Source organism: Leucoraja erinacea, chromosome 8 (genome assembly GCF_028641065.1).
Source record: "Leucoraja erinacea ecotype New England chromosome 8, Leri_hhj_1, whole genome shotgun sequence".
Taxonomy (NCBI): Eukaryota; Metazoa; Chordata; class Chondrichthyes; order Rajiformes; family Rajidae; genus Leucoraja; species Leucoraja erinaceus.
The window spans coordinates 44,127,065-44,271,243 of record NC_073384.1 but is presented as its reverse complement, the minus strand read 5'-3'; the positions used below and the strand labels follow the sequence as shown (position 1 = coordinate 44,271,243).

General features: G+C 43.7%; 2 protein-coding genes and 1 long non-coding RNA gene across 4 annotated transcripts; 2 read left to right on the top strand and 1 right to left on the bottom strand.

Moving 5' to 3' along the window:
- Nucleotides 1-15,855: 15,855 nt before the first annotated feature.
- LOC129699640 (uncharacterized) lies at nucleotides 15,856-39,523 on the bottom strand. Of its 2 annotated transcripts, XR_008723897.1 has the most exons (4): nucleotides 38,865-39,523; nucleotides 28,565-28,836; nucleotides 18,481-18,688; nucleotides 15,856-16,004 (listed from the first exon to the last, which is right to left on the bottom strand). It is a non-coding gene; the product is annotated as an uncharacterized LOC129699640 (long non-coding RNA). The 2 variants fall into 2 exon arrangements; XR_008723896.1 differs by lacking the exon at nucleotides 28,565-28,836.
- A 39-nt stretch (nucleotides 39,524-39,562) lies between these two features.
- epcam (epithelial cell adhesion molecule) lies at nucleotides 39,563-47,784 on the top strand. Its single transcript, XM_055639608.1, has 9 exons — nucleotides 39,563-39,832; nucleotides 40,630-40,737; nucleotides 42,450-42,702; nucleotides 43,285-43,350; nucleotides 44,101-44,161; nucleotides 45,375-45,476; nucleotides 45,800-46,012; nucleotides 47,091-47,141; nucleotides 47,228-47,784. Exons 1-9 carry the CDS (start codon nucleotides 39,763-39,765, stop codon nucleotides 47,270-47,272), a joined length of 969 nt encoding a protein of 322 aa, XP_055495583.1. The 5' UTR covers nucleotides 39,563-39,762; the 3' UTR covers nucleotides 47,273-47,784.
- An 11,814-nt stretch (nucleotides 47,785-59,598) lies between these two features.
- On the top strand, nucleotides 59,599-111,745 carry msh2 (mutS homolog 2 (E. coli)). The gene is made up of 16 exons (XM_055639604.1): nucleotides 59,599-59,854; nucleotides 60,693-60,847; nucleotides 61,612-61,890; nucleotides 66,842-66,988; nucleotides 75,157-75,306; nucleotides 78,040-78,173; nucleotides 83,783-83,982; nucleotides 86,141-86,250; nucleotides 92,257-92,380; nucleotides 92,805-92,955; nucleotides 98,949-99,046; nucleotides 100,449-100,694; nucleotides 102,132-102,336; nucleotides 103,854-104,101; nucleotides 108,842-109,014; nucleotides 111,201-111,745. The coding sequence occupies exons 1-16, from the start codon at nucleotides 59,641-59,643 to the stop codon at nucleotides 111,375-111,377; spliced, it is 2,811 nt and encodes a 936-aa protein (XP_055495579.1). The 5' UTR covers nucleotides 59,599-59,640; the 3' UTR covers nucleotides 111,378-111,745.
- Nucleotides 111,746-144,179: the final 32,434 nt, after the last annotated feature.

Sequence of the window (144,179 nt, the reverse complement as noted above, 5' to 3'; positions counted from 1 at the left end):
CATGCTGTCACATGTGAATATACAAACTCCGTACAGACAGTGCCAGAGGTCAGAATAGAATCCTTTCACTGGAGTGTGAGACAACAGGTCTACTGACTGTAAAAGCTTCATTAGATACGTAAAAAGAAAAAGATTAGTGAACACAAATATAGGTCCCTTACAATCAGAGACAGGTGAATTGATAATGGGAAACAAGGAAATGGCAGAACAGTTAAATTAGTACTTTAGTTCTGTCTTCTCCAAGGAAGGCATAAACAAATCTCCCAGAAATACCAGGGGACTGAGGATCTAGTGGGAGGAGCTGATGGGAATCCACATTATTCAGGAAATGGTGTTAGGTAAACTGTTGGGACTGACGGCAGATCATTCTCCAGGGCCTGATGGTCTGCACCCCAGAGAACTCAAGGAGGTGGCCCTAGAAATAGTGGATGCATTGGTGATCATTTTCCAATGTTCAGTAGATTCAGGATCAGTTCCTGTGGATTGGAGGGTAGCTAATGTTATCCCACATTTTAAGAAAGGAGGGAGTTAGAAAACAGGGAATTATAGAGCAGTTAGCCTTACATCGGTTGTGGGGAAGATGCTTGAGTCGGTTATGAAAGATGTAATAGCAGCGCATTTGGGAAGCGGTGACAGGATCGGTCAAAGTCAGCATGGATTTAGGAAGGGGATATCACGCTTGACTAATCTTCTGGAATTTTTTGAGGCTGTAATAGAATGGATGTGGTGTATCTGGACTTTCAAAAAGTCTTTGACAAGGTCCCACACAGGAGATTAGTGTGCAAAATTAGAGCACATGGTATTGGGGGGTAGGGTATTGGCATGAATAGAGAACTGGTTGGCAGACAGGAAGTAAAGAGTAGGAATTAACGGGTCCTTTTCAGAATGGCAGGCAGTGACTACTGGGGTGCCACAAGGCTCGGTGCTCGGACCCCAGTTATGTACAATATATATTAACGATTTAGACGAGGGAATTAAATGTAACATCTCCAAGTTTGCAGATGACACAAAGCTGGGTGGCAGTGTGAGCTCCGAGGAGGATGTTATGAGGCTGCAGGGGGACTTGAATAGGTTGGGTGAGTGGGCAGATGCATGGCAGATGCAGCATTATGTGGATAAATGTGAGGTTATCCAATTTGGTAGCAAGAACTGGAAGGCAGGTTATCATCTGAATGGTGTCAGATTAGGAAAAGGGGAGGTGCAACGGGACCTGGGTGTGCTTACATATCAGTCACTGAGAATAAGCATGCAGGTACAGCAGGCAATGAAGAAAGCTAATGGCATGTTGGCCTTCATTGCGAGAGGATTTGAGTTTAGGAGCAAGGAGGTCCTACTGCAGTTGTACAGGGCTCTTGTGTGACGGCACCTGGAATATTGTGTGCAATTTTGGTCTCCTAATTTGAGGAAGGACATTATTGCCATTGAGGGAGTACAGCGTAGGTTCACCAGGTTAATTCCCGGGATGGTGGGACTGACACATGATGAAAGAATGGGTCGACTGGGCTTGTATTCACTGGAATTTAGATGGATGAGAGGGGTTCTTATAGAAACATATAAAATTCTTAAAAGATTGGACAGGCTAGATGCAAGAAAAATATTCCCGATGTTGGGGGAAGTCCAGAACCAGGGGTCACAGTTTAAGAATAAGGCTTAGGCCATTTAGGACTGAGATGAGGAAAAACATTTTCATCCAGAGAGTTGTGAATCTGTGCAATTTTCTGCCACAGAAGGCAGTAGAGTCCAATTCATTGGATGTTTTCAAGAGAGAGTTAGATTTAGCTCTTAGGGCTAAAGGAATGAAGGGATATGGAGAAAAAGCAGGAACAGGGTACTAATTTTAAATGATCAGCCATGATCATATTGAATGGCGGTGCTAGCTCAAAGGGCCAAATGACCTACTCCTGCATCTATTTTTTCTGTTTTTTTCTACTTGTGCCACTATGTTGCCCCATTCTAAGAAGGGTGTCAGATTCATCCAACTCACAAAGTGGGGACGGTCCTATAAAGTTTTTGGATGACACAGCTGGTGACTAGAATCTACAGTCAGAGGGTGTCATCACTGAATATTTGCATGATCCAGTCTGTAGGGTCCTTACACAAAGACTGGAAAGGCAGGTACAAGCTCATTCTTGCCTTCACCAGGAGGTCTATGGAACTTTGAAGCTGAGGTTACCACCTCTGATGTAAAGGCGTCAGTTCATGTTGACGTGCCTTATTAAGCATGGTGTGGCTGAATTGACCTCAGCACCTGGGCTAAAAAGAGGAAATGCCTCACTGTTACTGCATTGGATGCTTGTTAGTCAACTGGGGGCCAATATAACCAGACCATCAGAATTTAAAATCTTAACTAAACCTTGACGGCAATTAATTAAGTTGATTTTTGATGTGCAGTTTTGGCAGGTTGATTAGTTAGGCTTAGAGATACAGTGTGGAAGCAGGCCCTTTGGCTCTCAGAGTCCGTGCTGACCAGTGATCACCCGTACACTAATTCTTTCTTACACACTAGGAACGATTTACAGAAGCGAAATAACCTACAAATCTGCACGTGTTTGGAAAGTGGAACAAAACCAGAGCACCGTGAGAAAACCCACACGGTCACAGGAAGAACGTTCAAACTCCGTAGAGAGCATCCGTAGTCAGGATCAAACCCGGGTCTCTGGTGCTGTCAGGCAGCAACTCTACCGCTGCACTACTGTACTGCCCTATAGTTTAGTTTAGTTTAGCGATTCAGCAAAGAAACAGGTCCTTAGGCCCACCATGTTCATGCCGACAATCACTCACCCGTTTACACTAGTTCTATGTTATCTTACTTTCTATGCACTCCTAACACATTAGAGACAATTTTGACAGAGGACAATTAACCGAGAAACTCGCATGTCTTGGGATGAGTCTTGTGAAATTCGATGGAAAGTGACCTCATGAGAGCTCTTCAGTACTCATAGTGAGAGATGACAGAGAAGGCAATATAAATAGCCCTAAAAATGGATGATTCAAAAGACTTCCAAATACCTTCATGTTTTATCATTCTTTCTGCTTTCCATTTCGACTCTCAGTTAAGTTCCATAAATAGACCAAGTCCCAGGTCATGAACGATGATGTTGTCGCCCAGTTATGGGGTTCACAGGATTTAACTGAGGGTTACACATGAGCAGGTAGCCAAAATTAGAACCACAAACCAATTTACTGGTTGTGGTTTAATTATTGTTTTTCGTGTTTGAATGAGGATATGAATTTGATGAAGTGAGTTATCCAAACCTGCATCTGTAAATGCTTACATATAGATGTTATGGTACAATGAAGCAGCAGAATTATTTGGAACCAAACTTTGCCTCGGTAAAATATTCCTCGTGAGGAACCAGATAAATGTGTGTGTGAGTTCTTGCAAAAGATGCAATGACATGTGGATGCACGTCACACTCCTACACAATAATACATTTGGGATTGCTTACAAGGGTGACCAGCACCTTGGTATACAGATGAATATCAAAGCAGACATGAAATCTGTCTCAGTGCTTTTAGCACCTGAGTGCCTGGGATAAGATGCACAAGAACATGATGTGCCTAGCCTTAAAGGAGAAGCACAAAGGTAACCATTGTTTGCCTGAGACTGGGCCCATTTATTTGATTCAAGTTACCAAGCAACCTCACATGCAGCTACTGTACCTGCACCATGCAGCCTTTCATTTGCCATCATACACAAACAAAGATTAGCTAGAATTTACATTTGAAATTTCAAAATGTTGATCACTGCATGAAGTAACGATAATTCTTTAGAGAATGATCTTTAGTTCTGAGTCATGCCTGATGCAGTGATCCAGTGTAATACAAGCATAATACTTCTCTCTTGTACAGTTAATCTTCAGTGTAAGGGAATCACCAAACTAAAGCAGCATTGAAAAATTATCAATGTTTAGTGCAGACGACTCCAAAAATCTCCTTCGGAAAGATTTCAAGAGGCCAAGCAGTGAAGGCGTGATTTTTCTCGTTAATTGATCATCCCCATCCAGTTCTTATACCTGCCTTACTTCTATCTTATCCAATAGCTTATACATAGCACAGATGTTAACAGTTTCTGACATAAGGGGTAAAAGTTCATACTCCAATGAGAATAGTGCTGTGCTTTCATTTAGTTTAGAGATACAGCGCGGAAACAGGCCCTTCAGCCCACTGAGTCCGCAATGACCAGCGATCCCTGTACACTCACACTATTCCTACGCACTAGGGACATTCTTACAATTTTACCGAGCCAAATTATCCTACAAATCTGTACACCTTTGGAATGTGGGAGCAAACCGGAGCACCTGGAGAAAACATACAAACTCCATACAGACAGCACCTGTACTCAGTATTGAACCCAGGCCTCTGATGCTGAAAGGCAGCAACTCTAATGCTGCACCACTGTGCCACATCTTCTGATGAAAATCAGGTTAACCTGGACAGTTTTATCCATATTTCCCTCTTTCTATATAAACCCCCAATATGACTTACATAAACTCCCTCAAACGACAACACACTCATTATTCACCAGAAATGAGATTTTCAGCTTCATACGTAGCGGTGGGGGCAGATGCAGACGGGAACCCGGAGCTGGCAAGTGTTTGCCGCTCTGCTGAGTCGCTCGTGCAGCTCCGTCCATGGAGCCGCCTCAGTGCAAGGGTCCCGGGCCGTCGGAGGCGTCGGATGCATTGCGCCGTTGCCGTGAGAGTCTCTGCCAAATTCGCCCTGGTGACCGGCATGGCCCAGGCTGTGGCTCGGTGCATCCTGGAGGACAACCAGTGGCTGTTGGAAGTAGGTACAAAGCACTGTGTAGAAGCAGTGGAAGATAGCGGCCGTTAAATGGGGGTGGTTGGAGAAAGCATCCTGCTTGCCTGCTAGATTTTCACTTACAGTAACTGCAGGAAAAATCTTCTCGATGTTGAGAGAGTTCAGAACCAGAGGTCACAGTTTAAGAATAAGGGATAGGTCATTTAGGACTGAGATGAGGACAAAATGTCTTCACCCAGAGAGTTGTGAATCTGTAGATTTCTCTGCCACAGAAGGCAGTGGAGGCCAATTCACTGGATGTTTTCAAGAGAGAGTTACATTTAGCTCTTGTGGCTAACGAAATCAAGGGATATAGCGAAAGAACAGTAAAGAAGTACTGATTTTAAATGAACAGCCATGATCATATGGAATGGCAGTGCTGGCTCGAAGGGCTGAATGGCCTACTACTGCACCTATTTTCTATGTTTCTATGCTTGAGTACATGGCAATAAAACTCGACCACTTGATTTTGAAGCATTCATGCATGGTGGAGGTATAGTGTTGTCATAGAGTGATACAGTGTGAAAACAGGCCGTTCGGCCCAACTTGCCCACACCCACCAACATTTCCCAGCTACACTACCTGCTTTTGGTCCATATCCCTCCAAACCTGTCCTATGCATGTATCAGTCTAACTGTTTCTTAAACGTTGGGATAGTCCATGACTCAACTACCTCCTCTGGTAGCTTGTTCCATACACCCACCAACCTTTGTGTGGAAAAAGTTACCCCTTAAAAAGTTACCTCTTAAAACTACTTCAAACAAAAAAACAAAGAGATCATACTTCTACATTGTACAAAAATATGATTTTAATACATCAAATTTCAAATATCCCAACCGTGGAATGGGGGACATCCCCCTCCCACACCCTCCCCCCACTCAGTTGCTGTACTCCCTCGCCAGGTACCCCCAAGGCCAGTGATCAATGATCGCTCAGCCCCCCCCCCCACTTTCAAAAACGGTCCGCGGCCCCTGATTCAAACGGAGAACACTGCCAGATGTGAACTGAGGCCAGTTGTCCATGATGTCTGGATCCCAATGCTCAGCGCTTCGTGATTCGGAGTTGGCTAATCTTATTGATTTGTAATTAGCCTGATTTGTAATCAGTTGATAAAACCTTAATTTATTAATCCGGAATATCCAGGGGGATGGGATAAGTGTAATATTAAAATGACATGCAAGGTGTCAGGCAATCTGTCACAACATACAGCCCCGATAACCCATTATTTCCTTCAGTTAAATATTGGGAAGGTAGCACTATCGTCATTTGCCACTCAACTATTATGTGTGTTTACCTCACTGACTATTTCTAACCCCCCCCCCAAATTCCTTTGTCAGGTTGTATAGAAATGTCCCCAATCTTGTTGTTTTATTAATTGAACATGTAGATGAACATCCTCAAGGAGTGTAATCAGATGGAAACTGATTCAGATGCGATGTTTAAGAGCTTGTTCAAAGAAGGGGCATATTTTAAAGGAGTGACAGAGATACCTGCAGGGGAATGTGTGAGGAGGTTATTATTTGTCTTTAGTTTTAGCTTGAACCAGGACATCTGAAGATTCAAAGTTTAATATAGTAATTGTGCTGATACTGACTCCAACCAACCACGTAATGAATATCATCCATTCCAGAGGTTTTATTTTTCTGATGCCATTTAAACTTCACTTCGATTTCAATCACTTCAATGTAAAAGTAATTGGGAATGGGGAGCATTGGAACAAAAAATTGCCTTCGGTACATATTAACTGTAATATAATAATGTATGCATGCATGTTGGTAGGTGCAATCAAAACAAAGATCTCTTCATCATTTTGTGTTATGAATACCACAGAAAATATTATGTTCTCTCAAGATCACATTAAATAGAATATTATTGATTAAATATATAGTTATTGGACTTGGCATTTTGGAAAAGTCACAGCTGAGAGGAAGACAGCAGAATACTGAAAATATTGGGGATGAAACTGACTTCAGGACAGTTTGTTAGGAAAATGAAGGAAATGGTGATAGAATACATACAGCTGAGTGAATATAATTGTATGGATGAGAAATTGTGTTCAACCAATTGATGACTTCTTTGACAAAGTAACTAGCATGTTAGATAACAAGGAAGCCAATGGATATAGCACATTTTGTTATTCAAAAATTGGTCCGTGATGTGCCCCATAAAAGATTACCGCATTAGATAAGGACCTGTGGACTTGAACATAATAGGTTAAGTCCAGGGGGTCAGATATGGGGCTTTATGTGTGGGCCAGATATTTTGTCAGTGCAGAGGGGGCTAGGAGCAAGGCCAAGTGTCCATCCAGAGTCAAGATCTGGAATGTTACTAGGTGTGCAGTCATAGCTGGGACAATGGGAGTGTTCAGCACTGGAAACCTAAGCAGGTAAGCAGCTATGATCAGGGTAGAATAGGGGGCCAGGAGTAAGGCTGGACTCAGGGTCAGGAATGAGAGAAGGTATGCAACTGGAGTCAGGGTCAGGAGTAGTAACAAGTGTACAGTGAGGCCCAGGTTGGTCAACATGGGCCAAGTGCTTGATTATAATCTGATTTCCATACATGAATACACGAAGATCATTCATGTGCTGCACCTGTTGATCAGAGCCTGGCTCTACTGTGCAATGTAATTAGGAATGTAATTTAGCCTAACCTTATTCATAGATAATCCAATTTAAAACATAAATATTGCATGCAAGTGTAAGTTAAAAAAAAACTCGTTACAGTATGCACCAGATTGCACAATTTCAAGCTGAAAAATTAGAAGCTTCGTACCAATGGGAGGGGCCCTCTCACATCCTCCCCCCCCCCCCCCCCCCCCCCCCCCCCCCCCCCCCCCCCCCCCCCCCCCCCCCCCCCCCCCCCCCCCCCCCCCTCTCTCGGTCGCTACATTCCCTCTATAAATTCCCTCTCATCCTTCTAAATTCCAGTGAATCCAAGCCCAGTCGACCCATTCTTTCATCATATGTCAGTCCCGCCATCCCGGGAATTAACCTGGTGGACCTACGCTGCATTCCCTCAATAGCAATAATCTCTTTCCCTTAATTAGGAGACCAAAATTGCGCACAATGCTCCAGGTGCGGTCTCACTAGGGCCCTGTACAACTGCAGTAGGATCTCCTTGCTCCTAAACTCAAATCCTCTCACAATGAAGGCCAACATGCCATTAGCTTTCTTCGCTGCCTGCTGTACCTGAATGCTTACTTTCAGTGACTGATGTACAAGCATACCCAGCTCGTTGCACCTCTCCTTCTCCTAATCTGATAATAATAATCTGCCTTCCTGTTCTTGCCACTAAAGTGGATAACCTCACATTTATCCACATAATGCTGCATCTGCCATTACATTGCATTTGCCATGCTTCTGCCCACTCACCCAACCTATCCAAATCACCCTCCAGCCTCATCCTCCTCGCAGCTCACACTTCCACCCAGCTTTGTGTCATCCACAAACTTAGAGATGTAACATTTAATTCAATCATCTAAACCGTTAATATATATTGTAAACAATTGGGGTCCTAGCACCGAGCCTTGTGGCACCCCACTAGTCACTGCCTGCCATTCTGAAAAGGTCCCGTTAATTCCTACTCTTTGCTTCCTGTCTGCCAACCAGTTCTCTATCCATGTCAATACCAAAGATCCTATAGGATGTATCCTATAGGATCTTTGGTCAAAACCCTACCTCCAATACCATGTGCTCCAATTTTGCACACTAATCTCTTATGTGGGACCTTGGCAAAGGCTTTTTGAAAGTCCAGATACACCACATCCACTGGCTCTCCCTCATCCATTCTACTTGTTACATCCTCAAAATTTCCCAAAAGATTAGTCAAGCATGATTTCCCCTTCATAGATCCATGCTGACTTTGACCCGTCCCGTCACTGCTTTCCAAACACGCTGCTATAACATCTTTAATAATTGATTCCAGCATCTTCCCCCACAACCGATGTAAGGTTAACTGCTCTATAATTCCCCATTTTCTCTCTCTCTCTCTCCTTTTCTTAAAAAGTGGAGTTTGCTACCTTCCAGTCCACATTTGCTACCTTCCAGTCCACAGGAATGATCCAGAGTCGAGAAAACATTGGAATATGATCATCAATGCATCCACGATTTCTAGGGCCACCTCCTTGATTACTCTGGGATGCAAACCATCAGACCCTGGGGATTTATCTGCCTTCAGTCCCAACAGTTTACCTAACACCACTTTCTGGCTAATGTGGATTCCCTTCAGTTCCTCCCTCCCATTAGATCCTCGATCCCCTAGTTTTTCCAGGAGATTGTTTGTGCCTTCCTTAGTGAAGACAGAACCAAAGTACTTGTTTAACTGTTCTGCCATTTCCTTGTTTCCCCATTATAAATTCACCTGTCTGACTGTAAAGGAACTACATTTGTCTTCAGTAATCTTTTCCTTTTTACATACCTAAAGAAACTTTTACAGCTAGTTTTTATATTCCCCGCAAGCTTTCTTTCATGCTCTTTCTCGCCTCTTTCTGCTTCTTCAGGCCAATTTGTATGCCTCTTCCTTGGATTTAACACTATCCTTGACTTGCTTTGTCACCCACGGTTGAGCCGCCTTCCCAGTTTTATTTTTTCACCAGACAGGGATGAACAATTTCTGGCGTTCATCCATGCGGTCTTTAAATCTTTGCCATTGCATCTCCACTGCCGACCCTAAGTATAGGTTGCCCGTCTATCCTAGCCAATTCCCATCTCATACCTTCAAAGTCTCCTTTATTCAAGTTCAGGACCTTAGTCTCTGAATTAACCATGTCACTCTCCATCCTAATGCAGAATTCCACCATATTATGGTCACTGTTGCCCAAGGGGCCTTACACAACAAGATCACTAACTAATCCTTCCTCATTACACAATACCCAGTCTAGGATGGCCTGCCCTCTGGTCGGTTCCTGAGGGAAGGCAGGGATACGGAAGTGGCGGCGCTGCCTTGCAGCTGCGGCTCGCCTGCAGTCCGTTTGTCTTTTCTGTTTTTTGTTTTCTCTTGTCCCGTTTTTACAGTTTATTTTGGTTTATTTAGTTGTGTATGTGTGGGGGGGGGGAGGGTGGGTGTAACATGTTTCTTGACTGTTCCTTCGGGGGGGGGGATGTGACCTTTCCTGCCGTATCCCCCGTCTCCGTGTCCGTCTGCGCTGAGGCCTATCGCGGAGCTGGCGACCTCCAACTGCGACCGACCTCGAGGCTGCGGAGGCAGAGCCAGGACTGGCCGACTTCGGGGCTGTGGTTGCGGTGCGACCCAACTTCCGACCCGACTTTGGAGCCTCGGAGGCTCGGCCGTGGGCCAGTGGATGACATCATCGGGAGCTTGAGTTCTGTTTTCCGGAGTTCCCGCAACTACAGCTACGTCCGCTGGACTGGAGGATGGCAGCTTCGGCAGCTTTGACCGCCCCGGGCCGCGGAGTTTGAACCGGCCCGTTTGCGGAGCACGGATTAAGCCGCGGGACTTACCTACCATCACCTGGCGGGGTCACAACATCGGAGGCTTGGATTGCCTCAGCGCAGAGGGAGAGCAAGGAGGGAAGAGACAATGACTTTGGGACTTTAAACTGTGTTGAGTGTTTGTTATTTATTCTATGTTATGATTGCAGGCTAAACCATTTCGTTGCACTGAAAAGTGCAATGACAATAAATTGAATCAAATCAAATATTGGTTTAAAAACCCATCCTGTATGCTTTCCAGGAAATCCTCCTCCTCAGCACTGTTACCAATTTGGTTGGCCCAATCTATATGTAGATTAAAGTCACCCATGATAACCACCGTACCTTTGCTACACGCATCCCTAATTTCCTGCTTGATGCTATCCCCAACCTCCAGACCACTGTTTGATGGTATGTATATAAGTCCAACGCATTTTCTGCCCTTGGCTATTTCGCAGTTCTACCCATACCGATCCTACAACATCCAAGCTAATGTCTCTCCTTGCTATTGCATTAATCTCGCCGTTAACCAGCAATGCCACCCCACCTCCTCTTCCTTCCTGAATATTGTATACCCCTGCATGTTTAGCTCCCAGCCTTGGTTACCCTGAAGCTATGTCTTCGTAATTCCAACTATATCATATCCCTTAACTATTAACTGCGCATTCAATTCATCCACCTTATTTTGAATGTTCCTCGCATTAAGGAACAAAGCTTTCAGGTTGGTTTTTCTTATCTACCTTCTACCTTTTGTTTCTGTCCTCCTTTTATGGCCCTCTGTCTTCTTCCATTGGGTCCTATCACCCTGTCCTGTTAGTTTAAACGTGACATTTCCTACACTCTCTTTCCCGTTAGTTTCCACGTTGTTGACTCCAGGCAGCGTCCCCGCCAGTTGTCCTGATCAATCTGTCCTGACCCATCACTGCAGCATCTTCTCTTTCAAAGCAATACTATGCTTTAGCTGGTAAAGAGTTGTGTATTTTGTGGTATATCCCTTTAAGAGCAGCCTTCTGATATTGCTACATGCCAAAAACTGCAAGAACTTGCAAAACATAAACTGGCAACGCCCTTCTGTCAACTGGCAATGTTGATGTGATCACACGAGTAAAATTGACAAAGTCACTGTCAAAGTCACTAGGGAAACCTACAACACAAGTACAATACTCAGACTGACAACTTCAACGTAAGCACCCTGGTGGTGGTACCTGCAATGTCAACATCGGCACCCCAGTGGAACACACAATGTCAATGCCCTGGTGAGACCAGCAATATCAATGTTAGTGAAACCTGTGGTATCCTTCCGCCAATCTTGTAATTCTAGGCAGTGAATAGATCTTTTCAATGCAGTCTCATCAGGAAGGCAATCTGCCACAAATAAATATCTGTTTATTCAATGACAATAACCATATAACCATATAACCATATAACAATTACAGCACGGAAACAGGCCATCTCGGCCCTACAAGTCCATGCCGAACAATTTTTTTTCCCCCTTAGTCCCACCTGTAATGTATGAACCCACTTGCTTTTCTTTTATCTGTTGTGAATGCCTGCTCTCCTACACGTGGAAACTGTCCACATATTCCAGATGTCGTCTCCCAGGGCTCTATCTATCTATCTATCTATCTATCTATCTATCTATCTATCTATCTATCTATCTATCTATCTATCTATCTATCTATCTATCTATCTATCTAAATAAAAGTCTGTGGCTGCCGCCTGCCGTCCGGCTGCCTTTCTTCCTTTTGATTCGCTGCTCCTTCCTGTCAGCTTCCAACACACTTCGAAACAAAGTTGCAAGACAGGAACACTGAACTTTTCACTGCTGCAGCAGGCAGGGGAGGTGCAATTGAGGGAGGCAGGGAAGTGCTGGAAACTTACATTTGGCAACGGCTTCAGTTCCAAGGAGACGTCATGTGGCTATTGGGTTGGGGGAATCACACCATGGGGGAGCAGACCCAACGGGTCTGCACTTGGTCTGTTAATATATAAAACTCAAACCCATCCGTCCGCCTGCAGTACGGATCCCTTCCTGCCTTTTGATTCGTTGACGGCTGCTTGTTCCTATCAACTTCCAACACACTATGAAACAAAGTTGCAAGACAGGAACACTGAACTTTTCACTGCTGCAGCAGGCAGGGGAGGTGCCATTGGATTTTTTTTTAAAGAGGCAGGGAAGTGCTGGAAACTTACATTTGGCAACGGCTTCAGTTCCATTGGAGGAGACGGGTGCATGGTGGAATATTGGGTTGGGGGATCACACCATTGGGGGAGCAGACCCAACGGGTCTGCACTTGGTCTAGTATATATTTAAGCAGGGTGTTGATAAGAGAGTATAGACTCTCATACTCAAATTCTCTTACAAGAAAGTCAAGCTTACCATTTTCCTTTAGTCTGAAGAAGGCTCCAAACCCAAAATGTCACCTATCCATTTTCTCCAGAGATGCTGCCTGACTACCAGAGTTAATCCAGCATGTTGTGTCTATCTTTACTATTTGTAGAAAGTGCACCTCTGTAATTTGTGTGCCTGTGTACCAAAGTCCCTTGAAATACCAATAACTTGCAATTTCTCACCATTTAAGCAGGGTGTTAGTTATAGTTATATGGATGGGAAGGGAATTGAGGGTTATGGTCTGAGCGCAGGTATATGGGACTAGGGGAGATTATGTGTTCGGCACGGACTAGAAGGGTCGAGATGGCCTGTTTCCGTGCTGTAATTGTTATATGGTTATATGGTTATATTTTAAAAATATATATTTAACCTTTCCACTTTCTTCTATCAAATTGGATTACTTTACATTTCCACCCATTATATTCCTTGTGCCATGCTGTTGGTCATTTGTTTAACTTGGCTGTATCTCCCAGAAATCTCAAGGTATCCTTATTATGGTCAAACTGTCATCCAGCTCAGTATCATCAGTAAACTTATATAGGATAGAGTTTCCGTGGTCCTCACCATTCACCCCACCAGCCTCAGCAACCAAGATACCATTCTCTGACATTTCCACCATCTTCAACGTGATTCCACCACCAGTCACATCTTCGCATCCCCACCCACTTTCTGCTTTCTATAGAGATGACTCCCTCGGTAACTCCTTGGTTCACTTAACCCTTCCCAACCACTCCGCTCACGAACTGTAGGTACAGCGCCTCATACTCCACCTGGGTAGGTTACAGCCTAACAGTATGAATATTGAATTCTCTAATTTTAGGTGACTAACCAAACTCTCCCAACCCTCACCTTTCCCTTCACCCTGTCTCCCCCCCCCCCCCCCCCCCCCCCCCCCCCCCCCCCCCCCCCCCCCCCCCCCCCCCCACCCCCCCCCCCCTCCCCCCCCCCCCCCCCCCCCCACCCCCCCTCTTCCCTGTGCCCCCCCTGGAATTAGACCCATAGCTGCTGCACCCCCCCCCCCCCCCCCCCCCCCCCCCCCCACTGATATTAATTCCTCTGGTTTCACAATTCTCCCTCTTCCACTCTCACCACTCTTCCAGCTTTCTCCCCACAACATCACCTATCCATGTTCTCCAGAGATGCTGCCTGACCCGCAGAATTACTTCAGCACGTTGTGTCCTTTGTGGATTACACGAGATCATGCCATTCAATCAGTGGTACATATCATGAGTGGATGGTGTTCCAGCTTCAATCTTTGTATCACCTGCAGGGCATTGCCTCACAACTGAAAATAGAACTTTTAATTCTTACTTTCTGTTTTGTGTCAATAACCAATTCTCTATCCAGTATTCCCAATGTTTGCACTCTAATTTTGTTTAATAATCTGTTTGGAGGCATCTAGTTGAAAGTCTTTTGAACATCCAAATGCACCGCATGAAACATCTAAGCAATAAAGCTTGTGACTGCTGCAAAACTTTACAGAAATCTCTCTCATAAATCCATGTTGACTCTGCACTATCCTATTGCTATTTTAAACACGTCTTGTTACCGTTCCATAATAATAGGTTCCAGCATTCTCCCCAATACTGTTGGAAGGCCAACTGTTTTCTTCCTTAAATTTGCACATTCCAATGTATCATTTTAGACTGTGGAATTTTGGGAGATGGAAGGTGCTTATTGTGGGCAGGTAAAATTCTGGCAGATTCGGGAATGCTAGCCCCCACTTCCTGAAGTTCAATTTGTAAGTGCAACTGTCCAAGATGGATACACAAGGATAAATATGTGAAGGGACATAGAAAGAATGGCTGGCAAAAGCATCAGTAGCTGGAAATGCAGTACATGTGCGATGAGCTTGAGATCTTTCTGTTCCAGTGGAGAATACAGTGTCTTCTTCCTGTTCCATTCCTAGCACAGGGTGGCACAGCTGGTAGAGCTGCTGCCTCATCACACCAGTAACCCGGGTTCGATCCTGACCTCGGGTGCTGTCTGTGCAGGGTTTGAATGTTCTCCCTGTAGGTTTCCCGTGTGCATTTCCTCTGGTTTCTTCCCACATCCCAAACACGTGAGGATTAATAGGTTAATTGGCCGCTGTAAATTTGTCCCTAGTGTGCAGCGTGAATGGGAGATTGATGGTCTGCGTGAACTCAATGGGCTGAAGGGCCTGTGTCTCTGATCTATCTTTCAATCAATTCGAACAGGGCCTGTGGTGCAGTATCCGAGAACCTGCAATTCAGTCAGTAGGTCTAGCAGCCTATTATTTGTTCAGGAGTATTAGTTCCTGCCTGTAGCTCGAGTATACTCCTCTTTAGCTGCATCCCGTCCTCCAAAGCAAATGAATAGTGCAGCTTTGCCTTGCTATATCATGCAAATGTATTTTAATCCCATAAATCATAGAAATTACCTGGATTATAAATGTAAAGGAACTGCTTTATTTCCATATTGTTATATTATAGTAAACGGAATCTGCATATATTGGCAATAGGTGTAATTTCTAAATCCACATAAAATGTTTCACACAAGAAAATAAGTGCTATCCCTTGAATGATAACTTTTGCAGAAGCTGGAAAGTTACTGTAATGTAGGTTCCATAAAGATAATAATAAGTATCTAGTGATAACTCACTACCCAATATCCTCTTTCATCCGACTCTTCATTAAGCCGAAGCAACAGCTGTAAAACCCAGCAGCTGCAGCCGACTTCTATAGACCACAACCTGTCTTACTTCTAATTTTCTCACAGTACTAAATGCAGTCGTAGTTAGTTGTCGGTTAGGGGAGAGAAGGTTTGTGGATTCAGTGAATCCAGAACTAGAAAGTATTCAAGTCCTTTTGAAGTTTGCAGATGTTTTATTAAAGTTGGCTGCTATTGCAAAAAAAAGAACAGATTTATTCTCATAAGCAAACCAAGCTCACATCAACAAGAAAATATGAAGCAAATATTTCACAATAGGATTTGTACATCAATTTTGTCTGGACTCTCGTGGCGTTAAAGGATACAGCCACCTTTGAGCACTGTCACATTTTAAAGTCACTGCATATAGGAGGGACTTGGATTAGGGGCCAGGGTTTATGCCAGTTGATGTATTTATGGGCTGTTTGTGGTTCTGGTCTTCTTGAGTAGACCCAGTTGGAGACTTTTACCATGTACATGCTCAGGGCTGCCAACATTGGGTGAGAGTTGAGAGTGACAAATTGCGAGGGAGCGTTGCGACGGGGGGGGGGGTGGATGGGAGGAGGGTGTTCAGGTTATTTGGGTTACGACCCGTGTCCGTAGGTTGCCGAACCCTGTCCTAGATGTTTGGCCTCATTGTGGTCCTCCCCATGTTTTACAACCGATTCACCTGGTTAGTATTATCTCCGGCTGCTTCATGTTGTCGGCGGCTGCACATCCAACCAAGAAAGAAGAGAAGAGACGTGACGTCACTCACAGCCGCCAACTGACACGCTTCCACAGACCGCACAGATCGTTGTGATATGGCGCAAAAAGACAAATTGTGCAGGGACTGAAGACAGCGTGAGAATTCTGTCATCAGCGTGAGAATTGGCTGAAATGCGTGACTCACGCTCAAAGCGTGAGAGTTGGCAGCCCTGTCTTAAGGCCAGGATGTGACAACAGACGCACGGGGAGACACATACACAAAGGAAGACACACACACACACACACACACACACACACACACCCACACACACACACACACACACACACACACACACACACACACACACACACACACACACACACACACAGACACACACACACACACACACACACACACACACATAGGGAGACAGACACACACACACAGGGAGACAGACACACACAGACACACAAACAGGGAGACACATACACATACACACAGGGAGACACATACACAAAGGAAGACACACACACAGGGAGACACACACACACAGGGAGACACACACACACAGGGAGACACACACACAGGGAGACACACACACACAGGGAGACACACACACAGGAAGACAGCACACACAGACACACAGACATGCACACACACACAGGGAGACACACACACACACACACAGGGAGACACACACACACACACACACACACACACACAGGGAGACACACACAGGGAGACACACAGACATGCACACACACACACACACAGACACACACACACACACACAGAGACACACACACAGAGACACACACACAGAGACACACACACAGGGAGACACACACACAGGGAGACACACACAGACACACACACAGGGAGACACACACATACACACACAGGGATACACACACACACACCTTTCCTTACCCCCCTCCATCCTCCCCCCCCCCCCCTCCTCTCTTTTCCTCCCCCCTCTTTCCTCCCCCTCCCTCTTTTTCCTCACGCTTCCTCTTTCTCCCCTTTCTCCTTCCCTTCCTTCATCCCCTTTCTACATTCCCTCCCCCTGTCTCTCTTTGCCTCCATCCCTCTTCCTGGAAGAGAGCGAATGCTAGACATTTACAGGATATTGCGTCACTGGTAACTTCAGCATTTTTAGCCCATGCCTCACTGTTCAAACATGCCTTCACCAAAACTGTCAAATCCTGACATGTTTGCAGCATAGCAAATCTCCCATGGGCTCGAATCCAGTTTCTGTGGTTGTGTGCTCGTTTGTCAGTGCAAATACAATCAGAATCAGCTACAGACCTCCTTTGTAGGCCACATTGGCCACTTCTCTTCTTGCTGAGCACTCTACGGAGTAACTTCCAACTGTTTGCAATGGCAGTGCTCTCACAGCAGAGTTTTTAACTGCTGCATATAACTTTTGCTGTGTGCCTGTAATGCTCTACCTATTTTAATCCTGTTTTCATTTGCTCTGTGTTTTCGAATGTTGCCTGTTTGGAAGGATAAATTAAATTGATCCATCTCCAGCCCCAATATATCTGGGAGATTGCATTGGTTTGTAAAGGAAAATATTGCAGAGCTACAGTGAAGGAACAAAGGCGTGAGATTAATTGGAAATCTCTTTCAAAGAGCCAACACAAATGTGCCAATTAGACTGTTTCTCAACTGTAAAATTCACTGTACTTGCTCCACCTTCTTTGGCATGCAGCATAAACCCATGACTCAACTATAGCCACAAAGTGCTGGAGTAACTCAACAGGTTAGGCTGACCCGCTGAGTTACTCCTGCAATTTGTCTTTTTTTGTACACCAGCATCTGCAGTTTCTTGTATCTCAGGTGAACGAGAGGTCCACGTCCACTGTCTGCAGACGGAAATCTTCCCTCACAAATACATGATCTAAATAAACCAGAAGTGGTTTTCTCCCCAGAATTACTGCCTTTGCTAGGTTTTTGGACAGATGATAAAGTGCAGCTGGATCATGTTTCATTGCCAGTTGCAGCACTGTCTGCCAGAATGCTGCCTACCCATGTTCAAAAACATCACATCAGTCCTGTTGTATCATTACTAGCCATGTTGCAGTGCTTAGCATCTGAATGACCTCTACTCTTCTGTATCCAGCATTGATAAGTAGAGGGAGAATGTAAATGAGAAACTAGGTACAGTGATAACCTTAGAACTATAACTATAACACAGTGATATTATTTCAGTGGGACTTTGATCAGTATAATGCAGACTGGGTTAACTGAAGCTAATGAATGGTCGCCAGTGGCTAGATAGCAGGAAAGACAATCCCACCCACAATGCAGTGGATTACTGGGGTCAGCTACATATACTCCAGTCCTGCAAAAAAAAATCTTAACAGGGCAAAATGTGAGCATATATAACTGGAGATTGGTCTCGACTGATTATTTACATCTTAAGGCGTGGAAAGAATATTGTCACAAAATGAGGCGAATGTCTTTTTTCTTTAATGGTGGAAATTTGTACAAACCTTGAACAGAAGAAGCCTGTGGAAAGCATCCTTTTGGGGTGCATCTTAAATTGGTTAGGTAGCTGCCCAATACCGCAAGAAATTGCTGAGAGTTGTGGATGCAGCCCTGTTCTTCACACGAACCAGCCTCCCATTCAATCAAATTACTTTCCCCAGGAAAGTAGCCAAGGATCATCCACATCCCAGCCATTCCCTCTTCTCCCCTCTCCTGTTGGGCAGAAGATACAAAAGCTTGAAAGCACATACCACCAGATTCAAGAACAGCCCCTTTCCTATTACCAGACTCTTGAACAGAACTCTCTAAGCAGAGGATGCATTATATTCTGCACTCTGTTTCCTTTCTCCGTTTGCACTACCTGTTGTACTCATATATGGTTAAATTGTAATCATGTATGTTATATTTGACTGTAATTGCATGCTAAGTTTTTCACTGCATCTAGGTGACAAAAATGAACCAATAACAAACTGTTACACAGTAGGACAGTAAAGAGCATAATACTGACTGTTGAGAGTGTAAGTGACTTAATAAACACAGGTCTGAAGTTTAAATCATCTTTAATCATAACATATAGCAGAGCGGTACAGTAGGTTGTTAGTTCATCACTACCGCTTCCAAGGCTACTTAATGTAGGAAATGGGTGTAAATATAAAGTGTACAGTAAGGTGGAATTAGTGATGCTACACTACTCTGATTGGTTCAATTGCAATAACCAATCTGCATCCTTCCCCGTAAAGAGAAAAGATTGTTAGGCAAATGTAAAGCACACGGAATTAAACGTACTCACCATATCTGTCAGGCGGTCTACTAATACAACCCGAACGCGTACAGACAAACCCCTCTCCCTCCATACTAGAGAAGTTAGTGGGGGAGGGAGGCAGTGAACCCGAAAAGGAGAAAGCAGCTGGGGACACTTGAGGCGACCGGCAGGGTGAGCATGCGGGAGAGGTAACGTGGTTAGATGGGGTAGCCAACCGAGGTGGAGAGCACACGCTGGGGACTAGTGGTAGCAGGAGCAGCAGAGGGCTTAAACGGCAGGGGTGGAGCACAATTTCTAGCAATAGACCAAGTCTTTATGAGAAGATCTGTTGCTAGATGGTACATTGGCATATCATAATCAGTAGCATCATCATACTCCTCAGATTGTAACCAATAAGCAACGCTGTACACCTTGTTTTTCCTCAACTTAAAAATTTTGGCATTGTAACCTACAAGTTTTTGCTCATCAAACCACGCATGACAATGCCTTTCTGCCCACTACTTTCCCATTAAGAATGTCCTGTAGATAATCACATTTGGAGTAGTCCAAATTCGGATAATATCTGCAAATGCTGTCTAAATCAGTCTCTTTTGCTGGGCATTTGGATTGACAAATTTCCATTTCTCCTTCGGAGACATCTGTTTAAAATGTAATGGAAAAAAACACTGAACAGCATTAACAGAAACAAGTTATTATTTGCAGTTTTAGAAAAAAGGTAGAAATGATAAAGTTAAATGCTAAAACAAATAGTAAATACCCAACAAAAAATTCATATTCATCAGTTTCATCAAATCAATTAAATTCATCTAATCAATCTAAATTCAATTACTAAATCTAATCAATTAATTAATCTAAATTCAATTACTAGATCTAAACAGCTATCTATTTCTTAAGAATAGGCTACATTTTTTAAATAACCTAAGTAACCAAATAACAAACTAATCCCATTCACACAAGAATTCACAATATAACATGATTTATAAATCTCACTGTTGTGAACTTATGCCAAATGGAAGGAATTTAATGTTTAATTCCCATACATTAATCTAGAAACATCCACTCTCAATATAATCTGTGAGCTGTGAGGAGGATGCTAGGAGACTGCAAGGTGACTTGGATAGGCTGGGTGAGTGGGCAAATGTTTGGCAGATGCAGTATAATGTGGATAAATGTGAGGTTATCCATTTTGGTGGCAAAAACGGGAAAGCAGACTATTATCTAAATGGTGGCAGATTGGGAAAGGGGGAGATGCAGCGAGACCTGGGTGTCATGGTACACCAGTCATTGAAGGTAGGCATGCAGGTGCAACAGGCAGTAAAGAAAGCGAATGGTATGTTAGCTTTCATTGCAAAAGGATTTGAGTATAGGAGCAGGGAGGTTCTACTGCAGTTGTACAGGGTCTTGGTGAGACCACACCTGGAGTATTGCGTACAGTTTTGGTCTCCAAATCTGAGGAAGGACATTATTGCCATAGAGGGAGTGCAGAGAAGGTTCACCAGACTGATTCCTGGGATGTCAGGACTGTCTTATGAAGAAAGACTGGATAGACTTGGTTTATACTCTCTGGAATTTATGCGATTGAGAGGGGATCTTATCGAAACTTACAAAATTCTTACGGGGTTCGACAGGCTAGATGCAGGAAGATTGTTCCCATGCTGGGTAAGTCCAGGACAAGGGGTCACAGCTTAAGGATAAGGGGGAAATCCTTTAAAACTGAGATGAGAAGAACTTTTTTCACACAGAGAGTGGTGAATCTCTGGAACTCTCTGCCACAGAGGGTAGTTGAGGCCAGTTCATTGGCTATATTTAAGAGGGAGTTAGATGTGGCCCTTGTGGCTAAGGGGATCAGGGGGTATGGAGAGAAGGCAGGTACGGGATACTGAGTTGGATGATCAGCCATGATCATATTGAATGGCCGAATGGCCTACTCCTGCACCTAATTTCTATGTTTCTATGTTTCTAATCAAAATTATTATTTTTTGCACAATATATGTGACTAAAACTGTTGTGGATATTTAGTATAAAATATTGATTATGGATAGACAATAACACAAAATATAGACGGTTTATGACACGATTGTCCAAAAACAAAGAGAATTTTAATCATCTTGTGAGTCGGTGTTTCTGGAATGTGATCGATTAGAACGTTGCCGTTGCCGTGAATTTTAACCCCATATCGGTAGGCAAAGACATGGCCAAATCGTTTGGGGACTAAATAACATTTTCGCGTCGTAAAATTAGACTAAAGCCACCCCAAGAAGCAAGATTATATGTGAAATAAACGATTTACCCTTTGTTTTGTCCTGATATTACAATCTGTCATGTTGAAGGCGTTGAGGGTGTTAAAAGTAGCTTTATACTTTATTCCAACTATTAAATTGTCCAGCGATTTAAAAAAAAAAACGGGAATGGAAGTCCGATCGATTTTTCTTCATCGATTAGCACCCCGAGTAAATCCCGCTCCGACAAGCGATACAAACCTGCATTTTAATCCCCCCCCCCCCCCCCTCAAAGGTGTCCGAGTCGCACACACAGCCCATGACAGATCTGCAGCGCCGCTGAAGGTAGGTTTTGTAACATCGCTAGGTACAGGAGCCTGAAAACTGTAACGTCCAGGTTCAGAAACAGCTTCTTCCCTCCAGCCATCAGGCTATTAAACACGACAACAAATAAGCTCTGAACTACAACAGACCATTATTATTATTATTGCACTATATTTGCTTATTTATTGAGTATGTGTGCATGTGTATATACACACACTGAACTTATTTTTCCTCCCGTTATGTACTATGTTTACATATTCTATTGTGCCGCAGCAAGTAATAATTTCATTGTCCTGTCTTGACTCTTAAGGGCCTGTCCCACTTGGATAAGGGGGAAATCAGGACAGCCTGAAAAGAGGTTGTCACGTCGTGGTCTGGATGTGACGCGTGGTGATGCATTTAGTGATGTGTGTGTGATGCGCGGTGTCTCCCTGCCTCCTCAGGATTTTGCAATGTTCAAGATCCTCGCGCGACATCTACGTGTCTTATCTTGTCGTGCGCCCTTTCGCATGATGACGAACAGGTGACGCGTGGTGACGCTTGGTGATGCACGGGCATTGCCTATGCTAATTTATTGTGCGTCATGATGCGTCACCATGCGACATAATGCGACATGATGCGTCGCGATGTTGCCCCAGATGATGCAACCTGTCGTGTCTTGCCGCGTCGTGTCGCGGGTGGACATACATTGACGCCGCTTGATGGCTGTGCCGTCACAGGTACTGTTCTATGCTGTCGTATGCTATTGCATGCCGTCCTCTGGTGAGGCATGGTGACACGGAATGTCGTACCTTGACACGGCTGCGTCGTACTACTTGAAGGTTTTTAGGCGACATCTGGCGTCAGTCACTGACGCACGTCGTCATTCATAAAATCACAAAGTGAGATAGGCCCCTAACACTGGCACTCTAATTTGCGGGCTTGTCCTAATATTGAACTCTTTCTCCTTTGTTCTCCCCATCTCGCCTCCACCTTCTTTCCCACTGAAAGCTAACTTCTCAGTACTGTGACAAAAAATAAATTGCTGGAGCAACTCAGCTGATCAAATCCCACAGGGGGAAGCAAAAGGGATCTGTTAACATTTCAAAACAATACTTTATTTATTTTATTTTTTTTTTTAATTTTATTTTTATTAGAAGTATGGTAAATTACAATACTACACAACACATATATCTTAATACATTTTTTGTACCGCTTCATTTTTTTTGAGCTTTAAGAAAAAGGTAGAAGTAAGGAAAGTAAAGAAAGTGCGCGAGAGTCGTGAAGTGCAAGAGTGTTGGGAAAAGAAAGCCCCTTAGAAAAGAAGTTAGAGAAGGAAGTAAAGTGAGAAAATAGATCCTAGAAAAGAAAGAAAAAGAAAATAGGAACAATCGCTCTATTATAACATTAAACTCCGCAGAAAGGGGACTACCAACCAAGTCTGTTTTTGTTGTTTTACCTCCCGTTGCCAGGTCCTGATACCACTTATTTATTTATTTGTTTATTTAAATTACTATTATTTCAAAACAATACTAAGACCCTTTGTTAGTTGTGGGTGGGGAGAGAAAAGATGGCCAATATATATTAGAGCAGGGGTGAGTAGGACAGAAGGTGGTGGATGAACAAGATGAGGAGGGGAATGATGGACAGAGAGCCAGGTAGATGATGGATGGAATACTATGATCAAAGAGGAAAAAAGGGAGAGAGACTCCAACTAGACTGGTTCACTTCGCTCGTGCGTCAGACGATGTTCTGCCATTGCTTTGCCTCAGCCAGTGCCACATATGTGCCTCTGCGGAGATCGTCCGCAGTGCATGCCTCTCCGCCGCAAGTCAGTAGGTGGGCCATTGTCTGTACCACTCCACAGTTGCACTTATCAGAGTCCGAGAAGCCCCACTTCATTAGGTTGAGTCCGCAACGTCCCATTCCAGTGCGGTGGAGGTTAAGGTCTTTCCAGGTAGTATAAGGCAGGTGGTGTCCTGGTGCCATCTGTTGTTTGGTTTTGGTGCCTGGTATGGTTGGCTCTAGTTCCATGAAGCTGTTCCGACTCTTCAGGCGTTTCTTGGCATGTTGGTGATTGTGCGAGGGGTGACGGGGGTCTGTGTCCACATTGAAGCGTTCTACTGCTGCTGCCCTATCACGTCTTCGAGATGGTTCGTCGATGCCAGCCAGCCCGTACAGATGTTTAACCTTTGTCGGCTTCAGGCATCCTGTGGTTTTCCTGCAGGCAGTGTTCAATGCAGAGTCCACCTTGCGTGCATGTTTAGAACGGCACCAGACGGGGCTTGCATATTCTGCCACTGAGTGCTGCAGTGCAGATTGTTGTTGGGTCACTTCCAAATGGGCTGTTTCCCAATTTTTTTATGACATTGTTCCGGGTGTTGACCTTTGCCTTGGTTTTCGCAACATGTTGGCGATATGATATCGTGCGATCGAGGACCACTTAGGTACTTTGGGGCTTTACAGCGTTCCAACAGGACATAATTCCATCGCACCTGCAGTTGACGTTTCGCATCCCGGTTCCGGAGGTGGAAAGCTGCGTTTTGCGTCCAACATGTTAGACAATGACAAAAGCCAACAACTAGACTGGTAAGAGTTGGAAAGGAACAGATGGGTTACCAGAAACTGTAAAATTCCATGTTCACAGCATTGGGTTGTAAGCTAACCAACGGAATATGTGGAATAGCCTCTTGAATACACAGTTCTGACAAAGGGTTCCAAATCTAAAATGTGGAAACAAGGAAATCCAGATGCTGGTTTACCCAGAAAAGACACAAAGTGCTGGAGTAACTCAGTGGGTCAGGCAACTGTTTCTCTTGCCACAGATTCCGCTAACCTGCTGAGTATTTTCAACATTTTCGGTTTACTTTTATCTTATTTTATTTCTTGCCTCTCCAGTTTAAAAACAAATTATAATCCTGCTCATCTTATCTTTGCTATCTTGAATCTGGATGAACATTGATATAGGGATGGGCACAGGATTGTGAGGGGAAAGAGACTTACTTGTGGAAGCATGTACATGACTTATTCCTTTCTAACTCACAAGAATGCCTTACTGCGATTACAATTTTTTCCCCTGGTAAAACGAATAGCTAAGTTGCTGTATTTAGATCATCTCACTGAATAGGTTTGCATTTATAAATGCATGTGTTTTGTCCAACCCTCCATCTTCTGGAATGTCTCTTTATGCTGTACTGGGATAACTTTACATGTCAGTACCAATTTAAATTAAAAGCTGAATGTTAATTTGTCTTCCTGAAAAAAAATCAAAATGCACTGCTTCAAATAAACTGCTGGAAGAACAATGCTTTGAATAGCTATGGGACACACCCACAAGTAAATCTCGTAAAACTTGTACTGTCTTGCCTGTCTACACTGCAAATGGTTTCCTTATGTTGTAGTTTTGATTAATAAAGTTGTGCATCTTTGGAGACATTTTAACATGCAGCAATGCTTTTTCAGCTGATGAAGTGAAAGCAAAACACAAAGTGCTGGAGAACTTTGGATCTGGCAGCGTCTCTGGATGCTCTGGACCATGGATATGGAACATGGAAGAGAATGTCAGTGTTGAGTTTGTTAAACATCTGGGAATATGGTTTAGGTTTATTATTGTCACATGCACCGAGGTACAGTACAATAGATGGAGCAAAGGGGAAGATAGTTGCAGTGATTGATACCTTTGATTCATTGATACTTTATAGTCAAGTGTACTTGGTACAGTGAGATTCTTTGTTTGCATACAGTAAAAGCAAAGATCCTATAGCAAGCAAGATAGATCACTCGACGAAAAAGACGTAGTATGGTCATGGGCAGATTCATGGGTAATTTTCGGCCCCATTTCTGTAACCGGCTTCTGGTCTGCACCAAAGATCCCATAGCAGAGCAAAGATAACTAGTGCGAGATGGAAGCCGGTTACAGAAACATCCTCGTAAAAATAAAAGTTCTTTGGTAAAAATCTTCTCCTCATTTTCAGAATTATAATTTATTAACAGAAACTGTTCCCCCGCAACGTTGATTACATTGCGAGTCGGGTCGGGTCAGGGTACTGAAATGGATGAAAAAAAGGCCCACGTTCCACTCTATTGCGTACTACACGTCAGCCCATTGCATTTAGAAGGAGTGTTCTATCTTGCTCCGCGATAGGATCCTTGGTAAAAGTATGTGAGATTCGTCATGTAAAGGGCGTCGACAAGTATTCAATATAGTCCCTCCTCCTTCTCCCCCACCTCCCCGTCCCCCGTCCCTCTTTGTTCTCGGCAGCCTCCCACTATATGTTGGATCCCTTATTGTTCTTGGCGGCCCCTCCATGCTGGAATTCAGCAAAGCAACCGCCCAGTCTCTGGTTGAGAAGACCACAGAGAGTGTCATAGAGTCATACAGCGTGGAAACAGGCTCTTCAGCCCAACTTGCCCAAACTGACCAACATGTCCCATCTACACTAGTCCCACCTGCCTGCGTTTGGCCGATATCCCTCTAAACCTGTCCTACCCATGTACCTCATTGTTTTTTGAACGTTGCATGTGGTACATAAAATGTACAAAATAGAAAACAAATCAGTTTTACTATGTGGAGTTATTTCAGGACAGGCAAAGGAGAGATGAAAGACAAATTGTGTGACTGTTTTGCTGACTGTTGCTGCCTACCATATTACTCCATCGTTCCCACTCTCACGTTGCCTTTTATCCACACAGAAACCGTGGGGTGTTCAAGAAAGTTGGTGGTGAGAAAGATCTTTGTGTTGCTTGTGCCATGGACTTTGGGGATAGGTGAAGCAGTGCTTCCAAATTCCAAAGGCATTCTGGTTTCATTGTTTTCTTTAAGCACTTATAGTTTGAATCTCTGTTGCGTGAACTATCTGCACTTGTTCAACCTGCCAGAACGACTGTAGACCCTTAAAAATGTGTGCATGAGTTCTATCATTAGAGTAAGGGAACCAGTTTTGGATGATTTTGTATAGCAAATGATTCTATGTCCAGCTCACCCACAAGACCGGAGCTACTTATCCATCAAATGTTTGAGCATCAGGATACATTATATAATGAGCCTAGAAATTCAGGAAGATTCAAAAGTATTCACAAACAATGTAACATATACCTGTTTACAACAGATCCCTTGAATTTCTAACTGTGCCTCAGTACTATGGGCCAATGGTTTTCCCGATCTACCTTAATGCTTACTGGTTGAATACAGTAACTTCCTTTGATGGGAGTTGATGTGTGGGGGTCACAACTTGGACATCCCTATTGTTGCATAAAGTAGATGAATACCATGGTCGCATATTGCACTTGTAAAGTAGAAAATAAAGTTGTCCACTTGGGTTGCGAGTAAGATTCTTGGGGGGTTTTCTCAGAGGCATGTATCAGGGTACAAAGTAAATGTAGGACATCCATGAATGAGAAGCAGAGATTAATGTACAGAGCCAGGTTTTCAAAGTGGGCTGAAATACTGAGACAAATCCCTTCCTTCAGCTACTCTGTTCACAATCATATTGTCACCACCAACACTCACAATACTCCCCACTTTCCTCCTCTCTCTACCGCTACTGCATCACATCCCACTACAACTTTTTATCCTGTTCCCACACACTGGACCCCCCTATCCTCAGATTTGCTGCAGTTTCACATCCATATACCTTCCATGCTGCATGCACCATCCACACTATCTGACTATTCTAAGCATGTTCTTGATACAGTTTCAACTAGTCACATAAATCCATGATGCCTGCACAACACCCAAGGAGGAGGCGTGGAAGGAGCAAGCCAGAAGGCACTGAGCCTTTCCAAATTGAAAGGTTAACCATTCCGTTCCCTCCACAGACACTGCCTGACCCGCTGAGTTCCTCCAGCAGTTTGCTTGTGCTCCAGATTCCAGTATCTGCAGCCTCTTGTGTCTCCAGGCATTAATCATCTTGCTTCTTCATGACAGGAACACAGCCAGGTGAAATGAAAACAGAATAGACGGAATTTGTCAGATAACTCACCCACTCATCCTCAAAGTGGCCTAACTGGGTTTGACAATGACATTTTAAAAATATTAACATTGCCATAAATAATTAAAGAACATTAATTTTTAGAGTTACAGCGCAAAACGGACTTTTTGGCCCACCAGGTCTGTGGCAACCAGCGATCCCTGTTATACTAGCACACGCTATATACTAGGGACAATTTTTACCAAATCCAATTAACATACAAACCTGTACGTCTTTGGAGTGTGGGCGAAAATCGGAGCACCCAGAGAAAACATATGGGGTCACGGGGGGAACCCACAAACTCAGTACAGAGAGCGCCCGTAGTCAGGATCAAACCTAGGTCTCTGGCGCTGTAATGGGCCTGTCCCACTTAGGCGACTTTTTAGGCAACTGCAGTTGCCGGGGGGGTCGCCTTCTTGGTCGTGAACAGTTCCCGCATTCCGGGAACTAGTCGCGGCCTCATTATGGTCGCCGTGAATTTTTCAACATGTTGAAAAAAAGCGGCGACTAGAATGAAGCCGCCATGGAGAGTAGCGAGAATTCTCGAGCCGTAGGTGGGTCGCCAGGATTTCTAGTGGCTTGCCAGGAGGTCAAAGGTTCTCGAAGGGTCTCGTAGGTTGTAGCAGTGCTGACCGGTGAATTTATTTGGCTCATTGGGGAAAAAAAGGTAAGCAGTATTCTTCAGAACCAAGGATAATCGGTAATGTTAAATGTCTGCCGAGCTTCACAGCCGTGTATCTCTGGCTTCTTAAAAAGTTGACTCCATTCCTTCCCCTTCTCCCCCCTCTCCCCCCCCCCCCCCCCCCCCCGTTGCCCCCTCTTTTATAGGACTTACCGTACACTGTGCTTTAGCCGTCTATTTACAGCGCCAACCTTCCTGTTCATCGCAGTGTGTGTCTGTATCACCTTGGATTTGCACCGTGTTAATTTTTTAGACAGGGCTGGTGAAGGAAGCGATGTGTTTATGTGTTCCACTCTGACAGTCGCCGTTGCAGTTCCCAGTTTTTCAGGCGACTGCCGGCAACTTGAGTCGCCGGCAGTCCGCTGAAAAATCGCCTGTGGCAGCAACTCTACCGCTGTGCCACCACCACCGATTAAAATGGTAATCTAAAATAAGTAAAAAAGCTTTTAATTAACCAATTTTCCTCAATCTCCAAGACAGATCCCCCATGAAAACAAATGGACTCCAATCCTACTCCAGGTCTGGTAGGAGTAATAAACAAACTGTTGGAGGAACGCAGCAGTTCGGCAGCATCTAATAATAATAATAATGTCTTTTATTGTCATTGCACATAAGCGCAACGAGATTTGGTATGAAGCTTCCATCCGATGTCATAACTTAAATAACTAATAAAAGTTAGATTTAGATACCCCGAGAACATGGTTTGTAAAAAGAACAGTAATCTGTGGGGGGAAATGAACAGACGATGTTTCTGAGTCAATGGAAAAGAAAGATGGATTCCCTAGAACAATGCGGGGAAATCCAACCTTATTGTCACCAGGGTGGCACAGTGGCGCAGCAGGTAACCTCAGGTGCTGTCTGTGTGGAGTTTTCACATTCTCCCTTTGACCCTGTGGGTTACATCCAGATGTACCGGTCTCCTCACACATCCCACAGATATGCAGGTTTGCAAGTTAATTTGTCTATGAAAATTGCCCCAGTGTGTAGGGGATGCATAAGAAAGTGGGATAACATAGAACTAGTGTGAATGGGTGATCAATGGACTCGGTGGACCAAAGTGTCATTACAAGTCTATTGGTATTGATTTATGGTAGACAAAAGTGCTGGAGAAACTCAGCGGGTGCGGCAGCATCTATGGAGCGAAGGAAATAGGTAACGTTTTGGCCCGAAACGTTGCCTATTTCCTTTGTTCCATAGATACTGCCGCCCCCGCTGAGTTTCTCCAGCGCTTTTGTCTACCTTCAATTTTCCAGCATCTGCAGTTCCTTCTTGAACATGGTTTTGATTTATTATTGTCACGTGTACTGAGAAACAGCAAAAAGCTATGCTTGCGTGCTATTCAGTCAAATCATATTATATAAGATTACAATTAAGCCATAGAGAAGTGCAATGGGCAGTGCAAAGAGAAAGATACCAGAGTGTTTGGAGCTCCGAAGTGTTGGGCCGTTGCTCCAACATCGTGGAGCTCTGGTGCGGAGAGCTTCCAACGCGGGCGGCGCTGACCGTCATCATGGAATCCTGGGGCGCCTTGCAGAGGGTCTCCAGCAGCAGTCTCCACCCGGCGCGGCCTGCGGACTTTGGAAGCCGCTGACTCCGGTAGGAGGGGGCCGGATCTGGTGTCCACACCGCTGAGGACGTCCCGCAGCCCTGACGTCGGACTTACAACACACCGGCGAGCGGTCCTGGACATCGGGCCGCCCGTAGCGGCAACTGCGGAGAGCTTGGGGAGGCCCTGACCACGGGGAACAATGGAGGAAGAGACTAACTTTGGTGCCTTCCCACACAGTGGGAAACTTTGATTCTGCTGTGTGGGGATGTTTTATGTCAAACCCTATGTGTGTTGTGTCCCTTTTTTTATTGTATGGCTGTATGGGAATTTCATTTCACTGTGCCATCTGGCACATGTGATGAATAAATTTATCTTGTATCTTGTATCTTGTGTAGATTGCAGTGTTACAGTAATATAGCGTTACATTTACTGAGAAAGTGTAGATAAAAAAGTGCAGGATTCTAGTTTGTAAATTGGTGCATAAAACACTGTATGGTCAAGAAAGGGTTACAAGCGTTCAATGTATAAATAAATGAACATTCAACCTTACCTCCTTCTAAACATTAGCTCTCTGAAATGGTTGCTATAGACTACGCCCTAACAACCATGGTATGTTAATGCAGCTGTAATTCCAAAACAGGTATGTCCAGTCTCACAACTCCTGTTCAGCTCAGTTTCCGACTAACTCATGTAAATATCAAACCACATTTTTTTTTAGTGTGCCAGGCCTATAATGCTCTCTATATGTCTCTCAGTACACCATCTTTTCAACATTTCCTGAACTCATAGGAGACAGGTTACACCACTATTTGAGTGTCTTAATGGCCTTTAGGATTCCAAAATGGCAACTACATGCCCCGCGCGGCTGGAATGGCCGCGGACTCTGCGAGCGCACACCGGGGGCTCCAACACCAAGACCCGGTGTGCGACCTCGCACCACCCGGCGTGGCTTTAATGGCCGCGGGACAATCGCCATCGCCAGCCGGGGGCTATGACTTTGACTCTGACATCGGGGGGGGGAGAGTGCAGTGGAGAGAGAAGTTTATTTGGCCTTCCATCACAGCTATGTGATGGATGTTTATGTTAAATGTAATTATGTTGTGTCTGGGGTCTATTTGTGTGTAATGTATGGCTGCAGAAACGGCATTTCGTTTGGACCTCCAGGGGTCCAAATGACAATTAAATTGACTCTTGACTCTTGACTCTTGTTTGCGAACATTCATTGCTATGCGAGCTATGCCATCATAGTAAAACGGCTTGCAAACTTGGACCAGATGTCGAAAAGTCAAATCTTGAGGTCATTCAGCATTAACTCCTGTTTTTATGCCTAATGGATCCAATTTCAAATCCCTCTGTTACCTCTCAGAGTCGAAGTCAAGTCAACTTTATTTGTCACATACACATGCAAGATGTGCAGTGAAATGAAAGTGGCAATGCCTGCGGATTGTGCAAAAACAACAGAACAGAACAGAACCAGTATTTACATTTTAGAAAAAAAAATTTAAAAAGACACAACACAACAGTAAATTAGTCATTGGAGAGATAAGAGTTTACAGTCCTGATGGCCTGTGGGAAGAAACTCAGTCTCATCCTCTCTGTTTTCACAGCGTGCCTACTCTCTGCAGAGCCTTCCTGTCCTGGGCAGCGATGTTCCCAAACCAGATTGAGATGTTGCCGGACAAGATGCTTTCTACAGCCCCAGAGTAGAAGCACTGAAGGATCCTCAGAAAGACTCTGAATTTCCTCAGCTGCCTGAGGTGGTAAAGGAGCTGCCTTGCCTTACTCATCAGTGCGGCAGTGTGTGTTGTCCATGTCAGTTCCTCTGTGATGTAGACTCCCGGGTATTTAAAGCCGCTCACCCTACCCACAGTAGCCCCATTTATCTCCAGTGGCGTGTATGTCCTCAGATGATGAGCCCTTCTAAAGTCCACAATCAGCTTCTTAGTTTTTGTGATATTTAATTCTCCCCATCTTGACCACCTGGGGCCTGGCGGTGAGAAAGTCCACGATCCAGGCACACAGGGATGTGTTCAGCCCCAGTTCCAGCAGCTTCTCAGCAAGTCTGGTGGGGACTATGGTGTTGAAAGCTGAACTGAAGTCAATGAACAGCATCCTCATATAACCCACCTTCTGGCTGTCAAGGTGAGGGAGAGTCGTGTGCAGAACCTGGGAGACCGCATCATCCATGGATCTGTTCGGACGGTATACGAACTGCAGCGGGTCCGTGGTACGAGGGAGGAAGGCGCAGATGTGGTTCTTGATCAGCCTCTCGAAGCATTTCATGACTACCGAGGTGCGGGCCACTGGTCAGTAGTCATTCAAGCAGGCTGGAGAGGCATTCATTGGCACTGGTACAATGGTGGATCTTTTTAAGCAGGCAGGGACCACGGAATGGGCCAGGGAGAGGTTGAATATTGTGGTGAACACTGGAGCAAGCTGAGTAGCAGAAGACTTTAGTACTCGCCCAGATATACCATCTGGGCCTGCAGCTTTCCTGGTGTTCTCAGGAAAGTGATGAATGTTTGTCATCTGTGACTCAGTGAGCAGTTTTTCTGTGTCATCGAAAGATATGGGATTAGCCCCACTCCAGAGGTTTCACTAAACAACCTGGGTTAATAGATGGCAATAGGTGGCACTTCATTGCTGGAAGTGCTACCTATCAGCATTGCATTGAACTTATCTTCCTTCTCAGGTGGCCCCATGCTGGAATTGGCCATCTAGTATTGGTATTGGTTTATTTTTGTCACCTGTATCTTGATACAGTGAAAAGCTTTGCTTCATGTACTATTCAGGTAAAACATTCTAACAAATACAAACAGCAATCGTTTTTATGGATGTTTTTTTTACCTGAATAGCACAGAAAACAATGTTTTTCACTGTATCATAAACCAATAAACAATGCTGTATATATAGTGCAATAGCTACAGAAAAAGTGCAGTCAAAAGAAAGTGAAAGGGTCTAAATGAGATAGATTAGGGGATTGGTAATTCATCCTTAGCTTAGAAGGAGTCCGTTCAACAGTCTGATAACGGCGGGGAAGAAGAGATTCTTGAATCCAGAGGTACGTGCTTTCAAGCTTTTGTATCTTCTGCCTAATGGGAGAGGGGAGAAGAGGGATGATCAGGATATGAGTGGCTGCTTTCCGACAGTGTGAAGGTCTATAAACTCAAAGGAAGAAGACTGGTTTGCATGATATACTGAGAGATATTGGTGTGCTTTCTTGGGTCTAGGTACACAGTGACTAGATCGCATTTACTCTTTAGATTTGCTGACACTGAGGGAGAGATTCTTCCATCTAGCTATTATCATATGGGAGCTTACTGTGAACAAACTAGCCATTTTCTTTGAGCACCAAATTTCCTTCATAAGCATTTCACTATATAGATTGTTGGGCATTATAATGTAAGAAAGTGCTTCGCGGTCTGAAAGGGAATGAAAATGCTTTAAAAATGAATTATTTTCTGTTCCTATTTCTTCAGTGAACCAGAGTTCTCCATTGTTCCTTCCTCTCCTCTCTATGTTATCCACAGATCTCAACAAGCCCTTCAGTCCAATGTTATGAAAGCTTGATGCTGCTCGTTTCCACTGTCAACCGTTGATTTGTGTGCCGCACTAATATTCTGAATGATCTTTAGCAGTCTCATTGCTCCTTCTCTTTAAGTAGTGCAGACTGGGTTTATGTAACCTAGTTTTTATGTAACAATGGGCTGTTAACTGTCTGTTCCTTTTCTTTGTTACATTTCCAAAGCTTGTTGACATTCATTCCATTTAATATATTAACTACATATTAACCAAAGATTCTAGAGGAGCAAGATAGACCACTCCTACGAAATCCAATGGACTGACGTGTAGTATGGATCGGCACGCAACGGAACGTAACTTCCGCCATTTTAGGAATAAGACCCCGATCTCTGTTATGCCTCTCACAGTTTAATCCACGTCAGTCCATTGAATTTTGCAGTTTGTCTTGGTCTCTTAGCCTTCCATGTTAGACCATTATTATCTTTGTTGATAATAAATAAGGTGCTCCTTTTTTTAAAAAAAAATTAAAAAGGGAAACTGCGTATAAAATGAGCAACAATGCGCAATGAAAGGTCTCTGGACCATATGAATTCTATGATCTTTGGTTTAATCAGTGTTGTGGGGGAATGGTATGTGTGTGTTTCTGTGTGTGAGTGGCAAGATAAAGATAATATATTTCAAAGTTCCTCATGGATCAGAAGCAACTTTGATTTCAAGCAACTCATGATGTAGATGAGTCATTCTCATGATGTACATAAGGCATAAAAGCAATTATATTTGCCTTTATATTTTGATATAAGATATAAGGAACATAAGCCATAAGCCAATATATTTGCCTATATTTATATATTATATATGATACACACACATATATCAATGTGATATTGATGTATATAATTATATAACACATATATATTCCTCTAGTTTCTTATATATATATATATATATATATAAATAAACACATATATTAATTGTATATATATATATATGATGCGTATATATGTGTGATATATATGTATATAAATATATAACACACACATATGTATGTCTCTCTAGTTTCTTTCTTGTGATCTCCTAATTTTGTTGAACTTTTTTTTCTTTCCTTCAACCTCTTTCTCTGAAATCCTAATATTGTGAATAAATATAAATGAACACATGCCAAGATATTTTTTCATTCTATATTAGTGTAAAGAAATATAGTGTATACATACCTACATTGATGCAGAAGTGCGGGCATTAGACATCTTTGATATTAATCACATTTAACAAAATATTAAATAATCATCACTTATTTATTTTACTATTTACATAAGGCATTATTTCAACAACCATTGACCCTTTGATGCAGACCTCTACAGGGAGGCTAAGTACAAGCTGGGAAGATGTAGATCAATGGCTCATGTTATGAGTTATGCTTTTGTAGTTACGCCCACTAGCTTTTTAGCGTTGCGAGCTACTGCACTCCTCAGCAAAGATACTAGAGGAGCACTTTGCTCCTCAGTATGAAGTTAACTCTCAAGTAAGAGCTTGTAGTTGTTTATTCTAAATAAACAGTGTATAACCTGCCAAGATGTGAGGTTCTTTATTATTACAAGGACTCAAAACCAACAGAAAAGGAATCGGAGCTGCCAAGGAAAGGTACTCTGAGAAGTTGAGGAGCAAGTTCTCAGCTAGTGACTCTTCTTCAGTTTGGAAGGGCATGCAAGAAATCACCAGGTACAAGAGGAAAGCCCCCCTCTCTTTGGACAATCGTCAGTTGACCAATGACGTGAACGAGTTCTACTGCAGGTTCAATAAACAGAAACTTAACCCTGGCACCCCCTCACTCCCTCCCCAACCAACATTTCACCTACTTACAGCCTGACTCCAGTCTGCAAGACTGGACCCTTCCCCACCCACCCCTCCAATCACCACTTAGCACCCACTTACAGCCTGACTCGTCTGCAAAGACTGGGCCCTCGTCCACTACCCACCCCCTCATTGCTGCCCAGCATCAGTCTGGCCACTTCTCCATCACAAACAGTAGAAATTCAGAAGGTGGAGAGGCTGTTCAGAAGACAGAAAAGCCGGAAATCTCCAGGACCGGACAATGTTTCCCCCTCTACCCTCAAGCTCTGTGCCGAACGACTGGCACAGGTCTACACTGACATTTTCAACCAGTCCCTTCAAACCTGTACTGTCCATGCCTGCTTCAAGGTCTCCACTATTTTCCCATAACCCAAAAAGATGAGGATTACTGGTCTTAAGACCTCTGCAGTCATGATGACCTTCGAAAGACTTGTGCTGGCCAAGCTGAAAAAAATCACGAACCTTCTGCAGTTTGTATACTGGGCCAAATAGATCGGTGGATGACGCAGTCAACCTAGGCCTGCACTTCATCCTCCAGTACCTGGACCGCCGGGGGACCTATGCAAGGATTTTGTTTGTTGATTTTAGCTCTAACACCTAATCTTTCACTTCTTCCCTTTTATATCCAGGCCCATAACATTTGTTAAATCTCCATATTCTTCTAGTTCTAATAATATGTTTCAACATATGTTTATTTCAATTCATCTCTCCACAGATGTTGCCTAGACCATTTGGTACCTCCAGAATTTTCTGCATAACTCAGTCACATCAAACAATATATAACTATGGTTTCTAAATTAATCCCGATGTCCTTTGATGGAGGAGGACCCAAAGGTAAGTTCCAAAAACTCTTTACTAGCTTTGATAATCTATGGTCAGGGCTTTAGCACTTTCCAGATTCTTCTGCCTATTCAGCTGCACTTGTCGATCGTCAGGCCCTACAAATCGCATTCTACAGTAACTTACCCTTTGGTCATGGTGGCGATATGTTGCTATCTTACAGCACCAGTTATCCGGGTTCGATCCTGACTACAGATGCTGCCTGTATGGAGATTGTACGTCAGCACGGGTTTTCTCTGGGTGCTCTGGTTTCCACCCACATTCCAAAGACATGCAGATTTGTAGGTTAATTGGCTTCTGTGAAATTGTCCCCGTGTGTCAGATAGATCCAGTGACCAGGTGATCATTGATCGCCGTAGACTCGGTGGGCCGAAGGGTCTGTTTCAATGCTGTATCTCTAAACTAAACTTTATGTAATGCATTTGTAGCTAGATTTCCAGCACTACAAATACCCTCAATTTAATCAATGCAAATCTAACATGCAGCAGAGGAAAAGATTGCAGGAATCCCAAAAATGGAATTGTTCATTTATTTGAGATTGTTAGCTGGAGGAGCACTAATTCTGAGTTACTCCAGCACTTTGTGCATTTCTTTTGTAAACCAGTATTTGCAGTTCCCTGTCTCTAAAATATTTCTTAATTTCACTTGAAAATCAGAAGCTTTTTGTTCAGTTTTATCCAACACAACGTGCACAGAGCTTACACGTGTGATGAACAAAGTTTACACAGAAATAAATGAATTATCTCGAATATGTTTACTGCTGTAACGACACTGATAAGCAGCTCATTAGATTCAATTGTTTATTTCCCTAATCTTATCAGTCAAAAGATATAAACCTATGACATTGAGACCCAATGTTGTGGCAGTTGTCAAAGCCAGGTGACTCACCACAGAACCACAGCAAACAGTGGCGTAGAAAATCTATGATGAATTATAAATCTTTCATGTGATTGAATTTTATCAAAATATATAAGACTTCCAAAATCTGTTTGCACCCATGTTCAGTGCATATTTTAACAATGCTTGTCCAAAATCTTCTTGTGAATGTGAAGTCCTCTAGGGTACTGTCCAATTCACCTCTACCCCATTGCAGACATTGGACTACGTCTATGGAACTACACACAATGCTACAATCCTGAGAATCATATTCTGCACTCTGTATCTTTTCCTTTGCTCAAGCTATTGTACTTGAGTCTGGCTTGATTATACTATATTTATGTATAGTATTATCTGATTTGATTAGAGACCTGACAAAACAAAGCTTTTCTCGGTACATGTGACAATAATAAACCTAAATCTAAACCACCCTCTGTAAAGGATGTAGAGGAAAACATACCTCTTAAGACTCCTGCCTCTCACCTTATACCCATGCCCTCTTGATTTTAATACCCCAATCATGGGAGAGTCCTACCGTTTCTGGTCCCACGTACAGATTGCCATTTTGGTACCTAATGTGCTCAATTCCTTCCCAGATTATCATCTTCCTGTCATATGCTTGCAAAATGCTTTGCGATTTTCCTTAATTTTGCATGCTGGTGCAATTTTCTTGGTATCTGGGACTTTTAGCTTTTCTTATCACCTTTACAGAACACATTGGCCCTGATTTCGTATCATCTCACTTTTGAAAGACCCCCACTGGTTGCATGTAGACATACGTGTGAGAAGCTGTTCCCATTCGACTTTTGCCAGATCCTATCTTATGTTGAAATCCATCTTTCTCCAATTCACAAACTTGAGAAACAATTCCCTCACTACCAAAGACATGCCAGTTGAATTGTATTGTAGAATTGTCATTTTGGTTTAGTCTATTATTGTCACGTGTACCAAGGTAAGGTGAAATGCCTTTTGTTGCGTGCTATCCAGTCAGTGAAAAGACTGCACATGATTACAATCTAGCCGTCCACAGTGTACAGATACAGGATAATGGGTGTAACATTTAGTGCAAGATTAAGTCCATTAAAGTCTGATCAGAACCACTCTTAAATTGATGAGAGGATGGTTCAGTTGCCTAATAACAGCTGGAAAGAAACTGTCCCTGAATCTGAAGGTCTGTGTTTTCAAATTGCTGTACCTGTTGCCTGATGAGAGAGGGGTGAAGAGGGAGTGACTGGAGTCTGACTGGTCAGCTGATTATTTTCCATTGTAATATATCCGCAAGTAAATGCTGCCGTCTGGCATATTCCAAAGTGTAGGAGTACATGCTGATGGATTGAATATGTGGGAAGGAACTGCAGAGGCTGGTTTTCACCGAAGATAGACACAAAATGCTGGAGTAACTCAGCAGGACCAAAGCTCTGCTATAGTATCTTTGAGCAGGACAGGCAGCATCTTTGGATCGAAGGAATGGGTGACGTTTCAGTTGGGAGACCCGTTTGGAGAAGGGTTTCGACCCGAAACGTCACCCATTCCTTCTATCCAGAGATGTGGCCTATCCCATTCAGTTACTCCAGCCTTTTTTTCTATCTGATGGATTGATACTCGGTGCAGCCCGCACAAAGGCTCTGTGCGGAAGAACCAAACCACAAAGGTTATCAAACAGCCTCACAAACGCCTCATGGTCGCATTAAGGAAACAGGGTTGGCGCTGACGCATTTTAAGAGATTGTATTAATGAGAGCACTTGAAACACGAGTAATGATTGTAATTAATGTATCAATACAAATACAAATGAAATGTAAAAATCTACAAGGCCTACCGTCTCTTTTCTCACTGCATTGTGTAAAAACCTTCGGGTTTTTTTGTTCGCCCCTCCTCCACTTTGTGCTTTAAAACTGACCTATTTTGCCGTTTGTTTGGCCGAAGGTCATCGACCTGTCCCAACTGTTTCTCTCCCCTGATTCGCTTTGATCTGCTGATCATTCCTGGCACTTTGATTTTTATGTTGGTCATTCACGGACTGGAGTGTAGCTCATTTATTTATTTAGAGTAACAGCGAAAATCAATACAATTTTAAACTACTTAATTGAAGTAAGTCCATGTGCCTACGTAGTCGACATTAAGTAAATATAAACTAAGTTATGTAGGCACAAAGAACGTTACCTATCCATGTTCTCCACAAATGCTGCCTGAGCCGCTGAGTTATTCCAACACTGTTTTTGTTGTAAACTAAATTATTCTTGGCGATCCGATGATCTCATTGTGTAATATGAAACTAGGTGATGTCTGAAGTCTCAAGATGGTGAAACCTCAATGATTCAAAGACCATGCACTTTCTGGGTGGGATCAAGTGGGGAATTTTGTTGTTCTAAACAGAGGTGTGATCACGCCCTCCTTTTCCCCACCACGAAGAGGAAGAGACTAATATGGTGTGATAGAGGGAGTGACTGAAGGGAAGAGTATCACTCAGGACTGGTCCCAGTTTCACCAGGTAACGACGACGTCAGTTCCCCGCAGGTATAAATTCTAGGGAGGAAGAGGAAGCCAGCATTGAGACGGCAGGAGGCGAGCTGGTGGCTAGATAGACGTGTTTGTTTACTGAGATCCTTTTTGTTTTGGGAGGTTAAAATCCACATTTGAAGAGTTGCGGAGTTGGTCTGACTCGTGTGTTTGAGGGAGTTCGTGGTCGGAAAGGCTTGATTTGTGAGCGGACGAGAATGCGGGTGCTGGTTCCCTTGGTGTTGGCCTTGTGCTCGCTGGCCGCCTTGGCGCAGAATGATGATAAAGGTGAGTGAGTGGTTGCGGGCCGCGTCCTAGGTGAGCGGGTGAAACGATTATTGTTTTAGTTCACTGAATCTGCGGCCCCGGGTTACTTGTCGACGCTCCCACCGAAATTTGTGTCGACATTGACTTCTTGGCTTCCATTTACTTTCCTCGCCCCGACCGTCGAGTTTCGACGCCGCAGCCGCCGCTGACTTGTTCCGCCCGCCAGGGTGCGCCGGGGTGTGGGGCGGGTCGGTAGTTCCCGTGCCCGGCGAGCGGGGGCGCGCTGTGGAGGTGCAGCATCTCGTTGGGTGTGGCCCTGGGTGTCTCCCTGGCCTGTTGTCTCCCCTAACCTCTTGTCCCAGGGTTAGTTAGTTGGTCTTCAATTTAAATGTTGATTTTCAGTGACCTTCCCAGATTTGGAGCTCTTTCCGTGGGACGTGAGTTTCAGTTCCGATCAGTGTTTATTGTTCCGATCAGACCTCCAGGATTCTAACATTGAAACCAGTTAATGATACTCCAGTTTAACAATAAATACTGATCCTGGCAGGATTCTCTGTATGGAAGTGAAGGTTATAATTTTTGTCCGGATTCGAGAGACCGGGTCAACGGCGATAATTCTACGATTTGACACTTTTTTTAAAAACTTGGTCTTTTAAATGATCCCAGTGTCTTGAGAGAAGGAGAATTTACATTTGTTTAGAAGAGTTCATCCCCTTGACTAATTTGAGAAGCTTGTTCGATTAGATCATATAGCCTCAATTTTGAGCATGAAAACGTTCTAGCTGTAATAGCATTTTGTGTGTTTTTTCCCCTTTCAGACTGTCTTCAATGCATGACAAACCAGTTCGCCAAATGTAGTGGTGCTGCCTGTGAGTGTACTTTGAAAGTATCAACTGATACGAGCCAACCAGTAAATTGCACCAAATGTAAGTTTTAGATTTGTGAAAATCAAATGGCATGTGCATTGGTGAAGTAATGTATATTTAAAGTACTGTATAATTAAGAATATTATTCGAACTTCCTTGTAATACTACGATGAATACAACTTAAAATTGATTGCTTGCCTGATGGTTCCCAATCAAACATAATCTGAGAAATACTAAGTGTTTAACAACATTGCTCTTCAATCTAAATTAAACTGCTAAATTAAATTTAGTGCATGGATTGTTTCTGAAATTCTGAAGGGGTCACAGTTTAAGGATAAGGGGGAAATCTTTTAGGACCGAGATGAGGAAAACATTTTTCACACAGAGTGGGGAATCTCTGGAATTCTCTCTGGAATTCTCTGCCACAAAAGGTAGTTGAGACCAGTTCATTGGCTATATTTAAAAGAGAGTTAGATGTGGCCATTGTGGCTAAAGGGATCAGGGGGGTATGGAGAGAAGGCAGGTACAGGATACTGAGTTGGATGATCAGCCATGATCATATTGAATGGCGGTGCAGGCTCGAAGAGCCAAAATGGCCTACTCCTGCACCTATTTTCTATTTTTCTATGAAACGTATGGAAATTAGTGATTGATAGCCACTAAATCACTTCAGTTACGTAGATGGACACAAAAAGCTGCAGTAACTCGGTGGGCCAGGCAGCGTCTCTGGAGTGAAGGAATGGGTGACATTTCGGGTCGAGACTCTTCAGACAGTTATGTAGGTTGAGCTCATTGCATAGGACAGCAATGCATTTCTACATTTTGAATTCTAATTTTAAATTAATTAGAAAAATTAATATACACTATCTTGCTTCACTAACCTGGGATTTTTCCATGGAATGTGAAATATTGGAAACAATCCCTCATCTTGGCTCAAGATTCTTGCATATGCCAAGTACCAATACACTTACTTGTATTAGTATAAACCTGAACATCCATTTGATGTGCTTACACGTGACTAGACTTCTTTCAACCAGTTGTTGCTGAGGGAGAAGGTGGGGTGATGTCTGACTACACCTAAGCAAGAAAGTGACCATATTTCCCTTCTGGCATTGGTGATGAAATGTGCATCATTGGCCAATGTCAGCAGGGGGTTAATTCTTGCTGTATTTTTGTAATTGTTTTGTTAATCTAAACAAAAATGACTCCTTGGCCAAATTTGGGCAATTTGATAACTATTGGCAGATTATTTCCACTTTGGCAGTACTCTTTTGTATTGTACTCTGTGGCAGTACTCTATTGTACTCGTGGTGCGAAAGAGTTTTCAACGGTTGTTTGAAATATTTGGGCAATGCAATCGGTGTTTGTGATCTTGAGAAAGAATAAGGGAAACATGAGTATAGAATATTTGACTGAGTAGTATTTAATACACAAGATGAGATTTTCTGTAACTAGAAATGGGAAAATTTAACTCTGCTTTAATTGCTTTACACATGCTGGGTGAGCAGAGTTTTTTTAAAAGTTTGATTACTCGGAATAGTGCTGTGCATGTGGGGTGGGGGTGCTGATTCTGATTGCATATGGTTCCATATTAAACTGAGTCAGTTGAACAATTTTCACAGTAAAAGTGATTAACTTGAGCAAGTGTATTTCTACAATGCCTGCACCAAAGGACTAACCATCTGTTCAGTAGAATTAAATCTTATGTACGTTAAAGTTGCTACTTCAACATAGGCCTTTTGAATGCCTAATACAATTTTGAACCATTGCAGTGACCAGTAAATGTTGGATGATGAAGAATGAAATGTACAGGAAAAAGAATGGTATTGGAACACGCAGAATTCCCACTGAGCATGCCATGTTGGATAATGATGGGCTTTATGATCCCGAATGTGAGGTTGATGGGAAATTCCATGCCAGACAATGTAATGAGACTGACACGTGCTGGTGTGTTAACACTGCGGGTGTTCGCAGAACTGATAAAGGAGATACAAGCCTCAAGTGCCCTGAGCTTGTGGAGACCTTGTAAGTATACTGCAATCCAAAATATTTGGGATAAATAGTAGACATGAGGGATGTGAAGAATTGGTGGAAGTGGAATGGTCACATTTTCACTGCCATGACTAGCATTCATTTCAGATGGGGGGGGGGGGGGGGGGGGGGGGGGGGGGGGGTTTATTCAGATGGGGGGGGGGGGGGGGGGGGGGGGGGGGGGGGTGAGGTGTTCCATGGCAAAAAGGAATCTGCGGGGAGGAATGTTGAAGTGTCAACTCTTTGACCACTTGTGTTATCGGGGTTTGATAGAGTTCTTTACTTTTTTTTACATTAGTCATACAATGTGGAGACGGGTCCTTTGGCCCAACTTGCCCATGCTGTCAACATGACCATTCTACATTTGGCCCATGTTTCTCTAAACCTGTTGTATCCATGTACTTGTCTAATTGCTTCATTGACCATTGATTTGACTAAATGGAACATAACTAATTGCTTTATTGACTAAATGAAACCTAAGTAATTATTGCTTTCAAGCTCCCTACAAAATGTAAGGATCCCTTTGTATTTGTTAATGTACTAATTACGCCCTATGCAATGTTTTTCTTTTGATAGTTGGTTTCAAGTTCAACTAAGACACAAACCCATGGAGAAAAAGATGGATCAAACTAAACTTGAGGAGTAAGTGCACACAACTGTTTGCATTTGCTGATGGATTGTGTAATTTCAAATATAGACATTTGATAATAATACCTTTGCCTTAACCAAGGCCACACTTGGATGATAATAATAATAATGGATGGGATTTGTATAGCGCCTTTCTAGATACTCAAGGCGCTTTACATCGCATTATTCATTCACTCCTCAGTCACACTCGGTGGTGGTGAGCTACTTCAGTAGCCACAGCTGCCCTGGGACAGACTGACGGAAGCGTGGCTGCTAATCTGCGCCTACGGCCCCTCCGACCACCACCAATCACTCACACACATTCACATGCAGGCAAAGGTGGGTGAAGTTTCTTGCCCAAGGACACAACGACAGTATGCACTCCAAGCGGGGTCGCCAGCCGAACACTTAGCCCATTGCGCCACCTGTCGCCCAGGATGTCAAAGTAGTGTCTCAATTTTTAAACTGTTCTAGTGTTGTACCATTGTTGGGTCCTTTGTGTAACTGTTTAAGATTTTACTATGTATCTGTACAAAATGTTATTTTATAAGTAACTTGCTGGCTGAGAAGCACCTTGGAACTCTTTGGTAGGAGCTGCTTGAATTGGACCTGTGCCCAATTAGGTGCAAAATGTTCCTGAGCAGCCACATTTTGCTCTGCTGTTAAAGCAGCATTAATTTTGATATTGCTTTAAAGTAAAATGCAATTTGAGTTTGTAAATTGTAATAGCTTGGCTAATATTTTAATTGCAACTTCTTTCAACAGAGCTATCATAAATATGTTTGCATCCTACCAGGTGGACCGAAAGTACATTGAAAAAGTTGAGGTAAACAAATGGCAAATTTTAGCATCTTTGTGTTATAATGCCCTTGGTGCGTGTCCCTCTCCCCCTCCGATTTCCCCCCCCCCCCCCCCCCCCATGTATTCATCATGCACTGATTACCCTATCCACCTCTCATTGACTATCATGCCACCCCTCATTCTACACTGGGTTCCCCCCTCTCTCCCACCCCCTCTGTGTTTGTGTGTGTGTGTGGGGGGGGGGGAGTGGTTAGTGTGAAGCCACAGGCTCCCCCACCCCACAACCGCACGTTGAGGGGACAGGGCCCAATGGGTCCTCCTGGGTCTAGTGTATTTTTAAAAAGCTTTCATTATATCCACTTCCATGGGGCAGCTCATTCCAGATACAGATTACCTTCTGAGTGGAAAAAATTGCCCTGAAGTTCCTCTTAAATCTCTCCCATCTGCCTTAAAAGCCTGTGGTCTCTAGTTTTTGAATTCACTATCTTGGGGAAAGACCTTATCAATGCCTCTCATGATCTTATACACCTCTACGGTAATCCTTCAGCCTCCTATGTAAAGAAAAATGCTAGCCTATCCAACTTATTCCTGTAACATAAGCCCAGATAACATCCTGGTGAATTTATTTTGCACCCTTTCCAACTTAATGATGTCCTGCCTATTGCTGGGTTAACAGATTTGCACACAGTACTCATAACAAGTGTGGTTTTGCTAACGGCTTGTACAGCTGCAGTATGACGTCCTGACATTTGTACATCCCAATGAAGGTACCACAATGTTCATTGGACTCTTTTGGGAACCATGCATTTGTGTACACAGATGTTTATGCTCTCCATGGCTCTACCAGGACTTGTCTGGTTTGATATGCCAAACTGTCATACTTGGAGTTAAATTAATTTTCCATTCCTTGGCCCACTTACACAACTGATCTAGATCTTGCTTATAACCTTCCTAACTGTCTACTATACCACTATTTTTGTGTCCTTTGCATCTTTAACACAGTGAAGTACTCAATTCTGTGACTTCCAATCAGAAAAAAACAACCTTCCACAACTACTCTTTCCTCCAAGCCAATTTTGAATCCAATTGGCTAGGTCACTTAATTCTATACAAATTTGGGGTAACTGGGATGGTTGAAGATTTTTCTCCCATTCCTTGCCTAGAAGTGTTTTGTTTTTTTCTCTACAAAAAGTAGTATTATGGGCGCAGTTTGAATTATTGTGCACTTTTTATTTCAGTATTATGAAGAGGATCGTTATATCATAGTTGACCTGAAACAAAATATGACTGTGAATTCACCAACTGATCTTGCAACTGCAACATATTACCTAGAAAAGGATGTAAGTGACATTTGAATACCCTGCAAAACTAACTGGAAGTAATAACTAAAACTTAGTCCTTGTTCAGATTGACAGCAAGATTAAGATAAAACCTTTTAATTGCTTAATGTTAACTAGAAGCACCTGACTGCACTTTGATCAGAAAACTTAAAGCTGGTAACATTCAAAATCTTAATGCAAAGGAGGCTTTTATATATATTTTTTTAAAAAGCTTGCAAGTACATTTCAAATCTTTCCACTAGTTCTATCCCAAAAGGAATTTGTTTTTTATTGACAATTTTGACTACAAAATCAAAACTAACCTTTTTTCTCTTCCATGCTAGATCAAGGGCAACACATTGTTCTCTGTCAATTATAATCGCTCCGTTAAGGAGGATGGTATGCTATATAATGGGATGAAGCTTGGTTTTGATCAAGCTTATGTATACTACATTGACTCAAAGAATCCAGAGTTCTCCATGAAAGGAATGACCCCTGGTATTATTGCAGTAATTGTGGTGGTGTGCCTGGCAGTTGTGGCTGGACTCGTTGTGCTTGTAAGTATTAAACATGACGGCTTGCATTGATGCATCTTAGTGTTAAGAAACCCCAGACAGATTTAAGCTGGGTTTATATAAAAATTTAAAAAAACTGTTCTGAATGCATAGATTTTCTTGAATCCAAGTGAAACGGGTTTATAGTCTGCTGCTTGGCTAGTAGGAAGTCTGCAGATAAGTTTCAAGTCTCTTATATTTAATATTACTATTGGCTCCAATAACTCCTTGTGTTCAAATAGTATGCTAGCTTGTTATCTTTTAATGTGGCTGATAGAGCCACAAAAGACTCTGCTCTAGATCAATCCTAAATTTGGGTGTTGTGGAATATGAATGTTTTACACACGGTTCCTTGGGTGGTTCACTTTCTCCCTGTAACAAGGAATGGTAGGCATTTGCCACTAGAATCCCCTTGGCGTGTGGGAGAGTGTAAGATTGGATGTTCAGCATAGACTTGATAGTTTGAACAACTAGTTCCTGTGTTATATGGCTACATATTTTAAGTTTGGCGTTTATAATTAAGCAAGTAGCACTGGAACATCCTCCAGACTTTGAACAGCACCTCCCCAATCCCATAAATCTACCTAGCAGTTCAAACAACACCCTACCTAAACAACACAGAGTACATTCACCTATAGACATCAGCAGTTCGGACTGCTTACTTTATTTTATAAATGTCTGAAATTGTGGCCTGTCGATGGTGTCAACATAAATTTTAACACAATCTGGAATGGATGATTACAGTCCTTCTCCACATGAAACCGTCTAGCATAAACTTACATGTGTAAGAAAGAAATGCAGATGCTGGTTTAAACCAAAGATAGACACAAAAATTGCAGTATCTCCCGGGACTGGCAGCATCTCTGGAGAGAAGGAAGGGGTGATGTTTTGTGTTGAGACCCTTCTTCAGACTTGATCCGCAACATCACCCATTCCTTCTCTCCAGATATGCTGCCTGCCCCACTGAGTTACTCCAGTTTTTGTGTTTATCTTTAGCATAAACTTACCACTGCTCCACAGACCTTTGTATTGAATTGCAGCTTCGTTTTGTGCCTAATGTCTTCTCTGGTTTATTTTCCAGTTCTTCACACAAAGGAGGGCAGCCAAGTCTCACATTTATCAAAAAGCTGAGGTAAGTTGTTCACCATTGTAAGCTGCTGTTGCCTTTTTTTTTTAAGAAGGGCTTCTAATTTAATGTTTACATTTTGTCCCTTGCAGGGAAGAGAATTGGATGAAATTCAGAAACAGCAGCTGACTACCTAATCCGACAACTAGCATCTTTACTTGTACAAATCAATATCCTAAAACTTTGGGAAATTTAAACCAAAGCAAGTGGATAGTCATCTCATTTAGGATTATTTACAAGTTGCTGTGCAGCTCCAATTTCCATTCCTTTTAAGTTAACTACATTACATCCTCTCCACTTGCCTATGGGAGACTGTTGCTTGATACAAAATGGTAATGTTACAGGACTTTGCCCCCCAGGAATTGGTTGCAATTTCTCAAATGGTCTCGCTGGATTGTGGTTTGTTTATATTTAAATATATGGAATTTGTTACGATTGATTTTAGCCTTTAAAAACTAGGATTGCATATATTGGGATAATATTGAAGGAACTTTGCAAATAGTTAACTTCTTAAGCTGCTGTACAGTTGAACAGCTTGTTTTGGGTCACCATACTTTAATAGGTTTAGCAATTCTTTGAAGCTTGTGTACAAAGTACTGTTTTTTTATTGCTATGGAAATTTTAATTTTTAATAAAGACTGTAACAAACCTCCTGCTGTCCAATCTCTGCTGTTTTGCACTTCATCTATCTCAAATGGGTTTCCTGAACATTTATCCAGCTTCAATACTGTATTGTCTTGCTAAATTTAGTAATTCTTTGTCCAAAACAGCAACACTAATTGTATTCTGTTGACTGGGATTTGGGGAAGGGACCATTTCTGCTGGCAAGAAAGGGCAGAGCAGAACTGAAGGCAAGTGGCAGCATTTGATCCAAGTCCCTCAACTGGTGTGTGCTGTATACCTACATTCAATTACATTTTGATACTTGGGCTATCAAAGCTCTGGATAACCTTGACAATGGACATTAATTTCCAAGTACAATCTTGCTACTATCATAACTGTTTGGCCAAGGTGAACAGAGTTCATCCCAGGAAGAACAATCTTGGTGCCTAGCTTGTTCAAATAAATAGTAGAATTTGTTTCTCCTAGTTCTATCTGAACTTGATCCAATGGGGAAAATTGGAAGGCTCTGATGCTTTCAAACTCTTAAACAGATTGTCAAAACCTGACCAATGCTATGAAGTACTAGCATACTTTCAGTAATTTCATGTAACAGTTAAGAACATTGCAAAAGGGCCTCTGCAATTTAACCTTTAAATGCACCTTCTGGCTTTTCTCCACCAGGTTACATGTTTTCTAACCAGTAGATTAGGCGGTGCCACAGGTGCTGGAATCGTGACCTTTTCCAGGTGAAACTGAGATTCACTTGCATCTCTTTCAACCGTGTGACATTCAGTGCTCATCTACATCAGCAAACCCAAGCATAGATTAGTGACCATTTTGCTGAACTTTCACTTTGTGCCAAGGCCAGCTGGAGCTCTTGGTCCCTAACCATTTTAACTCCCATAATCTACCATTTTTGTCCTTGGCGACCTCCACTGCCAGAGTAAGGCTACATACAAACTGGAAGAACGGCTTTTTTGCTTGGGTAGCCATTAGAGAGTTCAATTTCAAGTAACATTCTCCTAACGTAAGACGTATTTTTCAATTAGATGAGTCCTAGCTAACAGGTCTCATCTGCCCTGTAATTTACCACAGACTGTTCTGCAGATGGATGAAGATCCTGGTGCAAACATGCATGAAATTAAAAAAAGGAAACTTGGATCAGGCAGCAACCGTGCAAGAATGTGCAGGTGACTGGGTCTAGACACACCAAACTGATGAATTGTAAGCAACATGGTAATTCAAAGTGTAAAAAAAAAATTACTCAAAAGGCTGTATAACTAATTAGCTGACAGTATGGCATGCACAGATTCTTTGCTATCAAACCACAGCGTGAACAAGCAAATAGTAACGATCTCAGCAGCAAGACTAGGGCTGTCGGCATTACTGGTAGAAACAGTTTTAGGATGACGACCAAAACCTACAACTTCAACATCTTCCACAACATCAGCATTACCAAAGCCAAAATGAACATCTGAAAGTTAGAGAAATAAATCAACAATTGAAGTATTAAAATGGTATTAAATCTCACTTTTGGAAGATAAAAACACGTTCAAGTTTGCATTTATTGTCACTTAACCAACTAAGGTACAGTGAAATTTGAGTTGCCATACAGCCATATTAAGTGAAAAGCAACAATACACACACCCACATAACATTTAACATAAACATCCACCACAGTGGAATCCACATTCCTCACTGATGGAAGGCAATAAAGTTCAGACATCTTCCTCCGATGTTCACTCATGGTCAGGGCCTTTGAACCGTCTGCACTTGCTGCTGCCGAAGGTCCAATGTTCAAGCCCTCGTCGGGATGGATCGGAAAACACTGCCATGGAGCTCCCGAGTCGGCTTCTTACCGGAGACTGCGGCTTCACAATGTTAACAGGCCCCGCCGTCGGAGCTCCGCTGGCGACCCTCGGCAAAGGATCGCAGCTCCTGATGTTAGTCTGCGCCGCACCCGTGACTTGAAGCTCTGGGCCGGTCTCCAGGAAAGGCTGCACCACTCCACGTTGTAGGCCGCAGGGGGGGGGACGGAGATGCGACACTGAGAAAAATTGCATCTCCGTCGAGTTAAATAACTGGAAAACGTTTCCCCCGATTCTCCCCCCACCTCCCACATAAAACAAACCAAGAAACACTAAATCATACTTTTAAAACATACTTAAAATAAGAAAAACAGAGAGGAGACTGAGAGACTGTTGGCAAGGCAGCCACCATGGTGAGAATCTCTGAAGACCTCATGATCATGATGAATATCATCAGGAAGAAAATGATTCTAACATATCGTAGTACAAATTCTGGGAAGATCAACTTTTGACCTTGTCAGCTGATAGGGATTTTGAGGGTTCCTCTGGTTCCCTTCAAAATATTATTAGCATCCTTCATCTGCTTGTCAGAGACATGCTCCTCACCTACGGATTCACCTCCAACCTACATCTCAGTGCAGATCAGTGTAGAGTTAGATTTTGTCATTGCTTCTACCCTCTCAAAACCTTGCTGAACAACTTCACCTCACCTCACCTCCACCAAGCTCCCTGCTGGTGTGAAATTATCCTAAAGGACAAATGGGTAACTATCCAAAGTTGGTCACTTCAACTTCAGTACAAAGATCATAATCAAGATCATATACAAAATTAAGTGAGAAATAGATCGTGTAGACAGAGTTTCTTGCCCAGAGTTGTGGAATCGTGAACCAGTGGACATAGGCTTAAGGTGAGGGGGGATAAGAACCTGAGGGCTAAATTTTTCACACAAAGGGTGGTGGGTGTATGGAACGAGCTGCCAGATGGGGTAGTTGAGGCAGGTAATATCTCAATGTTTACAAAAAAAACATTTAGACAGGTACATGGAAAGGACAGGTTTAGAGGGATATGAGACAAAAGCAGGCAGGTGGGATTAGTGGAGATGGGACATGTTGGCAGTTTCGACTTAAGGATAGCACAGCCGAGTAACCTCAATTGGTCCCTTGAGCGCGGTCGGAATTTAAGGATTTGCGGGAAGCGGCTGACATGAGTGAGGCCGGCGAACGGCAGGTGTTCAGACGGAGAGCACTGCCAGAGGTGAGCCGGAACCAGCTGAAGTGGCAGCCGGTTCTGCTGTCGGGTCCCGGCGGCCGCTCGCAGTCACCCGAGCTGCTCCCTTCCTCGGAAGTGGCGGCCAGATCTGCTGTCCGGGCCCGGAGCCCTGCGGCAGCCACCCGAGCTAATTCATTCCCTGGCCACAATGTGGTGGCTCCGTGCCTGGAGCGTCGCAAGTGGGTTACTGGCCCGACCCCCTCCTTCACAACGCTCCTGCCCTCCCCGCAACTTTACCCCGGGCAAGACTCCCCAAACACTGAAAGGAACTCTCCGCACCCACCCCGGTAAATACGGTATTTAAAACCATAAAGCACCAAGACATGTACTTACCACGTTATTGGTACACAAACTCTATTCTCTCTTTGTTTCCTAAGATACTCTTAAAATAATGACAATCCATATTTAAAAAACCCGCCAAGAAACTAGCGCTGCGCATGCGCAGTACTGCAAAGGCAGAATTTCAGCTGCCTTCAGCCCCGCTTTAAATTGACGGCTTGAAACAACGCTGACAGCACGTGGGCTGCACAGACCTTCGCGTGTTACACGTGCTGTGGTTGAAAGGCACGGAGAATTATGCCTACCTAACAGATCGATCTCTTGGATAGGCATAATTCTCCCATGCCTTTACTATTTATATTTAATTGCCATTTCATAATTTTAGTCAGGGTAGGCAGTGCCTACCTTGCCCACCCTGACGGCACATGCCTGGTACCTATCTATGGCAGAGTGTACAAATCCCACCACAGAACCCACAGAGCTGAAGTGAATGCTACATTGACGACTCAATTCTTCCGTCTCCATCGCATCTGTCTCCAAGATGAGACTTTCCATGCATATTCACATCCAGCTGGTTGGGGTGAAGGGTTTGTCAAAGTATCTGAAGAATTTCAGAGGTTAAAGGAAGACATTATTGAGGTATATAAAAATATAAGGGCCACAGATAGAGTAGAAAGCAGAAGATGTGCTCCCATAGTAAGGTTTAGAGGGATATCGGCCAAACACAAGCAAGTGGGACTTGCATAGATGGGGCATCTTCGTCAGCAGGGGCACGTTGGGTCAAAGGGCCTGTTTCCGTGCTGCATGGCTTTATGATTCTACTAGACCAAGTGCAGACCCATTGGGTCTGCTCCCCCAACGCAATATTCCAGCATTCACCCGTTCCCCAACGCAATGGTGTGTGTGTGGGGGGGGAGGGAGGGTGGAAGGGATAATTTTATGGCTTTACAATTTTGGCCCTTGCTCAGTTATGCCCCTGTCCCACTTAGGAAACCTGAACTGATACCTCTGGAGACTTTGCGTCCCACCCAAGGTTTCCGTGCGGTTCCCGGAGGTTTTTGTCAGTCTCCCTACCTGCTTCCACTACCTGCAACCTCCGGCGACCACCTGCAACCTCCGGGAACCGCACGGAAACCTTGGGTGGGGCGCAAAGTCTCCAGAGGTTTCCGTTCAGGTTTCCTATGTGGGACAGGGGTATTACCCATTCCTTCTATCTGGAGATACTGCCTGTCCAACTGCGGGAGCCTGCAGAATTTTAACATCGAGGAGCCTGCGAACTTAACATCGTGGAGCTCGTGGTACCCTGGTTTGGGACCGATTTCGGGAGCTCCAAGCAGCAGGAGCTTCGACCGCCCCCAATCACCGGAGTTTCGATCGTTCTGACGTGAGAGCTTCGATCACAGGCTGCGGAAGCTTTAATCGCCCCAACTGCGGACGGTTCGACTGCCCTGACCGCGGGAAAATAAGGAGGAAAGAAGTTAAGACGTTATTGCCTTCTACCACAGTGAGGAATGTGGGGAAGCCACTGTGGTGAATGTTTATGTTAACTTTTATGAGGTTGTGTGGCTTGTTGCATTTTTCTGGTACGACTGTATGGTAAATCAAATTTCACTGTACTTTAAATGGTACACGTGACAATAAAGGACCATTGAACCATTTTGTGTCTATCTACGGCATAAACCAGCATCTGCAGTTCCTTCCTGCACATACTGCTTATTTTCTTTTTCTATTTTTAAAGCAGCTGATGAAAAGTTAATTATTACTGTTCTGTGCATGAATGCAGTATACAGAGAGATCACAATGTTTCCTGCCTGAATTTTAATTTAGCTTAAGCTTAATTCATTTGCAATATTGAATTTCCTGCTACAAAATACCATGTTATTATTTTTACCTTTCAACCTACTGAATAAATATGGTGTTCTATATAGCTTGTAGATCAATTAGTTAATCTGTTGTCTGGAATAATACAAGATATTGTTTCAGCTCCAAGCTTTGATTTCAACAAACTCTTGACCACTCAAGGAAGGAAATTCATGGGACATTGAGGATCTGAAAAGATTCGTTAAATATTGCCTGGACATCCAAAGGTAATTGGAGGCTAAATGAAATCCTGAATAGGGAAGCACTAACATTAGTGGGGGAAGGGGTGGGAGGGGGAAGGGACGAGAACTAAAGCATCAGGAATGTTGACTTTGCTCACACAGTGGGTGTTGGTGGATTAAACAGGTTGCAGGTAGGTTTCTTTTGATAAACTGGAAAGAGATGAAAACTGGATTTGAAAAATTGTCCTTGCCGAAAGAATGAAAATAATTAAGGTAAATTAAATAAGGCAGCATTGGGCAAGGAAAGAATATACTTGCTGTAAGGACGTGAGAGGAATAAAAAGTAAAAAACAACAAAATTTACAATCAAGAAATGCGGCAGTTTAATGTTATAATAGAGCGATTGTTTCTATTTTCTCTTTCTTTCTTTTCTAGGGTCTATTTTCTCACTTTACTTCCTTCTCTAAAATTGTTTCTTTTCCGAAAGAATGAAAATAATTAAGGTAAATTAAATAAGGCAGCGTTGGGCAAGGAAAGAATATACTTGCTGTAAGGACGTGAGAGGAATAAAAAGTAAAAAACAACAAAATTTACAATCAAGAAATGCGGCAGCACTTCCACTTCCCCTTTTCATGTCTATTGTGTGTTTCTAGCATTTGCTGCTTTTATTTTTGGTTACCCTCCCCTCCACCTTTCCCCTCCTCCCACCAGCCCATGTTTTAAGATTATTAAATTGAATTTGTTGGTGCCACAGGGAGTAGAAGCTGGATGACAGTTTACGGCTTAGCACTGTGTGAGAGTCACTGTCTGCATCAGCTTGTTATACCACAATAGACACAGGAACTTGAGGGATATAGACTGATTGCAGGCTTATGTGCAGTTTCAATTGGAATCATGTTCAGCAAGGAACCTATGGGCTGAAGGGCCTGTTCCTATGCTTTAATGTCCTATGCAACAGTTGAGTTTGACCCCAGAAATTAAATTTGTCTTTATTCCCTTGCCATTACATATGACAGAAACATATGGTGGCTGGTGAGCAACTGTCACCCAGCATTAAAAGAGCTCACATAGAGACATCATCCTATCCTCAGACTACAGTAGACGCACTGCATCCTCAATCCCGAGTGATGGAAGAAGAATCCAGTTCAATGTCTAGATGAAGAAACCGAGCAAGGGTCTGCACCTTTCAACGTTGGCGCAGGCTGCTTGTGAGTTGTCACAAGGAGATCAATGGGAACCTTTTCTTAGTTTAGTTTAAAAATAGAGGGTGGAAAGAGGCCCTTCGGCCCACTGGGTCCACATGGACCATTGATCATCTGTACACTAATACTATCCTACACACTAGGGGCAATTTACATATGCCAATAAATCTACAAACCTGCCCGTCCTTAGAATGTGAGAGGAAACCAAAACACCTGGAGAAAACCCACACGGTCACAGGGAAAACGTACAAACTCTGTACAGACAGCACCAGTAGCCAAGGTCGAACCCATGTCTCTAGTGCTATAAGGCACCAACTCTACCACTGCACCACTGTGCCGCTATAGAGAGTAGAGAATCTCTGGAATCCTCTACCCTGGAGTGTTGTGGAGGCTAGATCATTTAGGAATGTTTAAAGAGGAAGTAGATAAATGAAATATCTGAGAATGGAAAGTTCGGGGTTAATGGCACAGAAGAAGATGGTTCCTGGGGAAGGCCAGATAATACCATGTGGTCACACTAAATGGTAGGATTGAAGGGGGCAAGTGATTTATCCCTGTTATTTTCTTGTGTTCTTATGAATTACTGGATAAATGTGGAGTATGAGGTGCTGGACTATTGCAAAATGATTACATTTCCTCAAGTGCACATCACATTTCTACATTTCCTAACTGCAGTTCATTGGTGCATCTAAAGAGATTCAATTTAACAAATCGGCAAAGTAGGATGTGAGAGAGTTGCAGCTAAGATAAACAGAAGTTAAATAAATGTCTACAGAGGAGGTTTCTGAAACTCACCATAACCATTGTGCTGTGTACAGATACTTTTTGCTTATGATGCTGGTGTGCACCTCACTACAGCAACTTCCTCATGTCAGCACAATAACCTTGCAATTCCCAGCAGCAATTTCTCTTTGAGGTTAGTCACCACAGTGAACAGTTCCCTTGTGTTGCAGTCCCAGTACCTTTACAATGATTGCCTTTATTCACAAACTGTTTTTGTAATACAGATCTTTCTATCTTTATCATTCATTCATTCATTCTGATGAGTACATAATCACTTTTTAAATTTAGTTGCCACTAGCAATGCATTGCCGAGACCCTTTTTAAGTTAAAGCATGTCACAGTGTGTTAGCACTTTGCACATGTGACAATAAAAGCACCATTGAACCTTTGAGACCAAATTGACCTTGATCTCTCTACCTAGAGGCACTATGGATAGTTCATCATCCTGAGCTTCCTGAGATGGTTGATAGGAAGACAACAACCTCTCCCTCAATATCAGCAAGACAAAGAAGATTGACTTCAGGAAGTGAAGTGGCATACAAATCCCAATATTCGTTGATGGTGCCGAAGTAGAGATGGTTGATAGGTTCACGTTCTTAGGAATAAATATCACCAGCAATTTGTCCTAGACAAAGTTTATAGTTCTGCTGAAGATTAGCTTTATTTCCGTGCGACAAGCATGAGATGGAGAGAAACGTTTGTAGGGTATCAAATTGAAGGAGTGTGCTTCACAGTCCCTCCTGGTTAATGGTGCTAAAGGTTTAGCAAGGTCAATAAAGGTCATGTGTGGTGGCTTCTTCCTGCAGTTTGGAGGAGAATTGTGCATCGTTAGGCAAAATCCACACAGTGATTCGGAAAAGAGCCTATCAGGAATGGAGGAGACACTTGAAAATTCAGATGATCAGTTTCTGAGTGACAGCTTCAAGGGAACCTCTATAGTTGGTTTGATGACTGAACCTCACTCCCAGCAAAATTTAGAACTGCAGTGAGATATCTACCATCTGCTCCCAAAACCTTGTTTATTCAGTTGGGATACTGTCTTTCAAGTTATTGTTAGCCAGGGATGGCAGCAAAGGTGGATTAAAGAGTCTGTTGTGGAATGGAGTTAAGTCCGATCACATCAAGAACAGAGCCTGGGAGTTCTGGGAAATGTTTCTTCCAGTGGTCTTTGAATACCTTCCGTCCTTGATGAGTTCACCTCCGTTCTTGGCTCCCGTGGAGTGGAGCTTGAATAGATGATCAGTGCATGTCCTAGCTACCAGTGTGTTGCAGGTTCTCCTGCACTCCTTTCATCCACTATCTGTTCTTTGGGTCACACGTTCTCTTCAGGTCCTCTGCTTTCAGATGCTCACAGAGCTGCACAATAGAAATGTAAAATGCATGTAAAATGATAGGTTCTCTCTCTGCTGTGGAATGTCTGTGAGCACCATTTCCACAACTCTGTTGAAACTTGTTTCAAGGGAGTGTGATGCATTCAACGTTCTCTTTGACTTTCACAGGATTGTGATATCATCCAATAAGTGAGTGACAAACGAAAAAATATATGAATTGGTTGCAGAAAACCTCTTGGTGCTTCCATTTTAGGATCACTGTGACTTTTTCTGAGCTCAACGGTCAGCATTAATTGTGTAGTGTTCCAACAACTGACCTATTACTTATTTTATAAATTCATTAACATTCAGCTTTGTCTTTTCTGGTTCTTTCCTCCTTGTGGATTTGACAATCACTGTCCTCAATTCCCTTGAATTGCAAGATCAATTTTTTGAAAAACTGCATTATATTTTACTTTTGGTCTTATTTCCCAGCTGTTAAAAATATCTAATTCTTCTTTACTTTTCTATAAAACGTTGTGTCTGACCTTCGCTTCATCGTCACTCGATTTTAAGAAATGTACTGAATATTATATTTTTGTATTAATTTGTGCTTGCGTCAACAATGTCATCAGCTTCTCAGCTCACGGTGAATTATGCAGTGGTTATTTATATTTATCAAAGATAATTACCCAAAGTTAGTTTCTTCCCCTAAATTTAGCATTCATATCATCAAACAATTTTGATTTTGATTTTGAAGATAGATACAAAAAGTTTGAGTAGCTCAGCTGGACAGGCAGCATCTCTGGAGAGAAGGAATGGGTGATGTTTTGGGTCTAGACCCTTCTTCAGCTTAACCACAACCATTCATTTACATCCTGTATGCTTTCCAAAGGGCCCGGTTTGCTAAGTATAATTCCAGATTTGATCAACAACCATGTGCTCATCAACTTTTTGGGGGGGGGGAAATGAGTATAATGCAGAAGTGACTGGTGTGGTATAACCACAGGAGATATAATACCTGTCCTTGCACCACTTCCCACATTTCCATACAGGGACGCAGGTAGTCCTTCACGTGCACCTCCTCTAACCTTGTCAACATTTGGGGCGCTCCTGATATGGTATCCTTAACATTGGCAAGATCAAGCATAGATTAGGCAACTGTTTTGCTGAACACTTGCCAAGACCTGCTAGACCTCCCAGTTGCTAATCATTTTCATACAGATCTTTCTGACTTTGGCCTCTTCCACTGTCAGAATGAGGCCACATGCTAAATGGAGGAACAGCACCTCATTTCCGCTTAGGTAGCTTACAATACTGAGCTCCCCAATTTTAGGTGACCATTCAAGAAAAACTCTTTCCCCATCACCCGTCTCTTTCCACTTCTGTCCCTTCCTTGGACTTCACATTTTGTGCGTCTCCTCTCCTTATCTCAAAACCTTTTGTCTTCTTCCCATCTTTGGCTTTGTCTACCCAATTGCCAATCAAACCCACCTCACGTACATCCGCCTATTACTTTCCAGGCTTTATTCTCACCCCTCCTACAATCAGACTGAAGAATGGTCCCATCCCGAAATGTTGCCTATCCATGTCTAAGGACCCCGACAGTCTTCTTACACGAGGCAGAAGTTCACTTGCACCTCCTCCAACCTCATCTACTGTATTCGCTGTTCCAGGTGTGCACTTTGGCAAGACCAAGCACAGGCTTAGCAATCGTTTCGTTCAACACCTCCGCTCAGTCCGTCTAAACCTACCTATGTCCCCCTCCCATTCCCACACTGACCTTTCTGGCCTGAGCCTCCTCCACTGTCAGAGTGAGACCCAGTGCAAATTGGAGGAACAGCACCTCATATTTCACTTGGGGAGCTTACACCCCAGCGGTTTGAATGACTTCACTAAGATGACACAAAAAGCTGGAGTAACTCAGCGGGACGGGCAGCATATCTGAAGAGAAGGAATGGGTGATGTTTTGGGTCGAGACCCTTCTTCAGACTTCTCTAACTTCAAGTAATCCCTGGTTTCCCCTCTCTCTCCATCACTCCCCTTTCCTAGATCTCCGACCAGTCTGACTGCCCCTGATTAAATTTTTTTATCTGTTTGTTTCGTTGTCACCTTCTCCCATCTAACAATGATCTATTCTACATTTTCCTTGAACGACATCTGTTTAGATGTCTCGTCTTCACACCTATTGCTGGAGAAACTCAGCGGGTGCAGCAGCATCTATTCAACACCTGTCCCTTCACCTCCCCCCTCGAATCCATTCAAGGACCCAAGCAATCGTTCCAGGTGCGACAAAGGTTCACCTGCATCTCCTCCAACCTCATCTACTGCATCCGCTGCTCTAGGTGTCAGCTGATTTACATCGGGAAGACTAAGCGCAGGTTGGACGATCATTTCGCCGAACACCTCCGCTCAGTCCGCAATAACCTACCTGAACTCCCGGTGGCTCAGCACTTCAACTCCCCTTCCCATTCCGACCTCTCTGTCCTGGGTCTCCTCCATTGCCAGAGTGAGCAACAGCGGAAATTGGAGGAACAGCACCTCATATTCCGCCTGGGTTGCTTGCGTCCGGATGGCATGAACATTGAATTCTCCCAATTTTGCTAGCCCTTGCTGTCTCCCACCCTCCCTTAACCCTCTAGCTGTCTCCTCCCACCCTCCCATCCGCCCGCCCTCAGGCTCCCCCCCCATCAGTCTGAAGAAGGGTTTCGGCCCGAAACGTCGCCTATTTCCTTCGCTCCATAGATGCTGCTGCACCCGCTGAGTTTCTCCAGCAATTTTGTGTACCGATGGGCTGTTAAATCCTGGCCCCGCCTCCCGGTGGACGGCAGATCTAGACCCCGCCCCCTCGACGACACCAGAACCGAGGCCCCGCCCACATGGTGACGGCGCGTTCTAGCACCGCCCCCTGGGGGAGGGGCGGTTGTGGCTTGCCACGCCTCCGCGATGACGCGTGGACTGAGGCCCCGCCCACATGGTGACGGCGCGTTCTAGCTCCGCCCCCTGGGGGAGGGGCGGTTGTGGCCTGCCACGCCTCCGCGATGACGCGTGGACTGAGGTCCCGCCCACATGGTGACGGCGCGTCCTAGCCCCGCCCCCTGGGGGAGGGGCGGTTGTGGCCTGCCACGCCTCCGCGATGACGCGTGGACCGAGGTCCCGCCCACCCCGCTGGATCTCCCGCGCTGCTCTGTGACCGCGAAAGCGACAAGATGGCGGTGCAGCCGCGCGACCGGCTGAGCGGCGCGGACGGCGGACAGGATAGCGGCGCCTTTGTGGCCTTTTACAGATCTATGCCCGAGCAACCTGCCACCACATTCCGCGTCTTCGACCGCAGCGACTATTACACGGTGCACGGGAAAGACGCGCTGTTCGCCGCCAAAGAAGTTTTCAAAACCAACGGTGTCATCAAGCACCTGGGCTCAGGTGAGGCCGTAGGCAGGGACGAAGTCAAGGCCACTCGGGGCCGCTGCCCGCTGGGAGCAGTGTTTATGGGGCTGCATTTCATTCATTGCAACCGGAGATTCCAGCTTGCTGAATTGGCGGGTTCTAGCGTGACCTGGAATCATTCACTGCCATTTGTTGCTTCACCTGCAGAGATGCAAATACACGTTGCTATATATGTGTAGCCCCCTCCCCTACCCCTGAGGCAAACATGTTCAATCTGCTGCCATTGTCATCTGCATCGTGACTTTACCTCTTATGCTGCTCAATCGGGAATCCGTTTATAAAATCCGCCACCTCCTGTTTATTGGAGGCACGAGGAACAGCAGATGCTGGTTTCTTGAGCAAAGTGCTAAAGTCTGAAGAAGGGTTTTGGGCCCGAAACGTTGCCTATTTCCTTCGCTCCATAGATGCTGCTGCACCCGCTGAGTTTCTCCAGCATTTTTGTGTACCTGCTAAAGTTACTCAGTGGGTCAGGCAACATCTGTTTCGGGAATGGACAGGCATCGTTTCGGATCGAGAGCCTTCTTCAGCACAGAAATAAGCATGCGGGTCATTAGTATTCATCAATGCCAATCCTATTCCCCAACCTCGACCTGTAGGCTTCTCTTGTATTGCGTTTCAATTTCATGTAAATATGTCTTAAATAATGCCTCAACATGTCGCCACCACCCCTTCAGCGATTGCCCTATGGATTACAATGATCATCTCGGTGACAAAATTACTCTTCCAGTTTTCACCCTTCTTTCACTGGTGGAGAAACTCAGGGGGTGTGGCAGCATCTATGAAGCGAACTCATTGTCACTTGTTCATTTTGCAGGAAGCAATAAGCTGGAAAGTGTGGTGCTGAGCAAAATGAACTTTGAATCTGTGGTCAGGGATCTTCTGTTAGTCCGGCAATACCGTGTGGAGGTTTATAGAAACAAAGCTGCCAGTAAATGCTCAAAGGAGAATGATTGGCACTTGGCCTGTAAGGTGAGTGTTGGAAATCAATATAACACTTAGCTCCAAGTCAGGTTGGAGTCTTTAATGCATAATGTTAAAAAACAGGGTTGGTGTGCGAAAGATGTAATGAATGCATACGTTAAAAATTCAATGCATTGGACAGAGCTGTTGGAGGTGTCCAAAGAATGATTTATCAATGTGTTGAATGTTTTATCAATGCGTTGAGTGAAGTTCAAACAGTACCACAAAAACAATTGTGAAATAATGGCGATGAAAATAATATTTTGTTCAAGAAGGAACTGCAGATGCTTGAAAATCGAAGATAGACAAAAATGCTGGAGAAACTCAGCGGGTGTGGCAGCATCTATGGAGCGAAGGAAATAGGCAACGTTTCGAGCCAAAACCCTTCTTCACACTGATGCAGGGTGGGGGGGTTATGGCTGATTCCATATGATTAGAGCTTCCCTAATTTCAGAACATATCAATGGGAGAACACAAAAATGGAAATGTATGAGAGAGGCATATCATTTTAGTCTTGGGGTAAAGAACACATTTTTCAAGAAAGGAAACACTGGAGGTGCGAAGAGAATGATTATGTGCAGGATAAGTTGCAGGAAAGATATCTTGAATGTATCAAATTCTCTTTTGATGCACACTGTTGCGATAACATGAAGCACACATTCCCATTGAAATTATTGTTAATTAAACAGACAGGAATAATTGCGATTTGTAATTTGGAAATGTCTAGAATTGTCTGCTTGATAAAAATCCTTTTTTCTCTCTTTTCTCTCCAGGCTTCTCCAGGTAATCTCACACAGTTTGAAGAGATTCTTTTTGGCACCAATGATATGTCTACTGCAGCTGGTGTAGTTGGCGTTAGACTGGGCACTGCAGATGGGCAGAGGTTAGTCGGTGTTGGCTACATCGACTCCATACTCCGGAAGCTTGGTGTGTGCGAGTTCCCGGACAATGATCAGTTTTCTAATCTGGAAGCCCTGCTGGTGCAGATTGGGCCCAAGGAATGTGTGCTTTCAGGTGGTGAGACTCCAGGAGACGGCACAAAACTCAGACAGGTGAACCTCTGGCTTTGTACCTTTTGTATTTTGTGAGTAGATGAACACATTGTTATTTTTAATCGCAATTCAGACTCAATTAAGATAGTCTGGATTTTGCTGGATCAGTCAGCAACTCCTACCTTGCGCTTCAGGAAAGAGTGCAGGGAAGATTTACAAGGATATTGCCAGGACTTGTGGGACTGAGCTTTAGGGGAAAATTGATTGGGGAGGCTAAGACTTTATCCCTTGGAGCATAGGAGGATGAAGGGTGAACTTACAGGTGTGTATAAAATCAAAAGGGGAATTAATGGGGTGAATTCCTTTGCCCAGGGTAGGGGATTTAAAAACGAGAAGACATATGTTTAAGGTGAGAGGGGAAAGATTTAATATGAACCTGAGGGGCAACATTATCACTGAGGGTCGTGGGTTTATGGGCTGCCATAGGAGAGTGTTGGGGCAGGTACTATAAGAGCATTTAAAATATATTTGGACAGATACTTAGATTAGAACGGTCTAGAGTGATATGGGCCTAACAGGGACAAATGGGACTAGTGTCGATGAGGCATCTTGGCCTGCATGGACGAGTTGGGCCGAAGGGCCTGTTTCCATGCTGTATGGCTCTATGACATCCAAATGCAATCCTGGTCAATGCTGTGAATCTTCTATGAGGCAAAATAAATATGTCATAGGTGTTCAAGCTGAGACCTAGCCGTGACCTGCAGAATGGCCTTCTAGTTCCTAGTGCTGTTCGTGTGAGGGTCTATAGAAACAAAATAGTAAGTCTTGTTTCTATAAACAAGAAATAGCAGCGGCCTCTGCAGCCCGTCTGCGTTTTAATTATTTTCTGTCTATGTTTTTATGTAGTTTTTGTTATTTTTTGTTGGGGTATGTGTGTGGGGGGGGTGGGGTGGGAGGGAGGGGGTAACTTTTAAATCTCTCCCTGCACGGGAGACCCGACCTTTTCTTTGTCGGGTCTCCGTTGTCGTTGGGGCAGCAACGAGGAGCGGCCTCCAACAGGAGAAGACCGGGGACTCTGGTGCCGACGACTCACCGTCGCGGAGCTGGCCGAGTCCGGAGCGGTGGTGGAGCGCTGCTGCTGCTGCGGCCCGACCTCCGGAGGCTGCAACTGCGGGTCTGGTGGATGGCGGCACCGGGAGCCTGTGGGTCCCTGGAGGGAGACCGCTTTTCAGGGCTCTGGCATCGGCGACTTCTCCTGCCCGAGTTGCGGGGTCGAAGAGCTCCTGGAGCGGGGCCTGACATCAACGCCCCGCGCGGCTTGGAATGGCCGCGGGACTCTGCGAGCGCACGCCGGGGGCTCCAACACCAAGACCCGGTGTGCGACCTCGCACCACCCGGCGTGGCTTTAATGGCCGCGGGACAATCGCCATCGCCAGCCGGGGGCTTTGACTGACTCTGACATTGGGGGGGGGGGGGGGGGGGGGGGGGGTGCAGTGGAGAGATACGTTTTTTTGGCCTTCCATCACAGCGATGTGATGGATGTTTATGTAAATTATGTTGTGTCTTGGGTCTATTTGTTTGTAATGTATGGCTGCAGAAACGGCATTTCGTTTGGACCTCAAGGGGTCCAAATGACAATTAAATTGAATCTTGAATCTTGAAATAGTTTATAAACCTCAAAGGCCTTTTATATATTCTGCATGCTTCTCATCCGGTGGGGGGGCTGCACTGCAGCAGCCTCTACCGTCAGCCAGTCTGTTATTCAATCTTTTTTTTATTTTTAGTTAGTCTAAAGTTTTGTGTTGGGGAAACTTTAACTTTCCTATGTGGGGGAGGGCGGCAGGGTAAGGGGGAAACCGTTTCCCAGTCTCTTCCTGGTGGGGACGCGACTAATTCTCCGAGTCGCGTCCTCGCCCCCCCCACCTCGCGGCCTACCAGCTGGATCAGAGCGGCCTTTCCTGCCGGGGACCGGGAACCGGACCAGGGCTGCTACAGCGGCGGCGGAGCGTTGGGCCGCTGCTCCAACATCGTGGAGCTCTGGTGCGGAGAGCTTCCAACGCGGAACAACATCGTGGAGTCCTGGGGTGCCTTGCAGAGGGCCACCAGCAGCAGTCTCCACCCGGCGTGGCCTGCAGACTTTGGAAGCCGTCGACTCTGGTAGGAGGGGGCCGACTCTGGTGTCCAAGCCGCTGAGGACGTCCCGCAGCCCCGACGTCGGACTTGTATAACCCCGGCGAGCGGTTCTGGACATCGGGCCGCCCATAGCTGCAACTGTGGAGGGCTTGGGGAGGCCCTGACCACGAGGAACAGTGGGGGAAGAGACTGACTTTGGTGCCTTCCCACACAGTGGGAAACTTTGATTCTGCTGTGTGGGGATGTTTTATGTTAAATTCTATAGTGTGTGTTCTTTATACCCTTTCTGGCTTAATCCCTCCCTTCACCACCTCCAGTTTAAATTCCAGTTGGAATATTTTGGAGGACCCAAGAACAAGAACAAGCTGTTTGAAAAAGAGTGGGAATAATAAAAACATTGTAAATTAGAATTCAATTTTAATTAAAATAAATTAAATAGTAATTTCACTTGCCTCCAGTAATGAAGTTTTGTGACCCCATTCATATGAATGTGATCAAAGTGTATCTGTCCCCTAGTCAGGTAACTTGCAGAAGTTACTTCAACTTTCCCCAGGAATCTGATACGTCTGGAGATGTGATAAGGGATGAGATATGTCCAAATCTGACCTCTAATGGATTGTGTACTTTTGCACTGTAGTGCAAATGTGGAGTCTGGAAGGTGTTGACACTTTTGTAGCTAGTCATAGACACATTAGGCTCCAATATTTACCCTTTTGCCACATTATGATTGAACCCCTCGTCGCTCCATTCAATCAACCTGTTGATGTGCTGTGTAAATGATCTTGGTTGTGAAGTGTCTGATTTCAGCTCTACCATGAACATGGAGCAAAATTTGATAGTAGCCATCAAGATTTGGAAAGATAGACAAAATGCTGGAGTAACTCAGCAGCATCTCTGGAGAGAAGGAATTAGACTGAAGTCTCGACCCGAAACTTCACATTGAAAAATAGAAAATAGGTGCAGGAGTAGGCCATTCGACCCTTCGAGCCTGCACCGCCATTCAATATGATCATGGCTGATCATCCAACTCAGTATCCTGTACCTGCCTTCTCTCCATACCCCCTGATACCTTTAGCCACAAGGGCCACATCTAACTCCCTCTTAAATATAGCCAATGAACTGGCCTCAACTACCTTCTGTCTTCACCCATTCTCCAGAGATGCTGCCTGTCTCGCTGAGTTGCTCCAGCATTTTGTGTCTATCTTCGGTTTAACCCAGTATATGCAGTTCCTTCCTACACAAGATTTTGAAAGAATTTAGTTTGGAACAAAGAATGGGACTATGCATGAGAGAAATGATGTAACAATGTTGGCTTGCAATGCAAAGTCAGGTGTATTTTTCTTATAAATTCAATTAAAATAAGACAAGAAGGTTAATTGAATAGGACTCTGAGTATGCATAACGCTTAATAAATTACAAATGATAGCACGAACTGCTTGCCCAACAGTAACCTTTGCCATGCAAGGTAACAATGACCTTTATGGTTGATCTAAAATGACACAAGCCTTGGCATAAAATCCAATCATTTGTAAATCTTTATCTTCAGGACAATGTAAGCATCTGGAATATTGAGTTGAATGTTTAGTTCGACCTTTTTGTTTTAACTCCAGTTCATCTGAAGGCAGTCACCCATGATTGGATGAGGCTTTGAGCATTTCAGTTTTTTTAATTGCCTTAATGGAAGTGTCCATTAGTCTGGACCCTGAAGATTAGCAAATTGCATAAAAGATGGCAGAACTGAACTCCAGTCTTTGCTAATCTCCATGTTGATTGGAGCACAGTTATGGTACTGGGAGCAGTTCTGGTCTCCCATATTCCATAAAGAATATAGAAGTGGCACGGTGGCTCACCAGTAGAGTTGCTGCCTAACAACGCCAGAGACCAGGGTTCAGTGCTGACTTTGGGCCCTAACTGTACAGAGTTTGTATGTTATCCTCGTGACCTGTGTGGGTTTTCTCTGAGATCTTTGGTTTCCTCCCACACTCCACAGACGTACAGGTCTGTAGGTTAATTAGCTTGGTATAAATGTAAATTTCCCTAGTGTATGTAGGATAATAATGTGTGGGGATCGCTGGTCAGCGCGGACTCGGTGGTCCGAAGGGCCTGTTTCCGTGCTGTATCTCTAAACAAAGCTAAAAGCATTAAAGAACAAAGCACAGATTGGGTGCAATGGTTGATTTCTCTGCTGCTTGATTCTGTATGTTGAACACGGTGCACTTGACTGGCTCCACCCAACAAACCTGTTTATTAATTGACAAGGGTGATTGCTGCATGTAATTTGTTGGCAGAAATTCTCATTATCTCCCTCTTCCTCTCTTTCACCCCATCCTCGCACACCAACTTCTATTGAATTTTCTTTCCTTGCTTACATTCCTGCTGTAATGTAAGGAATTCTTCTCACTAACAATGTGGTATTCCATTTATCTTTGTGTTAATCCTCCACTCTTGGTGTTTTGTCCACTCTGACTGTTGCTGTTTGTTCTTTAACATTCTGCCCAAATTGAAAGTGCTGGTGTAACCTGGCAAGTCAGGTGGCATCTCTGGGAGTCTGGCAGTCTGAAGAAGGGTCTTGACCCAAAACATCACCTATCTATATTCTCCAGAGATGTTGCCTAACCCGCTGAGTTTTCCAGCACTTTGTGTCTGCTCTGTCAAAAGCTTGATGCGTTAGATTTGTGATATGGACATGGGAATCATTGCCCGTTTGGTAGTGGAGATTGGGAGTTATTGCCTGTTTCCACAAGGTAGCATGAAAACAGTCAATGATGGTGAAGAATGATGCCACACGTCCGTTACCTGGTGCTGATCAATATGCTGTTTGTTTTGAACTATGCTGCTGTTGTCTGAGCCAGTGTGTTTTTATTGATGTTTGATACAGATAGTGCAGCGAGGAGGCATTTTGATTACAGATAGGAAGAAGAGCGAGTTTACAAATAAAGACATAGTGCAAGACCTGAACCGGCTACTGAAAGGAAAGAAAGGAGAACATGTGTCAAGTGCAGCTCTGCCAGAGATGGAAAAACAAGTAAGTATAGTCTTTCATTGATGGTTCAGATGAATCAAGGATCTTCTGATTTTGCTGCCACATGAGATGCATGTTCTCTGCTATAACATCTTGTCCTAAGCAGGAAAAAGAGATGTTTCATCGTTAAATTGTTTCACTCATCTGTTTCATTTCTTTATTGTACTATTAACTAACATTACCTATCCATGTTCTCCAGGAACGCTGCCTGACCAGCTGAGCTACTCCGGGACTTTGTGGTGTTCTATAGTATAAACCTGATAAATTTGCATCTGCAGTTCCTACTTATCTATATTACTAAAAGTCTGATCTTGACCAATTCCTGTTGTTCTGTATATTGATTCTAGAAAAAAACGCTGCCACTTATGGCTGTGATTTTGGCCATCTTACTCAGTCCCCCTCCGCTGTGCAGGACAAGAGGATTTTTCCCATCGATGAAAAATAAAAGAGTTATTAGTGTTTAAAAAAAGTTGAGATTCTCTTTCCTAAAGGCCACGCCGCTTCCGGAGGGACTATAAAAGTGTTGAGTGCCTCAGTCAGTCTCTGCAAGATGGGGGAGCGAGAGGGTCACGTCTCTCAGCCTGAGCTGTGAATAACACTGAACACATGTCTACTAAACTGTGAGTGGTTTTACTGACCTGTCAGTGCCCTTAACGTGGTTTGAAAATATAGTTTGGAAATGCTAAAGCTGTGTTGCCTTTGGTTTTGAAATACTAAAGCTGTGATGCCTTTGGTTTGGAAATGCTAGAGCTGTGATGTTTTTGGATTTGGAAATATTAATAATAATAATAATAACTTTATTTATAAAGCGCTTTTAGACAACATCAGTTACCACAAAGTGCTGTACATGGGAAGTCAACAAAAAGTTATTACAAACTACTAAAACCATTAAGACGACAGGACTATAAAAACAGTAAAAATTAAAAGACATTAAAAGCACTAAAACAGGAACAAAGTCTCAGCCAGTGTCGAAAGCCAGTGAATAAAAGTGAGTTTTTAGGGAGGATTTAAAGATGGACAGTGAAGGGGCCTGTCTGATCTGCAGCGGCAAGGTGTTCCACAGTGCCGGGGCAGCAACAGAAAAGGCTCTATCCCCTCTGAGCTTCCGCTTAGACCTTGGTACCTCAAGGAGCAGCTGATCCGCTGACCTGAGGCACCGGGCAGGAGCATATAGGTGGAGCAGCTCAGAGAGGTAAGGTGGGGTGAGGCCAAAATTGGCGTAATGTGCTCCCTCTTTCGAGTTCCGGTTAAAAGGCGAGCGGCAGCATTTTGGACCAACTGGAGACGAGCCAACGAAGCTCGTGAGACTCCAGAGTAGAGTGCGTTACAGTAATCCAGCCGAGATGAAATAAAGGCATGGATTACTGTTTCAAAATGCTGCCGCTCGAGAATGGGCTTCACCTTTGCCAGCTTCCTTAGGTGAAAGAAGCTGGACTTAACCACTGCGCCTATTTGTTTATCTAATTTAAAATCACCGTCCATCATAAAACCCAGGTTTAAAACTGTTGGCTTTACGAACACTGCCAGTGGACCCAAGTCAACAAAGGGAGGTTCACGGCAGCCATTAGGTCCGAACAAAATCACTTCTGTCTTTTTTTCGTTAAGTCCCAGAAAGTTTAAGGCCATCCAGGACTTAATGTCCTCAAGACAAGACAGAAGTGATTTTAGGGAATAATTATCTTCTTTCCTGAGTGGCATATACAACTGGCTATCATCCGCGTAAAAGTGAAAGGAGATGCCATGCCTTCTTAAAATTGAGCCCAGTGGAAGTAGATAAAGGGAGAAAAGCAGGGGCCCTAAAATTGAGCCCTGTGGAACCCCATATGCCAAGGGAGCAGAGGAGGATTCAAGGCCACCAAGGCTTACACGCATGGTTCTATCTACCAGATAGGACCTGAACCATCCCAGGGCACTGCCACAGATGCCCACTTGTTGCTGTAATCGGGAAATTAATATTCCATGGTCCACAGTGTCGAAGGCGGCAGATAGGTCCAGCAAGACAAGAACCACATAATTACCGGAGTCGTTTGCCAGGAGGATGTCGTTAGAGACCCTTAGCAAAGCCGACTCTGTGCTATGCATAGCCTTGAAGCCAGACTGAAAGACCTCCCGGATGTTGTGCTCATCCAGGAAGAGTTTCAGCTGAGCATAAACTACTTCCTCCAAGATTTTCGAGATAAATGGCAGCTTGGAGATTGGCCTAAAATTGGCCAGGACAGTCTGGTCCAGGCCAAATGCTAAATCTGTGTTGCCTTTGGTTTGGAAATGCTAAAGCTGTGTTGCCCAATTAAGGTTGCCTTGCCTAATTAAAGTTGCCCTGCCTAATTAAAGTTGCCCTGCCTAATTAAAGTTGCCCTGCCTAATTAAAGTTGCCCTGCCTAATTAATTAAAGTTGCCCTGCCTAATTAAAGTTGCCCTGCCTAATTAAAGTTGCCCTGCCTAATTAAAGTTGCCCTGCCTAATTAAAGTTGCCCTGCCTAATTAAAGTTGCCCTGCCTAATTAAAGTTGCCCTGCCTAATTAAAGTTGCCCTGCCTAATTAAAGTTGCCCTGCCTAATTAAAGTTGCCCTGCCTAATTAAAATTGCCTCTATATAATTAAAAGTCTAATCTTGACCACTTCCTGTTTGCGCTATATATTGATTTTGGAAAACACGCTACGACGTACAGCTGTGATTTTTGGCCATCTTACTCGGGAGTCCCCCACCGCTCATCAGGTGCCGAGGCTTTTTCCCATCGCTGAAAAATAAAAGAGTTATTAGTGTTTACAAAATGTTGAGATTCTCTCTCCTTCAATCATGTAATGAAGGCCACGCCCCTTCTGATGGGGGGGGGGGGGAACTATAAAACCCAGAAGTGTGGGCGTGGCTCAATCTCTGCAAGATGGAGGAGGGAGAGGTCACAACTCGCTGTCTTTAGTGGCCTTCCAACCTGCTTGAAATGGTATGAAACTGCACTTGAATTTGGTGGCCTTGCACCCTGCTTGAAGTGGTAAGAAACTGCCCTTGAATTTGGTCGCCTTGCACCCTGCTTGGAATTTCAAGGACTAGCTGTGAGTCAACTGCCAGCCCACCAGCCGTGAGTGAGCTGCCAGTACAACAGGCTCGAGTGACTGAGCCGCCAGGCCAAGAATCCATTCGACCCACAATATCAATACTAGCCCTCTGGAAACCAGTCCCTTCAGCCCACAACACCCATACTAGCACTCCAGAAAGCCCTTCCCACCCCCACACTGGTCACCAATATTGGAATTGGTGGAGAGGTGGAATATTGGGTTGGGGGACCAGCCCTCCCGTGTGATGCTGGGACCCAACGGATCCCACTTAGTCCAGTTACATGAATAAACGTGTGATCCCTGACGGGTATTGTGTTAACATACATGATCAATCGCACAATGAATCATGGAGCAGGCAGCCTGACTCTCTAATTGAACCTGGGGAATTAAATATGAAGCTTGGGATTATATTCAGGAAATCCCTGCAACAATGCCCCAGGGAGAGCAGATGGCAGGAGGCTTTCACTAGATCGTTGTGTATACTGTTCTTTTTTTTTTTTTTTTAGGGGGTAGGAGGAAAATTTGCCCGCACTGTTGTTTAACATTTAATGATTTGTCAACCCATCAATTTAACAATCTGACCCATAAAATATACAGTGCCCTCCATAATGTTTGGGACAAAGGCCCATCATTTATTTATTTGCCTCTACTCCATAATTTGAGATTTGTAATAGAAACAAAATCAAAATTAAAATGCGATTTGTCATATTTTATTAAAGGCCTTGTCTTTCCTCCAGTCTTTCCATCACCTTTGGAAACTTTTATTGCTGTTTATCAACATGAGGACCAAAGTTGTGCCAGTGAAAGTCAAACAAACCATTATGAGACAGAGAAATAGAATAAAACTGTCATAGACATCAGCCAAACCTTAGGCTTACAAAATTACCTGTTTGGAACATAATTAGGAAGATAGAGAGCACTGGTGAGCTTACCAATCGCAAAGGGACTGGCAGGCCAAGGACGACCTCCACAGCTGATGACAGAAGTTTTCTCTATAATAAAGAAAAATCCCCAAACACCTGTCTGACAGATCAGAAACATTCTTCAGGTGCGTCGGGTGTGGATTTGTCAATGACCACTACCCACAGAAGTCTTCTCCACAGAAATACAGAGGCTACACTGCAAGATGCCAACCACTGGTTAGCCGCAAAAATAAGATGGTCACTTTACAGTTTGCCAAGAAATACTTGAAAAGAGCAACCACAGTTCTTGAAAAAGCTCTTGTGGACAGATGAGACGAAGATTAACTTGTATCAGAGTGATGACAATTCAATTCAACTTTAATGTCATCGCACAAATACAAGTATCAGTACAACGAAATGCAGTTTTGCGTCAGTCCGTAGTAGTTGTACATAAAGAGAAAAAACAAGAAAAAAAATAGAAAGAGAGAAGATACAGAATAATCAGGAAATACAGAATAATTAAACAAAGGGGGACGGAGGGACCAGAGAAATCTATCGTCGGGACTCCGAGTTCAGCAGTGTGATTGTGTTGTTATAGAAGCTTTTCCTCATCCTGCTGGTACGTGACCTGAGGCTCCTGTACCGCCTCCCTGATGGGAGGAGGGCAAACAGTCCATGGTTGGGGTGTGAGGGGTCTTTGATGATCTTCCCAGCCCGTCTCAGACACCGTTTTCGGTGGAGGGCATCCATGGCAGGGAGCGGGGCACCGATGATGTGCTGCGCGGTTTTCACCACCCGTTGTAGTGATTTCCTGTCCGCAGCAGTGCAGCTGCTGTACCATACCGTGAAGCAGGTGGTCAGGATACTCTCTATGGTACAGCGGTAAAAGTTGGTCAGGATCTGGGGGGACAGGTGGGCTTTCTTGAGCCTCCTAAGGAAGTAAAGGCGCTGCTGTGCCTTTTTGATCAGCTTGGAGGTGTTGAGGGACCAGGACAAGTCCTCCGAGATATGCACTCCGAGGAATTTATAGCTGGAGACGCGCTCCACCTCAGTCCCGTTGATATGGATGGTGGTATGATTGCCTCCTCTGGTCTGCCTGAAGTCGACAATAATCTCCTTCGTCTTTTTGGAGTTGAGGACGAGGTTATTGTCGGCACACCAGGTGGTCAGGTGCTGGATCTCATCCCTGTAGGCTGACTCATCGTTGTCGCTGATCAGTCCTACTACCGTGGTATCGTCAGCAAACTTAATAATGGCGTTGGATCCGTACTTTGGGATGCAGTCGTGGGTGAAGAGGGAGTAGAGGAGAGGGCTGAGCACACAGCCCTGTGGCACTCCAGTGTTCAGTGTTATAGTGGAGGAGGTGAGGTTATTGACCCTAACAGACTGTGGTCTGTTAGTGAGGAAGTCCAATGTCCAGTTGCAGAGGGAGGTGGAGATGCCAAGTCCACTGAGTTTGGTGATCAAGCTGGCGGGGATGACGGTGTTAAAGGCAGAGCTGAAATCAATGAACAGCAGCCTGATGTAGGAGTTGTTGTAGTCCAGGTGGGTCAGGGCAGAGTGTAGGGCCGCCGATATGGCGTCCTCTGTAGACCTGTTGGTCCGGTAGGCAAACTGATGGGGGTCCAGTGTGGGGGGGAGGCAGGCTTTGAGGTGAGCCAAGATCAGCCGCTCAAAGCACTTTGCAATGACAGGGGTGAGTGCCACTGGGCGGAAATCGTTGAGACTCCCTGTAGCTGACTGTTTGGGCACTGGCACGATGGTTGATGTCTTGAGGCAAGTGGGGACAACACCCTGGGCCAGTGAGAGATTGAAAATGTCGGCGAGGACTGGGGATAGTTGTCCAGCACATGCCCTAAGCACCCGGCCAGGGATGCCATCGGGGCCGGCAGCTTTGCGCTCATTCACCTTGCTCAGTGCATCTTGTACAGCAGAGGTGGAGAGGCTGAGAGGTTGTTCATTCGGGGGTGGAGCAACTTTAATGGCTGGGGTTTTGTTGTCTCGGTCAAAGCGAGCATAGAAGTGGTTTAGCTCATCAGGCAGGGTGTCGTTGTCTGGGGGAGGGGTGTTAACTTTCTGATAATCGGCAAGGGATTTGATTCCTTGCCACATGCGCCTGGGGTCAGAGTTGTTGTGGAAATGCTCCTCAATCCGCCGTTTATGATTTAGTTTAGCAGTCCTAATTCCCATTTTCAGATTGGCCCTGGATGAGCTGTATCCCTCAGCGTCACCAGATCTGAAAGCGGCATCGCGAGCCTTCAGTAGGAGTCTGACCTCCCTGCTCATCCACGGCTTCTGGTTAGGGAAAGTCTTTATCTCCTTGTGGGTAGTGACATTATCGGTACAGAATTTTATATAGTCCAGAACTGTTGAGGTGTACGAGTTGATGTCCACTTGTGAATTGGAGGTGGACTGAGTAGCAAAGAGACTCCAGTCTGTCTGCTGAAACTGCTCCTGTAAGTCAGAGACAGCCCCCTCAGGCCAGACCTTCACTGTCCTCATGGTAGGTTTCACACGTCTGATCAGAGGTGTGTATTTGGGGAGCAGGAACAGGGAGAGGTGGTCAGACTGTCCAAGGTGGGGGAGGGGGAGGGCTTTGTAGGCTTCAGTGATATTAGTGTAAACTAAGTCCAGAACATTGTTTCCTCTGGTTGGGCAGAAAACATGCTGATGGAACCTGGGGAGTACAGTTTTAAGGTCGGAGTGGTTGAAATCACCCGCAACAATAAATGCCCCCTCTGGGTGGGCAGATAGATGTTTGCTGATAGCAGCTTGCAGCTCTTCCATTGCTAGCCTGGCATTAGCGTCCGGGGGAACATAGACTGCAGTGATAACAGTTGATGTGAATTCCCTGGGCAAATAGAAGGGCCTGCACTTTAACATCAGGTATTCCAGGTCAGCAGAGCAGTGACTACCAATCTTAACAACGTCCGTGCACCATGTGTTATTCACATAAATGCATAGTCCGCCGCCCTTGGTCTTACCGGAGTCCTCCACTGATCTGTCGGCCCTGAAGACAGTGCGTCCCTCCAGCTCAATGGCGTTGTCTGGGATGTTGTCCTTTAGCCATGTCTCAGTGAAGACCATGGCGTTGCAGTCGGCGATCCTTCTGTGTGTGGTGATCCGCAGCCTTAGTTCGTCTATTTTACTCACCAAGGACCGGACATTCGCGAGGAAAATGCTGGGCAGAGCTGGCTGGTGAGGATTTGATTGCAGCCTAGCTCGATGGCCTCCCCGCTTCCCACGCCTTTGTTTGCGGTCCCTGCGCCGCCTCCGGACACTTCCTGTCGGGGGCGCGGACCCGCTAGACCACGGTGTCCTGGTGATCTCCGGCGGCAGTTGAAAGTCGCTTCTGGTGCGCGTTATGCAGAGACGGCCGAGCTCAAGTAGCTCCTGACGGCCGTACACAGTCTTCGCTCCAGTGTTCCGGGCGAAAACTAAGGTAATTATTAACAGTAGAAAAACTAACTTAGAGAAACTACGGAGACGCAGAGCCTCGCGTTGTGCACGCGACGCCATTTATTGCTCGGCAAGAGCAAAGTATGCAGGAGAGAAGGAACTGCCCAAGATCCAAAGCATACCACCTTATCTGTGAAACACGGTGGTAGGGTAGCATAAGCTAAAGATGGCTGCAACGCATGCCTGGCAGAGCATCACCAGAGAAGACACCCAGCAACTGGTGATGTCCATGAATCACAGATTTCAAGCAGTCATTGCATGCAAAGGATATGCAACAAAATATTAAACATGACTACTTTCATTTACATGACATTGCTGTGTCCTAAACATTATGGTGTCCTAAAATTGGGGGACTATGTATGACCACTGCTGTAATTTCTACACTAAAATGTATCAAAAATACCCTTTATTAAAATATGACTGCACTTTAATCACATGTGATTTTTTTTTTTTTTTTTTCCTATTACAAATCTCAAATTGTGGAGTAGAGACAAATGAATAAATAATGGGTCTTTGTCCCAGACATTATTGAGAGCACTGTAGTTGGTTAAACTCGGCTTAATTTTATTATATTGTGAGGACAAATGCATGATCGTGTAAAAGCCTGCAATCTGCATGCTACTAAGTTGCAAATAATGTACTCTTTCAAGAATCGCTCTTGGACATGAATGTGCATTATTTTAGTCATGCTGTCTATAGCTGTAGATTGAAAGTGACCAGCCAACTGATTAAAAACATTTTGATTTTTGTATTAAAGGTTGCCATGTCTTCTGTATCCGCTGTGATCAAGTATTTGGAGCTCTTGTCGGATAGCACTAACTTTGGTCAATTTGAGCTGATCACCTTTGATCTGAACCAGTACATGAGGTTGGACAATGCAGCAGTCAGCGCACTCAATCTTTTCCAGGTGAGCTGCAGGGCCTGTCCCAGTCTGAAGACAACAGGTGGCACAGTGGGGACAGCTGGTAGAGCTGCTGTCTCACAGCACCAGAGAACTGAGTTTGATCCTGACCTCTGGTGTTGTCTGTGTGGAGTTTATACGTTCTCTCTGTGATTGTGTGGTTCTCCTCTGGATGTTCTGGTTTCTTCTCACTTCCCAAAGATCGGTGACTTTGTAGGTTAATTGATTTCTGGAAATTGCCCCCAGTGTGTAGGGAGTGGATGTGGAAGTGGGATAACAGAATAGGTGGATTTGGTGGACCAAAGATCCTATTACTATGCTGTATCCTTCCATCAACTAATCAATCAACAACCGTTTTCATTTAAGGAGAGGTGAGAGAATTCCAATTACCGTACATCATGTCACAAATGCGTAACAGTTCAGAATATGAAAGAAGGCAGATAATAAAATTGTTAAGCAGCCGTATGGTTTACCTGTTTAATCTCTACAGCACAAAATAAAAGAATATAAAGAAGAATGCTAACCATTTGTTTTTTTCCCACACTGACCTTTCTGTCCTGGGCCTCCTCCATTGCCAGAGTGAGGCCACATGCAAAATGGCACAATGTTTGGCTTGGGTAGCTTACAACCCAACTGTACCCAACACAACATTCTCCAAACATCAACCCCCCCCCCCCCCCCCCGCCCCCTTATCTCCCTTGTGCCCAACCTGGATTTCCATCTATTTCTCCCCCTTGTTACTTTCCTCCATCTGTCTTCATAATCCTCAACTCTTCAAACATGACGTACCTTCTGCTCTTATATCTGGTCATTTCCAACCATCTGCTGATCAAAATCCCTCCTTTCCAGCTTACCTCTTACCCCTACAATCAGTCTGAAGAAGGGTGTTGACCTGAAACTTCACCTATCCATATCCTTCAAACATGCTTGCTACTCCAGCACCTTTCTCCTACAGGAATACAGACATTGTGCTTTAGCTGTATAAAGTATTAGAAAGCTACTAGATTATTGGATACATTTATGATCACCATAGTAGGAAGGATGTGATAGCACAAGGAGGAGTAAGAACCTTTAGCTCTATGTCTAGAAGTGGAGAAGTTTAATTGTGAGGAAGGCTACCTTTCTGTGATCACTTTCAATGATTCTGCATTGAATACTTTGGAATATGTGAGAGCTGTATGAGTAATGTTGAAACTTCAGGGTCTGTTCCACGGCGGTGACCTAATTTGCGAGTTTAGAAGAATTTGCTCTCTTTGTTTTTTCTCTTTTTTCTTTTTTCTTTTTTTTTTTCTTATCTTTTTGTTTTTATACGTATAAGTTCCCTTTTACACATTTAACTATATTTACACCGGGTGGTTTATATTCAATGTGTATTTTGACACCAGACTCATATTTAGGTTATACCTGCTATTAATGTAACGCTGATCCCTATGTATCAATATCATTGTTATGTTTATCATTTTTTTTTGTGTCTTGTTTTTGCTTTTGAAAAAAACGAATAAAAAGATTTTAAGAGAAGAATTTGCTCTTGACTGACTCAAACTCACAGCATGGTCGACACATGGTCCTAGGAGGTCATTGGAACTCTCCTTCATGCTCGAGGGAAGTTCCCGCATTCTTGCAGGCTCAGTTTGGTTGAGGAAAAATCTTCAGCATGCTGAAAAATTTTCCGCGAGTAAAAATTGGTTGGCATGGTTCTTTTGATCTCGTTGTGCAGTGGAGTGGGGTCGCTATGTAGTTATAGGCAGTCTAGGGTAGCCGTAGGCAATCTCCTTCGCTGACCGGGCATTTTAATTGGCTCACTGGAGGCTTTCAAACCAAGGAAAACCAACTGGTAATGTTAAATGCCTGCTAAACTTTATTAAAAGTTGTCTGGCTTCTTAAAAGTGTCTCCACTCCTTCTCCTCCCCTCTCTCCCCATCTCTTCCCATCTCTCCCCCCCCCCCCCCCCCCCCCCCACCTCTGCACCCTCTAAAGGACTTACCGTACACTTTGCCAGCAGTCTTTTACCTTCCTGTTCATCGCGGGTGTGAATTTCAGACTGCGCTCCCCTGCTTTCCCTGACCTTTGTGTGCGACGGTCGATCTACTTTTGAGGTTTTTCTGGCGAGTGTTGAAGATCGAAGATTGTAGGTCGAAGACAGTCGCTGAAAAGTCGCGTTAGTGGGACAGGCCCTTTAGGAATCTAGTATTTTCTGCCATTAGCCAATAATGTTTCAATTGTTTTTTTATTAAGACATGACAGAATTGGGGCAAAAAAGCGTAAAAAAATAATAGGTCGTCATGTTTTCACTGGTACCCACCAAATCATGTATTTCTGGATCCTACATTTTGATCAAGAAAGATATTAGGCTTTTGTCATTAAAGTTGCATTTCTTGAGGAAGACAACTGTTGGAACAAAGAAAATTGATAAAACATCAATTTAGTTTTGATTAATCATATGTTAGCAAAGTCGTCAAGGTCCACTTAAGCAATAATTCTGTGACAGCCATTGAGTTGCAGATATCTTACTTTCTGGAGCAATAAGGCAACTCATTGAAGTTGGATGTCTTGTGATTTGCTAATTTACTGTCTTTCATACTTTTGACTTGTCTTCCACTCACATCTCTTCATTGTATTACATGTGATCCAAAATTGCTTAAGTCCATGTTTAGTTTTGTACTGTTGCTGTTCTGAATATATAATTCTGGTGAGCTGACATGCAATACAGTGGATAACTTGCAGTATTTTTAATCCAAGGGCTCATCTGAAGATGCAAGCAATACCCAGTCACTAGCTGGTTTATTGAATAAGTGCAAGACTTCTCAGGGACAACGCCTTGTCAACCAGTGGATCAAACAGCCTATGATGGACAAGAACAGGATTGAGGAGAGGTAAGATTATTTTTATTTGGAGATAGACACAAAATGCTGGAGTAACTCAGCGGTTCAGGCAGCATCTCTGGAGAAAGTGGATAGGTGATGTTTTGGGTTGGGAAAGAAGTCTCCTAACCTGAAACATCACCTATCCATTTTCTCCAGAGATGCTGCCTGACTTGCTGAGTTACTCCAGCATTCTGTGTCCAAGGTATAAACCAGCTTCTGCAGTTCCCTTTTTATTATATTTTATTTGGTCTGTATTTTCGAACTACTGATCCTTTTTAGTTCCATGTTAGCCAAGCTGTTGCACAGAGGGAAATCTTGGCATCCAGTTGCAGTGTGACTGCTCTCCTTAGAGAAAATTAAAGGAGCTGTCTCACTGCGGCGACCTAATCTGTGAGTTTAGACGAGTTTGCCCTCGACTCAAACTCACAGCATGGTCGACACGTGGTCCTAGGGGGTCCTATGTGGTCACTAGAACTCTCCTTCATGTTTGAGGGAAGTTCCCGAATACTCGCGGCTTTCAGCATGCTTCTTTTTAACTCGTGGTGCAGTGGAGTGTGGTCGCAGTTTAGCTACAGTCAGTCGAGGGCAGCTGTAGGCAATCTCCTTCGATGACTGGGCATTTTGATTGGCTCATTGGAGTTTTCAGGACCAAGGAAAACCGATCGGTAGGTTAATTGCCCGCGAAGCTTTATTATACTTACTAAAAGTGTATTTTAGTACCCCCCCCCCCCCCCCTTCTCCTCCCCCCCCCCTTCCCTCCCCCCCCCTCCCCCCCCGCCCACCCCCTCCCCACCTCCCCCCCCTTCTCCTCCCCCCCCTTCTCCTCCCCCCCCCCCCTCTCCTCCCCCTCCTCTCCCCCTTCCTCTCTCCCCTCCCTCCCCCCCTCTCCCTCCCTCCTCCTCCCTCCCCCCCTCCCCCTTCCCCCCCCCCCCCTTCTCCCCCCCCCCTTCTCCCCCCCCCTTCTCCTCCCCCCCCCCCTTCTCCTCCTCCCCCCCCCCCCCCTTCTCCTCCCCCCCCCTTCTCCTGGTGTGTGGGGATGGATGGACTCCATTCAGCGCCACCGGCCGCAGCACCTCCAGACTCCACACAGCGGCTTTCCCGACTCCACGCAGCGCCTTTCCCGACTCCACGCAGCGCCTTTCCCGACTCCACGCAGCGCCTTTCCCGACTCCACGCCGCGCCTTTCCCGACTCCACGCAGCGCCTTTCCCGACCACGCTGCGCCTTTCCCAACTCCACACTGCGCCTTTCGCGACTCCACTCTTGCTGACTCATTCAGCATGGCTTGTTTACTCAGCCCCACCTCCGGGGCTTTATTCTCCAGCGGGTGCCGGAAGGGGCATTCCCTTCATGGTGAATGACAGGCGAGAAGACCAATCTGCTGATCTCACGATTTTTTAAACCTTCATAACTATTCTCATATTTCACCGATCGGAACAAAACTCGGTGTCTTGGAGTAGAGGAGAACGTTGAATAAGATGGCGAAAAAATCCTAGCGATATAGGGTAGCATTTTTGTGCAAATTTAATGCGTCTGTAGAAGTTGGTGAGGGTTATTGGGGACATGCCAAGTTTCCTAAGCCTTCTAAAAAGTAAAGGGGTTGGCTTGCCTTCTTGGCTGACTTCAATGAGTTTGTAGGTTAATTGACCTCTCTTAAAACAAGATGCCCTTAATGTGAAGAGAGTGGATGAGAAAGTGGGATAACATAGTGTTTGTGTAAACATTTATTTGATAATCGGGGTGGTCAATGGGCTGAAGAGCCTGTTTCTATGCTGTATCTTTTTTTAACTGCGTCTTCAAGGGGACACAGCTTTTTAATACGTTCAAACGTTTTTAATATCTGGAACAAATCCAGATCATTCAGGCACAAACTACTTCATCCATATTTTGTGTCATGTCTTTTTTTGCAACAATGTCTATTTATTAAACAAATATTCTTGCATGCCCATTTGGATGAGGAATTATAATGAAAACATTCAAAATTATTTGTCATGGAAAATTTTGAGATGTCTTTTTTTTCTGGGTGGGCTGTTGGAAGGTAATAATTAGTCTGATTAAACTGACTGGAGTATTTTATTTCTGTGTGTTTAGACCAAAGCATTTCACTCAGTTAATTCAATAGCAATGAGTAGGTTCCTGTAGAAACACGGAACTGCAGATGCTGGTTTACAAAACATAAAGGTTATTTTGTTGGTTCCTGTAATCATTTTGCAGAAAGCAGCATTGCCTGAGGGGATCTGAGAGTATACCTTGAAAAGGCACTCACAATTTATACTGTAGGGCAGGTCCTAGCAGGAGAAAAGGGGGTATTTTCAGTGGTTTTGGATACTTGCAAATTGGTGAGCAATAAGTTGATAAGCTGGCAAGTTCCAGCACAGTTTTCTTTTCAAACAGTCAGCTCCAAATATTCCCCCAGTTTCAACAAATATCCTGACAGTGATATTTGTTTTATACCAGCAACAATGGGCTGAATAACGTACACCCATGAATGAATACAACAATCTCTCATCTGAAACCTGACTGTTTGAAACCCGATGGTTTGACATCCGGCCATCCGGCTCACCCAGCGATGTTTCCCATGCTCCCCTTAGAAACACTGGGGTAAGATTCCCATTCCCAAGATTCCCATTCACCCACGTGTATGGAACATTTATTATGGCACTTTGTAACATCCAAAAAAGCAAACTAAAAGTGTTAACACCAGAAAATAAACCAATCTGACACTGCTAAAGTCTCGTGTGTACCAGCTTATCCACGTTTTACTATAAATCGCCAGGTGGGATCGGGATCACCAGCGAGGAAAAGGTGTCACGATTCCCCGAGTCCCTGCGATCGAAGGAGGAATCGCAGGTCTCCATAGACTACCTCTCTCAGAGGGAGTAATGACAGCCACGGCCACATTCCCACCGCGATGCTCTGCGCCTGCGCGGCGGTAACGACCGCTGCCGCAAAGTTCTAGAACTTCAAGGAGGTCAGCACGACCTGAGCAGCAGTTTAAAAGCACTAAGTGATAAATTTAAAGAAGTGAAAGTTAAGAAACCAAGAAGTATAGAAGACAGAACAGGGATGACGTGCAGCGCGAGCAGAGGCAGGCAGTCAGATCCATTGTAACATCATCAGCGAGACCATCTCATTTATTTTCTAAGTTATTTGAGATTTGTGAACATTTCATAAATAACTCGAGAAATAATGCATTAAATTTTCAGATAAGGCGAATTTTGACCTGGCGTAAATCTCTATAGGAATATGTAAAGATTTCACCGTGTTTTCGAGGAGATGTGAAACGCACACAAACATCACAGACACACACACACACACAGACACACACACACAGACACACACGCATATCCAAGATCAGTGGTTTATAAGTATACACATATACCAGGGGGCAATGAAATTCCTTAATCATATAAAGCTCACAAACAGTACATATACAGTCAGAAAACGACGAGTGCAATTGATACAAATACATCGATAGATGCTCCTGAACACATCATCAGTGATCTAACCTGGGCTCATTGGGTGTTTCGGGTCTTTCAACATCAGACACCCTCACCCAGGCGACCCAGCCGTGGTTGATCGGTCGCGAGCGGCGCCCCAGGATTTTGGAATTCACAAAATTTTCGTGAGCCATGCAAACGATGCCCAAGTGGGACAGGCCCTTAACAGAATGAGCTGCTAATAAAGGAGTCCAGAAGCCTGTTGCAGACATATACACTTGCACAAATTGCTGTGCCTAACTTTTCTCATGTAAACTTCCCATTGTTGAAGTTATATAATAGATAACATTTTATAGCTGGATTATGTTCCTTCTTGTAGCCTGCAAATAGTTGTGGTTTGACTGTGGGTGTGTGTTGTCTATATTCTGATTGAAACACCACTTGTTTATTGTCACCTATCCATAACCCTTTCTTTGGAAAGGCAGCATTTTAACCCCCCTTGTCTCAAAGTACCTTGGTGCTTGCTGTGTAGTAAAGGCACATTTATTATTTAAATGTAGTTTGTTATTTCTTGTCTAGCTCTCAAAATGGAGACTAGAGAGAGGTAATTTAAGAAAATAGACTTTGCTACCCCCTGCTGACCGCATTCAGTTAACATCCCTTTGTCCTCTGTTTTTGCAGGTAATAACTTACAAAAGCTGGCACATATGAAGTGCCTTTATATGGCTAAACATTCCATGGAGCTTTATCAAGCAAAATGTGATATCAAATCACAGGGAAATATTAGGGCAGTTGAGCTAAGGCTTGGTCAAAGGGAACAATAACAGCAAAGTTAATGGCAGAAATTAGGATTTGGTAGTTGGTGACTGCCTGTGGAATATACAAGAAACAAGAATGGTGTAGGTATCTGAGGACTGGAGGATCAACTAGATTAAGGTGTAATTTGAGTTAGATCTACACTGCAGGTCAGCATGCACAGGGGTAATGTATTGCTGCACTTAGTGCAAGTTAAGGTAGAGAAATTAACATGATCAGTTTTACAGCATATAAGTATGAAAATCATCCATTAATCTTCCATTACTTAGTTTTAGTTTTAGAGACACAGTGCAGAAAAGCAGGCCCATCAAGTTCGTCGACCAGCGATTCCCGCACATTAACTCTACGGTACACACACTAGGGACAATTTTAACATTTATACTGAGCCTATTAACCCTCAAACCTGCACATCTGGAGTGCGGGAGAAAACTGAAAGATCTTGGAGAAAACCCTTGCACGTCACCGGGTGAACGTACAAACTCAATACAGACAGCACCTGTAGTCAGGATCGAACCCAGTTCTCTGGCGCTTGAAGGCAGCACGGTGGCGTAGCAGTAAATTTCTTGAATTTCTTCTGCACACTCTCCAGTGCAATCACTGTTTTCCTGTAACGTGGAGATGAGAGCCACATACAGCCAGCCATGTTGATCACAGGAGTATCATTGTGAAATATGTAGCGCGGTTGGGAAATGTTCTTTTTAAATGAGGTGCAGGGGAACGGAAAGAGGAACAAATTATTTTTTCTATTAGGTTCTTTCATTTTATTTTTCATCTGTACTACACCAATACAGCCACACATTGGCAGAATAATACCCAATCATCTGGTTTATTTGCAAGTTTTAATATTGGCTTTTTAAATTTGATGATGGAGCAACAATGTGGGAAGATTTAAAACCTAGAATACAAGATGTTGAAATTTGAGTAGAAAGATTTTTCATAACTTTCAAGTCAGTTTTTTTGGCCATGAATGAAAGCTGCAAGCAGAGCAGAGATGAATTGCAGTCAGCAACATGCTCCCGGGTACCTACTAATATTAAAATGAACAATACCAATAGGTAGTATGTAGGGAGTCGCAAATCTTTCCCCATTTAATTTGGGTCAGACCTGGTTCACTGACTTGGACTGCCAGTTTTACAGATAAAATGGGGGAAAGTTGAAAAATGTCTAATTGAGGCTGGGCAATAGTCCTTCAGATTGGCACGCATATCTTGTGTCAGGCTGCTGGATTGTTGGGTTGAAATAGTTATTTCCATGTAAAGTTGTTCTGTGAATTTCTGATTTGAAATTAAATTTATTTAAGTAATTTGTACTCTGATCTATTAAAGCAAATGTTTAATGATTTCTTGTCATTTGCTTTGACAAGACTTAACCTGGTGGAGGCATTCGTGGAAGACACGGAGCTTCGGCAGAATTTACAGGAGGATCTTCTTCGGCGCTTTCCTGACCTCAATCGCCTGGCGAAGAAGTTCCAGCGTCATGCGGCTGTCCTGCAGGATTGCTACCGGATTTACCAGGCTGTCAACCACCTCCCAAACGTGGTGCAGGTGTTGGATAGGTACCAAGGTAAAAGATACAATACTTGTATATTCAGCATAGTGTGCAGAGTATTTGGCATTGAAAATTAAAACAAAGCTGCAGATGCTGGAAATCTGATATTAAAATAGAAAATGTTGGAAAAGCTGAACAGGTTTTGCCGCATCTGTAAGACGAGAAATAGAGTTATTGTTTCAGGTTTTGCAGAATTGGGAAAGAAAAAATAAATCAGTTTTAATTTGTAGGAAAGGTCAGAGAGAAATAGGAACTCTTACATTAAAGTACTGAGGCTGGGATGATTGATCTCATAATTAATCCCATAAAGCTTTTTGTTGTGGGTTATCCAGGGACGAAAAAACGTCGTTCTCATCCATTTATTGCGGGATTATTTAACCCTGTGTTCCATGTCACTTTTGCTATTCAGTGTATGTGTACCAGTCGCACCATCATTAAGCTGGCACTTTATTTTTACTACATTTGTTGCTGCTCCGGAAAAGCTCTCCTGAACTTTCCATTGAACCCTTGAGTAATGGTCCTTGCTTAATCATGCAGTTCCATTTTATACTGGAACACACATGTTGATGATGGCCCCAACTAACTTGTGGATCCCCATTTTCACCATCCGCATTGTCCATGTCTCCTTCATATAGCACGATGATCATGGCAACAATGTAAGGAGAGAGTCATAAAGCGTGGAAGCAGAGCCTTGGGGTCCAACTTGCCCATGCCGACCAACATGCCGCATCTACATTAGAACCATCTGCCTGAGTTTGGCCCATTTCCTTCCAAACCTATCGTGTCATGTACCTGTCCAGATGTCTCCTATTCATTGTGATGGTACCTGCCTCAACTACTACCTCTGGCGGCTCATTCCATATACCCACCATCCTTTGTGTAAAAAAAAAAGTTGCCCCTCAGATTCGTATCAAATCTTTCTCCCCTCACCTTAAACCTATGTCCTCTGGTTCTTGACTCCCCCACTATGGGTAAAAGACATACACCCTTTTAAGATCACCCCTCGTCCTCCTGCGCTTCAAGGAATAACGTCCTAGCCTGCTCAACCTCTGCTGTAGATCAAGACCTTGAGTACTGGCAACATCCTCATAAATCTTGAAGTCCTCAGTATAAAATTGGGTGTTTGTTTTACAAGAATTAACTCTGTAGTCACACGTAGCAATACTATAATACAAAGGTTTATCAGTATTAACAGATAAAATAGTGAGGATGACATCGGGCAGATTAATGCTTGTGTTGCTTCACAACCTGCTGCAAACCTAGCCTGGCAATCATGCCTTTCAGGAGTCCCACAACCTTGTCGGTGACGAGGCTACCAGTCTTTGCCAGTCTTAGATATGGACATTGAATAACACCTGGAGGCATGTGACCATGTATTTAAACCAAATAACAACGAGTTACAGTCCATTCAGTCATAATTCATTCAACCAGGTGATTGTGCACCTGACAATGTTGGTTGCTGGAGCTTTATTTTTTTGTGCATTGCAGAGCGCTGAAAGTGCAAGGGCAGAATGATCAGGGAAAACTGGACTGTGGGTGAGCAAGGAGAACTGTGTTTCCTTAACCAGCAAAATGAAAGATTTTATCTTTTAACAGTCCAAGCACTGAGAAGGATTTGTATAGATGGATGAATTTGGGTACCGAAAGACAAGTAATTGAGGGGGAGTGAACATAATTAGTATGGAGAGAGAGAAGGGACCTGAAGAATTAAAAAAAAAACAGGAGTAAAATCATCAGTGACGCCCCAAAGGAATGATGTTCCTCACCTAATTAACTTTCATACTCCAGGTTGATGGGCAATTGTTAAAAGGGTGCTTTGCATGAAATGGGGAAGAATTTCTATGGAAAACGTGCATTGTATTTATCACAGCAATTTCAATGGTCAGTCAGATGGTGTTTATGTAAAGCTAATGCTGAAGTGGCATAAATTGGAGAGAAAATATAGATTTCTCTAACCCTGCATCTGCATTCATGCTATAGTGCTGTGATAATTACACATAAATAAAAATCTTTGCTCATACCCTCATTGGCCCATAATTAAGTCATTCAATGAAATGCTGGTATCTTGCCTAATAGAATGCTCGTTAATATATTGTTCACTGAGATAAATCTTTCTTCTTGCATGTTAAAGCCTTGGCTTATCCAATGTAATCGATGCTAATTGTTTCCACAGGAGCACACCAGATGTTACTAAAAGCTGTCTTTATCTCCCCATTGACTGACCTCATCACCGATTTTGCCAAGTTTCAGGAGTTGATTGAGACCACATTGGATCTGAATCAGGTATGTGGCTGAGTTGAGGCAGCTAATGTACAAAACTGTTAGAGCTTTGTGGAAGAAATTAATTTAGAGGGAAATTAAAGGGAAATGAAAAGCAGAGACTTAACAGGTTTGCTTCAAGATTGCATGATATCATGAAGAGATAGCGGCAGTTAACTGCTCACCAGTTCTCTGACTTCACAGCAGAATTGGCCACCAGTTATATTGTGCAGTAAACAACTATACGAAGATATACTATCTACTACATGGGTACCATTATTTCATCAGTCATAACACATTTTTTGTTTATGTCAATCTTATTCAACAAAAGATGGTTAATGTGGCCCTTGTGGCTAAGGGGATCAGGGGGTATGGAGAGAAAGCAGGTACAGGATACTGAGTTGGATGATCAGCCATGATCATATTGAATGGCGGTGCAGGCTCGAAGGGCCGAATGGCCTGCTTGTACACCTATTTTCTATGTTTCTATGCTTCCAGTCATTCTCACAACATGGTACAACATAGTGTTATTAAAGATCACATACAGTACACTTCAGCATGTTGTTACAGCAGTGTGACGAAGATTAGACCGCCAGCATGAGCTGAGTTCTGATAATATAAACCTTGTAGTAGGCGGAGCTTCTACTAATAAAGCACTACCATTGGTTAGTGTGGAGTAACCAATCTACATCTTTCCTCATAGAAATGAAATGAAGCACAACTAAATGCAAGCCTATAAGCATAAACACACTAATCTGTGATGGCTAAATAATACAGTACCCAAAACACTAATAACGCATACAGGGACGTATAGATGGTCACACAAAATCTCCATATCTAAGACCTACAGACCCGTCCCACATGCGTGCGGTATAAAACCGCTTCTCCACTCCGATCGGCTGAGGCGTACGGAGTTGTACGGGGCTGGTTCCGACATCACGCGGGGCTCCAAAAATCTTGCACTGTCCGTAAATCTCACACGCCAATAGCCTGTCGGCCCACAGGTGCATTGAGGGCGTATGCAGCGTCACACCCGCCCACACACTCGCCCTCAACACACACACATACACACTCACACACTTTTAAAAGTATACTAGACCAAGTGCAGACCCATTGGGTCTGTTCCCGCAACGCGTGGTTGCCAGGGGGGGCGGCCTGACGTCATTGCACAATGCCACGTGCTAGGCGTACGCCGTCGAGAAGTTGCGTAGGACATCGAGAAGCTGCGTACGCCCTCAATGCGCCTGTGGGCTGACAGGCTGTTGACGCGCAGGATTTTCCGAGAGTGACGTTGGAGGAGAGGTGGGCGGTAGCAGCCGTTATGGTGGCTGGCCAGCAGGAGGCGAAAAATGAGTGAGGGGGGGGGGGGGGGGGGGGGGAGGATATTTATTAAAAATGGGTACAGAAAAATGGCTAAATGCGCGCGTTTGGGGAGGGGCGGCATGCTGCGTTACACACACTAACCACCCCTACGCTAACTACCCCCTTGATATTATATTGATATTATTAATTAGATCCTTTTAACCCATAACCGCCCTATCCACTGATGCATAGCCCCTAACTCACAGGCGCGTCTAGAGAGGGAGAGGGGGTGTAGAGAGTGAGGGCAGAGAGAGAATGGGGATTGACAGTGAGAGAGGCAGAGACAGAAGGGCAAGAGACTGGGAGAGGGGGGCTGGAGGAGAGGGGAGAGCGATGGGAGGGGAGAGAGATGGGAGGAGAGAGGGGGGAGGAGATGGGGTGAGAAGGGAGGGGGAGAGGTTGGGGGAGAGGGAGGGGGAGAGGTGGGGGAATGGGGTTTAGGGGATTGGAAGGGGGGAGAGAGGGTGAGAGAGGGGAGGGAGGGAGAGGGGGGAAGGAGAGAGAGAGATAGGGGGGGGGGGGTAGAAGGGGGAGGGGAGCAGAGGGGCCCAGCAGCCGACAGCCTCAGAGTGAGCCTCAGCTCCATGGCCTCGCATTCTCGGTGCTTCAGACCCCGAGTACGGGGAGGGTGGAGTGGGCAGGCGGGCGTGATCCCGAGTGAGCCTGCGGGTCGGCAGCGAGGACGGCGAAAGTAGCAGCGAGGGGAGCAGCCGATCTATGCCTTCCGCCAGCGTGACAGAGCCGGAGCGGCGGGAGTGGAGGAGAGCCAGGCGGCAGCAGCTGTTATCGGGGCTCGGTGCGCGGGTTGGCGGGGAGTCGACCTGCGGGAGTGGTGGCACGAGCGTAATTGAAGGGGGGGGGGGGAGTGGAGGAGAGCCGGGCTGCCAAATGGAGAGAGAGAGAGAGAAGCGACTTGCATTGGTCTGCATGTGGGATTGTGACATCAGCAGCTGGTGAGTCCCGTTCAGATTTTAAAGTGAGTGAGGGGGTGGGAAGAATTTTATTTAAAAAATGTGTACATAAAAATGTCCAACTGTTTTGAGGAGTGCATTAGTGAATATAAAAGCGAATTCGCTAGCGAAATGGAAAAATCTCGTAGTTTTTGCGTGTGGTTTTGGCGGACCAAGGAATCAAAGGCCAAATCTGACACCCACAAACACACACACATACCACACAGAGTTTTAATATATAGATAGATAAACTAATTTATTTCTCAAATGATTGGATGACACTTTGGAGGCCAATTAACTTATTCTCATTATGCTGTAAAATTGTATCATTGTTTGAGAACAGAATTATAATATTTAATTTCTGTATTATGCATGGTAAACATTTCAAATTTAGAAAGATGTTATCTTTGGATATGAGTCTAAGGTCATATCCAAATGCCAGTAATAGAACTGCCGTGACGATCAGAACGTGCTCTCACTTCGCTGCAAATGCCTGACATTGAATTGGTTGTACGTTAATTAGAAAGTCTCAGCTCCTGAGTGCTTTGTTTTCCCTAAAGTGCTATTGACAACGTTAATTCGACTTGTGGAAGCAAGTCTGTGGAAAATGCTTGCCTGAAAAGGCTGTGTGGATGGTGCATTATCACTGTCATCTTTGTATCATGGTTGAGTGAACCAGTTTTAGTTTGGTACTGTAGGATGAAAGGAAATGGCCTTCATTAGTCTGGTATGAGACATTGCAGACAAATGTCTAAGAGGTGAACAAATGCTTTTAAAGTGAAGAAAAAATAAAATGTAATTGTTGGCGTGACGGTAGATGTTTACTGCAGGAAGAAATATTGCAATTTCTCTCTCATAGATCCACACGAGTGTCTTTATTAATGGAGATTTCAATAAACAAAACATTATTTGATGTTGGTTTGGAGAAATAAGTAAGTTTATTGGCCAAGTATTCACATACAAGGAATTTGCCTTGGTGCTCCGCCCACAGGTAACAACGTGGCATACAGTGACAGTTACGAATGACTCAGAAAACACTAAACGTTAATAATAATAAAACATTAATGATAAAACACCATTGATCAAGTATGTGAACCAACAAAATACTAGATCAAAGGGAGGCTACAGGTTTTTGGCTGTTGAGTAGAGCAGCTACTCGTGGATAAAAACTGTTTTATGTCTGGCTGTGGCAACTTTGACTGTCCGGAGTCGCCTTCCAGAGGGAAGTGATTCAAAGAGTTTGTGGCCAGGGTGAGAGGTCAGAGATGATCTTGCCCGCTCCCTTCCTGGCCCTTGCAGTGTACAGTTCATCAATTGAGGGAAGGTTGCAGCCAATAACCTTCTATGCTGATCAGACGATTTGCTGCTGCCTCCAGGTGTTGTGCTTGGTGGATGAGCCAAACCAGACCATGATGGAGAAGGTGAGAACAGACGCTACGATGGTCGTGTAGAATTGGACTATCATTGCCAGTGGCAGATTGTGCTTCCTCAGCTGCCATAGGAAGTACATCCTCTGTTGTGCCTTTTTGACTGTGGAGTAGATGGTAGCCCCCCAGTTAAGGTCCTTGGAGATGATGGTTCCCAGGAACTTAAAAGACTCCACAGATGTGACTGTGGTGTTGTTGATGGTGAGTGGGGTGAGGGGAGGGGGAGCTCTCCTAATGTCTACAATCAATTCCACTGTCTTAAGAGCATTGAGCTCTAGTAGCAATGTTACAACATTTTAAGATTTTAAAAATCAAGTCTGCAATTTATCCCATCAGATAAAGCATAAAAAGAAGTTTAATTTGACACCTAATTCACTTTCATATCTTCAGTATTAAAGTTATGGCCATTTTCATACTCTGAAATTAACATCTTGTTCCCTATTGCTTTTCCATTGACTTAATTCAAAAGCTGTGATCGAGGACAGTTAAAAGCCCATAAATTTTCAGTTATAGATTGAAGCATTCTGAAACAAAAATGAAGCAATCTTACTTGGATGACCTGAAATTAAAGCATATAATTAGCTAGTTACCTAATTGTAGCTAATTACAAAATTCAATTACTAGATCTAAACATCTATCCATTTCTTAAGAAAAGGTTAACATTTTTAAATAGCCGAAGTGTCAAAATAACATTCACACAAGAATTCATAATATAACATGATTTTTAAATCACATTGTCATGAATTTATAGGCCAAATGGAAGGAATTTAGTGTTTAATTCCCGTAAATTAATGGGCATTTAAATCATCTTGCGAGTGGGATTTTGTGGAACGCGATCAATTGGAACGTTGCATTTGCGGTGAATTTAAACCCCATATCGGCAGGAAAAACACTGCCGGTTGGTATGGGGCCTAAATCACCTTTTCGCAACGTGAAATTTTGATTAAAGGCATCCTAAAAAGCACGTTTGTATGTAAAAATAAACGGCTTACCTTGCTTTGACCCGTTCGTGAGATCCGTCCCGTTGTTGGCGTTGACGGCTTTAGAAGTCGCCTTTTATTTTACTCCTGTTAAATTATCCAGTGATGTTTTTAAAAAAACTTCATAAAACACGTCGGATCGATTATTTTTCAGCAGCTAAACAGCCTGACAAAGATCGACTTCAACGGGCTTGAGAAAACGGCATTTTAAACCCGCCCCCCTCTCAAAGGCGCCAAAGTGGCGCACACGGCCAGTGGCAGAACTGCAGCGCCACTGAAGGTAGCAATTTCACCTTGCTGCTTCCCTTTATCAATCCAGTACCATTTGTTTATTTATTTGGAGTCATAGAGCACAGAAACAGGCCTTTCAGCCCTACTCGTCCAAGATGCCCCATTTTGTTAGTTCCATTTGCCTGTGTTTCACCCATATCCCTCTAAACCTTTCCTATCCATGTACCTGTCCAAGTGACTTTTAAATGCTGCTGTTCCTGCCTCTACTGCCTCATCTAGCAACTTGTTCCATATACGCACCACCTTCGGAGTTAAACAGTTGCCCCTCGGGTCCCTATTTTCTTAAGGTTAGTAGGTTTTGATGTATTTGTTAGTGGTTTTAGTTTCTGCTCTGGCGCATAATGACCAGTGAATACCTAAAATGTTAATCATCCCATGACAGATACAGAGATTTGTTCTTGTTTCTGGTATTTTTATCTTGTAATACAAGGCGATAGATTCTTCCCTGTTAAGAACCTGCAAACACAGAAATGCTGTAAATGCTCAGATCAGGCATCTGTGGAGAGAGAAACAATGTGGGTATTGCTTGCAATGACCTTTCAATCAGAGGAAAGATCATCAACCTGAATTATGAACAGTTTCTCTCCACAGAAGCTCTTGAATGCTGCGAAGACCAACAAAACAACAAACTGCCTTGGACGCACGAGGGACAACTTGCTTTTTGTTTTGCACTAGCGTTGTTTTGTTTTTTTATTTATTGCACTTTTTAAAATGTATGTTATCTCTACATACTGTGCAGAGCTAGCTGTTACTGAGTTGTTAATAAGAATTACATTGTTCTGTTTTCAGTACATATGACAATTAAGCTCTTAACTATCGACACTGCTTGATCTGCTGAGTCTTTCCAGAATCTTCTGCTTTTGCCATTTTTCCCTTCCTCTTCTCCCAAACTCCCTCACAAATGAACACTAGCTTATCAGTGTACTGATAATAAGTGTTTTAACACCAGTTTTTCTGGTGATAAATTGATTCATGGCTTTTCTATAATTACTTAAATGTTAAAAGCACTCTCTTTAACAGGTGGAAAATCACGAGTATCTGGTAAAACCATCATTTGACCCAAATCTAACTGAACTTAGAGAAAAGATGGATGACCTGGAGAAAAGCATGCAGTCAGCTCTCAACCAAGCTGCCAGAGAGTTAGGTACAAAATAGCTATATGACTTTTTTTGTGTTTGTATAAACAACTTCATGGTATTGTGGCTTTAACATAATTAAAAACAGCAAGATGTTTCACATGAGTATCAATCCATCAGTGATAGATATCAGTGCACTTTCCATTTGAATACTAAATCAAAATTAATAATATTGAATCCAGAGGATGGTTCCTGGCTGGCAATCCAAATCTGATGTCTACATTTTATCTTCCCTGTAAAGATATTGTGGGTAGCAGGTTCGATGAGCCATAGGTAACACCAGAAACACTGACCTTTAGAGTGTTAATAGATGGGATTAAGATTGAGAAAGGTGGTTTTGGGAGTGGTGAAGAGAAATGAATCAAAAGTGAATACTTTGTAATTGAATATCTGTGAGATAGTTTCCTTTGATAATCTTGTTGATTTATGTAGGTCTTGAAGCTGGAAAGACTGTGAAACTGGAGTCAAACGCTCAGTTGGGTTATTACTTCCGCGTCACCTGCAAGGAGGAAAAGGCTCTTCGCAACAATAAGAAATTTAATACTATAGATATCCAGAAGAATGGAGTCCGGTTCACAAATGGGTTAGAATTTTATTTTGTTTACTCTTTTCTGGTGCTATTGTCACGTGTTTGGCTTTGGTTTGTAGCCAAAACAACACTTTGCATCTTTTTGAATGTTGACATGTCTGAGGGTCATATTGCATTGTGCTTGTCACTGTCGGATAGATGTTTGTATTGAGCTACATGGACGGAAGTTGAACTTCTTTGAAAGATCCTGTGTACATTTCTGGAGTGATGAAACCCAGCTGGAGTATGCATGGACTAAATACCATCAACCTTTCAACTCGATGCTCTTTGGGATGGCCTCCAAATATGTTATTTGGTTGAAGAGCCGAGCTGTTTAGTCTAGAAACTGTAGTTGGTGCCACATGTCAAGTTAGGTAAAGGTACAGCTTGCATATTAAAGTTGGTTTTAATGCTTCAGTTTTGTGGTAAGATGGTGAGTAAGTAACTTGAAGCGAGGGTTGGGTGAAGGGGGGGGGGTGGAGTGTGGGCATAACCACCCAGTGTGGTCTGATCACTGGTGGGTAGTGCATGAATGGTGTCACTGGTTAATAGAAATGACCGCTGAGATTCCCAAATGTTATCTTTAGGATTGTCCTCCACCCCCTTGTATTCTTCATCTCTGGAGGTATTGTTCCATTTCCTCCCGACTCCACCCAACTTGTACAATACGCCTGCTTGCATATAGGTAATCATTTGCATGTTTTGCTACTTGGCAGCCTTGTATTTCTCATTTTAATGCTGCTACTTTGTAGCTATGCTTAGTATGTTGGTGGTACCCAGCCATATTTCTTGCCCTGGATTGCACAATTGTTGCTGTGATGCCTGGCAGCAATGTCTGGCATTACAGAAGAGCCGGTTGTTTCAGCCAAACTCTCACCCACGATTATAGTAACATAGAAACATAGAAATTAGGTGCAGGAGTAGGCCATTCGGCCCTTCGAGCCTGCACCGCCATTCAATATGATCATGGCTGATCATCCAACTCAGTATCCCGTACCTGCCTTCTCTCCATACCCCCTGATCCCCTTAGCCACAAGGGCCACATCTAACTCCCTCTTAAATATAGCCAATGAACTGGCCTCTGTGGCAGAGAGTTCCAGAGATTCACCACTCTCTGCGTGAAAAAAGTTCTTCTCATCTCGGTTTTAAAGGATTTCCCCTTTATACTTAAGCTGTGACCCCTTGTCCTGGACTTCCCTAACATCGGGAACAATCTTCCTGCATCTAGCCTGTCCAACCCCTTAAGAATTTTGTAAGTTTCTATAAGATCCCCTCTCAATCTTCTAAATTCTAGAGAGTATAAACCAAGTCTATCCAGTCTTTCTTCATAAGACAGTCCTGACATCCCAGGAATCAGTCTGGTGAACCATCTCTGCACTCCCTCTATGGCAATAATGTCCTTCCTCAGATTTGGAGACCAAAACTGTACGCAATACTCCAGGTGTGGTCTCACCAAGACCCTGTACAACTGCAGTAGAACCTCTCTGCTTTCCTATACTCAAATCCTTTTGCAATGAAAGCTAACATACCATTCGCTTTCTTTACTGCCTGCTGCACCTGCATGCCTACCTTCAATGACTGGTGTACCATGACACCCAGTCTCGCTGCATCTCCCCCTTTCCCAATCGGCCACCATTTAGATAATAGTCTGTGCTTTCCTGTTTTTGTGCCACCAAAATGGATAACCTCACATTTATCCACATTTTGGCATTATTGGCATTGCTAATTTGACTGGCCTCTTGCAATCACATTGTGTCGATTTATATAGTCACCTGCATGAAATGCTCCTCATCTTTTCTTGGGGGCATTAGCTGCAGGGAGAGGTTGAACAGACTTAGATTGTTTTCTCAGGAATGCCTGAGGTTGTCAGGAGCCTTGATAAAAGTGTATAAAATTATGAGAAGCATAGACAGCCAGAATCTTTTCCCCCAAGATGGAAAAATCAGATACTAATGGCCATAGCTTTACAGTGAGAGGTGCAAAGTTTAAAGGAGACTAGACCCAAGTGCAGACCCGTTGGGTCTGCCCCCCCAACGCAGCTGTTCCCTACCCGTAGCCCCCATGGGAGACGTGGTCCTCCAACTCAAGCGGCTCAGGAATCAGCAGTGCAGTTGTTTTTAAATGGAGTCTTTGAGGCGAGATGCGGGCGCCAGCAGCCGTTATGGTCGCTGGCCAGCAGGAGGCGACAAATGAGAGTGAGTGGGGGGGGGGGGGGGGTGAAGGACTTTATTAAAAATGTGTACGACAAAATTTAATGAGGAGTGGATACTTGGAATGATAAGTGAAATCTCTACCGAAATGGAAAAAATCAGGGCTGCTTCTATGGGTGAGAAGGCAGTTTATTTTTGAAATATTGGGGGGGGGGGGGGAAGAAGAAGGATTTGATTACAAATATATGGGTGGGGGGGGGGGGGGGGGGGGGGGGGGGGGGGGGGGAGAGAGAAGGATTTGATTAAAAATGTGTACATAAACACGACGAAATGTAATCAGGAGTGGATACTTTGAAAGAAAAGTGAGATCTCTACCGAAATGGAAAAGATTTTGGCGATTCTGCGTCTGGATTCGGCGTGGCAAGGAATCAAAGGAAGAAAGGCAGCCGGCAGCCATACATGTAAATGGATCCATTCCGATTGGACATCTGGGAGCATTGGGCATTCCGATTGGACATCTGCGAGCATTGGGCATTGTGATATCACACGATGGAACGAATCAAAAGGCAGAAAGGCAGCCGGACGGACGCCAGGCGGCAGCCACACAGTTTTAATATATAACTAGACCAAGTGCAGACCCGTTGGGTCTGCTCCCCCAATGGTGTGATCCCCCAACCCAATATTCCACCATGCACCCGTCTCCTCCAATGGAACTGAAGCCGTTCTCAAAAGTAAGATTCCAGCACTGCCCTGCCTCTTTCAAAAAAAATCCAATGGCACCTCCCCTGCCTGCTGCAGCAGTGAAAAGTTCAGTGTTCCTGTCTTGCAACTTTGTTTCGAAGTGTGTTGGAAGCTGACATGTAAATGGAGAAGCCTGTTTATTTTTGAAATACTTGGGGGTGGGTGGGAGAAGGATTTGATTAAAAACGTGTACTTCAACACGACGAAATGAAATGAGGAGCGGATACTTAGAAAGAAAAGCGAAATCTCTACCGAAATGGAAAATATCTCGGAGATTGAGCGTCTGGATTGGGCGTGGCAATGAATCAAAGGAAGAAATGCAGCCGGCAGCCGTACATGCAAATGAATCCATTCCGATTGGACATCTGCGAGCATCGACCATTCCAATTGGACATCTGCGAGTATCGGGCACGAATCGAAAGGCAGGAAGGGCGCTGGTCGGCAGTCGGTCGGATGGGGCCAGAGTTTTAAATATAGACTAGACCAAGTGCAGACCCGTTGGGTCTGCTCCCCCAATGGTGTGATCCCCCAACCCAATATTCCACCATGCACCCGTCTCCTCCAATGGAACTGAAGCCGTTCTCAAAAGTAAGATTCCAGCACTGCCCTGCCTCCCTCAGCAATGGATTAAAAAAAAATCCAATGGCACCTCCCCTGCCTGCTGCAGCAGTGAAAAGTTCAGTGTTCCTTGTCTTGCAACTTTGTTTCGAAGTGTGTTGGAAGCTGACATGTAAATGGAGAAGCCTGTTTATTTTTGAAATACTTGGGGGTGGGTGGGGGGAGAAGGATTTGATTAAAAACGTGTACTTTAACACGACGAAATGAAATGAGGAGCGGATACTTAGAAAGAAAAGCGAAATCTCTACCGAAATGGAAAATATCTCGGAGATTGAGCGTCTGGATTGGGCGTGGCAATGAATCAAAGGAAGAAATGCAGCCGGCAGCCGTACATGCAAATGAATCCATTCCGATTGGACATCTGCGAGCATCGGCCATTCCGATTGGACATCTGCGAGTATCGGGCACGAATCGAAAGGCAGGAAGGGCGCCGGTCGGCAGTCGGTCGGATGGCCCCAGAGTTTTATAGATATAATAATAGATAATAGATAGAAGATAGATAGATAGATATGCGGCATTTTTTTACACACAGGGTGGTGAGTACTTAGAACACATTGCCATGGTTTGTTGTTGAGGCAGATGCGATAGTGCTTTTAATAGGCTTTTGGATAGGAATATGGATATGCAGGGTATGGAGGGATATGGAATTGGTGCAGGTAGATAAGAGATGGTCTTGGTATCATGTTTGGCACAGACAGTTTGGACAGAAGGGCCTGTTCTTGTGCTGTTCTATGTTATCTCCTCTGATGTTCACCTCTGATTGCCCCATCTTTCAGACATTGATTTCACAGTCATTCCTTCATGTGTCATTCTATCTCTAACCTCTTTCAGCCCAGTTATACCTTCGCTTTTAAGTCTAAAATAGAATGCAATATTTTATTCCTTAAGGTAAGATACTGCCTGGTATAATTATGTTTTTCCACTTTTTCGGTTAGGGGAGGGAAGGATGTTATCTTTGAATTCCAAAAAATGAATATGTATTAGTGCTATTTATGAGCAAAGTAGGTTGAGACCTCTAATTACTCCATAGTCAATTTAACTACTGAGGATGTTGGTTTTTGCATTTGGGACAGGGAGCTGACTATTAGAGCATGACCAGGTATTGCTTCTCCATTATTAATGCTTCATTAGTCTACAGGGCACATATTTCTAGTTAGGTAATGTCTTAATGCACAGCATTAAGACGATTTATGCAGAGGAAAAGTCAGTAGGAGCTGGATGACAATCTCATGATGTAGGACAGAGTACAAAATCAAAATGACCTGCGTTTTTCCACAAAATTAATGTAATATACTTATCGGAACAAATGTGGAGTTAAAGATGAGGGTTATTGGAAAAACATTTCCCAGTTTGATGAAAGGTTACAAAGTTAAAGCAATAACTTCCTCCAACATTTTTATTTGTGTGTTATTCTTAATTATTTCCACTGTCTGGGAATGTAGGACATATCCTCTTTCTGTGTATCCAAATCCTTGTTGAGCACTTTCTGAAATTACTCAACACCCCTGAATTTGATGCAGCCAGTTCCCACTATTTTACTTATTTTCCACATTGCACAATCGGAGTAGTTAATCGTATTCCCATACTGGCCTTTCTGTCCAGGGCCTGCTATACTGCCAGAATAAAGCCACATGTAAATTGTAAGAAATGCACCTCGTATTTCACTTGAAGGTAGACAAAATGCTGGAGAAACTCAGCGGGTGAGGCAGCACCTATGGAGAGAAGGAATAGGCGACGTTTTGGGTCTTGTTTTCATATTTCACTTGGGTAGCTTACAAACCAGTGGTGTGACCATTGAATTTGCTTATTTTAAATAACTTCTACTTGCACTCCCCTCCCCCTGCCCCTTCCGCAACCCTAGTTGTTTTACCAGTTCCACAGTTCTCTACATTGTTTCCCTTGAGATCACACCTTCCCTAACCAACAATGAGCCTACCAGGCACACTGTGCCTGAGGTCATTTGTGGCCTGCCCTGATTGGTCCTGATTATCATCTCGCCTCCAGCTCTTCACCCCTCACCCCCGACTTTCAGTCTGAGGAAGGGTCTCAACCCGAAACTTCACCCATCCTTTTTATCTGCTGATTTACTCCAGGACATTGTGTCTCTAAATGAAAACCTTGTTTTATTCTGTTCTCTCTGAATCCCTTTTGTCTAAATTTGAACTTGTACAGTAGATTGCGTACCTTGGTAGGGCTCTACCTTAAATATTCCAGTTTGTATCCGTCTTGGACATTATTTTCTTGCTAGTACAAAAGTGAAATACTGTCCCTACCACTTTCCCTTCAGTATTACAATTCCAAACTGCCATCTGCTTTCAAGCTGCCTTGACTGCATTTCGTACTGTACACTGACAATGACAATTAAAGTTGAATCTGAATCTGATCTGAAATGCAAAGATGGACTGTCCTTTCCAAATGCATTGCTTATTTCAAAAATGGGAGGCTGTTTATTTCAAGAACGGAGTTTGTGAAACTTTATTTTGTGGATCTTTCTCCTAGTAAGCTGAGCTCCTACAATGAGGAATACGTGAAGAACAGAGGAGAATATGAAGAAGCGCAGAATGCAATTGTTAAAGAAATCATTAATATCTCTGCAGGTAAAATGTTCTAGAAGAAATTTCACTTTTTAAGGCATTGAATGGAAATCTGGTTGGTCTGTTTGCTTGTGTGCATTGATACGCTTCAATATTTAAAGAAAAGACAAAGCTCATTTCCAGGTGCCTTGGCCGGCATTGATCAATCATCAAATTCACCTTCTGTCAAGGAGAAGCTATACTTCACTCTCGTTAGACCTCATTTGGACTACGCAGTTGCAGCATGGGACCCATACACAAATAAAAATATTTCTTCCATCGAACGTGTCCAAAGACAGGCAGCTCGATTTGTTACTAACAACTATGAGAGAGATTTGGCGTTTCGGCTTCGTTTCCATTCAGTTATTTGGCTTCGACTTCTTTGCTTCAGCTTCTCGTCTGTCGGCGCCACATCCGTACACAAAATCCCCCACTCTCCCTCCTCACCTCCCCAGGATCTTGAGGTTGCCGCTCTTCTGACCGGAGTCCGCGCCGGCCGACCGTGACTGACAGCGGACGCGGCCAATTAATGCGGCGATGGTACAGGAAGAGGCGTCGCCATCCCGGCAGTGACTGACACGAGAGGATACCAATCTGCGCATGCACGGTTTTTAAGATTTTTAAACCTTAATAACTTTTAAAATATACCACCAATCGGATCAAAACTTCTTGCACTTGCAGCATAGGAGTAAAGTGGCGAAAAATCGTAGTGCTATCCTGTACTGTTCTTGCGCAAATGTCAAAACAAAGCAAACCGGAAGATAACAAGATGAGAGTTTTAGTAATGTATAGATTGAAGATGGATGGATGGATGGATGGAATGATAGAAGGAATGTTATAGATTGAAGATGGATGGATGGATGGATGGAATGATAGAAGGAATGTCCTATCAAAATTTGGTTCCAAAACTTATTTTTGTAATGGGATCAGAGTGCTTCTCCAGACCACACCAAGAAGTCACAGACTTTCTTCCCCATTGTGGGAAGATGCTGTGACCAAACTCCCTGCTATCACCCCCACCTCAATTAGCCAGACTGTCAGTTTATCTGTCCTGTGGGTAGGGTGAGATTGTACTGTTTTATATAACTAGGCCTTCATATTCTCCAGTACCTTTCCCCCAGCCCACCCCAAATCTCCATTAAAAGTGTGTTTCCAGACCCAGATATTAAAAGTAAACACTAAATCTAAAGTAAAACAAAATGTTGAAAATGCATGGCAGGCCAGGCAGCATCTGCAAACATCAAAGTGAAGTAATGTTTTGAGTCTTTGATGCTTCGTGTGAATTAATGATTAAAAAGGTATTGAGCTAAAACACTAATTTTTTTTTTTTCCATCTGTGCTGCTTAACCTTTTCGGTGAAGCTATCCAAAATCCGACAAAAGGTTTGTGGTTTACCATAATATCTCCCCCTTTTTTTTAATAACAGGGTATGTGGAACCTCAACAGACTCTAAATGATGTGATTGCACAACTGGATGCAGTGGTCAGCTTTGCCCATGTAGCTAATGGAGCCCCTGTGCCATATGTGAGGCCGGTAATCCTTGAAAAAGGTCAAGGTCGGATTGTCTTGAAGGCTTCCAGGCATCCATGTATTGAGGTCCAAGATGATGTGGCCTTCATACCCAATGATGTTACATTTGAAAAAGATAAACAGATGTTCCAGATAATAACAGGTGATGTTGATGATTTTACTGGATAAAACTAAGATAAGTTAATAATTCATCTAATTGTGATTTTGCCATGTACAACTCTGCTCTGGTCACTGCGTGCTGTTGAAAGTTCAATGAGAGTCAATGTCCTGATAAATTAGGCCTCTGACAATTTTGTCACAGTATCTATTATCCTGTTTTTGATCTCAGCCGGAGGATTAAATCTGCCCTGCGCTGTCCACAGTGCAATAATTTCCAAACTAGGGGAAAATGGTTTGGTGCCTGAAGAATGGTTGACCTAACTTAGAAAAAGAGCGATTTTGTTTGTGCAGAGGTGTGAAGGTCCTTGCCTACTGGTCCTTGCTAGTTTCTTGTAGCTGGAGCAAAAACAAAGTGTAGCAGATGCTGGAAATCTGAAACTGAAAATAATATCACAAAAACACGAAATGCTAAAAACAGTAAAGTCAGATAGCATCCTTGGAGAGAGGACAGAGCCAATGTTAAAGGTTAATGACCTTTTGTCAAAAGTAATAATAATAATAATGGATGGGATTTATATAGCGCCTTTCTAGATACTCAAGGCGCTTTACATCGCATTATTCATTCACTCCTCAGTCACACTCGGTGGTGGTGAGCTACTTCTGTAGCCACAGCTGCCCTGGGGCAGACTGACGGAAGCGTGGCTGCTAATCTGCGCCTACGGCCCCTCCGACCACCACCAATCACTCACACACATTCACACGCAGGCAAAGGTGGGTGAAGTGTCTTGCCCAAGGACACAACGACAGTATGCACTCCAAGCGGGATTCGAACCGGCTACCTTCCGGTCGCCAGCCGAACACTTAGCCCATTGCGCCATCAGCATTTTCTATTTCAGATTTAGTCACAACGTAATAGAGAAATAAGGCACAGAAAGAGGCCCTTCGGCCTACCTTGTCCGTACCTACAAAGTTAATGTACTGGGCTTGTCCCATTTGCCTGCATTTGGCCCAATGCCCTCCAAACCCTTCCAAATGTCTTTTAATATCATTTGCCATGTTTGGCTCTTGTAGCAGCTGCTGATTCAGTCCATTGATCATTTATATGTGTAAATCCACTTTATATGACGTTACATTTTCCATGTTTTTTCCCTCGTTTTTAGGAAGTTTATGGAAACCAAATGTAATTTAACTTGACTGACAGCGATTGACTGCAAGTCATGGATATTCCATCTTTGTAACCTGTCCATACAAGTCCATATGGGCACAGACAAGATAGAAACCCTGAAGACTCTGGGTCAGAATATTGTTGCCCTATTAAATGTGGCAAAGTAAGCACATAGGTGCTCCAAAGCAGCTTAGCAAATATTGTCAAAGTTAGGCAAACACACGTGGTTGATTGGAAATGTGATTCACCATCTTGACTTTGTATCTTCTTTTCTTGATGATGCCGATCTGGTTCTTGTTTGTACCTATTGTGTAGGTCCCAATATGGGTGGTAAATCAACATATATCCGACAGACTGGTGTGGTGGTTCTGATGGCCCAGATTGGTTGTTTTGTACCCTGTGACTCTGCGGAGATAAGTATTGTTGACTGCATCCTTGCTCGGGTTGGCGCTGGTGACAGTCAACTCAAAGGGGTTTCAACATTCATGGCGGAAATGTTGGAAACTGCAGCTATCTTGAGGTAAGAATGCTTCTCATAGCTACCTTGGCGCTCCACCTTAACTGAGTGACTTTTTAAATGAAAATGTTTCTAAATCAGTCAGCACGTGTTCAATCTGATTTTAGGATGTACCCTTAGAAAGGTTATGAGGAGAAGGTAGGGGACTGGGGTTGAGAGGGAAAAATAGATCGGCCATGATTAAACAGTGGAGTAGACGCTAGGTTGAATGGCCTAATCTGCTCCTATGACTTAACAACTTTAGTTTTTAAGTTGTGAGTTCTGAAAATGGCTTTCATAGAAAAGAGCTAAAAATGTGGAACTTAATTATTTTAGTAGCAGAGGGCCTCCTACCCTAGTGGATAATTTAGAATCTTAGAAATCTGTAATTTAGAATAAACGTTCAGCTGCTGCTCGGTGTTTAGCTTTTTATTGATCTTTATAATCACAATCAAATTCCCAGCATGTCTGGATAAGACCCATATGTTTTTACTTGGGTATTAAACAATTGTTGTAGCTCAATTCATGCTGAGTGAAATCATGCTCTAGAAACCTGACTCATGAGTTCCATTAAAATGAGAGTGGGTACATTCATACAGCTCTTCCAGCCTGCTTGACCAGTCCATAAAATCAGTGCAGTGAAGTCAATGAATTGGAGGGCTCGATTGAACGGGTGGTTAGACACAGCAGCTGATATTCCTCTTCCTTGCGTCCCAGCAGCAACTGCCCACGGATCAGCTACCTAAATAACTTCTCTGCAGGGGTTGGGAGATTCTAATGCGTGGAGGGACTGGGCTCTATGGGGTGAGTCCTGGGCAGGACTCTTCCTGTGTCTCACCAGGTTCAAGGCCTGTGTGCTGCACCTCTTTCTCCTTCTCCGAGCATTTCATTCTCGCCTGATGGATTTTTAGGCCATGGTGGTTCATTACTCCTTTCCGTAGCTTTATTGGGTGTCTTTCTCACGAAAGACGAAAGACACACCCCCCTTACTTATCCCCCAAACACCCAGGCATTGTTTCAGTATGTGGAGCTTTGGAAATTGAACATTTTCATGTTAATTCCCCCTGTACATTGTAAGAGAGAAATCGTCTTTTAAATGTTTAAAAAAAATGCCCCACTCATTTTATTTTGCTGTGAGTAGTACAGCTCTATAATTTTTTAAAAAACCCAACAGATTGGCATGTTGAAGAGAGAGGGGGGAAATAAACTTCTTGCATTTATTCCAAGTCTCCAATTTAAAGAGCGTTAAGTAGAGGGAGAAACAGTTATAGTTCAGATCCTGATATCAGAAAATAAAAAACTGGATCACATTAATCAGGTTTTTGATTTCACCACAGTGAGTTATGGGAACGACAGTGAGCACTGTGGACCGTGTAAAGAAAAAAGTTCAGTTTTATATCAATTTGAGTTGAAGAGAATACGCTTCTTGTATGCGATCAAAGATAATGCAGGTGTTTAATGGGGGATGAAAATCACCAGCTATGTAGAGATCTGTGACAATTCTTTTGATCATTAACTTTAACGTGTTGTTTCTTTCTCAGATCAGCAACTGAACACTCACTGATCATTATTGATGAATTGGGAAGAGGAACCTCTACCTATGATGGCTTTGGCCTGGCCTGGGCCATATCAGAATATATTTCCACCAAGATTTGTGCATTTTGTATGTTTGCCACTCATTTCCATGAGTTGACTGCCCTGGCTGATCAAGTACCAACAGTGAATAACTTGCATGTGACTGCCCTCACCACAGATGAAACACTAACCATGTTATACCGTGTGAAGAAAGGTAAGGTATAAACATACAGTGGCATTAGTTTAATTTGAAATGTAATCTGCTCTGTTCATTCAATGGCATAAAGCACATTAATGGTACAGGTCCACCACCGATTTTCCGGCTGGTGGTCCGGCACCTCCTTTAATCTGGACAAAATTACAAGAGTACACTTGAAATACCCCCCATGTGGCGCCAATGCCAGGTGCGGTGCTCAAATGACGATGCAATGCAAGATGACGCATAATAAATTAGTATAGGCAATGTTCGTGCGCACCACGCGCTAAACATATGTCAGCGTGCGCAAGGGATACTTCACGCAGGTGGAACGCGAGGGTTTTGAGCATTTGCAAAGCCTTGGGCGTAGCTCGTTGCCGCGCGACACTGCATACGCCACCACGCGCCAAACAATTTTTAGGATGTCGCGTAAATGGCACGGAAATGACACCCAAGTGGGACAGGCCCTTTAGGCAGACTGTTCTGATACATTTGGACTATCTCTGGTTTGGCAATATGGGTCAACCAGAAAAGCTCTGGAACCAAGGGTGCCGGTAAATCTGTGGTGGATTGTGTTTATTGTCACAAGTACTGCAATACAGTGAAATATGTTGTCTTGTGTGCTATATAGGTAAATCATGGGTTGATTACAATCAAACCATACATAAGTACAACAGGTAGTGCAAAAAGAGGAAATAAATAATGCAAAATATAGTGTCACAGCTACGGAGAAGGTGCGGAAACAAAAGCGCATGGGCTGCAATGTGCTAGATTGAGATATCAGGTATACACCCTTTGTTTATGGGAGGTCTGTTCAAGAGACTGATAACAAAGGGGGTGGAATCTATTCTTTAATTTAGTGGTGTATGCTTTCAAACTTTTATATCTTCTGCCTTATGTGAGAGGGGAAAAGAGGGAACGACTAGTGTGTGAGTGGTCCATGATTATGTTGGCTGCTTTAATAATTCTTTTAAAAGTGATGCTGATAGCAAGACTGCTCCAGTTTTAGAAATGTGATGGGCAATTAATGGACGCCCAATAGTTTGGCCCGTATTGACCATTTGTAAAAATGTCACTATTTTCAAGAAAGCACTGTCAAGGCATGTCTGTGTGGACCCTTGATTTCATAGTTATAATTAACATGGGAAAGCAACAATCGTAAATATAAATAACACTGAGGTCCCAATTTCTTTAAAGTTAATTTGATTTGGTCTTAATTCCTCTTATGCTAGTTGATACCATTGCTCATTAATAGAATTCATCCTTGAGATTTTGCTGCTGCTTTGTCTCCCACTCCCCTGCAAAGGTTCTGCATAAGCTTGTTAACTTTTGCTTATTTCTTCACTTAAGTTTTCTACCCTTTTGCGCTTGTTCATGTAAATCATTTATCATGAGCACTGGCACACCACAGGGCTGTGTACTAAGCCCCATGCTTTACTCCCTCTTCACTCACGACTGTGTTCCTGCATTCGACACCAACACCACGTGAAGTTTGCAGACGACACAACAGTGATTGGGCTGATCACCAACGGTGATGAAATAAAATACAGGGCGGAGGCGCAGAACCTGGCGGACTGGTGCACACGTAACAACTTGTCACTAAACACCTCGAAGACCAAGCAGCTGATTATTGACTTCAGGAGGTCCCATAATGGAGAATACGCCCCAATAGCCATCTACGGGAAAAGTGTGGAGAGAGTGTCCAGCTTTAAGTTTCTGGGCACTCACATTTCAGAGGACCTCACATGGTCCACCAACACCGCTGCGCTGGTCAAGAAGGCACAGTAACAACTGTTCTTCCTGAGCACATTAAAAAAGACTGGTCTGCCCCAACAGCTGCTGACAACGTTCTACCGCTGCACCACAGAGAGCATATTAACGTATGGCATCTCTGTGTGGTATCTCAGCTGCACGGAGGCGGAGAGGAGAGCTCTTCAGCGCGTCGTTCACAGAGCGCAGAGGATCATTGGGACAGAGCTACCAGCCTTGGAGGGCATCTACCACACACGGTACCTCAGGAAGGCCGTCAGCAACCATAAAGACATCGCACCCCTGTAACGGACTGTTTGAACTACTTCCATCCGGCAGACGTTACAAGGCCTTCTACGCCCGAACCTCCAGACTCAGAAACAGCTTTATTCCAAGAGCTATAGCGGCTCTGAACCGGCCCTGCTGAGTGCCTCCCATCTCCCCTGGACTGTCCCTCGGATGGTCACGTCACACAGCTTATTTATTTATTTTACTTTTCTTTTTCATCGGTTGGAGCTGCATACTAAATCTCATTGCACTGACGTGCAATGACAATAAAAGATATTATTATTATTATTATTAAGGATGAGAATAGAAGCTAATTTTTCAGGAACCTTTTCTGATGATAACTTTCCTTTAATAGTCCTTGTTGCTTTTCTCTATCATTTTCTTGGATTTGAAACTAAATTTTGTGCTGCAATGCCTTGTACAGATTCCAATATTCAGTATAGTTTAACGAGCATTGTATGGATTAAGAATTGGGCTCCAAATATTTGTACTTGTAATGCAATATCATTCTGCATTGATTGAATCTGTATTTTAATCTTAAATTGCTGGTCTTCCTGCATTAAATAAACTGGGTGGATGGTGAACTATGATGGTTATTTCTGAAATACCTTAAAAATTGTCTTTCATTGCCTGGTTTGGAAATCAAAGCAAAATGGAGAGTTATTGATGCAGTTTGAATCCTGTGGCCAAAAATAGCTACATTACTAGTTGTCACTATTCAGAAGTGACACAACAAAATGGGGAAGTGGATTGTGTGGTTTTCTAATGGTGTTTGTTTCCCATATGTATCTATGGTTTAATCGTTCTTCTCTTGTGCACAGAGAAAATGGTGGGCCTCTTATTTTTGCAGTTACACATCCCTGAGAATCCAGAAGGAAATGTGTAAATTTGCATTGTATAAATACTTCAATTTATGGGTGTAGCTGGCCATCCAAACAACATTTGTGCATCAAACACCCAGGGTTAAAGACATGCCCCTGTCTCAACCGTTGTTCTGAAAGAGTTGCCAGCTCAGTAGAAAGCAACTTGCATGCCATCCCCATCAACAGGTAGCATTATTACTTATGGTTTAGCTTCGCATCTCAAATAGATTAGACAATATGCCTGATAGTATCTCTTGGATCTGAGGCAACAAGATATAAGATTTGACGTTTGATCATCTTTTTTTAATCCTATTTAAAAATTAATTATGCCGATAAAATATGCATGAGTCAGTGCAAGCTTTAAAAGGTTTACAAGTGTCTAATGAATTCCTGATTATGGAAGCAGCATCGTTATCCCATGGATAGCTGAGTTATTTGCCTCATCGATCAAAAATGTTCAAAATTGATATTTTAGCTGTTTCACTGACTGGGCTTCACCACAATTCATTCTGTTTACAAGCCTGAGCTGTCCAACAGTTTCACTTTTGATCTCAATTTAACATCAGCAGGATTTGTGTGCTTCCATATTTAATTTATTTTGAATGTCTGTATTTAATGTTCTTTTGCAGTATTACATGGAGACTCGCGTGGATGGGCAATTACTGCTCTTGCACATCAACCATTTTATTGCTTGGTCTCTGTAATGATCTTAGTGCACCAAAGGATCATTGTCCTTCTAAATTTGATTATTTTCACAGTGTATTGCCTTAAAGAAAACGTCCCTAACTGCACACATTTTCCTGTAACATCCATCCATGATTAGATAACAATTAATTAATGACAGTGAATATGATATCTCTTGCCACAATCTCAATCTACTGCCCAGTAACTAAAATAATGAAGTGCTTTGAAAGAGTCGTAATGCCCACATTTGCTCCAGTCTCCTGGACAATCTAAACCTCGTGCATACAAGAAAAATAGGTCTCTGGAGTTTGCCATCTTCCTTGCACTAAATTGAACTCTGAATCACTTTGACCATAAATACATCAATGTCAGGATACTATTAATTGACTATATAGTTCGCCCTTTAATTCTATAATACCAAATAAGCTCATCTCTAAACTTCTGAACTTTGGCCTTGGTGCCTCCATCTGCAATTGGCTTCTGGACATCTTGGCTGGCTAACCTCCGTCAGATCGGATGTCATAAAAATTCCTCCACATTGACCGTCAGCATTGATGTTCCTCAGGGTTGTGTCCTCAGTCCCTTGCTCTACTTCCTTTACACCCATTGCTGTGTGGCCATGTACAACGTCAACTCAATCTTTATGTTTTTGGCCTGATCGACAACATTGGTGAGACTGAATGCAGGAAGGAGATCGGGAACCTTGCTTCATGGTGTCAGGACAGCAACCTAGACTTCAAAAGAGCTGACTGTTGGTGGGAGGTTGTAAACATCTCTGTCCTTCCCAAAAGAGCTGCTGCAGAGATGGTCGACAGCTTCAAGTTCCTATAAATTCATATCACTAGCAACCTAACGTGGTCCCTTCATACTGATACATCAATGTATTTACTTTCTTGGACAACTGTGAAAACCAGCATGTCCACAAGGGATTCTCTAGAAGGACTGCAGATGTGCCACTGAATGTATTCTGATAGGATGCATCTTAGGGTTCTGGTGATATGGATTCCTCGGAACTTGAAGCTGTCATTCATCTCTGCAACACCTACTCCGCAGGTAACAAGATGTGTTGTACTGTTAGCTGCTTTAAATCTTCATATTGATATTACTTCCCAAGCATGCAGTAACTGGATGAATTGAGTCTTTGTAAACATTCTACAATGTTTTTTGCTTGTAGGTGTTTGTGATCAGAGTTTTGGAATTCATGTGGCGGAGCTTGCTCAGTTTCCCAGACATGTCATTCTTAGTGCCAAAGACAAAGCCCTGGAGCTTGAGGAGTTCCAGAACACAGGGAGTACCGAAGATTTTGATGATGAGCCAATGGCCAAGAAATCTCGTCAAGAAAAGCAGGTTTGTAACTGAAGCTAATCTGTTTTAATTTAACAGAACAGGCTAGACCCAACGCTGCCTCAGGAATGTACTATAAACCTGACAAGAAGAGTGATCCGTGCTGTGGTCAATATTGCTATTTCGCCCAGTGTGGACGAGCTGGTGCTCATTAGCCATGAATTATGTTTTTTTTTTAATCATTCTATTCCAATGGTCATTTAACTAAGCCTCAGGGGCAGCAGGAAAACATTTACATTGTACTATCATTATGATTGGTTTCAAGCTGCAATTCATTTGCAGCAAATATTCTTATTTGATCATCAATTATTTTATTTAGTGTCTACTTATCTTGCATGGACCGTGTGCAATTTTCGTACATGGACCTACTATTCTTCCCCCCCCCCCCATCCGCCAGAATTTCAAATTGCATACACTTTTTGCAGTGGAGGAAAGAGGAATTATTTTTATGTTTTAGTATTACAGGTGTTGGAGATGTGCATAGATAGAGTGGATGCTGAAACCAAAAAACCCACAGCTCGTGTGCAGTCTAGCAGTTTAAACAAACAATTTAAACTAGAAATAGCATTATCGAAGAATGTACATTGCAGCCGTCTATAATATTTTTATCTTGGAAAGTAAAAATAAAAACTGCAGATGCTAGAATCTAGAGGGAAAGCCAAGTGCTGGACTATAAAAGGGAAATGGGGGATCGGAATAGATGGAGATGGAGGTGAGCAAAAGGAGGAGGGAGTAGAGTTCGCAAAAACAGCGAGACGATCACGGTGGCGACCTGGGTTCGATCCCGACTACGGGTGCTGTCTGTACAGAGTTTGTATGTTCTCCCTGTGACCTGCATGGGTTTTCTCTAAGATCTTCGGTTTCCTCCCACACTACAAAGACGTACAGGTTTGTAGGTTAATTGGCTTGGTTAGTGTAAAAATTGTCCCTAGTGGGTGGAGGATAGTGTTAATGTGTAGGGATCACTGGTCAGCGCGGACATGGTGGGCTGAAGGGTCTGTTCCATGCTGTATCTCTAAAAAAAAACACAAGCATACACAAGGTGATCATTTAGCTGAATATTTGCATCCTGTCCATATATGCAGGAGCTCTGGGTGCCAGCAATTTTAATTTCCCTTCCCACTCCTATACCAACCTTTCTGTCCCAGAGTGAGGTCTCGAACAAACTGGAAAAAATGCATTTCATATTGTGCTTGAAGTCTACAATCCAACAGCATGAAGAATATTCTCCAATCTGAAATGAACGTCCTTACGCCAGTATTGCACACCTTTTCCCATCACCCTTGTCACCATGTACCTTTACCCTTCACCTTCTACTCATCTCCCACTCCGCCCTACTGTCCCACATTTTCCTTTTATTCCCCTTCTTTCCCCCATCTCCACCCCCTTCCACCCATAGCTCTCCCTTCAGCTTTATATTTCACTTGTCCTTCCTTATCTGAAACCCATTTGTTTCCATTTTACTTTCTCACCATCTCCTTCGGTGTGCCAATCATCCTTCCTCACATGTAGCCACCTATCGCTTTGCCCACCCTTACCTCACTTTTTAGCTTTCCCCAACTCTATCAGCTTGTAGAAGGGTCCTGACTCTCGACATCATTGCCCATTTCCCGTGATAAATGTTGCCTGACCTGCTGAGTTCCTTCAGGTCTTTGTTTTTTATTGCAGATGTTAGAGATCTGAAATAAAAGTAGGATGAAAAACAGTTTTACAGTTTCAGGTCCAAGACCCTACTAGTTAAAGGGTTTGAATCTGAAGTGCTAATTCTTTCTCTTTTCACACATGCTGCCTGATCTACCGTGCATTCACAAAATTTAGTTTTTACGATCTTGGTAAATGATGCCTTCAGGCTCCACCTTTTTCCAATTTTTAAATCTGAAGATTCCTCCTTGGTAGTAGCTACAAGGTGAGGCATGTTTTCCCATAATTTAAGAATGGCAATGGGTATTTCCGATAAGTATCAGACCATTGAATGCGTTGGAGGTTAGGCAACTGCTTATTTTCTGTAGGATTTCCAAGATCATGCAACACTTTAGCTATTTGATTAAATTTAATAGAGCAATTTCCTCACGTGGAGAATAATTCACTGGAATGTCTAGCGCCTCTGGTGATTACAGAGACTGAAATATCACAACATTTCTAAGAAATGTTTGCAACTGTGGAATAATATTTCCCTTCCATTTCTGTAGGATGGTGAAAGAATCATTGCTGATTTTCTGTCAAGCATCAAAGCTTTGCCCATTTCTGACATGTCTGAGGAAGAGGTAAAACAGAGGTTGGTGATGCTGAAATCTAAGGTGCTGGCACAGAATAACAGTTTCGTCAATGAGATGATTGCAAAGTCCAAGGTCATGGCTTTAAAGTAAACTTCAAAGTGAAAGAAATTATAAATTGAAATCAAGCCAAATAACATGGACAATCATGGGAAGAATAGATTTCTTCACAGTGAACGCAAACTAACGTGTAAAACTGTCAGGTTCATAAACTGTGCCTGTGGGCATTATTCTTGGCTGTGTCTAAGTCGGTCATGTTATGAAGAGTTTGAGAGGTGCATCACCCATGCTGAAGGCCAGTGTAAAATTGGAGTCTACGTAGTGTGCTTTTGCTTTTGCTTTTTTTTTTACTTCATTTATTCTGCATACTGTATCTGCAATGTGAGTCACATTGCACTTCATTTTGATATGGTTTTCTTTTCTATAGATGACATTTATAATAAAATTATTAAAAATCCCCAGCTGATTGTTTCTTGTTTGTTGTTACTATCAAATTGTAGCTGTAAAAAAACAAACTGTTTTTAAAAGTCAATTGTGAAAAGAAAATAACATGCGGTTATATATTACTTCTAATGTGGAAATATGTCCCAGATATAATCCAAATGAAACTAAGCAAATGGAGTATGTCGAAGGCAAGATCATTGACGCTTTGATCAGAGGTAGAGTTTTGAGAAAAGGGATTGAGGTTTGATTTAAAATACAGTGCTGGACCCTAGCAACACAAAACATGATTACTTCTTGTTGTTGGAAAACAAATGCAGGTAAGGTCAAGGAGCAGTGGAGGCCTGGTAGGGGACCCTCAAGTGGAAATGAAAATATAATGGGATTTAAATGAACGAGAATTAAAAATTGAGATATTGGCTAATTGGAAATCATTGACAATATACAATGGGTTCAGGAGTCACAACTCTCTGTGTGGAAAAAGTGTTTCCTCATTTCTGTTCTAAATGGCTTACCCCTTATTCTTAAACTGTGGCCCCTGGTTCGGGACTCCCCCAACATCGGGAACATGTTTCCTGCCTCGAGCGTGTCCAAACCCTGAATAATCTTATATGTTTTAGTAAGATGCCCTCTCATCCTAAATGCCAGAGAATACAAGCTCAGCCGATCCATACTCTCAGCATAAGACAGTCCCGCCATCACGGGAATTAACCTTGTGAACCTACACTGCACTCCCTCAATAGCACAAATGTTCTTCCTCAAATTAGGGGACCAAAACTGCACACAATACTCCAGGTGTGGTCTCACTAGGGCCCTGTATAACTGCAGAAGGACCTCTTTTCTCCTATATTCAACTACTCTTGTTATGAAGGCCAACATGCCATTCACTTTCTTCACTGCCTGCTGTTACCTGCATGCTTACTTTCATTGACTGATGAACAAGGACCCCCAGATCCCGTTGTACTTCCCCTTTTCCCAACTTGACACCATTTAGATAATAATCTGCATTCCTGTTTTTGCTACCAAAGTGGATAACCTCACATTTATCCACATTAAACTGCATCTACCATGCATCTGCCCACTCAACCAATCTGTCCAAGTCGCCCTGCATTCTCACAGCATCCTCATCGCAATTCACACTGCCACCCAGTTATGTGTCATCTGCAAATTTGCTAATGTTACTTTGAATCCCTTCATCTAAATCATTGATGTATATTGTAAATAGCTGCGGTTCCTGCACCGAGCCTTGCTGTACCCCACTAGTCACTGCCTGACATTTTCAAATGGACCCGTTAATCCCTACTCTTTGTTTCCTGTCTGCCAACCAATTTTCTATCCGTCAGCACACTACCCCCAATATCATGTGCCCTAATTTTGCCCACTAATCTCCTACGTGAGACCTTATCAAATGTTTTCTGAAAATCGAGGTACATGACATCCACTGGCTCTCCCTTGCCAATTTTCCTCGTTACATCCTCAAAAAATTCTTGAAGATTAGACAAGCATGAATTCCCCTGCGAAAATCCATGCTGACTCGGACCGATCCTGTTACTGTCATCCAAATGTGCTGCTATTTCGTCTTTTATGATTGACTCCAGCATCTTCCCCACCACCGATGTCAGGCTAACTGGTCTATAATTCCCTGTTTTCTCTCTCCCGCCTTTCTTAAAAAGTGGGATAACATTAGCTACCCTCCAATCCACAGGAACTGATCCTGAATCTATAGAACATTGGAAAATGATCACCAATGCGTCCACGATTTCTAGAACCACTTCTTTAAGTACACTGATGGAGGGGTTGGGGAAAACACCCTGTACTTTGTACAACCCATTGCTCTGAAGTATTTTTGCTGCACCTTGGACTTTTGAAGTGATGACAGTGGGTATTTTACAGAAGATGAGAAATAAATAATGCAAATTTCCGTGAAACACAAAACCAAAATAATGGATTGGAATCAGCTGCATCACTTTAAACTGCACTGCTATACTCAATCCTGCACACTATTTGGGGGACTAATTAGCTACCATTTACATTATACTATACTCTGTTAGTTTCACTCATAGAGTGATAGAATCATACAGCACTGAAAAAGGTCGTTTGGCCAAAAAACACATCTGACCAAGATGGCCCATGTAAGTTAGTCCAATTACCAGCATTTGGCCCTCATCCCTATGAACCTTTCCTATTCATGTACCTGTCCAAGTGTCTTTTAAATGTTGACATTGTAGTTGCCTCAACTACTGCCTCTGGCAGCTCGTTCAGTATACCCAACACCCACTGTGTGAAAATGTTGCCCCTCAGATTCCTACTAAATCTTTTCCTTTTAACCTTCAACCTGTGCCTTGTAGTTGTCAATTACCCGACAGTGGGGAAAAAGACTGTGCTTTCACCCTATCAATGCCCATCATGATTTTATATCTATAAGATCACCTCTCAGCCCCCTGCATTCCAAGAAATAAGGTCCTTGCCTGCTCAACCTCTCCTTTTTGCTCAGTATTTTGAGTCCTGGCAACATCCTCATAAATCTTCTCTGCACCCTTTCCACCGTAATTGCATCTTTCCTATTGCAGGGTGGCCAAAAGTTTAGTTTAATTTCGAGAAACAGCGCAGAAACAGGCCCTTTGGCCCACAGAGTGCACGCCGACCAGTGATCCCATACTCCATAACGAGTGCTGTCCCTAACTGAAATCAATACTCCCAAGTGCCTCACCAACATTTTAAACTGCAACATAACCTCCCAACTTCTATAATTAACTCCCTGACAATTGAAGACCAGCGTGCCAAATGTTTTCTTCACCATCTTTTCCAGTTTAATGGCACCTTTCCTATAACCGTGACCAAAACCGACCACAATATTCCACTCCAATTGTACACACATACACGGTTTACATGAAAGATCCTATTGCACAACTTCAAGAATGGCATTCAAACTTGTCTCAATACGATTACTACCATAGCCATCATTAATCTCATTGCAGATTGTGAGATCAAACTGTGCCTGAGAGTGCGCAGCAGAGAAGGACTCTGTGTAAGATGGCCAAAAATCACAGCCGTAAGTGGCAGCGCTTTTTTTTTCTAAAATCAATATACAGAACAGGAAGTGGTCAAGATCAGACATTTAGTAATATAGATATCTAACTCTTGAAAACATCCAGTGAATTGGCCACCACTGCCTTCTGTTCGTGCCAGCAAAGTGATAGCCCCACATTTATCCACGTTATACTGCATCTGTCATGCATCTGCCCACACCCAACCTATCCAAGTCACCTTGCAGCCTCATAGCATCTTCATTGCAGCTCATTACCAGCTTTGTGTCATCCGCAAACTTGGGAGATGTCACATTTAATTCCATCGTCTAAATCGTTAATATATATTGTAAATAATTGGGGTCCCAGCATCGAGCCTTGCGGTACCCCACCAGTCACTGCCTGCCATTCTGAAAAGGACCTGTTAACTCCTACTCTTTGCTTTCCTGTTTTCCAACCAGTTCTCTTATCCATGTCAATACCCTACCCCCAATACCATGTGCTCTAATTTTGACACTAATCTTGTGTGGGACCTTGTCAAAGGCTTTTTGAAAGTCCACATACACCACATCCACTGGCTCTCCCTTATGCATTCTACTTGTTACATCCTCAAAAAATTCCAGATGATTAGTCAAGCATGGTTTTCCCTTCATAAATCCATGCTAACTTTGACCGATCCTGTCACTGCTTTCCAAATGTGCGGCTACAACATCTTTAACAATGGACTCGAGCATCTTCCCCACTACCGATGTAAGGCTAACTGGTCTATAATTCCCTGTTTTCTCTCCCTCCTTTCTTAAAAAGTGTGGTTACATTGGCTACCCTCCAGTCCACAGGAACTGATCCAGTCGAGAGAACATTGGAAAATGATCCCCAATGAATCTGTGATTTCTAGGGCCACCTCCTTGATTGAGTACTCTGGGATGCAGCCCCTCAGCCCCTGGGGATTTATCTGCTCTCAGTCCCAACAGTTTATCTAACACCATTTCCTGACTAATATGGATTCCCTTCAATTTCTACATCCCACTAGCTCATCGGACCCCTAGTATTTCTGGGAGATTGTGTCTTTAATAAATTGAGGAGTTTCAATGTCAGGGGACTTTACCTGGACATTTAAAGAGCATGTACTCAAAATATTAGAGGTTCAGACTGCAGAGGTTAAGCTGAAAATATAGTAAGTCATTTGTCAAGACAGTGGGAGCACATTTCTCAAAATCTGATTGCAGTACATCAAATGTATGCATATGTAAATGAGTGTGATCATATTGATCTCAGCATTAAAAGAATAAACTGAGGAAAGTGTATGATAGGAAGATATATTAATGGATTAGATTAAGCAAAACCAGATTATTTCAATATGAATATAGAACAGAAGATGTATATTTAAATGAGCTAAAAGCCAGGAAGAGTATGCAGTCAAAGATTAGTCAAAATATCATGGAAGTATAGTTTTTTTGGTTATATTAAAATATTGTCGTATCAATAAAAGGCCATCTAATTATGTACAAATTATGAAAAAAAATTCTGATGGTTAAATGTGAGTTTTATGTGTGATTTGAAGGCATGTCCATGACTGTTAATGTGACTTCAAATAAAATATTGCTTTTTTATAATTATTTAATATTAAAATTATTTTAGCAATAGTTTAAATGATAATTGTATAACAAAAATAATTGAATACTTCATGATCACCTGTTTGTTATCAATAAAAATACATTTTGGACTGGAATAAAATTGAGGAATCAAAATGATTGCAAACATCCTCTAACTAAACCTGTAAGAACATAGGGCAGCTGGCATTTCCATTGATTCCTTACCTCAGAACAGTAAGCCCCTTATGCTGCATTTGTTTTTGCTGAACACCAGAGGGCAACGTTGAATCCAAATATAATCACAAAGGATTTTCCCAATCGATTCCAACGGTTATGTGGTCACCTCCCACTGGCATTGGAAAATAATGTTTCCGACGTGGGAGAGCGTAAGGAATGTCAAAAAAATCCTTTCCTCTTCTCCACCTCAAACTTAACACCATACCATGGATATAAAGTAATCTCAAGGTCTGAACATTCAGAAATAATTTAGTACCAAACTGCACAATGTAAGTAAATAAATAAATGAATGAATGTGACATGTTACAGTGAGATTCTTTGTTTTGCATACGCATATGCAAAGAGCAGCCACATATAGGGCATTGACAAAGTTGCAAAGTATTCCATTTAGTCCTAAAATGGTCCCCTTTTGTTCCAGATGAAAATGCCAGCTGCCCTATGTTCTTACAGGTTTAGTTAGATGATGTTTGCAATCTGGAGGGGATCTATCGCAGTCGCTGCCTCAAAAGGCAGGCAGCATCATCAAGGACCCACACCATCCTGGCCACACACTCATCTCTCCGCTACCTTCAGGTAGAAGGTACAGGAGCCTGAAGACTGCAACGTCCAGGTTCAGGAATACCTACTTCCCCACAGCCATCGGGCTATTAAACTCAACTCAAACAAAACTCTGAACATTAATAGCCCATTATCTGTTTATTTACACTTTATCTATTCATGTGTGTATATATTTATATAATGGTATTTGGACACACTGGTATATTGGGGATGTTCAGCCATGATCACATTGCATGATGCAACCCCCCCCCCCCCAAGCTGGTTCCTCCTTTGTCTTCTTGCAGCGTGTCCGGCACCCACATGGACCCATCTGACCTCTGGCACTCAAGTGGGCCTTTCCACGACTGCCGGCCATTAATATTGACTGCCGGCCCTTTCCTTAACTGCCGCCGGGTTACTCCTGATGGCTCCCTGGCGCCGACCCCGAGTCTGTCTGCGGGGACCCGCCACCTGGCATCTCAGCCCTCTCGTTCCAGAATCTCCCACTAGAACAAACATCTTTGCCATTTTCACCCCGTCTAGGCATCATGGGGCGACAGAAAGGTGCAGCTGCTGCCACACAGCTCTGGTTTCCCTCTCACACTCCCAAACACATGCTGGCGAGTTACTGAAAGGTGTTGGTTGAATAATCACTGGTGAGTAGGGTTGCCAACTGCCCCATATTATCTGGGATTCCGTATATTGGGCTACATTGGTTTGTCCCTTACAGGACTGCCCTTGTCCTGTATTTGACTGCTACTACTCGGGTCGAGGGGGCTGTCTGGTCAGAGCCCCTCATCCGGCCCTGCCTCACCCGTCCCGATGGAGTGCAGCAGCAGCGCCTCGCCCGTGGCCCCGTCGGTCGGCAGCCTGGCCAGCTGTCCGACCTTCGGACCTTCGCTTATCGCCGACACCACCACCCCTCCTTCTTATTGGCCGATCATCGGTTCATGAGTTGGAAGGGGTGCGGGATATCACGATCAAAGTCCCGCGCCTGGGCCAAATCTCAGCTGGCCCGCCGGCTGGGCTTTGTGTGCAGGCCAGCACCCCGGCCACCTCATCATTCTCCCAGTCACGGCCGAGTCAGTCAACGAATTGCCGTAGGGAAGTTGTCCATTATTTTGACCTTTTGTCCCTTATTTGGGAGTGAGAAAGTTGGCAACCCTACTGGTGAGTAACAGTGTTTAGTCAAAAGAATAGGTTAGAGGAAAATAAATAGGTTCTGGGAATTGCCATTGACTTGATGGACAGAATGTCCTTGTTCAATGTACGAGGAACTTATATGATTCAATACAAGTCCCTTCTCACCTTGTCCTCTAGTGGACACAGGCATAACCTATCTACCTTTCCTCATCAGACAACCTATCCATTCAAGGTATTAGTCGAATTGGTAGGTACTTTAGTCTATTGGTATATCAACTTATTTGCGCCATTGTAAGCAGTTTTTATCAAAGGATATTGCAATGTGTTTCTTGTACTGCCTCATCCCATTATCTCAATGGCCCAATTCGCAAGAGTGTTTTGATTGTTTTATATGTTTCTACAGTGGTGAAATGAATGCATTTCCATTTTTCTCACAACAATTCTCAGCATAGAATGCAATTGCAATTCATTTATGGTGCTAGCCTGGAGAGTTTGCAGGTCAGAAATCTGATAATAGTTATCTTTCCTGACAAAAGAAATTCTCCAATTTTAGGTAACTACAAATCCCTCCCCCTCTCCCTTCTTCCCCCTAACATTTCCTCTGTCCTTTCTCTCCCCCCGCCCCCCACAACCCCCTTCCCTGTGCCCCATCTGGACTTGCATCTATTTCTCTCCTCCCCCTTGACTTCCATCTACATTCCTTCCTCTAGCTGCACATTTCGCAACTCTTCAATCCTGTTGTCTCACACCACCTGCCTTTTCATCTCTGGTCTTTGTGCAAACATTTGACTGTCACAAATGCCCACCACTTGTATCTGCTTATTACCTGCCAGCTTTTGCCCTGGCCTCCTTTCTTCCCTCCCCTACTGCACAATGAATTGAAAGAAGGTTCCTAGGCAACATCTCTGGAGAGCATGAATAGGCAATATTTTGGGTCGGGACCACTCTTCAGACTGATTATTACTGATTGTTAGTCCAGTACTTTGTATATTTATTTGTAGCTGCAGTACCTGCAATTTCTTTAATGCATAAGGAGAGAGCAGGCTATTCTAAACTGGGTATTGAGTAATGAAGAAGGGTTAATTAGCAGTCTTGTTGTGCGTGGCTCCTTGGGCAAGAGTGACCATAATATGGTTGAGTTCTTCATTAAGATGGAGAGTGACATAGTTAATTCAGAAACAAGGGTTCTGAACTTAAAGAAAGGTAACTTTGAGGGTATGAGACGTGAATTGGCCAAGATAGACTGGCAATTGTTTCTTAAAGGGTTGACGGTGGATATGCAATGGAAGGCATTTAAAGATTGCATGGATGAACTACAACAATTGTTCATCCCAGTTTGGCAAAATAATAAATCAGGGAAGGTAGTGCATCCATGGATAACAAGGGAAATCAGGGAAAGTATCAAAACAAAAGAATACAAATTAGCTAGAAAAAGCAGCCTACCAGAGGACTGGCAGAAATTCAGAGTCCAGCAGAAGAGAACAAAGGGCTTAATTAGGAAAAGGAAAATAGATTATGAAAGAAAACTGTCATGGAACAATAAAACTGACTGCAAAAGTTTTTATAGATATGGGAAGAGATAAAGATTAGTTAAAACAAATGTTGGTCCCTTGCAGTCAGAAACAGGTGAATTGATCATGGGGAACAAGGACATGGCAGACCAATTGAATAACTACTTTGGTTCTGTCTTCACTAAGGAAGACATAAATAATCTGCCGGAAATAGCAGGGGACCGGGGGTCAAATGAGATGGAGGAACTGAGTGAAATCTAGGTTATCCGGGAAGTGGTGTTAGGTAAATTGAATGGATTAAAGGCCGATAAATCCCCAGGGCCAGATAGGCTGCATCCCAGAGTACTTAAGGAAGTAGCCGCAGAAATAGTGGATGCATTGTTGATAATTTTTCAAAACTCTTTAGATTCTGGAGTAGTTCCTGAGGATTGGAGGGTAGCTAATGTGACCCCACTTTTTAAAAAGGGAGGGAGAGAGAAGACGGGGAATTAAAGACCAGTTAATCTAACATCGGTAGTGGGGAAAATGCTAGTCAGTTATTAAAGATGGGATAGCAGTACATTTGGAAAGTGGTGAAATCATTGGACAAAGTCAGCATGGATTTATGAAAGGTAAATCATGTCTGACGAATCTTATAACATTTTTCGAGGATGTAACTAGTAGAGTGGATAAGGGAGTACCAGTCGATGTGTTATATCTGGACTTTCAGACAAGATCCCACATAAGAGATTAGTATGCAAAATTAAAGCACTTAAGGTATTGGGGATTCAGTATTGATGTGGATAGAGAACTGGCTGGCAGACAGGAAGCAAAGAGTCAGAGTAAACGGGTCCTTTTCAGAATGGCAGGCAGTGACTAGTGGGGTACCCCAAGGCTCAGTGCTGGGATCCCAGCTATTTACAATATATATTAATGATTTGGACGAGGGAATTGAATGCAACATCTCCAAGTTTGCGGCTGACACAAAGCTGGGGGGCAGTGTTGGCTGTGAGGAGGATGCTAGGAGACTGCAAGGTGACATGGATAGGTTGGGTGAGTGGGCAAATGCATGGCAGATGCAGTATAATGTGGATAAATGTGGGGTTATCCACTTTGGTGGCAAGAACAGGAAAATAGACTATTATCTGAATGGTGGCCGATTAGGAAAAGGGGAGATGCAACGAGACCTGGGTGTCATGGTACATCAGTCATTGAAAGTAGGCATGCAGGTGCAGCAGGCAGTGAAGAAAGCGAATGGTATGTTAGCATTCATCACAAAATGATTTGAGTATAGGAGCAGGGAGGTTCTACTGCAGTTGTACAGGGTCTTGGTGAGACCACACTTGGAGTATTGCGTACAGTTTTGGTCTCCTAATCCGAGGAAAGACATTCTTGCCATAGAGGGAGCACAGAGAAGGTTCACCAGACTGATTCATGGGATGGCAGGACTTTCATATGAAGAAAGACTGGATAGATTTGGCTTGTACTTGCTAGAATTTAGAAGATTGAGGGGGGATCTTATAGAAACTTACAACATTCTTAAGGGGTTGGACAGGCTAGATGCAGGAAGATTGTTCCCGATGTTGGGGAAGTCCAGAAGAAGGAGTCACAGTTTAAGGGTAAGGGGGAAGTCTTTTAGGACCGAGATGAGAACATTTTTTTTTCCCCACACAGAGAGTGGTGAATCTGTGGAATTCTCTGGCACAGAAAGTAGTTGAGGCCAGCTCATTGGCTATATTTAAGAGGGAGTTAGATGTGGCCCTTGTGGCTAAAGGGATCAGGGATGGAGAGAAGGCAGGTACAGGATACTGAGTTGGATGATCTGCCATGATCATATTGAATGGCGGTGCAGGCTCGAAGGGCCGAATGGCCTACTCCTGCACCTATTTTCTATGTCTATGTTTCTATGAAAGGCAGTTTTGCCTAAGTTATTTTTCACAGACTAAATACACAAAGCTCATACTGTATATCGCACGCACTGACCACATGTACACACGGGCACAAATACATGACCTGGACCACAACTTTTCCTTGGTTCCCCCTGGCCTCACACCCCAATGCCTTCCTATGTTTCAGTCTCCCTACCTCCCTTCCCCAAATGCCTCCCACAGGAGGTATTTAAAATTTTGAATGAGCTGGTCAGAGGAAAATTGCACCCGTTGCAGAAAAGGGCCAAGATCCAGTGATCTTGGGATGAACAAACATAGAACAGCATAGCAAAGGAGCAGGCCATTCGGCCCATAAAGTCCATGTCATACATGATGGCAAACTTGTATCATTGGATATAGCATGTTAGCCAATTAGAATGCTTAGTAATTATAACCCCGCCTAATTGTAACATTCATAGTGTAAGATCCTGCCCACTGTTGCCAGTCTGAGTTGCAATGTGAACGTGTGATGACCTGCCGTGTAGTTGAAGACCTGAACAATAAAGATGCTTGTGTTTCAACCCGTGTGAGTTTGAGCTCTATACATAACTAATATCTGCCTGCACATGGACCATGTCCCTTCACTCACTGCATATCCATGTGCCTACCCAAAAGCCTCTTTAATGCCACAACTATCTGCCTCAATCATCACCCCTGGCAGCACTGAAGCAGAGGACTCAGTACAGAAAGTTGTACAATGCTGGTTGGCGGACATGGATTACATCCTGCAAGACTGCCTTGAGTCAGTGGACTGGTCGATATTCAGGGATTCTGACTATTAAATAGCGCTCTCAAATATTATTTTGAAAAAAAATCCACATTATCCACCAGGATAGACATCTTTTCTTTATGCAATTCTTTGTGACAGAGTTTCATAATATTTGGGTATGTGTGAAATAGGACCTGGATATTCAATTGCGCTAAGTAGCCCAGACAAGGTCCGGCCATGGGGATTGGGTAGATATGTCACCATGCAGTGCCTCGGAACTGTAGCTTTGATCCGTGCCTACAATTCCTGTCAATAGTAGGTGTTAATCTCATCAGAATTGCGGGCGTTTGTCCCAACCGGAATGGGGTCCCATTCCTTCAAATTAACAAGGTTGAGGACTGATCCTATTAAATATTTCACTTTAAAATGAAGAAGTGAATTGGTAATAAATGTACGCACATAATTTCATTCAGAGATGGAATTGGAATAAGAGTGCATAATCAATAATATAAAAGTTGTATAGAAATCACTATTTCCACACGAACACTTGTAGTTTTATGGAACTCTCATAAAATGAAATGGAGGCTGAGACAAAACTGGCAATTTAAAAAAAATGATATTGATTAGTTTTGTACAGCGTGGATCAAAGGTAGTTAGACAAAATTGAGCATTTAAGCAATCGTTGTCTAAGGAAACGCGATCACAGCCTGGAGCAGCTTAATTGTCTATCCTTGATCCTTCTCATCATCCTCCCATGTTCCCATCACACCGTTTGGTTAATCATAATTAAATAAATGACGGCATATGCCTCATTAACTGCTTGCAGCTAAAATTGAGTTCAAATTCCTTCATCATTTCCGCTCGATGCAACAGACTCCCACCACCAACCACATCTCCTCCTTTCTGCCTTCCACAGGAACCATTTCCTCCATCAATCCCTGGCCGTTCATCCCCCCCCCCGGCCACCATCCACCTCACCCTAATTCCTGGCCCTTTCCCCTGCAACCGCAGGAGGTACAACAGTTAGAAACATAGAAACATAGAAATTAGGTGCAGGAGTAGGCCATTCGGCCCTTCGAGCCTGCACCGCCATTCAATATGATCATGGCTGATCATCCAACTCAGTATCCCGTACCTGCCTTCTCTCCATACCCCCTGATCCCCTTAGCCACAAGGGCCACATCTAACTCCCTCTTAAATATAGCCAATGAACTGGCCTCAACTACCCTCTGTGGCAGAGAGTTCCAGAGATTCACCACTCTCTGTGTGAAAAAAGTTCTTCTCATCTCGGTTTTAAAGGATTTCCCCCTTATCCTTAAGACACTTGTCCCCCTTTCCCCCCTTATCCTTAAGACACTTAAGACACAACAACACTTGTTGTTACACCTCTTCCATCACCATCATCCTGGGACCTAAACAGCCTTTGCAAGTGAGGCAAGATTAATGGGCAAATCTTTGTCTCCTGCCTCACATTGAGTATTAATCATTGTCACGCCAAGATCATGTGTGCATAATCACTCCATCCCTCACCCTCATGTTGGCCAGTGTGTCAGTGTTGGTTCTGTCGGCTTACAGATTGTGACTGAAATGCAACCATTGACATTAGAACAGGGGGCCAAGGGTCCACTTCAGTACTGCTTGAGTCGGTGGACCGGAATATGGTCAGGACCACTTCATCATGCCAGAATGAGCGTTCCTCAGCCTTCATAGGTTTCATCAATAAATGCATTGCCAACTGAGTTTCAACAAAGACACCAAGGCTGAAGGCTCAGAGAGGAGAGGCCAGCTGGCGATCTGAATGAAGTGATGGCTGCAACAAGCCTTTATGGTCAGCTGCAGCTTGGACTGTGCAATCTGTGGGGAGTTAATGACAATATTGGGAGAATAAAAACTTTGACTAGATTAATACAGGATTAGTGTTAATGGTTGGTTAATGGTCAGTGTGGGCTCAGTGGGACAAAGGGCCTGTCTCCATGCTGTATTTCTCTGTGAAATATAATTTGGGGATTAGAATGCACAATTAGGACTGAGATGAGGAAAGACATTTTTCAGTCAGAGTTATGAATCTGTGAAATTTTCTGCCACAGAAGGCAGTGGAGGCCAATTCACAAGATGTTTTCAAAGAGTTATATATACCGGTAGCTCTTCGGGCTAACGGAACCGGGATATGTGGAGAAAGCAGGAACAGGTTACTGATTCTGGATGATCAACCATGATCATATTGAATGGCGGTGCTTGCTCAAAGGGCCGAATGGCCTACTCCTGCACCTATTTACTATGTTTCTATGCTTCTCAAAATATATAGAATTTTTCTCATGCTATAGTCTGGGCTTCTTTTTATTAACCAAAGCATCTCATTTATTTCAGTGCTTTGTATCAATAAGAAGTACATGTTACAGATTATTATTTTGCAATGCTAAGCAGTGGGAGGATAATAATTGGGATTATTGAAGCAGCAGTGAGATTGGAGTGGGAGTACAGTAATTAACTGAAATGATTAGAATTGCAATGGGTGAATAATATGCCTTGAAATAGATTTCAGGATTGTATCAAAACCCTACTAATCTCTTTATGGTTCAAGGTTTGACGAGTTGCCAACCTTTTCACTACCTCCTTTATCCAACAAGCATTACTTTTTAAATAGGATTTCAGCTCCCGTGCATTAAATAATTATACTGCAAACAACCCGTAAAACTGCAGAGCCCAAGAAATGCTGTTTAATTGTATTTTCCATCTTGCCAGCAGTAGTTGTAAATGCGTTCTTGCTTTAAACACCTTTAAATTATTTTTTTCCTGATTGTGACAAATGTCAGGCTTTTTATTTAGGTTTCATATTTTCCTCATTTTGGTATTAAAACTGTGTGTCATGACTGGCAGTCTTTGCAACTGCACTGTGGTGGGTTAGAAAGAAGGAGTGGTCAGATGGAGATGGGTTAGTGCAGTGCAGATCAGGTGATAGAATATTGAACAGGATAGCACAGAAAGGGTAGCACAGTGGCGCAATGGTAAAGTTGCTGCCTCACAGCGCCACAGACCTGACTACTATGGATGCTGTCTGTATGGAGTTTGTACATTCTCCCGTGACCTCGTGGTTTTTCTCCGGGTGCTCCGGTGTCCTCCCACATTCCAAAGATGTACAGGTTTGTTGGTAAATTGGCTTTGGTAAGAATTGTAAATTGGCCCTGGTGTTTAGGATGGTGCTGGTGTACAAGGATTGCTGGTCGGCATGGACCCGGTGGGTCGAATGGCCTGTTTCTGCTCCGTATCTCAAAACTAAACGAAACAGGCACTTTGGCTCACAATGTCTGTGCCGAAAATGATACCACGATATTAACCATATAACAATTACAGCACGGAAACAGGCCATCTCAACCCTTCTAGTCCATGCCGAACACGTATTCTCCCCTAGTCCCATATACCTGCGCTCAGACCATAACCCTCCATTCCTTTCCCGTCCATATAACTATCCAATTTATTTTTAAATGATAAAAACGAACCTTCCTCCACCACCTTCACTGGAAGCTCATTCCACACAGCCACCACTCTCTGAGTAAAGAAGTTCCCCCTCATGCTACCCCTTTCCCATTTCTCAGTTCCACCCAAATAGCCTCCCTAGACGAGCCCTCTAATCTATCCTGCCAAAGCACTGCTGTAATATCTTCCCTGATAAGCAATGCAACACCTCCACCTCTTGCCCCTCCAATTCTATCACACCTGAAGCAACGAAATCCTGGAATATTTAGTTTCCAATCACAGCCCTCCTGCAACCATGTTTCACTGATCGCCACAACATCATACTTCCAGGTGTCAATCCAGGCTCTAAGTTCATCCACCTTTCTTACAATGCTCCTAGCATTAAAATATACACATTTAAGAAACCCACCCTCTCTTATTCTCTGTTTATTGTCTTTTTCTTCTCTCTCCCCTACATTTTGGATCAGAGTGCTACCATTCTCTGCCTCCTGCCTCACACACTGACTGCTAGCTTTCCCAATTTGAGTCCCTCCCCCCAACCATACTAGTTTAAAGTCTCCCCAGTAGCCTTTGCAAATCTCTCCGCCAGGATATTGGTCCCCCTTGAGTTCAAGTGCAACCCATCCTTTCTGTACAGGTCGCACCTTCCCCAAAAGAGGTCCCAATGATCCAGAAACTTGAATCCATACCCACTGCACCAGTCCCTCATCCACTCATTTATCCTCCACCTCGCTCCATTCCTACTCTCACTGTCGCGTGGCACAGGCAGTAATCCTGAGATTGTTACCTTTGCAGTCCTTCTCCTTAACTCTCTACCTAACTCCCTAAATTCTTCTTTCAGGACCTCTTCTCTTTTTTTACCTATGTCGTTGGTACCTATATGTACCACAACCACAGGCTCCTCTCCCTCCCATTTCAGGATTTCTTGGACACATTCAGACACATCCCTGACCCTGGCACTAGGGAGGCAAACTACCATCCGGGACTCCTGTCTGCGTCCACAGAATCGCCTATCTAACCCCCTGACTATAGAGTCCCCTATTACAATTGCCCTTCTCTTCTTTTCCTTACCCTTCTGAGCAACAGGACCGGTCTTTGTGCCAGAGGCCCGGCCGCTGTTGCTGCCCCCAGGTAGGCTGTCTCCCCCACCCTTACTCAAACATGAGTACTTATTTTCAAGGTGTACAGCCACCGGGGTACTCACCAGTCCCTGCCTCTGCCCATTGCCCTTCCTAACTGTGACCCAGTTTTCTGTCTCCCGTGGTCTTGGAATGACCACCTCCCTGTAACTCCTTTCTATGACCTCCTCGCTCTCCCTGAGCAGACAGAGGTCATCGAGTTGCTGCTCCAGGTTCCTAACACGGTCCCTTAGGAGCCTCATCTCGACACACCTGGCGCAGATGTGGACGTCTGGAGGGCACTCAGACTCCATGACCTCCCACATCTGACATCCAGAGCAGTAAACTGCCCTGGCCCTCATTCTCGCCCTTATCCGAATACAATAAAGCCTTACTCGGGATACAAGCCAATCAGCTGCTTCCTCTGGTCCTCTTCCACTAGACTCCTTCTCTGGAAGTGAGATGGAACGTTGCAGATTTGGGTATACTCACAGCTCCAGGTAACTCCTCCTCGCACCAACGGCTCCCCGGGCCTCTCTATTCTAATGTTATTTGCCTGCATGTAATGGGGCAGCACAGTGGTCGAGCGGTAGAGTTGCTGCCTTTTCGCGCCAGAGACCTGGGTTCGATCCTGGCTATGGATGCTGTCTGTATGTAGTTTGTACATTCTCCCTGTGATCATGTGATTTTTCTCTGGGAGCTCCGGTTTCCTCCCACATTCAGGCATACAGGTTTGTAGGTAAATTGGCTTTGGTAAAATTGTAAATTGTCCCCAGTCTGTAGGATGGTGCTGGATTGCTGGTCGGCATGGACTCGGTGGGCTGAAGGATCAGTTACCGCTCTGTATTTCTAAACTAAACTAATTTACCCCTTTGGCTCACAATGTCTGCGCCGAACATGATACCAAGATATTCTAATGTGATCTGCCAAAGGTGTATAGACTTAAAGGTCAATTGGCTTCAGTAAAAAATGTAAGATTGTCCATAGTGTGTAGGGTATTGCTAGTGTATAGGATAATCATTGGTCAGCACAGACTTCCTGGGCTGAAGGACCTGTTTTTATGCTGTATCTCTAAAGTCCATATCCCACCAATTGCCCCATCAAAGCCTCAACTACCACCTCCGGCAGCTCGTTCCATAAACCCACCACCATCTGTGTGAACTTTGAAGGTCCCTATTAAATCTATCGCCTCTGAACTTAGAACAATGCCATCTAGTTCTTGATTCCCCTACTCTGGGTAAAAAGACTCTGTGCATCTACCCTATCTATTCCCGTCATGATTTCATACTCCACCACACGGTCACCCCACTGCCTTCTGTGACATGATTGACTGTGCACAATGTCTTGGGTGTCAAGTGTGATAAACTATCAGAGGCTCTTTGAGGTCCAGGCTAGAGTTTCTGTGGTTCATAGTTTGGTCATTTCCCTAAAGTGGAAATTGATAGGTTTGTGATTAGCAACAATGCCAAAGTTTATAGGGAGCAGGCAGGAGAATGGGGTTGAGAGGGAAAATAGATCAGCCATGGTTGATTGGTATAGGAGACTTGACGGGCCGAATGGCTTAATTCTGCTCCTATGTCTTATGGTCCAACAAGGCCACTTTCTCTTCTAAGAAGTCAATTTTTCATTATTGTTGGAGTATTATAAATATTCTTTGCAGGCATGGTTGAGTCTTGTATGCATTACATAAGTATATAAGTTCATAAATTCATTAAAGTTCATTAAAAATATGCATTGACTTGGCCTCCACAGGCAATGAATTCCACAGATTCACCACCCTCTGACTAAAGGGTGATGACAATCCTGATGAGTTGCATGTCTTTGAAATGTGGAAGGAACCCGGAGAAAGCCCACATGGTCACAGGGAGAACGTGCAAACTCTGTACAGACAGCACCCGTAGTCAGGATCAATCCCGAATGGCCTACTCCTGCACCTATAATCATGGCTGATCATCCAACTCAGTATCCTGTACCTGCCTTCTCTCCATACCCACTGATCCCTTTAGCCACAAGGGCCACATCTAACTCCCTCTTAAATATAGCCAATGAACTGGCCTCAACTACCTTCTGTGGCAGAGAATTCCACAGATTCACCACTGTGTGAAAAATGTTTTTCTCATCTCGGTCCTAAAATACTTCTCCCTTATCCTTAAACAGTGACCCCTTGTTGGACTTCCCCAACATCGGGAACAATCTTCCTGCATCTAGCCTGTCCAACCCCTTCAGAATTTTGTAAGTTTCTATAAGATCCCCCCTCAATCTTCTAAATTCTTGCGAGTACAAGCCGTGTCTATCCAGTCTTTCTTCATATGAAAGTCCTGACATCCCAGGAATCAGTCTGGTGAACCTTCTCTGTACTCCCTCTATGGCAAGAATGTCTTTCCTCAGATTAGGAGACCAAAACTGTACACAATACTCCAGATGTGGTCTCACCAAGGCCCTGTACATCTGCAGTAGAACCTCCCTGCTCCTATACTCAAATCCTTTTGCTATGAATGCTAACATACCATTTGCTTTCTTCACTGCCTGCTGCACCTGCATGCCTACTTTCAATGATTGGTGTACCATGACACCCAGGGCTCGTTGCATCTCCCCTTTTCCTAATCGGCCACCATTCAGATAATAGTCTATTTTCCTGTTCTTGCCACCAAAGTGGATAACCTCACATTTAACCACATTATACTGCATCTGCCATGCATTTGCCCACTCACCCAACCTATCCAAGTCACCTTGCAGCCTCCTAGCATCCCCCTCACAGTTAACACTGCCCCCCAGCTTCGTGTCATCTGCAAACTTGGAGATGTTGCATTCAATTCCCTCGTCCAAATCATTAATATATATTGTAAATAGCTGGGGTCCCAGCACTGAGCCTTGCGGTACCCCACTAGTCACTGCCTGTCATTCTGAATAGGACTCGTTTACTCCTACTCTTTGCTTCCTGTCTGCCAGCCAGTTCTCTATCCACATCAATATTGAATCCCCAATACCTTAAGTGCTTTAAGTTTGCATACTAATCTCTTATGTGGGACATTGTCGAAAGCCTTCTGAAAGTCCAGATATAACACATCCACTGGTTCTCCCTTATTTACTCTACTAGTTACATCCTCGAAAAATTCTATAAGATTCGTAAATGATTTACCTTTCATAAATCCATGCTGACTTTGTCCAATGATTTCACCACTTTCCAAATGTGCTGCTATCCCATATTTAATAACTAGCATTTTCCCCACTACCGATGTTAGACTAACTGGTCTGTAATTCCCTGTTTTCTCTCTCCCTCCCTTTTTAAAAAGTGGGTTTACATTAGCTCCAATCCTCAGGAACTACTCGAGAATATTAAGAGTTTTGAAAAATTATCACTAATGCATCCACTATTTCTGGGGCTACTTCCTTAAGTACTCTGGGATGCAGCCTACCTGGCTCTGGGGATTTATCGGCCTTTAATCCATTCAATTTACCCAACACCACTTCCCGACTAACCTGGATTTCACTTAGTTCCTCCATCTCATTTGACCCCCGGTCCCCTGCTATTTCCGGCAGATTATTTATGTCTTCCTTAGTGAAGACAGAACCAAAGTAGTTATTCAATTGGTTTGCCATGTCCTTGTTCCCCATGATCAATTCACCTGTTTCTGACTGCAAGGGACCTACATTTGTTTTAACTAATCTTTTTGTCTTCACATATCTATAAATTGAATTGAATTGAATCCTTTATTTGTCATTCAGACCTTTCGGTCTGAATGAAATGTCGTTGCCTGCAGCCATACATGTAATAATAAACAACACACAATAAACACAAATTAACATCCACCACAGTGAGTTCACCAAGCACCTCCTCACTGTGATGGAGGCAAAAGTCTTAGGGTTACTGTCTCTGCCCTCCTCTTCTCCCTCTGCGCTGAGGCGATACCCCACCGGGCGATGGTAAGTCAGTCCCGCGGTTCAAGCTCCGCAGCCCGGGGGTGGTCGAAGCTGTCACCCTCCAGTCCAGCGGATGCAGCTGTTGCCACGGGAGCTCCGGAAAACAGGCACCAGCCTGTGACCTGCGAGCTCCCGACGATGTCGTCCACTGGCCCGCGGCCGAGCCCCGGTTTCAGGTCGCCGCCACCAGAACGCCGCCTCAGCCACCGGAGCACCGTCTCCGCCCCGCCCCCACGGGAGCCAATTCACGTCTCATACCCTCAGTTACCTTTCTTTAAGTTCAGAACCATTGTTTCTGAATTAACTATGTCACTCTCCATCCTAATGAAGAACTCAACCATATTATGGTCACTCTTGCCCAAGGGGCCACGCACAATAAGACTGCTAACTAACCCTTCCTCATTACTCAATACTCAGTCTAGAATAGCCTGCTCTCTCGTTGGTTCCTCTACATGTTGGTTTAGAAAACTATCCCGCATACATTCCAAGAAATCCTCTTCCTCAGCACCCTTGCCAATTTGATTCACCCAATCTATATGACCCATTATAACTGTTTTACCTTTGTTGCATGCATTTCTAATTTCCCGTTTGATGCCATCCCCAACTCCACTTACTACTGTTAGGTGGCCTGTACACAACTCCCACTAGCGTTTTCTGCCCCTTAATGTTTCACAGCTCTACCCATATAGATTCCACATCCTCCAAGCTAATGTCCTTCCTTTCTATTGCATTAATCTCCTCTCTAACCAGCAACGCTACCCCACCTCCTTTTCCTTTCTGTCTATCCCTCCTGAATATTAAATATCCCTGATATTCAGCTCCCAGCCTTGGTCACCCTGGAGCCATGTCTCCGTGATCTCAACTATGTCATATTCATTAATAAGTATCTGCACATTCAACTCATCCACCTTATTACGAATGCTCCTTGCAGTGAGACACAAAGCCTTCGGGCTTGTTTTTACAACACTCTTACCCCTTATACAATTATGTTGAAAAGTGGCCCTTTTTGATTTTTGCCCTGGATTTGTTTGCCTGCCACTTTTACTTTTCACCTTGCTACCTATCGCTTCCACCTTCATTTTACACCCCTCTGTCTCTCTGCTCATGCTCCCATCCCCCTGCCATTTACTTTATTCTGATAAAACATCCATGGAAATATTTGTGATTATTTAGATGTTTAATGTCAAAAGTGAAATGCTCAGGATTAAACTCTTTATATATAAAGATAGCAGAATAAAGAAATTAAGACCAACGAAAGAGATTAACATTTGTATTCAATTACATTATCATCGCCAGGTACACCACCATTAACATCCTGGAGGTCACCATTGAATAGAAACTCAACTGTATCAACCACATAAATAACATGCTTGTAACAGAAACTAGTTATACTGCAGCAAATAACTCATTTTCTGACACCCCAAGGCCTTTCCACCATCTACAAGGCATAAACCAGAAGTGCGATTGAATTCTTTCCACTTACCTGAATAATAATATAATAATAATACCACCATTTATTGTCATACAAACAGACATGGTTCGTACGAAATTTTGTTCCTGCTGTCCCAACATAAAAAAAAAACAAGACACATAATTAGACAACAGACAATAGATAATAGGTGCAGGAGTAGGCCATTCGGTCCTTCGAGCCATCACTGCCATTCATTGTGATCATGGCTGATCATCCCCAATCAGTACCCCGTTCCTGCCTTCTCCCCATATCCGCTGGCTCCACTATTTTTAAGAGCCCTATCTAGCTCTCTCTTGAAAGAATCCAGAGAACCTGCCTCCACCACCCTCTGAGGCAGAGAATTCCACACTCACCACTCTCTGTGAGAAAAAGTGTTTCCTCGTCTCCGTTCTGAATGGCTTACTCCTTACTCTTAAACTGTGGCCCCTGATTCTGGACTCCCTCTACATCGGGAACATGTTTCCTGCCTCTAGCATGTCCAAACCCTTAACAATCTTATATGTTTCAATGAGATATCCTCTCATCCTTCTAATCTCCAGAATTTACAAGCCCAGCTGCTCCATTCTCTCAGCATATGACAGTCCCGCCATCCCAGGAATTAACCTTGTAAACCTACGCAGCACTCCCTCAATAGCAAGAATGTCCTTCCTCAAATTAGGGGACGAAAACTGCACACAATACTCCAGGTGTGGTCTCACTAGGGCTCTGTACAACTGCAGAAGGACCTCTTTGCTCCTATATTTGATTCCTCTTGTTATAAAGGCCAACATGCCATTCGCTTTCTTCACTGCCTGCTGTACCTGCGTGCCTTCTTTCATAGACTGATGTACAAGGACTCCCAAATCCTGTTGTTCTTCCCCTTTTCCCAACTTGACGCCATTTAGATAGTAATCTGCCTTCCTGTTTTTGCTACCAAAGTGGATAACCTCACATTTTACACAAATTAACACAATTTACATAAACATCCATCGCAGTGAGTCTCCAAACACCCTCCTGACTGTGAAGGAAGGTAAAAGTTTTGTCACTCTAGTCTCTTCCCTGTTCTTTATTTTTCTCCCAAGGCGACTGGGGCTCCCAATGTTAAAGCCCCCGGCAAGCGATGTAAGGCCCTGCTCTGGGTCGTTTTGACCTCGCGATTCGGGCGGCAGAAGTTACCGTTGCGGGAGCTCTGAAAAGCGGTCTCCCACCAGGGACCTGCGAGCTCCCGATGTCACCGTCCACAGGGCCTGCAGCCGGAGCCTCCGAAGCTAGGTCGCAGCCGCGCACCACTACAGCTCTCCACGCTCCGAAGTCAGCCAGCTCCGCGATGGTGAATCCGCAGGCTCCTCAGCTCGGTTCCGGTTGGAGGTCGCCGGCTCCACGATGTTAGGCCCAACGACAACGGAGACCTGACAGGGAAAAGGTCGGGTCCCCATACAGGGAAGAGATTAAAAAGTCTCCCCCCCCCACCCACCCACCGTTAGTGTACAATGGCCGTACTGTGTAGTACAAGTAAAACGTATCTGGCAACAAAAGATTGCCAGCACCATCTAAAGCCACGAGCTCTCACTTGTTTTATCAGAGTCGCTGCCTCAAAAAGGCAGCCAGCATCATCAGAGACCCACACTATCCTAGCCACACACTCATCCTACCACTGCCATCAGAAAGAAGGTGCAAGAGCCTGAAAACTGGAACGTTCAGGTTCAGCTTCTTCCCTACAGCCATCAGGCTATTAAAAACTGCAACCTCAAATAAGCTCTGAACTACAATAAATTATTATTATTATTATTGCACTACTATTGTTTGTTTTTTGAGTATGTGTATATATACACACATATAGTGTGTGTGTGTACTTGTGAGTATGTGTATACAGTGCCTTCATAAAGTTTTCAGACCCCTTCACCTTTTCCACATTTTGTAACGTTACAGCCTTATTTTAAAATGGATTAAAACTAAATTTAATCAATCTACACAATACCCCATAATTTAAAAAAGCAAAAACAGGTGCAAAGTAATTAAAAAATAAATAACTGAAATATCACATTTACATAAGTACTCAGTACTTTGTTGAAGGTAGACAAAAAGCTGGAGAAACTCAGCGGGTGAGGCAGCATCTATGGAGCGAAGGAATAGGCGACGTTTTGGGGCGAGACCCGTGAAGAAGTCTCGATCCGAAATGTCGCCTACTCCATCGCTCCATACATGCTGCCTCACCCGCTGAGTTTCTCCAGCTTTTTTGTCTACCTTTGATTTTTCCAGCATCTACAGTTTTTTCTTAAACAGTGCTTTGTTGAGGCACCTTTGGCAACAATTACAGCCTCAAGTCTTCTTGGGTATGACGCTACAAGCTTGGCACACCTGTATTTGTGTAATTTCTCCCATTCTTCTCTGCAGATCCTCTCAAGCTCTGTCAGGTTGGATGGGGAGCGTCGATGCACAGCTATTTTCAGGTCCCTCCAAAGATGTTCGATCGGGTTCAAGTCCGGGCTCTGGCTGGCCCACTCAAGGACATTCACAGACTTGTCACGAAGCCACTCCTGCATTGTCTTGGCTGTGTGCTTAGGGTCGTTGTCCTGTTGGAAGGTGAACCTCTGCCCCAGTCTGAGGTCCGGAACGCTCCGGAGCAGGTTTTCATCAAGGATCTCTCTGTACTTTGCGCCGTTCATCTTTCCCTCGATCCTGACTAGTCTCCCAGTTCCTGCCACTGAAAAACATTCCCACAGCATGATGCTGCCACCACCATGCTTCACCGTAGGTATGGTATTGGCCAGGTGATGAGCGGTGCCTGGTTTCCTCCAGACGTGATGCTTGGCATTTAGGCCAAAGAGTTCAATCTTGGTTTTTTCAGACCAGAGAATCTTGTTTCTCATGCCTTTTTGCAAACTCCAAACGGGCTGTCATGTGCCTTTTACTGAGGAGTGGCTTCTATCTGGCCACTCTATCATAAAGGCCTGATTGTGAGTGCTGCAGATATAGTTGTCCTTCTGGAAGGTTCTCCCATCTCCACAGAGGAATTCTGGAGCTCTGTCAGGTTGACCATCGGGTTCTTGGTCACCTCCCTGACCAAGGTCCTTCTCCCCCGATTGCTCAGTTTGGCCAGGCGGCCAGCTCTATGAAGAGTCCTGGTGGTTCCAAAGTTCTTCCATTTAAGAATGACGGAGGCCACTGTGTTCTTCGGGGCCTGCAATGCTGCAGAAATTGTTTTATACCCTTCCCTAGATCTGTGTCTCGACACAATCCTGTCTCAGAGGTCGATGGACAATTCCTTTGTCTTTATGGCTTGGTTTTTGTTCTGACATGCACTGTCAACTGTGGGACCTTATATAGACAGGTGTGTGCCTTTCCAAATCATGTCCAATCAATTTAATTTACCACTGGTGGACTCCAATCAAGTTGTAGAAACATCTCAAGGATAATCAATGGAAACAGGATGAACCTAAGCTCAATTTTGAGTGTCATAGCAAACGGTCTGAATACTTATATAAATATGATATTTCAGTTATTTATTTTTATTTACTTTGCAAAAATTTCTAAACACCTGTTTTCGATTTTTCAATCTGGGGTATTGTGTGTAGATTGATGATAAAAAAAAAATTTTTTAACCAATTTAAAATAAGTATGTAACATAACAAAATGTGGAAAAAGTGAAGGGATCTGAATACTTTCGGAATGCACTGTATATACACACTGAACTTTTTTCTCTCTCTCTCGATATCATATTGTTTCCAGTGTACTATGTTTACATATTCTGTTGTGCTGCAGCAAGTAAGAATTTCATTGTTCTATCTGGGACATATGACATCAAAACACTCTTGACCCGAAACGTCACCCATTCCTTCTCTCCAAAGATGCTACCAGTCCCGCTGAGTTATTACAGCTTTTTGTGTCTATCTTCGGTTTTAACCAGCATCTGCAGTTCCTTCCTACACATCAGCATTAGCGATGATATACATGGTGATGCTGAATGTAACAGGCCTGACATCTGCTGCATTCAGAACAGCGCAGTTGTGGAAAGGAATTCCACTTGTATAGGGCTGCTCCCTGACGTTGAAAATGTCCTAACACCTGTTACAAGACATTGATATGGTCTTTGCCAATATCATTGGTGGTAAACTATCTGTACAGCTCAATTTGGTCCCCGTTTTGTACACTTTGCATCAAAGGCATTTAAGAAGCTTTTTGTTAGGTGCTTTAGTATGCACGAAATGGAGGGATATGGATTGAGTGCAGGCAGATAAGAGTTGGGCCTGGCATCATGTTCCGTGCAGGCATTCCTTAGAGTGCAGGAGGATGTGGGGTGATTTATAGAGGTGTAGAAGATCATTAGAGGAATAGATAAGTTAAAAGCACAGAGTCGTTTACACAGAGTAGAGGCATCGAGAACCAAAGGGCAAATATTTAAGGTGAGGAGGGGGGGGGGGGGAGAGATTTAACAGGAACCTGAGGGGCAACCTCTCTACACATAGGGTGGTAGGTATCTGGAACGACTGCCGGCGGAAGTAGTTGAGGCAGGTACTATCACAGCCTGTAAGAAACATTTAGACAGGTACATGGGTAGGACAGGTTTAGAGGGATATTAGATTAAGTGGGAACCGTTGGGTCCCTGACACACAGGAGGCCTGGTTCCCCAACGCAACCCATTCCCCAATGCAATATTCCACCACTCACCCGTTCCCCCAACGCAATATTGCACCACTCACGCTTAGCCCCCAACTGCACTGAACCACCCCCCCCCCCCCCCCGAAGCATCTGCACACGTGCGGTTTTAAAGATTTTTAAACCTCGATAACTTTTACAATATATCACCGATCGGAACGAAACTTGTTGCACTCGCAGCACAGGAGAACGATGAGTAACCGGGCAAAAAATATTCGTAGAGCTATCTCGTAGCGATTTTGTGCAAATATTAAAACTGCGCAAACTGGAAGGGCACATGATCAGAGTTTTAGGGAAGATAGATAGATAGATAGATAGATAGATAGATAGATAGATAGATAGATAGATAGATAGATAGATAGATAGATAGATAGATATAGATAGATAGATAGATAGATAGATAGATAGATAGATAGATAGATAGATATGCGTACAGTGAGTATTATTGTGTGTTGTTTTTACCACTGAGTAATTGAGAACTGGAGGCTCTCTCTTCCTATGCAATTATATACCAGTGTGATTCATTGCTTGCAATGATGAAAACAGTGAGAGAACAGTGAGAAAACATGCCACACTATTAAAGGGCACAATTTAATTAGGATGGATTGTTTTGATGTTGTTGCAGCGTGTCTTTCTGCTATTCCAATAACACAATTTTGCTTTTATTTTAAGTTGATTCTCGTTATTGGAACTTTTGCAGTGCTTGTTATAGATGGATCTGTTCACAACAGCAATGAGATATCACTGACAAAAACTGGGGTTTTCTTATAATCTACACGAGGAAGACATTGTTTATTATTAACATCTGTCATCAGTTTAAACATCATTTTGTGAATTTATTTACTGACAAAATGCTGTAAATTAGTAGTTACCTTCACCTGATTCATCATCAACCTTCTGCAACAGAGTATGAATCTGAGCTCATCTCTCAATGCTATCATAGAATGAAATGTACAGCATTGGATCAGGCCCTTCAGCCCACAATTTCCTTGCCGAACATGATACCAAGTTAATGTAACCTCCTCTTCCTGCACATGATCCATATCCTTTCATTCCCTTCACATCCACGTGTCTATCCAAAAGCCTCTTAAACCCTGCTACTGTATTTGCTTTCTCCACTACCCCCGGCAGCATGTTACAGGCATCCACCACTCTCTCTGCAAAAAACTTGCCCCACACATCTGCTTTACACTTTGCTCCCATCATCTTAATGCTATGCATTCTAGTTTTGGACATTCCTGCCCTTGGAGAAAGGCTCTGACTGTTCAATGCCTTTCATAATCTTATATACTTTAATCAAGTTTTCCCTCAACCTCTGATGCTCTCAAATGTTTTTTTTTCCCATTACTCCACTCACACGGAATCATACCGGAACCAAGCAATCCAAGATTTTAAAAAAAATGTTTCAATTTTTTAGCAATACGTGCAGTGGCGGACTGGGTCTAAAAATATTGCTTGCCAGGAGACAAAGGGGGCCCACCCACAACTACAAGGCTATCATTTAACAGGGGCCCACTTGCCATCACTTGCTATCACTTCATCAGGGGCCCACTTGCCAGCGGGCAAGCTGACACCCTGGCCAGTCCGCCACTGAATACATGCTACATTTTTCATTAGCCATTGTCAGCTCCACTTTTGAAACTGAAGTGACAAAACAGTTGCATGTATTTAATTATACCGTGAAAGCGCATCCTAAACAATAGAGGATAAAACCACCAATGGACTAGCGTGATGCTGCAACGTTAGCGAATCACACTGGCTCATGAAAATTGAGAGATATGAGCTCCAAATTAAACACTGGAATGGAAGATTTTTTGACAAATTGAAAGATTAGAAATCTCTCCCAGTGTTGAGCAGTGAGTATGGAGCGTGGATGTAACCAATCAAAGTCACAAGGGCCATGGATTTGATCGTAGGCCATGTTGCGTTAGCTGGTCTAAGCCGAGTTGGTGGGATGGTACAATTGTTCTCAGCAGCCCTGATAACAGAACAATGTGATCGACAGAAGCACGGTCATGGGAGAAGATTATCAGGCAGACAGCGACAAAGATTCAATAATATGAAGAGAAAAATTGGAAAGATTAGGCTTACAGTATATTCACTAGGGTTTAGAAGAATAAGAATGGATCTCATGGAAACCGATAAAATTCTTGTAGAACTACACAGACTAGATGCAGGAAGGTATTTCCGATGGTGGGGAGCCCAAGACCAATGGTGGGGAGTTTCCGATGGTGGGGAGCCCAAGACCAAGGACCACAAACGTTGCCGATTTCCTTCGCTCCATAGATACTGCCTCACCCGCTGAGTTTCACCAGCATTTTTGTCTGCCTTCGATTTTCCAGCATCTGCAGTTCCTCCTTAACCACAATCGAATGTTCAGGTGAAGGGTGTTTTTTTTTTACCCAGAGAGTGATGAACCTGTGGAATTTTCTACCACAGATTGCAGTTAAAGTCACATCAATGAATATCTTTAAGGTGTTGGATATAATTAGATGTAAATTTTACGATTTAAATTATCAAAGGATACAAAAAGAAAACTGGAACAGGATAATGAATTTGAATGATTTGCCATGCTTGAATTGAATGGCAAACAAACTCAAAATACAATACTCCTGATTTTATTTATTTTTGTTCTCAAGCTTCCTTAAAGAAATGAAACACCCCCACTGGTTCATAGAGTCATACAGCACAGATGCAGGCCCTTCAGCCCAGTTTTCCCATGCTGACTGATGTGGGGGGAGTCCAGAACCAGGGGCCACAGTATAAGAATAAGGGGTAAGCCATTTAGAACGGAGGTGAGGACACACTTTTTCTCAGAGAGTTGTGAGTCTGTGGAATTCTCTGCTTCAGTGGACGGTGGAGGCAGGTTCTCTGGATGCTTTCAAGAGAGAGCTAGATAGGGCTCTTAAAAATAGCGGAGTCAGGGGATATGGGGAAAAGGCAGGAATGGGGTACTGATTGGGGATGATCAGCCATGATCACATTGAATGACAGTGCTAGCTCGAAGGGCCGAATGGCCTACTCCTGCACCTATTGTCTATTGTCTACATCAGTCCCATCTGTTTGTGTTCCGAACAAATCCCTCTGAATCTTTCCTCAATACCTATGCCAGCGTAGCCGGACATAGTGCGAACTCTATCATCAAGTTCGCCGATGACACCACTGTTGTTGGACGAACCAGAGATGGTGATGAGTCAGAGTATAGAAGTGAGATCGACCAATTGACCAAATGGTGCCAGCACAACAATCTGGCTCTCAACACCAGTAAAACCAAGGAACTGATTGTGGTCTTTGGTAGGGGAAGGATGAGGACCCACAATCCTGCTTACATCAATGGAACAATGGTGGAGAGGGTCAAAAACTTCAAATTCCAGGGCGTGCATATTTCCGAAGCTCTTTCCTGGACCCAGCCCACTTATAACGAAGGCACATCAGCAACTCTACTTCCTGAGAAGATTACGGATATTCGGTATGTCAAAGAGGGTTCTGCTTAACATCTACAGATGCACAGTAGAGAGCACACTGACTGGTTGCATCGTTGCCTGGTTCGGCAACTTGAACGTCCAGGAGCGGAAAAGACTGCAAAATGTTGTGACCACTGCCCAGTCCATCACCGCTTTGACCTCCCCACCATCGAAGGGATCTATCGTAGTCGCTGCCTCAAAAAGACAGCCAACATCATCAGAGACCCACACCATCCTGGCCACACATTCATTTCACCACTGCCATTGGGAAGAAGGTACAGGAGGAGCCTGAAAACTGTAACGTCAGGTTCAGGAACAGCTTCTTCCCTACAGCCATCAGGCTATTAAACACGACAACAAATAAGCTCTGAACTACAACAGATAACAGATTATCATTATTGTACTATATACGTTATTTATTGAGATTGAGTATGTGTGCATATATATACAAGCACTGAACTTTTTTCCTTCTCCCGTTATGTACTATGTTTACATATTCTGTTGTGCTGCAGCTAGCAAGAATTTCATTGTCCTATCTGGGATATATGACAATAAAACACTCTTGACTCTATGTGTGTACCTGTCCAAATGTCTTTTACACATTACAGTTTCTGCCTCAACCACCTCCTTTGGCAGCTCATTCCATAACCTTCCACCCTCTTGTGTGAAAAAGCTGCCCCTCAGGTTCCTATTTAATCTTTCCCCTCTCACCTTAAACCTATGTCCTCTGGTTCTCAATTCCCCTAATCTGGGAAAATCACATCTGGCCCATGTCCGCTCAAAATGGAAACGCTTTCGAGACAGGTTTTGAGAATCACGAGGCATTCATTTGGGAGCACATGGTTACCCCTTGTAAGTAGCGGTAGCTACTTTACATTACATCTTACCCAATTGTATACCCCTTCCTCCGCTTCTTGCCCATCAGTGGACGAGTCCACGGTTCCAAAACACCCGTGTGCAGCAGCAGGGCGAGCCGGCAGATACCAGGTCGGCTGTTCGGAACTTCCTTCCTCCAGCAGCGAGCATCCGAGCCACCCCCAGCAATCGACACTTAGAATAGCTTTTGAAAAGTTCAAATTTAAATGTTTCCCATTTCAGACTGTTTTGATGTCCATTCAAACTTGTGGCGCGAACCGCTCATACGTAAATACTACCGACAAACTATGACTCAGAGAGATCGTTTGAGAAATCCTTTAGCATTCACCATCAAAACTCCAATTTGGACTTTATTGAATTATAAAAGTACAATCATTGGTATAAATGTGCAACTTGCAACAAGAAATCATTTTGCATACAGTGGTGCAGCAAGATGCAAGCACATTACCCCTTAGAAAATAGCACACACCACTCTTGCAGTTCACCCCAAGTCACTCGTAAATAGTACAACTGATGCAGCCTCCTGTAGTTTTATTTCTTGGAGAAAAACACGCACATCGCTTGTTCCAATCCATTGCAATCAATGGAAATACATTTTGCAAATGCAAAAAAAATAGAAATGCGGGCAATAGCTGGGACAGTTTGCTTTCGATAAGGCTTGAAACCTTTTGTCAACACAAAAGCTGAACCAGAGTACAGAGCTTGCCTTCTTTGGCAACAGTTAATATTCTTACTCTTCATCTCGTCAGGTAGAGGGGAAGAAAAAAAGCATGTATAAAAAAATATTCAATTCCTGGTTTGATTTTTTTGTTAATTACAAACACACTGGATTGTCTGATGCAAAATGAGAGACGCAGCACTCATCCTGCTCACTGAACAGTTTCTAATTAGAAAGGAATAAAGGCATTGACATTTTACATCTTCAAAGTTATAATGCCAAACATGCATCATTGTACAGATGGCAAAGTCTTCCTAAAATAAATAAGGCTGCAAACTTCAAAAGTAGCAAGAATCACATCGTTCTTTTATCTCTATATAAAAATATCCAGGAGATATTTTCTCCCCCCACCTTCACATTTACATGAGTGTTGACTTGAATTTGTGCCTTCGTGTTGTGCCATTTGCATTCCAACACAGATACATGCGCTAGTTAAAACTGATCAGACTAGTGTTGTGTACTAAATCCGTGCAATGGGTTAATTTCGGGTTCCATTTATGTATTTTGAGCAGAGATTGTGAATAGGATTGTTGCATGTCCGTCTGCCTACATCCTCTCTCAGACCAAGAATTGTGTGCTATCGCTTTTGTTCCTATACCGTCTACAAAAGATGGAATTTAATTGGAACATACATTGAACAAGATTGTGAAACCTTAAAGATGAAAATCAGGGACAGTTGAGATTATTAAAAGTCAATCATAGAAACAGCAAAACTGCAGGACTTGCAGTGTCAGATACCCCCATACATACAATTTGTTATCGGAGTTCAATAGTTCATAACTTATTGGAGCAGAATTAGGCCATTTGGCCCAATAGTTAGTGATGGGACATTTGGATCCACAAAATAAATCGGGGGAAACATAAATAACATCAGAATAATTGCACCAGGGAATATGGTTGACAATCTGGATCTAAATGTACAGGAGCTGTTTTAACTATGAGAAAAAATACCTTCATTTTTATTAATCATTTAATTGTATAGTTACTGCAAAAGACAAACATTAAAATTTCTCCCTTGTTTTGTATTTGCAGTGGTTGGTTCTACACTAGCAGGAGAAAAGGATCCTTCCAACAAATGTGCAGGAAAGTATCTTGGGTGAACATACTCCCTTTCACCCAGAATCCCTGTACAATTTCAGTTGGTATGGATGTTCACATTATATCATTATATTATTATTCTCCTGTATAGTTTTTAATCATCATTGTATTAAGGTTCATTGATATTATCTATATAATACTAAAACTCTTCGTCTTGTTTGTGGCTGTGTGTGTGTGTGTGTGTCAATCTGGTTAATTTTCCTATTTTCTTATTTTCTTCCAAACGCTACGCCACGGCCTTCCCATTTTCCCACATCCTACTAACATTTTTTCCCGTTGGGGTGATAAACATCTTCCCGTTGCATTCCCACCTATCTTTCCGAACGTTTTAATCGTTTAAAGTTTTAAAAACAGCCCGAAAACTCACCCATTTTGGGAAAAAAACCCGAGTGACGTCACAATGCACTCGCAAGGCAGTACAGGACACTCCGTGAGGGAGGGGCACTACAGCGCTCGCGTGGCGGCAGCTGCCAGCGCCCGACGCCCGGTGGGGAGGGTGGTGCTGGAGCTGGAGTGAGGACCGAGCCCGAGGCTTGGGATGGGGCCATGACCGGGGATAAAATAGAAGCCACTGCTGGAACCAAGGACGAGCCTGGGCCCGGGGTCAGAGACGAGCCCGGAGATGAATTTGGTGCCTGCAGTGGAGCCCAGGTGGTGGCCGAGCTGACGGGAGTCTGGGGCCGGGTCTTCACCCTAGTTCCAGGCCAATCGCTGCTCTACGAAAGGGTAGGTCCTGGGGCAGGGAGGGAGAGGGGAGGGGTAGAGAAATGAGGAGTGAGGGAGATGGGGTGGGGAGGGGGCCCCCTTCCTATCTACCCTCACTCCCACCCTCCCTACCCCCTCCCTCTCTAATTCCCTCCCTCCTACCCCCCTCCCTTTCTAGGGATTGAACTGGAGGGTGAAGAGGAGGAGGAGGGAGTGCTGGGGGATGAGGTGAAATGAGCCGTGCCTGCGCTATTGGGGACTATGCGTGAGTGGTGCAATCTTGCATTGGGGGAACGGCTTGCGTTGGGGGAA

Coding starts and splice junctions, on each gene's coding strand:
- epcam (XM_055639608.1), top strand. CDS start 39,763: ATGCGGGTGCTGGTTCCCTTGGTGTTGGCCTTGTGCTCGCTGGCCGCC. Junction 42,703..43,284: donor CCTGAGCTTGTGGAGACCTT/GTAAGTATACTG, acceptor TTCTTTTGATAG/TTGGTTTCAAGTTCAACTAA. Junction 45,477..45,799: donor CATATTACCTAGAAAAGGAT/GTAAGTGACATT, acceptor CTTCCATGCTAG/ATCAAGGGCAACACATTGTT.
- msh2 (XM_055639604.1), top strand. CDS start 59,641: ATGGCGGTGCAGCCGCGCGACCGGCTGAGCGGCGCGGACGGCGGACAG. Junction 60,848..61,611: donor ATTGGCACTTGGCCTGTAAG/GTGAGTGTTGGA, acceptor TTTTCTCTCCAG/GCTTCTCCAGGTAATCTCAC. Junction 75,307..78,039: donor GCGCACTCAATCTTTTCCAG/GTGAGCTGCAGG, acceptor TTTTAATCCAAG/GGCTCATCTGAAGATGCAAG.